The sequence below is a fragment of the Myxine glutinosa genome, chromosome 9 (assembly GCF_964187855.1).
Source record: "Myxine glutinosa chromosome 9, kmMyxGlut1.1, whole genome shotgun sequence".
NCBI lineage: Eukaryota > Metazoa > Chordata > Myxini > Myxiniformes > Myxinidae > Myxine > Myxine glutinosa.
In genome coordinates this window covers 103,622,465-103,766,643 of record NC_136269.1, presented here as the reverse complement: position 1 = coordinate 103,766,643, position 144,179 = coordinate 103,622,465, and the positions used below count along the sequence as shown (strand labels likewise).

The 144,179-nt window shown below is 48.3% G+C and overlaps 2 protein-coding genes across 4 annotated transcripts; both read right to left on the bottom strand.

Moving 5' to 3' along the window:
* Positions 1-31,859: 31,859 nt before the first annotated feature.
* LOC137435138 (uncharacterized) lies at positions 31,860-40,268 on the bottom strand. Of its 2 annotated transcripts, none has more exons than XM_078784624.1 (2): positions 40,108-40,268; positions 31,860-34,381 (listed from the first exon to the last, which is right to left on the bottom strand). In XM_078784624.1, exon 2 carries the CDS (start codon positions 34,362-34,364, stop codon positions 32,670-32,672), a length of 1,695 nt encoding a protein of 564 aa, XP_078640750.1. In that variant the 5' UTR covers positions 34,365-34,381; positions 40,108-40,268; the 3' UTR covers positions 31,860-32,669. The 2 variants fall into 2 exon arrangements, with proteins under 2 accessions (XP_078640750.1, XP_078640749.1); XM_078784623.1 differs by lacking the exon at positions 40,108-40,268 and adding an exon at positions 39,865-39,995.
* An 11,723-nt stretch (positions 40,269-51,991) lies between these two features.
* Positions 51,992-95,595, bottom strand: LOC137435136 (adhesion G protein-coupled receptor L3). 2 transcript variants are annotated; one of them, XM_078784622.1, is made up of 18 exons: positions 95,344-95,595; positions 83,804-83,920; positions 83,571-83,642; positions 82,901-82,929; positions 81,759-81,911; positions 81,626-81,655; positions 80,993-81,176; positions 80,231-80,356; positions 79,765-79,991; positions 75,349-75,537; positions 63,102-63,308; positions 62,707-62,927; positions 62,514-62,580; positions 60,461-60,552; positions 60,156-60,324; positions 59,894-60,007; positions 57,926-57,992; positions 51,992-53,071 (listed from the first exon to the last, which is right to left on the bottom strand). In XM_078784622.1, the coding sequence occupies exons 3-18, from the start codon at positions 83,620-83,622 to the stop codon at positions 53,049-53,051; spliced, it is 1,950 nt and encodes a 649-aa protein (XP_078640748.1). In that variant the 5' UTR covers positions 83,623-83,642; positions 83,804-83,920; positions 95,344-95,595; the 3' UTR covers positions 51,992-53,048. The 2 variants fall into 2 exon arrangements, with proteins under 2 accessions (XP_078640748.1, XP_067984758.2); XM_068128657.2 differs by having other exon boundaries at positions 83,804-83,854; positions 95,348-95,577.
* Between the last annotated feature and the right edge of the window lie 48,584 nt (positions 95,596-144,179).

The following is a 144,179-nucleotide window of genomic DNA, read 5'->3' as shown; positions in this document are numbered from 1 at the left end:
AGCTGTTTTAAAGACCTGGAGGGAGGAGTGGGATTGAAGGGAGTGAGGGAGTTTGTTCCAGAGGCGGGAGAAAAGAGGAATGAAAGACTGAAGGTGAGCAGAGAGCCGAGATTTCGGCAGTTTAACCATCAGAGGGTTGCTGGCAGATCTTGTGCGACCTGTAGGAATATTTGGGGGACAGAGCACAGAGAGAGCTGGGGGTGCAAGGCCGGAGAGGAGTCGGTAGAAGACAGAAAGACCACCTACCTGCCTGCGGTGAGTGAGTGAAAGGCCCTCAGAGATAGCTTCATCGCGGGAGATTCCAATAATTCTGAAAGCTTTGGTTTCAACAGCGTGAAGCCGAGCAAGGTGTGAGGCAGGAGCACCGGCCCATAGGGGAGAACAGTATTCCATTGAGCTGCGGATGAAAGCCTTGTATGTGGTGAGGAGCTCAGGTGTGCCGAGGAAGGACTTCGCACGACGGAGGATGCCCAGTCGGCGACTGGCTTTGGAGGCTAGCTTGGAAATGTGGTTTTCCCAAGAAAGATCATGGCAGATAGTGAGACCCAAAATCTTGAGCGACAGAACTTCTTGGAGAGGATTGTTGAGAAAGTAGATGGGAGGGTTGTCCAGTCGATCTTTTTGGAGAGACATAGTAAGAGTGTGAGATTTGTCAGGATTGAAAGACATGTTCCACTTGTTTGACCAGTCTGTGATTTTGTCCAGGTCTTCAGAGAGTGAGGAGGCAGCAGACTGCCGATCTGAGGGAAGAGGAATGGAGCGGCAGAGAGTGGAGTCATCAGCAAAGAGATAGAGAGGATTTTCGAGAGAGTCAGAGAGATCATTGATGAAGACCAGAAAAAGCACGGGGCCCAGAACACTGCCTTGGGGAACTCCAGCCTGAACAGGAAGAGGAGATGAGAGAAACCCATTCAGGGCCACATGTTGACGACGACTAGAGAGGAAGTCCGCCAGCCATGCGTGGAGATTTCCATGGATACCAAAGGAGGAGAGTTTGGTGAGCAGAGCGGGGTGCCAGACCGTGTCGAAGGCACGTGATATGTCGAGGGAGACAGCTCTAATTTCCTGTTTGGCATTGAGGACCTCCATCCATTGTTGAGACAGCAGAAGCAGCATGTCCAGAGTAGAGTGACCTGGTCTGAAACCAAATTGATGATCAGAGATCAAGCCATTGGAGAAGAGGAAAGATTTCATATCTGAAGCAATGATGGATTCCATGACTTTGCTGATAATTGGGAGAAGGCTGATTGGTCTGTAGTTGCTAGGATCTGTTTTTGCACCTTTTTTGTGCAAAGCGGTGATGTTGGCTGATTTCCAAGCAGATGGCAGTTGACCTTGAGCAAAAGAGAGGGTGAAGAGAACAGAGAGAGGGTGAGATAGAGCAGCAGAGCAGGATTTTAGGACCCGTGGGCTGATGCCGTCGGGTCCAGTTGCAGAATCAGAGTCGAGGGTTGACAGAAACTTTTCCACCTTGTCAGGAGGAAAGGACACGGAGTCCAGGAGCAGCAGGGTACGACTGGGTATGGTGGGTACAGAGAGGGATGGGTTTGGGACACAAGATTTAGAGGCAAACACAGAGTTGAGGCATTCAGCTTTTTCACGTGCGGAGTCAGCTGTGTAGCCGTTTGAGGTAAGGGAGGGGATGGAGGGGGAACAAACACCAGAAACGGATTTGACCAGACGCCACCAGGATTTGGAAGAGGGAGACAGATAAGAGAGTTCGGTCTTGAGAACGGAGAGATATTGTTTCCTGGCTCTCCTGAGGGTGGACACACACTTGTTTCGGGCTGTGTGAAAGGAAATGAGATTTCCTTCCGTTGGATTTGCTTTCCAGGAGACAAAGGCAAGTTGTTTCTGGGCAACAGCCTCACCACAAGATTCCGTGTACCATGGACGGGAGGAAGGGTATGACAACTGAAGACGAGATGGGATAAATCTGTGCATGAGAGAGAGCAATTTACTTTGGAAGAATTCCCAGGATGAGTTGATGTCAGAGGTGGTAGAGATGGGAGACCAGTCCAGATGATTGATGGCTGCTTGAAGACCGTGCCAGTTGGCCTGAGTGAAATGCCAGACTCGTCGACGCTGAGCAGGCTCCCTGAGGATGGTCAGAGAGATGTCCACTTTAACAAGGACATGATCAGATGATCCGATCGGAGCAGAAGAAGAGCAGCAGACATTTTCAGGGAAGTTAGTCATAACCAAGTCCAGAAGAGAAGATGTTCCGTTGACTGAGATCCGGGTCGGGAAATTGACAGATTGTGTCAGTCCCAGTGAGTCGCAGAAGTCCTTTGCTGAGGAGCCATGGCTGGTGAGAGAGGTACCCACACCCAGCCAACTGGCATGATGACAGTTGAAATCACCACATATGAGGAAGAGAGAGTTGGGATGAGTAGATAGAAGTTGGTCCATATCATCAGACAGCGAGATGTAGATGGAGTCATCACTGTTTGGTGGACGGTACAACACACATATGAACAAGAGGTGGGAGCGAAGGGGAAGCCGTAGCCAGAGGTATTCCTGGGGGTGAGGTGGAGAGAGTGCAGTGCAGGGCGAGTGAGGAAGAGAGTTTTTGATAAAGATAGCAACCCCGCCTCCAGGACGAGGCTCAGGTCTATCATACCGGAGGAGGGAGTAGCCCGGGAGAGATACTATGGAATCAGAGACATCATAAAGGAGGAAAGTTTCTGTTAAGCAGATCACGTCTGGTTTGACAGAAGCAACCTGTATGGAGAGATCAGTTAAGTTTGAACGAAGGCCCCGGATGTTTGAGGTCCATACCGTTAATGAAGAGGAAGGGGGAGCATCAGATACAGAACAGGGGGGAGGAGGGGTAGGGTAAGATGTGGAAGAGGTGGAAGAGGTAGGGAGAGCTGTTGAAGGTGTGTCAGAGATTTCAGAATAGCTCGGAGAAAGGGAAGGATGGGGCGGACAAAAGGTTTGATGGTGATTGGGTGAGCCACAATGAGGTGTTATTTGAGGAGGGGGAAGAGCGAGGCAGAAGGTTGGGGGAGATGGAGGTGAGAGTTTGAAGGGGGAAGAAGCGGGGAGGACGCTTTGAGGAGGGGGAGTGAGAGGGGGGAAATTGAGAAGCAATGAGGGTGGGGAGATTTGAAGGGGAGGGGTGAGGGGGGAGTTTGGGAGGGAAGGGACAAGGGGAGGGATTTGAAAGGGATGGGATATGGGGGAGATTTGGAGGGGAGGGGTGAGGCAGGAGTCTAGGAGGGGAGGGGCGAGGGGGCATCTTGGCGGGGTGGGGTGAGGGGGTAGTTTAGGAGGGATGGGGCAAGGGGGGAGATTTGAAAGGGATGGGTGATGGGGAAGATTTGGAGGGGAGGGGTGATGGGGAAGATTTGGAGGGGAGGGGTTATGGGGAAGATTTGGAGGGGAGGGGTGAGATTGGATTTTTGAAAGTGTACGATTTATGGGAAACGAACATTTATTGCAAAATGAGTTTCTTGTGACCTTCGAGTTAAAAATACGTTTAAGGACGCTGGATGGAGGATGGAGTGCAGGAGAGTTTAGGGAATGTAGAAAAAAGGCACTATAGGAGATGGATATTTTTTTGGGGATGAATTGATTTGGTGAGCAAGTCGAAAGCAGCCTTTTAAAGAAGAAGAAGAAAAAGGTGTTATAAAATATGACGGAATACATAACTTGAGGGGAAAGTGTAAACATTGAAGGTTAATGAGTGAAAACTATCTGGGGAAATGGGGGAGAAACACGTGGTCGAAGAACGAACGAACGAATAAGAGTGAATAAACGAATGAGAACAGAGAAGGAAATGTTTTTTTTTTTTTTTTTTTTTTTTTGAGTTGAGATTTACACAAGGAAGTTGGATTTACTATGGGTGAAAAGACTGGGAATACAGAGAACGAAAGTTATTGGATCACAAACGACGGACCGCTGAGAAAAACAAAGCCTCAAGGTTGTACAGTGCACACTGTACAAGGCCTCAAGACACGACACGAATTAACACGATTTTCAATACAGGTATGAAAGATTTGCACCGAAAAATCTTCGTCGGGACACAATATACGTACAACACCATAAATAAATACAGTTTTAACGAAAATACAAATGGGAACAATCACTTAACTTCGATTTCAAATCGTTCGCGACGCGGCAAAGGCCTTGCTCGCGACACGGCAAACAGACGATCAATTTATGAAAGATAAACACCGAGAAACAACCAAAGTTGCAAACAATAACTTCACACACCGAAAGATAAATACAGTTTCGACAAAATACAATTGTGAACAGACTTAACTTCGAAAAACGTGGAGACCGTGTGGAGCTTCGAAAATCCCTGCCGCCGTCTCCAAGATCTCGCGAGATCCTCCTCGAGGGTGTTTTATTAAAGCCAGCGGTCGTCGAGGTGAATAAAGAAAAAGCAGTGCTGGGAATTAAAATTGAAGAGATGACGGAGGTAGCCCGGGAATTGCAGGAAAAGATGGAAAATGTGCAAAGTCCCTGCTCACATCACGATGCTGTGCTTAACCCGAATGGAAGTTTGCAGGTTTTGGTGCAGGGAGGAAGAAGAACCCCGAAGGTGAGACGTGCTGTGTATTGTGCGGGGAGATTTTGTAAGAGGATGTTTGGCGACAAAAGAATTTTCGCGCGCTTGGGATCGAGGAAGCATCCGGGCGTTGGTGAAGGGTCCCGTGTAAGTGGAAATGGCACGCGTGGGAGGAAAAAGTGTGCGTCGGCGAGTGGGTGTGTTATAACCTGTGGGAGTGAAACCGAGTGCGAGCGAGAATGCACGTCGGGGTGTACGGAGTGTACGTGCGAGGGTGAGAGTGACACGAGGAGTGAGTTGGTGGTGGAGCGGGTGCGAGAATGCACGCTTGGAATGGCTGAGGGTGTGCGAGGAAGCACACCTGAGTTGGTCATGGCGCGAGTGTGGGAGAGCCCATCTGAGCGCGTTAGTGGGTGGATGCCAGAGTGCACGCCCATGGTGAGTGTTACGGAGGACGTAACGGAGGAGAGGTGTGGACCGAGGTGTGCGCAAGAGTGTGCGCGAGAGGTGTGGTGTGTAACAGGGAGAGCGTTGGTGGAATGTACGGACGGACGGCGTTGGAACGCCGGGTTTTCTGAGGGTGAAAGGGGTAGCGTATGCGTGTGAGCATGCCGGTGAAGCATTGACGGTAACCGGGTTAGCGGTTAGAGCGACGGATAGCCGATGCGAGCACTCGGGGCGCGGTGTGCTTTGTTGGATGCGAGGCCCGGCGCGGATCGAAGCTGCGTCGTTTATCTTCGAAGCGTCGTTGCCGATTCGGGCTTGGCCCCGCCCCGCACGGTCGAGTCCGGGCCTTGTCGGGCGAGGCGACCGGTCCGGTTCAAGGGCGAGTGGGAGGAAGCGGAACGGTGCCCCCTGGCGGGGACGGGGTTCCGACCGGGGGAGATTGAGCCATCGGGCCCGGGACCGCAAGGTGCCGCGCCGAGATGGTGCGTGGAATCTCGGCCCGACCAAACCACCTCCCTTGAACCGAAAGCCGGACGGATTCAACCTGCAGGTGACCAAACCACCCGAATTCATTGCTCGGCTTTACGAACCGAGTTTAATGATGTCATGACGCACCGAGGCTAGGATAAAGCGGACTGTGATGATGATGATAGTGATAGTGGATTTGATACGAAATTAAGAAAAGTGAATAGAATTGGCAGTAAATAGAAAATTTTTGATTGGTTGGAATTTGGAAAGCAAAATTTATAGTGGGACCTCCCCGATGTGGTGGGATGGGCAATCCACCATCCCTCACAACGAGGGGGGCAAAGGAGCACTAGTTTATGGGGTTGATGGCAGTGAAAACTAGCCCGGGTGGGTTAGGATATTGTGTGTAGGGATCTAGCGAAGATGACCTTAGGTAACGTTAAGGTTAGTTAGTGACAAGGATACCTGTAGTGGGGACGTAGGTAGATTAGTGTGGATTATAATGACGTGGTACGTGCTTAGTTTAAAGGGAAGACGGGGAGCACTAAGTTAGCAGGGTAACAGATAGTTCAGATGATGCCGTGTGAGTGTTGGAGGTGTATAGAAGTGTATTGAGCATGGTATGAGTAAATGATTGTGTGTGAGGAACAGGTGTGATTGCACAGGTGTGCAACTGAACAGGTGGATGGAGCCGTGTATGAGTGAGTGATGGTGATGTGTATTGTGATGACCAAATGGTCCAGGAAGAAAGGAGGGTGCAGGTGGCACCAGGTATGATTGCACAGGTGTGCACCAACAGGTGTGTGGAATACATGGAGTGTGGAGTATATGGAGGATTGGAATGGATGGTCGTGGAGTGAGTATGGTGGAAATTGTGGAGTGGAGTGGATGGTGCGAAGGTGTGAATGGGGGAAGAGTGGACCCCCATCACGGATACCCGGGGCGGGTAGTGTAAGTGTTAGGTAGAGGGTATAGGTAAATTGTGGTTGAATATTGGCATCTGTGGTGCGAGGTGAAAGAATGGTATTTGGATGGGTGCATTAGTGTTGTGGAAATGGCTGGGCGTGTAGCCTGTTAGTGTGTGTAGTTGGTTTGGGCACTCCACCACTGTGAGGATGTCGGCCAGGTGAGGCCGCAGGTGGGCTCTGGGAGCCGGTAGTTGTGGATGGGGCCCGAGGATCCGGAGGACGGACCCGGGTAGCCCAGTGCCAGAGGGCACCAAGCGGTGACAGAGCCAGGAGGGGCCTTCCCCAGTTAGATAGGTTAGGTAAGGAGCAGGTAAGCTCGGGTGGCAACTACAGTGGTGGAGGTGTGCAGGTGGGTAGACCTGCTGGGAGAGCTACACGTCACAGCCCAGAAATTGTGCAAGGGCACCGGGAGATGAATCGGGGGAGTGAGACCCCAAATTGAGAAGCACCACAGTTTGGTCAATGGGAATTGGTTTTTAGAACCCATAGTGTAAGTGGCCAATGGATTGGCAGGGAAAGACCCCGGGTAGTGTAAAGTGTGTTAAAGTCATTTAGAGGATAGATAGGATGAAGAATCGCCTCGCACCATCTGCATCCACTCACCTGAGATGAGGTAACTCCACACCATGCCATGTTTTATTATTTTTCATTAATGCAAATGTTTTGGATTGTGAGACGCATCATGACGTGGGTGTGACATTGTGCGTAATTCCATCTCTCCCTCCTTATGAGGATTGATGATGAATTGGTGATGGCAAATTTTGGATAGGGGAATTGGAGACGAATTTGGTGTAGAAGGGAAAGATGGGGAAGACAAGACGTAGTGACGAATTTGTAAAGGTGTAAATTGTTGTAAATATGGGGTAAGGGCAAGGGTAGTGTAGGTGACAGGGGGGGGTGACGTACGGTAGGGACGAGTTTTTCTCACTTCGCTCTCCGTACGCACTTCACCCTGCATTGCCTTTATTGACGTGTACCCTTGTGACCTTACCCCTCGCTCAGTTGTCTTCCCCCCTTTTGTCTCCCACTTGAGGACCTGTGCGCCATTGGGCGCCGAGGGGAGCGTGCGTGAGGTGGCCATTGTGCGCACGAGATTCCCAGAACCAGCATGCATTGCGTTGATGTACCACTTTATGGACCGCTGTTCTGCGGCCAAGTACCGCTTGATGGACCCCAGGTTCTGGGGCAGGGCACCTCTGTTGGAGACCGGCCATAGTGGCCAGGGAATCTTGCTTGCGGACCTCGGTAAGGTGGCACCTATGCCAAACAGGTGGACCACCCTTAGCTGGCCCCTGAGGCCCTAAATGAAAATGAACACAAGTTGTGCTTTTTATTATTTCCAAGTAGGCCGCATGAAGCCAGAAGACGTCGGGAAGAACATCGGCCCAACAGAAAAAGAGAAGACCACCACCAGTTGTTTTGTTGTGTTTATTATGAACAGTGGTGACTGTGCACCGAGTGGTGCTTTTGGTGCTTTGTGGTGCTTTTGGTGCTTTTGGGTGCTTTGGTGGTATTGGTACTGGTGCATCGATGCAATGCGTGCTGTCTCCTCCCTCCCAACAGGAATTTCTTTTTCTTGTTCCCTAAAAAGGAAAAAAACACAGGTCCTGGGTTGCATTGTAAATAAGAAATAACGTCACTGTAAATAATGCTCCCCACCGTAAATGTATAGTTTGAGAACAATTCCGTAATTCGGTTAGCTGTGGGCTTGAGTCTGTTAGACAGGGTGCAATGCAATAGGGGGACATACTTATTTGTGTTTTAAAATCGTCACACTCAGGGTCAGGTTAAAAGTAGAGGGAACTACACCTACGTGTCACACTAAATTAAAGTTGTAGGCCCGGGGACAGCCCTGAAGAAAGGAGGGTGCAGTGTAACGAATTTGGAAAGTGTAAAGAATGTGAGAACTGGTTTGCTGTGTTTTAACTGGCCCTCGTAGAGTAAATAAGATCGAAAGACGTCCCCCTAGTTAATTCCATGAACCTACAGACAGGCCACGATTTATCTTTTTAAATAGCTTATTTCCTTATTCTATGTAGGCTAAATATGTGTTTCCCACTAGATTGACTCTGCATTGCATCAAACGAAATAAGCGTAGGCCCCTCCGATGATCCATGGCAGCTCAAGTGCCAGGGATTCCCCCACTTGAGCTTTGACAGCAACCGTTTATTGCAGTACAACGTGACGGCGCATTACCTGCAGCTGCTGACCGGTTTTCGGCATTTGCGGCCATTACGAACAAGGGGAGTGGCTAGAGAAGACGGGTCGCCCCCCTCATCATAGGGGGGAGGAGTAAGTCGGCCCCGCTCATCCAACCCAGAACAAGGGGTTTGGCTAAGAGAGGGCGGAGCGGGAACCCCCGAGAAAGTGCGCGAAGGTTCGGTGAGAAACCAATATAAACTGCCGCGGGACGCCCTCCGTCCTCTTACTCTCTCGCTCTGACCCCGTCCTCTTGCTCTTGCTCTCTTTGGTGCTGGGGAGAAGGAAGACGCCTGAACGAGCAGGTGTGACCGAGCCTGCGAGCCATCGTGCGACCAGCTGCGCTGCAGTTAAGAGAACGCAGGCCACAAAAAGGGCGCGCCAGGCAGCAATACACGTGGAAGCTGAACCTCCCTTGCCTCTCAATAGCCATCCATCCTCAAGCCATACCTGCCTGCAATTTTCCCCGTGTAAGTGTGAACGTCGTCTGTCTTGAATGTTGTCCTGGGGTTTATAAGTAAACTGCATAGATAAGCTAACGATTCACTGTGTGACTGCTCCTTCCATCCATTGCTTGTAAATAACTTGATCGCTCCTTCTTTTTGCTTGTGTGTATAATAAATCCTGTTATTCCTCCGTACTCTGTCTTCTTCTCTCTTCCTTCTCTTTCGGTCGCTTTAGAGGTTTCCAAATTGAATACCTGTGGCGCGATTTGGTCAACGTTTGGGGGAGTCGGACTAATCGGGGATCCTGTAATGGTCGCGGTTGACCATCCGCTCGGCCCAAAGTAACATCTTGTCCGCGACCCGTAACAATATATATATATATATATATATATATATATATGTATATATATATATGTATATATATATATATATATATATATATATATGTACATATATATATATATATATATATATATGTATATATATATATATATATATATATATATATATATATATATATATATAGATATATATATATATTATATAATATATATATATATATATATATACTAGTTTAGGAGTCGCGGAAGGCAAGAGAACGAGGCCATTTGGTTGAGTTCAAAGCTTGTTTATTCGTACAGAACCCAGCACACTCTAAACGCGAACGGAAGTGTCACCGCTTTTATAAAGCCAAAACCCTTTTCGGAGGGCATGGGCTCCCACAACCGCGCGTGCGTCACATCCAACAAACCAAAAGCCCGTGCACGTGAATTAGACCAAACATATGGTATTGGTAACCGTCACATGCGGATAAGTTAACCGCGACATGTGAATAAGGTAACCGCTACATGCGCCCCCCCCCAGAAGGCACTCCACGGGCGTGTACGTAGTTCGCAGGCGCGCTCGGCAGTGCCGAGAAGACTCGAGCAGTGCCCGGCCTCGGTACGCGCAAAAAAAACGCAGCCATGGGTTGAGCCGACCGAGGGGCTGGTCAAGTCCTCTGGGGAGGCTGCCGAGGTTCCTCGCGGGCCTCCCCGAGGTTGCAGTTCGCGGGTGCAGTGCCGAGAAGGCTCAAGCAGCGCTCGGCCTCGGTGCACGCAAAACGCAGTTGAGCCAACCGAGGGGCTGGTCAAGGCCTCGGGGAGGCTGCCGAGGTTCCTCGCGGGCCTCCCGAGGATGCAGGGTCGGAGAAGTAGTTGTGTGAGTTGCAGCTGTAGTTGTAGAGTGAAGTGTGCGAAGGTGACGAACAGCAGTGCTGCGCGAAGGTAACGAAGCAGACCGTGCCGCCAACGTCAGAGCGCGCGCAAAAGATGAGCAGCAGTGCCACCCACATCCGTAACTGCATTCCTTCGGAGGGTCCTGGAGCGGGCTCGCCCCTCGGTCGTAGAGGAGGAGCCGGGCGCGGTGCGCGAACCACATGCCGCTTGTCGTGTCCAAAACTCCGCAGTGCGATCGAAACTGCCGTGTTCGTTTGCAGCCCCCGAATCCGTTCGGGGGCAGCCGAGGTCACCAGTTTAGGAGTCGCGGAAGGCGAGAGAACGAGGCCATTTGGTTGAGTTCAAAGCTTGTTTATTCGTACAGAACCAAGCACACTCTAAACGCGAACGGAAGTGTCACCGCTTTTATAAAGCCAAACCCTCTTCGGAGGGCGTGGCTCCCACAACCGCGCGTGCGTCACGTCCAACAAACCAAAAGCCCGTGCACGTGAATTAGACCAAACATATGGTATTGGTAACCGTCACATGCGGATAAGTTAACCGCGACATGTGAATAAGGTAACCGCTACACTAGCTTGGCTCGGCTCGCGCGTCAATACTGAGGAACGGGTTTATTTTAGCTGAGGGTAATGACTGTACCTGAGTTGCTGTGTTGTCATGATTTTCACCAATCATAATACAAACAATTACTTTGCACAAATGTATTTGTTGTGTTTGTGATATTACATTTTTATAGGCAATTTAGGTTGAAGATTTAGGTTGAATGTTTTCTTTTCAAGAAAGAACCCCTCTGCACATACATAGGGGAGGGGTAGGTGCAGACTGGAAGTTTTGGACGATTACACCTCACCACCACGTAATTCAAAACACCTCACCACCAAGTAATTCAAAACACCGCACCACCACATAATTCAAAACACCTCACCACCACGTAATTCAAAATACCTCACCACCAAGTAATTCAAAACACCTCACCACCATAAAACACGTAATAAAAACACCTCACCACCACGAAATTAAAAACACCTCACCACCACGAAATTGAAAACACCTCACAGCCACCAAGCACGTAATAAAAACACCTCACAGCCATAAAACACGTAATAAAAACACCTCACCACAACAAAATTATAAACACCTCACAGCCATAAAACACGTAATAAAAACACCTCACAGCCATAAAACATGTAATAAAAACACCTCACAGCCATAAAACACGTAATAAAAACACCTCACAGCCATAAAACACATAATAAAAACACCTCACACCCATAAAACACGTAATAAAAACACCTCACAGCCATAAAACACGTAATAAAAACACCTCACAGCCATAAAACACGTAATAAAAACACCTCACAGCCATAAAACACGTAATAAAAACACCTCACAGCCATAAAACACGTAATAAAAACACCTCACAGCCATAAAACACGTAATAAAAACACCACCACCACAAAATTAAAAACACCTCACAGCCATAAAACACGAAATAAAAACACCTCACAGCCATAAAACACGTAATAAAAACACCTCACAGCCATAAAACACGTAATAAAAACACCTCACAGCCATAAAACACCTTAATAAAAACACCTCACAGCCATAAAACACGTAATAAAAACACCTCACAGCCATAAAACACGTAATAAAAACACCACCACCACAAAATTAAAAACACCTCACAGCCATAAAACACGAAATAAAAACACCTCACAGCCATAAAACACGTAATAAAAACACCTCACAGCCATAAAACACGTAATAAAAACACCTCACAGCCATAAAACACCTTAATAAAAACACCTCACAGCCATAAAACACGTAATAAAAACACCACCACCACAAAATTAAAAACACCTCACAGCCATAAAACACGAAATAAAAACACCTCACAGCCATAAAACACGTAATAAAAAGACCTCACAGCCACAAAATTAAAAACACCTCACCACCACGTCATTTAAAAACACCTCACCACCATGTGATATTAAAACACCTCACCACCACGTGATTCAAAAGCACCACAACGTTAGGGTGCCTTCACATACACGGATTATTCTTACGAGTCCTTACGGATCGCCAACTCGTAGTCAATCACAAGCATCCGTAAATAACGGAAGATGATTTTTGACATGTCAAAAGTTGTTGCGAGTTGTGACGAGTTATCTACGGATACCAGCGAGTTATTTACGGATGCTTGTGATTGACTACGAGTTGGCGATCCGTAAGGACTCGTAAGAATAATCCGTGTATGTGAAGGTTGCATTATTAGAAACACTTCACAACCACGGAAACAAAAGTTTGAGGGAGTCGTTAAGTGACAACACAGACACTGCCCAGATGTGTCGAAATATAGATAAATGACTGTACCCGAGTTGCCGTTCTGTCAAGGTTTAAACCAATCATAATTCAAAAAATTATTTTGCACAAATGTATTTGTAATAGACGTGATATCAGATTTTATAAACAATTGAAGTTGGGGAAAAAAAAATTTCCCCAAAAAAAAAATAATTTGGAATTAAACAAAATAATAAAAATACCCTTAGGACATACCGACGGGAGAGATATGTGCATACCAGAAGTTTGGTACGATTTCACAAAAGTTTGAGAAAGTAGTTCAGTGACAACACAGGACAGGACAGACGCTGCACAAATATATTGTTACGGATCTCTACGTCGGCCTTTCCCCCTTAAGAAGTGGGGATTAATCCCCTTGTCCGCGACTGACCGACGTGAGTCCTGGGGGTCCCAACGCTCCTTCCGGTCGGGAGCAGCCAGGGTATTTGGTCTACAAAAAGTCCCAAGGACCTGAGTGCCACTCCTGACCGTGAAGCAGAGGAGGGACTCCCGCTCGAACCCCGGTTTTAGATGGTCTAGTTGCCGAGCGGTTTTTAGCAACCCGAAGTTCGAGTCATTAGCATTCACTAACCCGATTCCGAAACGTTGGCCAAATCGTGCCAAAGGTATTCAATTGGGAAAAGACAAGGACGAAATGGATGTAAAGGCAGAGTAAGGAGGAACAAATATAATTTATAACTAAATAATTATGTACAAGTCAAAAGTAACCAAGGAGAAGGAAGGATACGAAAATAAAGACAGAAATATGGAAGGACCAGAAGACACAGTGCAATTATTAACTTATCTAAACAGGCTTAACTTATTCCCAGGGACAAGACACACAAAACAAACTCACGTACACAAAAGGATGGAATGGCAGGAATGGTTTGGGACGGCAGAGGAGGGTCCAGGTAGATGGTGGCGTCGAGGCCCGGCTCCAAGCGCGCGCTCCGATCCACGCTTTGGGGTCGAGGCGAAAACCCGGCAAACACAGCTTCGCTTCGCGTCTCACCGACCGGCAATAGGGCCTAGAGGGTCTCGGCCTATTGCCGCAATACAGGCACCCCCTCACGTCTCTCTCTTTCAGTCTTGCTGGATAACGCCTCTCGTTCGTGCCTTCTCACCGACCTTTTACCTTCTCTGTCCAACTCTCATGAACCTTCAAGCACCTCCCTCCACAGAACTCTCACTTCAGAACTCCCTCTGCAGAACTGCTCGTGGGGGCTTCCTTGGTCAGCCGATCCACTGGACTCTCCGCTCCTCCTCAACTGGACTGGACTCGACTAGGTATCGGTGCACTGCCAACTCTCTCACGCATCTGCCGACTCTCTCACGCATCTGCCGACTCTTCCTCAAAAGGCTTGCGCGCGCGCTTTTATTGCGCCTGGGGCGATCAAGCCGCCGGCCTCCAGGACACGCCCATCAGTGAGCTCGCCTCGGCCTTGATTGGTCGCGAGGGCTCACCGATCCCGCCCCTAGAGGAGGCGTTGGCAAGGCCACGCCTTGTTCCTGGCGCTGGGCTGACTCCTCCCACCTTCTGCTCCGAGATGACCTCGTGCTCAATGGAGTCTTGCGGCGAAAAACACGGTCCCAAAGCAGCAGCGGTGAATGCAGAAAACCGCACGCAGAAAACCGCCCAATGCAGTTGACAATGGTTGACAAAAAGGGGAATGCGGTTGGAAATGGAGGCTTTGGGGAATTTGAAAAGGGATTCTACCTTGTTCCAATTTGATGCAATGCAGTGTCAACTAATGGAAGACAGAACCTTAACCTAATACACAGAATAAGGAGATAACTACTAAAAAAGGAAATCTATGATTTGCTACGTGATTGTATATGGAATAACTAAGGGGACGACCTTTGACCTTTATACACAAACTGGAGGCTGATATTTACAACAAGCTTCATTACACTTACAACGATAATAAAAAAACACAACACAATTCTCAAATCCACAACAATATATATAGATACATATGGAGCATGCCCATAAAAATGAATGATGATGATTCCACCAAAGATAAGTGAAAGTAGTTCTACTGTATTAATTGTGGGATTGAAGTGTGGTGCTGCGCACACACAACTTGCTTGCCAAAGAGGTAGGCCACAGCGCATTTGTTAAAACAAAAGAGTCTTTATTTCGAAAGCTCGAACTGCAGAACTGGGCGGGCTCGAGCTTAGAGCCCGCATATATGTGCCGAGGCCACGCCTAGTCCCCGGGCGTGGCCGATCAGTCGAAGGGCGGGGCATGTGCCATCGGTCCCCGCCTGGGCGCTCGCGCCACCCACTGGTGCGCGGAATTATTGCCCCTTGTGCCCGCCACACGCGCCCCCCCAGAATTCCCGCGCACCTGAAGGGTGAGTTTGCGGGGAAGCTGGATGACCCGGCCGAAACGCCCCATGGCGATGGGTGCGGGGTTGGGGGGTAGCGGGCCGACGGGGCTGGGGGTGCCGGGGGTCCGACCGCCGGGGGGCGGCCCCGACGCGGAGGCAGGGCTGCTGGCGGGGCTGCCGGGGGTCCGACCGCCGGGGCGCGGCCTCGACGCGGATGCAGAGCTGCTGGCGGGGGGTGGTCCGGATCGAGGTGGGCCGGCTTGAGGCGGTCCATGGAAATGCGATCCGGGGCACCGCCGATGTCGACCGTGAAAAATTTGTCCCCGGTCTCCAGCACGCGGAAGGGCCCGTCGTACGGGGGCCGTAGCGGTGCCCGGTGGGCGTCGTGCCGGATGAACACGTACTTTGCCGTGCGAAGCTCCGGGGCGACGTGGGAAGGCGGGCAACCGTGGTGTGCCTTTGGCACCGGGGCGAACCTCCGGGCGGTCTCCTGAAGGGCGGAGCGCTGTTGCGCCGCGGACCAAGGAGCTGTGGAGTCGAGGATAAATTCACCCGGTACCCGCAGTGGTTGCCCGAAGACCAGCTCCGCCGAGGACGCGCGCAGGTCGTCCTTGGGCGCTGTCCTGAGGCCCAGCAGGACCCAGGGGAGTCTGTCGACCAAGCCGCCGTCGCAGAGGCTGGCCCGGAGCGCGGCCTTCATGGAGCGATGAAAGCGCTCGCACAGGCCATTGGCCTGGGGATGGTAGGCCGTGGTGCGGTGTAGTTTCACCCCGAGCCCTTGCGCCACCGCAGCCCAGAGCTCCGAGGTGAACTGGGGGCCGCGGTCGGACAAGATGTCCAAGGGGGCACTGAACCGGGCAACCCAAGTGGCGATAAAGGCTTGTGCCACCTCAGCCGTAGACGTTGCCGCCAATGGGACGGCCTCCGGCCACCGTGTGGTGCGGTCGACCATGGTGAGGAGGTGGGTGAACCCTCGTGAGGGGGGCAGAGGTCCCACCAAGTCGAAGTGCATGTGGTCGAACCGCCGCTCGGGCACCGTAAACGGGGCCAACGGTACCTGGGTGTGGAGGTGGACCTTTGCGCGCTGGCACGCGAGGCACGTCCTGGCCCAGTCGCGGACGTCCTTCCTGATGCCATGCCAGACGAACTTCGCCCCGACGAGTTTCTGGGATGCCCTCGCGCCAAGGTGGGACAGGCCGTGGATGGCGTCGAACACTGGGCGCTGCCAGCCAGCGGGCACGATGGGGCGAGGCCGGCCGAGGGAGACGTCGCATAGGAGGGCCGTACCCATGGCGTCGAATGGCACCTCGGTGACGCGGAGGCCCATGATGGCGGTACGCAAGGCCTGGATGCCGGGGTCGGTGGTCTGGGCCTCCGCCATCCGGGCATAGTCGACCCCGAGGTGGACCGCGTGCACGACGGACCGGGAAAGGCAATCCGCTACCGGGTTGTCCTTACCCGCCACGTGACGGATGTCCGTCGTGTACTCGGACACGGCAGAGAGGTGGCGCTGCTGCCGTGCCGACCATGGCTCGGCGACCTTGGCCATCACGAACACAAGGGGCTTGTGGTCAACGAAGGCCGTGAACGGGCGGCCCTCCAGCAGATGGCGGAAGTGTCGGACCGCCAGGTGGAGCCCGAGCAACTCGCGGTCGAAGGTGCTGTACTGGCGTTCGTGCGGGCGAAGCTGCCGGCTGAAAAACGCCAGCGGTTGCCAAGCACCACGCACCCATTGCTCGTGCACCGCGCCCACCGCGTAGTCCGACGCGTTGGGGGTGAGGGCGATCGGTGCATCGGGCGCCGGGTGCGCCAGCATGGTGGCGTCGGCCAGAGCCAGCTTTGCGCCCGCGAACGCCGTGGCCATCGGCTCCGACCATGCGATGTCACCTTTGCCCGGCTTGCCCTGAAGGGCCTCGTGCAAGGGGCGGAGGAGCCGGGCGACATGGGGCACGAAGCGGTGGTAAAAGTTTACCATGACCAGGAACTCCTGGAGCCCCTTGATCGTGCGGGGCCGCAGGAAATCCCTGACCGCCTCCACCTTGGCCGGTAAAAGGACGGCCCCATGCTCGGTGATGCGGTGCCCCAAGAAATCGATGGTGGCGACGCCGAAACGGCACTTGGCGGGGTTGATGATTAGGCCATGCTGGCCCAGGCGTTCGGAAAGCGTGCGTAGGTGGAGCAGGTGCTCCTCCCGGGACGCGCTCGCGACTAGGATGTCGTCCAGGTAGACAAACAGGAAAGGTAAGTCGCGCAAGACGCTATCCATAAGCCGCTGGAATGCCTGAGCCGCATTCTTCAACCCGAGGGCATCCTTAGGAATTTGAAGAGGCCAAAAGGGGTGATGACGGCCGTCTTCGGGACGTCGTCCGGTTGGACGGGGACCTGATGGTAGCCCCGGATGAGGTCCACCTTAGAAAACACGGTCGTGTTGGCCAACCAGGCGGAAAAGTCCTGAATGTGTGGGACCGGGTAGCGGTCGGGGGTGGTGGCATTGTTGAGCCGGCGGTAGTCCCCGCACGGCCGCCATCCCCCGCCGGGCTTCGGCACAATGTGCAGCGGAGAAGCCCAAGCGCTGTTGGAGCGCCGTACGATCCCCAGCCGCTCCAGCGTGGCAAACTCCGCTTTCGCCACGGCGAGCTTCGTGGGCTCGAGTCGGCGTGCCCGGGCATAGACCGGCGGCCCGACCGTGGAGATGTGATGCTCCACCCCGTGTTTAACGGCCACCGCTGAGAAGGTGGGCCGCGTGAGGGCCGGGAAACTGGCGAGGAGGCGGGTAAAGTCGTCCGCTGCCGGAAGCGTGCAAACTAAACTCGCCGGGACGGAACCTTCCAGCAAGCCGCTCGGTGAGCCGCTCAGTGAGCCGCTCAACGAGCCGCTCAGCAAACAAGCGAGTGAGCTAAAGGTTTCGGCCTGGACGAGCCATCTGCGCTTCACGTCGACCAACAACCCATTCGCACATAGGAAGTCCGCACCAAGCAATGCCATTGGCACGCTGGCGGTCACGAACGACCATTGAAAGCGCTGCCCTCCGATCCGCAGGGAGAGGCAGCGCTTCCCGAATGTGCGGATGGGTGTACCGTTGGCGGCAAGCAACGCGGGGCCCCAGCCCGCGGTTCGCTTGTCGGACGTGGAGGCGGTGGATGACGCTTACCTGCGCTCCTGTATCGCAGAGGAAACGGCGCCCGGAAAAGGTGTCCGTAATGAACAGGAGGCTGCGGAATGGCCGACGCTCAGGGCCGCTAATGAGTGCCGGCCAGGTCGTTTCCCGACTTGTGAAAAGAGCATGGCGGGCGACACGTCCTAGCCTTGTGGCCGAACCTGGCGTGGTAAGAGCACCAGGCTTGCGGCGGCCACCGCGGCCGCGGTGTTCTCGGCGGCGGTGGTGGTGGGCGGGGCGCGGCAGCGGCCACGAGGGATGCTGTAGCTTCTGTCCCGGGATCCACGATGGCAGCACCATAACTCGACCGCGTGTCGCAAGCCACTAAAAACTTGTCGGCCTCTCCGACCAGGGCGCGGGGTTCCTTTATTTCGGAACCGGCCAGTGCGAGGCGTACCTGTAGAGGTAGCTGGCGTAGGAAAAGCACCCGGAATAAGAAATCTGGGGCTTGGTCACCCAGCAGCGACAGCATAAAATCCATCCGCACGGATGGTCGTGTGTCGCTGAGTTCGGGAAGGTCCAGGAGGCGGTCGGCCCGTTCGATCTCCGTGAGGCCGAACGTGGCGATGAGGAGACGTTTGAGCGCCTCATACTTGTGGTCGACCGGCGGGTGCCGCAGGATGGACACGACTCGGGCGGCAGTGCCGGGCCTGAGGGAGGCGACCACGTGGTAGTAACGGGTCTCGTCCGCCGTTATGCCTCGAAGCTGAAATTGAGCTTCGGCCTGCACAAACCACACGTCGGCCTGTGCTTCCCAAAACTCTGGGAGTTTTACTGCGATGGCATTGGTGGCCATGGCGCCTTCGGTGGTCAGCGACGGCTGAACCAATCGGGGTCACCAGTGAAGTGTGGTGCTGCGCACACACAACTTGCTTGCCAAAGAGGTAGGCCACAACGCGTTTGTTAAAACAAAAGAGTCTTTATTTCGAAAGCTCGAACTGCAGCACTGGGCGGGCTCGAACTTAGAGCCCGCATATATGTGCCGAGGCCACGCCTAGTCCCCGGGCGTGGCCGATCGGTCGAAGGGCGGGGCATGTGCCATCGGTGCCCGCCTGGGCGCTCGCGCCACCCACTGGTGCGCGGAATTATTGCCCATTGTGCCCGCCACAGGATCATCATATAGCATGTTTTTACCTGTGACATGTTGCAGGTCTACAAGAGCTCAGCATGGTTGTTGTTGTTGTGGTTCTTGTTGGGGTCGATTTTTGAAATGTGCACCCATTGGTCTGACAGCTGCTGGACTCCACCCACATTTGGCACTTGACTCCACCCACCATAGCACCCAGACAAAATAATATGTCCGCCATCTTGGTTTTCTGGTGGGCCTAGAACATAAGGCCTGTAGGCCTCTGCTGATTATACACTGCCTGGGATTGTAGCATCAGATTTCCATTGGCTTTGTTTGGGTCAAGTGTTAATCAAGATAAAGGACCCCGAAAAATATAATATGTCGAATGAAAATTATTAGCAAGGTTTAATCAGGCCGGTTGGTACGCGCCTCCCTAAAAAATAGCATTATGTAATTTTTGAACGGCACCAACTTGGGGTTAAATAATCCATGACTGTGACGAATCAGCTCGTTCTGATATAACGGTGGTGGAGGCTGACATGGATGAGAGGTGTCGAGTTGCTATTTTAATAGCGCTTTAAATGCGCGTTTCCCAATCGGCCCGTTACCGGATTTTGTTATTTTGCCGCAGGTTGTGACAACAGTGCGGCCAATCTTGTTAGATGTGGAGGGTGAACGGGTGACAAAGGTGAGGTGATAACCTTTAAAATTCCAAATCAATATCTCTTCATATTCACAGGCCATTCTCGCGTAACCAACAAAAAACCCCATTATTATGGTTCCCCATGAATGGCGTGAGCTAAGGTAATGCTCCACAAGGTGGATAACAAGCGTGACGTCACGTGATGTCACCTGGACGATATCCGAAACAGAGCCGAGAAGGAGCTCCCCCACCGTCCCGTCTCAGTCATTCCACAGACCTCTACCGTGCACTACCGCCCTCCGATGGACATGCACAGATATTCATCTACAGGAGAGAATGTGAACATAGCTAACAAAATGCGCAGGCACAGGTATGGCTTATTATAACTTTGGTGAGTGTTTAACCTTCCTGACCCATTCCCTTCCTCGACCAAGCATTGCTCAATAAACATATTTTGAAGCTTTCTTTCCATAAACTAATGGCGAGCTATCATCATCATCATCAGAGCCATATTCCAATCTGCTATTCATATTGGCTTACCTTCTTTGATCGCTTTTCTTCTGTTACTGTTGTACAGGTTGTCCCTTTCTCTTGATCAGAAATAGATGTTCAAGGATGACTCAGGTGGAGAAGGAGACCATTCGGCCCATCATGTCTGCGCTGCACCAACTCACCCATCCACACACAAGCTACCTACCATCCACGCAAGCCAATATCTTCATTCAGCTCTATCTCCAATGCATCCAAGTACCTATCCAAATCCCATTTAAACTCATCCATCCCTAGGCTGGCACTACTTTTCCGGGATGACCATTCCACACATTAACCACCTTCCAACTTAAAGACCCCTGCCTTAAAACTGTCCTAACTCGAATCCTATTTACCCTCAGGCTATGGCCCCTGGTCCTAACTCTGTTGACCAACTCCACTGCACCTATCTTGTCCACACCCTTCGTTATTTTAAACATCTCAATTAGATCTCCTCATAACCGTCTCCTTTCTAATGTATAAAGTTCTGTCTCCTTCAAACGCTCCGCATAGCTTAGTCTAGTTAGCCCTGGAATCAATCCAGTCACCCTACGCTCTACCCTCTCTATGGCAGCTACATCCTTCCTCATATGTGGTGACCAAAACGACACAATATTGTATATTATGCCTCAATAAATTCCTATACAATGTTAAAACCACTTCCTTGGATTTATGAGTTATCCCCCTAGGAAAACAACCTAAACCCCTGTTTGCTTTACCTATAGCTGCCTCGCATGGTCCTGGCTGCTTACACCATTCCCCCTACATCTATTGCCACCCCAGATCCTTCTCCTGCATGTCATGCTCCAAAACTGCCCCTTGCAGCCATCATGCAATCTCTATATTCATTATTCTTACCCATTCCATCCCAAACACCTTACCTTTCCTTGTGTTGTCCAATCGATGAAACTATCTAGACTTTCTTGAATCAGATAACTGCATGACCCTGTCTGCTATCTACTTTAGGACCACACTTTGTGTCATCTACAAATTTAGAAATCTGACTGAAGAAGTAAGAATAGACCCCAAGACTGTCTTTCTAGCCCTACTGGTTCAAAGTTGCTACTTTTTTTTAGTATGGCGGCCATCTGAAAATCGGCCATTTTGGATATAAAAACGAGGTCGGAGAGTTTGGTAACTGTGGCCTCATTGGATTCAGCAGGTCAAAATCCTTTAGAAACAAGAAGAAAAAGACATAACATGTCGTAGCCCCCGTGGTTTTAGTAATTTTGCTGGACGGAGTTAAAGGCCGTCAATCGGCCATCTTTGATCGGATTAAAAAACAAGATCTGCATATGTATGCTCTCATGTATTGTTTTTGTGCTAAGTTTGAATAAAATCGGTCCATACATATCCGTTCAAGTAACAAAATGGCTGCCTGTCGGCCATCTTGGATCTAATGTTGAAATAAAATGAAGAGCAGATGTAAGCCATCATTCATTATCTGTGTGCCAAGTTTGAACAAGATCGGTAAATGCATGTCCGAAAAAAGGTTGAGGCCATGTTCACTATCAGGTTTTTTACAACTGAAATGGCCGTTAGTCGACCAGTCAGCCATCTTTGATCAGTTCGCAAAATAAAGTGAGGTGCGCGTCTATGCCGTCATGTGCAATGCTTGTGCCAAGTTTGAAGGAAATCAGACCATGCATGTTCAAGAAATGGTTGGGGACACGTTTAAGTAATAAAATGGCCTCAGTCGGCCATATTGGATCTGATGTCGAAAGAAAATGACACACATATGTAAGCCATCATTAATTATATCAGTGTGAAAGTTTGAACAACATCGGTAAATGCTTGTCCAAGAAATGGTTGGTTGAGGACGTGTTAAACATCGGGGTTATTTACAACTAAAATGGCTGCTAGTCGGCCATCTTTGATCGCATCGTGAAAAAAAAATGATGCGTATATGTATACCCTTGTAGTGTGGTGCTGCACACACACACGACTCGATTGCCAGAGAGATAGGCCACAACGCGTAGGTACAAAAAGAGTCTTTATTAAGACCTCGTACTTCAGCACTGGGCGGGCTCGAGCTTAGAGCCCGCATATATGTCCCAAGGCCACGCCTTGTCCTCGGGCGTGGTCGGTCGGCCGAAAGGCGGGGCATGCATTCCAGTTCCACGCCTGGCCACTCGCGCCACCCACTGGTGCGCGGAATTATTGCCAGATGTGCCCGCCACACGCGCCCCCCCAGAATTCCCGCGCACCTGAAGGGTGAGCTTGCGGGGAAGCCGGATGACCCGGCCGAAACGCCCCCTGGCGATGCGTGCAGGGCTGGGGGGTAGCGGGATGGTGGGGCTGGTGGGTGCCGGGGGTCTGACCGCCGGTGGGCGGCCTCGACGCGGAGGCAGAGCTGCTGGCTGGGGGTGGTCAAGATCGAGGTGGGCCGGCTTGACGCGGTCCACGGAGATGCACTCCGGAGCCCCGCCGATGTCCACCGTGAAATGTTTGGCCCCGGTCTCCAGCATGTGGAAAGGCCCGTCGTACGGGGGCCGCAGCGGTGCCCGGTGGGCGTCGTGCCGGACAAACACGTACTCCGCCGTGCGAAGCTCCGGGGCGACGTTGGAGGGCGGGCAACCGTGGTGTGCCGTGGGCACTGGGGCGAACCTCCTGGCGGCCTGCTGCAGGGTGGAGCGCTGTTGCGCTGCGGACCAAGGAGCCGTGGAGTCAGGGATAAACACGCCTGGCACCCGCAGCGGCTGTCCAAAGACCAGCTCCGCCGAGGACGCGCGCAGGTCGTCCTTGGGTGCCGTCCTGAGGCCCAGCAGGACCCAGGGGAGCCTGTTGGCCCAGCTGCCGTCATGGAGGCTGGCCCGGAGTGCGGCCTTCATGGAGCGATGAAAGCGCTCGCACAGGCCATTGGCCTGGGGGTGGTAGGCCGTGGTGCGGTGCAGCTTGACGCCGAGCCCTTGCGCCATCGCGCCCCAGAGCTCCGAGGTGAACTGGGGGCCGCGGTCAGACGAGATGTCCGAGGGGGCGCCAAACCGGGCAACCCACGTGGCGATGAAGGCTTGCGCAATGTCAGCCGCAGCTATCGCCGCCAGTGGCACGGCCTCCGGCCACCAGGTGGTGCGGTCCACCATGGTGAGGAGGTGTGTGAACCCCCGCGAGGGGGGCAGAGGTCCCACCAAGTCGACGTGAACGTGGTCGAACCGACACTCGGGCACCGTAAACGGGGCCAACGGGGCCTGGGTGTGGCGGTGGACCTTTGCGCTCTGGCACGCGAGGCACGTCCTGGCCCAGTCGCGGACGTTCTTCCTGAGGCCATGCCAGACGAATTTCGCCGCGATGAGCTTCTGGGAGGCCGTCGTGCCCGGGTGGGACAGGCCGAAAACTGGGCGCTGCCAGCCAGCGGGCACGATGGGACGAGGCCAGCCGAGGGAGACGTCGCACAAGAGGGCCGTGCCCGCGACGTCGAACGGCACCTCGATGGCGCGGAGGCCCGTGACGGCGGTCCACAAGGCCTGGACGCCGGAGTCAGCGGTCTTTTTTTTTTCTTTTTTTTTTTTTTTTTTTTGTATACAAGATCGAGGCTCGTGAAAGAGCGAACATTAATCACACAGAAAGACAAACCGACACATAAAACATATAACATAGGGAGCGGTAGACAAGATGGGGAGAGAGGGGGAAGGACACAAACACAACATTTGAGAGCAGGGACCGAGAGACATGGAGACATCGAGAGATCTGAGAGAGGGCGAGGGCTTTGGGGGGGGGGGGGGGCGTGGGAAGGGGGCAGTGGGAGAGGTATAAAACATATGGACACTGCCAGGACTTCCAGGAAAGAAGTTGGAATTTCAAACAAGGTGGATCTGGGGTGAATTAGCGGGGGTAGAAAAGATCAAGGTTTTGGATGGGGGAAGATAAGAGATGGTGGTGAACAGCTGTTTTAAAGACCTGGAGGGAGGAGTGGGATTGAAGGGAGTGAGGTAGTTTGTTCCAGAGGCGGGAGAAAAGAGGAATGAAAGAGTGAAGGTGAGCAGAGAGCCGAGATTTCGGCAGTTTAACCATCAGAGGGTTGCTGGCAGATCTTGTGCGACCTGTAGGAATATTTGGGGGACAGAGCACAGAGAGAGCTGGGGGTGCAAGGCCGGAGAGGAGTCGGTAGAAGACAGAAAGACCACCTACCTGCCTGCGGTGAGTGAGTGAAAGGCCCTCAGAGATAGCTTCATCGCGGGAGATTCCAATAATTCTGAAAGCTTTGGTTTCAACAGCGTGAAGCCGAGCTAGGTGTGAGGCAGGAGCACCGGCCCATAGGGGGGAACAGTATTCCATTGAGCTGCGGATGAAAGCCTTGTATGTGGTGAGGAGCTCAGGTGTGCCGAGGAAGGACTTCGCACGACGGAGGATGCCCAGTCGGCGACTGGCTTTGGAGGCCAGCTTGGAAATGTGGTTTTCCCAAGAAAGATCATGGCAGATAGTGAGACCCAAAATCTTGAGCGACAGAACTTCTTGGAGAGGATTGTTGAGAAAGTAGATGGGAGGGTTGTCCAGTCGATCTTTTCGGAGAGACATAGTAAGAGTGTGAGATTTGTCAGGATTGAAAGACATGTTCCACTTGTTTGACCAGTCTGTGATTTTGTCCAGGTCTTCAGAGAGTGAGGAGGCAGCAGACTGCCGATCTGAGGGAAGAGGAATGGAGGGGCAGAGAGTGGAGTCATCAGCAAAGAGATAGAGAGGATTTTCGAGAGAGTCAGAGAGATCATTGATGAAGACCAGAAAAAGCACGGGGCCCAGAACACTGCCTTGGGGAACTCCAGCCTGAACAGGAAGAGGAGATGAGAGAAACCCATTCAGGGCCACACGTTGACGACGACTAGAGAGGAAGTCCGCCAGCCATGCGTGGAGATTTCCATGGATACCAAAGGAGGAGAGTTTGGTGAGCAGAGCGGGGTGCCAGACCGTGTCGAAGGCACGTGATATGTCGAGGGAGACAGCTCTAATTTCCTGTTTGGCATTGAGGACCTCCATCCATTGTTGAGACAGCAGAAGCAGCATGTCCAGAGTAGAGTGACCTGGTCTGAAACCAAATTGATGATCAGAGATCAAGCCATTGGAGAAGAGGAAAGATTTCATATCCGAAGCAATGATGGATTCCATGACTTTGCTGATAATTGGGAGAAGGCTGATTGGTCTGTAGTTGCTAGGATCTGTTTTTGCACCTTTTTTGTGCAAAGCGGTGATGTTGGCTGATTTCCAAGCAGATGGCAGTTGACCTTGAGCAAAAGAGAGGGTGAAGAGAACAGAGAGAGGGTGAGATAGAGCAGCAGAGCAGGATTTTAGGACCCGTGGGCTGATGCCGTCGGGTCCAGTTGCAGAATCAGAGTCGAGGGTTGACAGAAACTTTTCCACCTTGTCAGGAGGAAAGGACACGGAGTCCAGGAGCAGCAGGGTACGACTGGGTATGGTGGGTACAGAGAGGGATGGGTTTGGGACACAAGATTTAGAGGCAAACACAGAGTTGAGGCATTCAGCTTTTTCACGTGCGGAGTCAGCTGTGTAGCCGTTTGAGGTAAGGGAGGGGATGGAGGGGGAACAAACACCAGAAACGGATTTGACCAGACGCCACCAGGATTTGGAAGAGGGAGACAGATAAGAGAGTTCGGTCTTGAGAACGGAGAGATATTGTTTCCTGGCTCTCCTGAGGGTGGACACACACTTGTTTCGGGCTTTGTGAAAGGAAATGAGATTTCCTTCCGTTGGATTTGCTTTCCAGGAGACGAAGGCAAGTTGTTTCTGGGCAACAGCCTCACCACAAGATTCCGTGTACCATGGACGGGAGGAAGGGTATGACAACTGAAGACGAGATGGGATAAATCTGTGCATGAGAGAGAGCAATTTACTTTGGAAGAATTCCCAGGATGAGTTGATGTCAGAGGTGGTAGAGATGGGAGACCAGTCCAGATGATTGATGGCTGCTTGAAGACCGTGCCAGTTGGCCTGAGTGAAATGCCAGACTCGTCGACGCTGAGCAGGCTCCCTGAGGATGGTCAGAGAGATGTCCACTTTAACAAGGACATGATCAGATGATCCGATCGGAGCAGAAGAAGAGCAGCAGACATTTTCAGGGAAGTTAGTCATAACCAAGTCCAGAAGAGAAGATGTTCCGTTGACTGAGATCCGGGTCGGGAAATTGACAGATTGTGTCAGTCCCAGTGAGTCGCAGAAGTCCTTTGCTGAGGAGCCATGGCTGGTGAGAGAGGTACCCACACCCAGCCAACTGGCATGATGACAGTTGAAATCACCACATATGAGGAAGAGAGAGTTGGGATGAGTAGATAGAAGTTGGTCCATATCATCAGACAGCGAGATGTAGATGGAGTCATCACTGTTTGGTGGACGGTACAACACACATATGAACAAGAGGTGGGAGCGAAGGGGAAGCCGTAGCCAGAGGTATTCCTGGGGGTGAGGTGGAGAGAGTGCAGTGCAGGGCGAGTGAGGAAGAGAGTTTTTGATAAAGATAGCAACCCCGCCTCCAGGACGAGGCTCAGGTCTATCATACCGGAGGAGGGAGTAGCCCGGGAGAGATACTATGGAATCAGAGACATCATAAAGGAGGAAAGTTTCTGTTAAGCAGATCACGTCTGGTTTGACAGAAGCAACCTGTATGGAGAGATCAGTTAAGTTTGAACGAAGGCCCCGGATGTTTGAGGTCCATACCGTTAATGAAGAGGAAGGGGGAGCATCAGATACAGAACAGGGGGGAGGAGGGGTAGGGTAAGATGTGGAAGAGGTGGAAGAGGTAGGGAGAGCTGTTGAAGGTGTGTCAGAGATTTCAGAATAGCTCGGAGAAAGGGAAGGATGGGGCGGACAAAAGGTTTGATGGTGATTGGGTGAGCCACAATGAGGTGTTATTTGAGGAGGGGGAAGAGCGAGGCAGAAGGTTGGGGGAGATGGAGGTGAGAGTTTGAAGGGGGAAGAAGCGGGGAGGACGCTTTGAGGAGGGGGAGTGAGAGGGGGGAAATTGAGAAGCAATGAGGGTGGGGAGATTTGAAGGGGAGGGGTGAGGGGGGAGTTTGGGAGGGAAGGGACAAGGGGAGGGATTTGAAAGGGATGGGATATGGGGGAGATTTGGAGGGGAGGGGTGAGGCAGGAGTCTAGGAGGGGAGGGGCGAGGGGGCGTCTTGGCGGGGAGGGGTGAGGGGGTAGTTTAGGAGGGAGGGGGCAAGGGGGGAGATTTGAAAGGGATGGGTGATGGGGAAGATTTGGAGGGGAGGGGTGATGGGGAAGATTTGGAGGGGAGGGGTTATGGGGAAGATTTGGAGGGGAGGGGTGAGATTGGATTTTTGAAAGTGTACGATTTATGGGAAACGAACATTTATTGCAAAATGAGTTTCTTGTGACCTTCGAGTTAAAAATACGTTTAAGGACGCTGGATGGAGGATGGAGTGCAGGAGAGTTTAGGGAATGTAGAAAAAAGGCACTATAGGAGATGGATATTTTTTTTGGGATGAATTGATTTGGTGAGCAAGTCGAAAGCAGCCTTTTAAAGAAGAAGAAGAAAAAGGTGTTATAAAATATGACGGAATACATAACTTGAGGGGAAAGTGTAAACATTGAAGGTTAATGAGTGAAAACTATCTGGGGAAATGGGGGAGAAACACGTGGTCGAAGAACGAACGAACGAATAAGAATGAATAAACGAATGAGAACAGAGAAAGAAATGTTTTTTTTTTTGTTTGTTTTTTTTTTAGTTGAGATTTACACAAGGAAGTAGGCTATGGGTGAAAAGACTGGGAATACAGAGAACGAAAGTTATTGGATCACAAACGACGGACCACTGAGAGAAAAACAAAGCCTCAAGGTTGTACAGTGCACACTGTACAAGGCCTTGCTCGCGACACGGCAAACAGACGATCAATTTATGAAAGATAAACACCGAGAAACAACCAAAGTTGCACACAATAACTTCACACACCGAAAGATAAATACAGTTTAAAGAGTCCAGAGAGTCTGGTCTTCCGCCATCCGGGCTTAGTCGATCCCGAGGTGGACCACGTGTGCGACCGCGTGTGCAACGGACCGGGAAAGGCAATCCGCCACTGGGTTGTCTTTACCCGCGACGTGGCGGATGTCCGTCGTGTACTCGGACACGGCAGAGACGTGACGCTGCTGCCGTGCCGACCATGGCTCGGCGACCTTGGCCATTGCGAACACAAGGGGCTTGTGGTCGACGAAAGCCGTGAACGGGAGGCCCTCAAGCAGATGGCGGAAGTGTCGGACCGCCAGGTGGAGCCCGAGCAGCTCACGGTCGAAGGTGCTGTAGCGGCGTTCGTGCGGGCGAAGCTGCCGGCTAAAAAACGCCAGCGGCTGCCAAGCACCACGCACCCACTGCTCGTGCACCACGCCCACCGCGTAGTCCGACGCATCGGTGGTGAGGGCGATCGGTGCATCGGGTGCCGGGTGCGCCAGCATGGTGGCGTTAGCCAGGGCCAGCTTTGCGCCCGCAAACGCCGCGGCCATCGGCTCCGACCAGGCGATGTCACCTTTGCCCGGCTTGCCCCGGAGGGCCTCATGCAGGGGGCGGAGGAGCTGGGCGACGTGGGGCACGAAGCGGTGGTAAAAATTTACCATGCCCAGGAATTCCTGCAGCCCCTTGATCGTGCGGGGGCACGGGAAATCCCTGACCGCCTCCACCTTGGCCGGTAAAGGGACGGCCCCGTGCCTGGTGATGCGGTGCCCCAAGAAGACGATGGTGGCGACGCCGAAACTGCACTTTGCGGGGTTGATGATTAGGCCATGCTGGCCCAGGCGTTCGAAAAGTGTGCGGAGGTGGAGCAGGTGCTCCTCCCGGGATGCGCTCGCGACTAGGATGTTGTCCAGGTTGACATAGATGAAAGGTAAGTCGCGCAAGATGCTGTCCATGAGCCGTTCGAACGCCTGGCCCGCATTCTTCAACCCAAAAGGCATTCGCAGGAACTCAAAGAGGCCGAAAGGGGTGATGACGGCCGTCTTTGGGACATCGTCCGGTTGTACGGGGACCTGGTGGTAGCCCCGGGTGAGGTCCACCTTGGAGAACACGGTCGTGTTTGCCAACCGGGTGGAAAAGTCCTGGATATGCAGGACCAGGTAGCGGTCGGGGGTGGTGGCATCATTGAGCCGGCGGTAGTCGCCGCACGGCCGCCATCCTCCGCCAGGCTTCGGCACAATGTGCAGAGGAGAGGCCCAAGCGCTGTTGGAGCGCCGTACGATACCCAGCCGTTCCAGCGTGGCGAACTCCGCTTTCGCCACGGCGAGTTTCGTGGGGTTGGGTCGGCATGCCCGGGCATAGACCAGTGGCCCGACCGTGGGGATATGGTGCTCCACCCCGTGTTTAACGGCCACCGCTGAGAAGGTGGGCTGCGTGAGGGCTGGGAAACTGGTGAGGAGGTGGGTAAGCTCGTCCGCTGCCGGAAGCGTACAAACTAAACTCGCCGGGACGGAACCTTTCAGCAAGCCGCTTTCAAGCAAGCAAGTGGGTTTCAGCTTTCAGCACTGGGGGTTTCCCGACCAAGCCGCTCGGTGAGCTGCTCAGCGAGCTGCTCAATGGGCCGCTCAGCGAACAAGCGAGCGAGCTGAAGGTTTCGGCCTGGATGAGACGTCTGCGCTTAACGTCGACCAACAGACCATGCGCACATAGGAAGTCCGCACCGAGCAGGGCCATTGGCATGCTGGCGGTGATGAATGACCATTGGAAGCGCTGACCTCCGAACCGCAGTGAGAGGCAACGCTTCCCGAATGTGCGGATGGGTGTACCGTTGGCGGCAAGCAAAGCGGGGCCCTGGCCCGCGGCTTGCTTGTCGGACGCGGAGGCAGGGAGGACGCTTACCTGTGCTCCCGTGTCGCAAAGAAAACGGCGCCCGGACGAGGTGTCCGTGATGAACAGGAGGCTGCCGGAATGGCCGACGCTCATGGCCGCAAGTGAGCGTCGGCCCGGTCGTTTACCGACCTGTCAAAAGAACACGGTGGGCGGCACGTTTTAGCCTTGCGGCCGAACCTGGCATGGTAGTAGCACCAGGTTTGCGGCGGTGGCCCCCACGGCGGCCGTGCCGGCGGCGGTGGTTGTGGCGGCGGCGGTAGTGGGCGGGGCGTAGCAGCGGTCACGAGAGGAGTAGGGGGCGCTGTACCCCTCCGCGCCGGGATCCACTATGGCAGCACTGTACATCGACCGCGTGTCGCAGGCCGTGAAATACTTGTCGGCCTCTCCAGCCAGGGCGCAGGATTCCGTTATTTTGGAACCGGCCAGCGCGAGGCGTACCTGTATTGGTAGCTGGCGTAGGAAAAGCACTCGGAATAAGAAATCCGGGTGCTGGTCTCCAAGCAAGGACAGCATAAAATCCATCCGGATGGATGGTCATGTGTCGCCGAGGGCGAGAAGGTCCAGGAGGCGGTCGGCACGTTCGACCTCCGTGAGCCCGAACGTGGCGAGGAGGAGACGTTTGAGTGCCTCGTACTTGTGGTCACCCGGCGGGCGCCGAAGGATGGACACGACATGGGCAGCACACCCGAGGGCGGCGACCACATGGTAGTACCGGGTCTCGTCCGCCGTGATGCCCCGGAGTTGAAATTGAGCTTCGGCTTGCACAAACCAAACGTCGGCTTGCGCTTCCCAAAACTCCGGGAGTTTGATTGCGACGGCGTTGGTAGCCATGGCGCGTTCGGGGGTCAGCAACGGCTGAACCAAGCGGGGTCACCAGTGTAGTGTGGTGCTGCACACACACACGACTCGATTGCCAGAGAGGTAGGCCACAACGCGTAGGTACAAAAAGAGTCTTTATTAAGAGCTCGCACTTCAGCACTGGGCGGGCTCGAGCTTAGAGCCCGCATATATGTCCCGAGGCCACGCCTTGTCCTCGGGCGTGATCGGTCGGCCGAAAGGCGGGGCATGCAATCCAGTTCCACGCCTGGCCGCTCGCGCCACCCACTGGTGCGCGGAATTATTGCCAGATGTGCCCGCCACACCCTCATGTATTGTCCTTTTGCCAAGTTTGAATAAAATCGGCCCATACATATCCAACATATGGTTGTAGATCTAGTTTACTTTTTGGTTGGAAGCACCCTTCTTCGTTAAAAAAAAAAAGAAGTAGTTATTGTGATCATTAATGACTTTAATGTGCATTTCTTGTCACACGAGGATACGAAAATAGTTGGCCCAATTTCACACACAACCTTTGTGCTCGTAGGCCGCCATTCAAAAACACACCTCAAATCATCATTGCCTTAGGCAATGTGCGCCATTGCTCTGCTCAAATAGAAATTTTAATTGCGAAAAACAAAATCACAATCTATATTATAATTAATAGGCGTGTGTGTGTGTGTGTGTGTGTGTGTGTGTGTGTGTGTGTGTGTGTCTGTGTGTATGTGTATGTATGTGTATATGTGCGTGTATATGTGTGTGTTTGTCTGTATGTGTATATGTGTATATGTGTATATGTGTGTTTGTCTGTATGTGTATATGTGTGTGTGTGTGTGTGTGTGTGTGTGTGTATATGTGTATATGTGCACATGTATATATGTTTATGTGTGTATTTGTCTGTGTGTGTGTGTGTGTGTGTATGTATATATGTGTGTGTGTGTATGTGTATATGTGTGTGTGTATGTATGTGTGTATCTGTGTGTTTATGTGTACATGTGTATATATGTGCATATACTGCATGTGTGTGTGTGTGTTTGTGTGTGTGTGTATATGTGTGTTTCTGCATGTTTTTATGTGTATATGTGTATATATGTGCATATACTGCATGTGTGTGTGTGTGTGTGTGTGTGTGTGTGTGTGTTTGTGTGTGTTTGTGTGTGTTTGTGTGTGTGTGTATATGTGTGTGTCTGTATGTGTTTATGTGTATATATGTGTGTGTCTGTATGTGTTTATGTGTATATGTGTATATATGTGCATATACTGCATGTGTGTGGGTGTGGGTGTGTGCGTGTGTGTGTGTTTGTGTGTGTGTGTGTGTCTGTATGCGTATATGTGTATATATGTGCATATACTGCGTGTGTGTGTGTGTGTGCGCGTGTGTGTGCGTGTGTGTGTGTGTGTGTGTGTGTGTGTATGCGAGTGTGTGTGCGTGTGTTTGCGTGTGCGTGTGCGCGTGCACATGCATTCACATGTTATCAGAAGTAAATATATTGCGGAGATTACATCATTTGTGGATCTGAAATTGCCAGTAACCATTTTGTAAAACTGAATTTGCAGCAACTTAATGAAGATGTTCAAATATCACACACGTCCATGCCCGTGGGATTCCCACGGGTGACCCCACTAGTATCATATAAACCACATCACAAGGAAATGGATGAATTCCACCAGGAAGTTTGTTCACTGTTCCTGATTTTCTTCAACGTTCGTCCTCTGTTTAAGGAGTCCCCGAGCCAATCCATACAAGCGTTCGCTTGTTGTTCTTGATGCAATCCAGGAGCACCTTGTGCTCTTTCTCCATCAGGATCCGGCAACGCCCAGGTGCCAGCTGGATCAGCAAGGTTTTCTGGATGTTCCGTGGCCTCAGGATCACGGTGTTTGCGATCTGGATACTATGATACTCGCTTCCAAAAGCTTCCAGAGTGTCCCGTACTACCGTTTCAATGCGGTCCATCACATTCGTTTGTGTCGTTTTATCCAAGCCGGAATTCGAGGACCGAGCAATCGGCTCTTCTGTTGTTGTTGGTGGAGACCGCACTCGGATTTCTTCTGTTGATATCCATGGCCTTGGAGTGCTCGTTTCTGATTGAGGAACATAAATCTCTCCTTTTCCTGGGCGAGGTTGCGGAATGCTGGTAACTGGTGGTTTTAGCCAAGATAGACTTGCTTGGTAAATCTCTCCTTTTCCTGGGCGAGGTTGTGGAATGCTGGTAACTGGTGGTTTTAGCCAAGATAGACTTGGTTGGTAAATCTCTCCTTTTCCTGGGCGAGGTTGCGGAATGCTGGTAACTGGTGGTTTTCGCCAAGATAGACTTGGTTGGTAAATCTCTCCTTTTCCTGGGCGAGGTTGTGGAATGCTGGTAACTGGTGGTTTTAGCCAAGATAGACTTGGTTGGAAAATCTCTCCTTTTCCTGGGCGAGGTTGTGGAATGCCGGTAACTGGTGGTTTTAGCCAAGATAGACTTGGTTGGTAAATCTCTCCTTTTCCTGGGCGAGGTTGCAGAATGCTGGTAACTGGTGGTTTTAGCCAAGATAGACTTGGTTGGTAAATCTCTCCTTTTCCTGGGCGAGGTTGCGGAATGCTGGTAACTGGTGGTTTTAGCCAAGATAGACTTGGTTTGTAAATCTCTCCTTTTCCTGGGTGACGTTGCGGAATGCTGGTAACTGGTGGTTTTAGCCAAGATAGACTTGGTTTGTAAGGCACATTGTCAGGTTTCTTCACAACACCGGTTGGTTTAACTTTTCCAATCGGAGCTACAATTTTAGGCCTGATGTATATGAACTTTGGCTTTTTAATTCCAGGTGCTTTTGGCTTGACAGCAAGTCCTGGCCAATAGGAAGATGGTTCAGGCCTCTTCATGGTTGGTTGATATTTCAAGACTACTTGTTTCGGCTTAAATGAGAATGGCTTTGGTCGGATGTACATTGATTTTTGTGTCTTGCTGGATGAGTATCCTTGTGCAGTGGGAGTTGGAAGCTTTGGATGAATCGATGGCAAGTTTATAGTTGGACTGGGTTTTGGAGTTGCACTTGATGTGGTGCTTGATGGGAAAGGCAAATTGATATGTTTAGGAAATAAAGGTTTAGGTTGAAATTGTGGTGGTTTGGGGTTCAGAGAAGGCAGATTAAAAATCAAGATTGGAGATACAGGTTGAGGACAAGGTGTCTTTGAACGTGGTTCGGAAGGATTGATGTTCATTTCATTCATCTCTTGCTTCACATCAACTGTGCGTTGCAGTGTCAATTTGGTGCGGCGCAACTTCTTCAGCGCTTTTGCAAGTTTTTTCCACCATCCTTCCATCATCTTTGCTCTCTCTGCGAGAACTTTATCGTCCTTCACCTTGTCTCTGCTGAGCACTTGCACACTTTGTATCATCCCAGCATCAGGCTCTTCCTCTTTTGACAATTGCATCACAAGCCTTTCAGGTCCTACAGGGAGAACGAGAGATATTGAGAAACTTCGAGGCCATTTTGATATCAAGCTTGCATTTTCACCTTATAGTGAATTACATGGATGTTGGATACACGATTTAAAAGATATTTCCCAGGATTTCCCAAATGAAAGACCAAATACTGCTTTGGTTTCATCAGAAAGGACCCAGGTAAAGAAAGTTATTCCTTCTCTTCCCTTATGTAGACACAATAGATGTCGCTGTTGGCTCGTGTAACGGAGGTTGAGGTGTGCGTAACGGAGGTTGAGGTGTATGTAACGCTAGGTGGTGCTACTTATTCTGCACCTGACATATTTGCTCCTCGCAAGGTGTCCATGCATCTGATGCAGACTACCCTCTTGTTAGCTTCTCCCAATCTACAGCACCTAACTCTCTTCTCATATCTTCAAAGTTTGCCTACCTGAAACCTTACCCTACAGTCTTGAACACTAGCTCTTAACAGTGTTGTTGTACACACTATGTGATGGTCACCGGTCACCAAATTCTCCCCGACGTCGACCTCCTCCATCATATTGGGATGATTACTTAGAAAGAGGTCAAACCTCCACTTAGTGGACTTATCTACGAAGTGGGTTATAAAAAGCAATCCTGGACTAGATCTAGGAAATCCTCATCTGTTCTGCCCTTTCCCTGTTCCTTGACACAATCTATCCCTGGCAGGTGAAAATCCCCCCTAATCAAAACTCTTCCCTTTCCACGGGCCTGAATTCTTCACGAAGCTCCTCTTTCCTGGTATTCTCTGTTGGAACCCATCTGTGGATCGGTCCCATCGGCCGATGGGTCTGCGCCATCTGCGGATGTGTTGTTCACCTTGAAGGAATGTGTTGACAGAATGGTGCTCTTCAATCAGGTACACAGTCATTGGAATTACATGTGGTAGGAATTTAACAGAGATGATTTTTAACACAAACAATACAATACGTTAAACAGAATTTACGGATACAATACGGATACAATTACGGATACAATTACGGATACAATTTACAGAATACGGATACAATACGTTAAACAGAATTTAACAGAGATGAATTATGATGCATACACATTCCTTCAAGGTGAACAACACATCCGCAGATGGCGCAGACCCATCGGCCGATGGGTCTGCATTGTCATTTCTCGTGCATCCACAGATGGGTCAGACCCATCGGCCGATGGGACCGATCCACAGAAGGGTTCCAACATTCTCTATTACCAGTCATCCTGGAAATGCATCCTGCAAATATCTTTCTGTTCTTACAATCCCGAATCTCAATCATCACTTTCTCTTGATATAATATTGTCTTACCAAGATTGGTACACCTCATCAAATTTTCTTTTTCCTATCACATCAGTGTGCATCAGGTGCATCAGGTGTCGGTGCATCAGGGGTCGGTACTAAGTCCACTACTATTTGTAGCTGTGATGGAGGTGCTGGCTCAGAACGTAAAGGAGGGTTTACCGTGGGAGTTGTTGTATGCAGATGATCTGGTGTTGATTGCGGAAAGTATGGATGGACTGAAGGAAAAGTTGAACAAGTGGAAGGAATGTATGGAGACAAAAGGTCTGAAGGTGAATATCGGAAAGACGAAGGTGATGGCAAGTGGTAAAGCATGTGGTGATGTGGAAAGAACTGGGAAGTGGCCCTGTGCTGTGTGCAGGAAGGGTGTCAGAGTGAACTCCATTCAATGTACAATGTGTGCTGAGTGGGTTCATCAAAAATGTAGTGGTTTGAGAGGGTCATTAACCAGTGTGGCAGCTACATTCAAATGTAAGGTGTGCACAGAGGGAGCTGCAGATGGAGGAAATGTTGAGTTGGATCTTGGAGACGGCATGAAGCTGGAAGGTGTGAAAACATTTTGCTACCTCGGAGGCATGCTGAATGGAGAAGGTGGATCAGACTCGGCAACGGTTGCTGGAGTGAGATGTGCATGGAAGAAGTTTCAGGAACGGAGTGGCGTGCTGATGAAGAGGGGAGTGTCGTTGAAGCTGAAGGGAAAGGTGTATGCTGCATGTGTGAGAAGTGTTATGATTTATGGGAGCGAGACATGGGTAATGAACGTAGAGCAGCAACGAAAGCTGGAAAGGGTGGAAATGCGAATGGTTCAGTGGATGTGCGGAGTATCGTTGAGAGAGAGGAAGACAAATGATGAATTGCGAAAGATGATGGGAATAGAGCCTGTGATTGATGCTGTGAAGAGGAACAGGTTGAGATGGTTTCATGTGTTGAGGAAGGATGAAAGTGACTGGTTGAGAAGAGTGATGGAAATGAATGTAGAAGGAAGTAGAAGACGGGGAAGACCGAGAAAGACTTGGCTAAAGATGGTGAAAGAAGAAATGCGGGCAAGGGGGTTAACAAGGGGAGATGCAGAAAATAGTGGAAAATGGAGAAGATTGTCATGGGGACCACAAGGCTAAACCCCACTCTTGCAGGGAAAATGGCCTTAAAATACATGTTGTTGTTTCTTGTTTTATCACATCTATACATCCTGTGGCCTTAAAGTCCTGTCTTCCAATTTGACTGCTCATTAAGCTGTCTTCATTACTGCAGCTACGTCACACTCCTGGCTCTCTACTTTAGCTGCAAGCTCTTCATATTTACCTCCGCCACTGAAGGTGGACGGATGTTGTGTTTTCACCGCTCTCTGATTGTCTGTGCCCAGGATATCTCACAAAGTTGTGGACAGATTCAGACGAAACTCGGTGGACAGGTTGTGTAGGTGACAAAAACAAACAGATTAGAATTCGATGTGTGACAAAGATGAATGGTCCGGATCCAGGTCCGGCCTATCAGTGGGTTACATACAAAACGTAAACCGTTCGACCTGGTGGAGGTATGTGCTTTACTGAGTGCCATTCTAGTTATTATTTAAACTCCTGCCATGGGTCTGGAATGTTTTTTTCACTCTTTCCTTCCTGAAATTATTGTTTGCTCCCAAGACTTATCAATCACATCATCAGTTTCAGTTCCTTCCTTTGTAGCCTTTCCACTCCCAACAGGCCCCAAAAAAAGCCTTAATTCCCATTGCAAATCTTGCGGCCCCTCTCATGTTAGGCCTATGGCCATCAATCTGAAAAAAAATCCCAAAAGCTTTCTACCTGCACCATTCCTCTAACCATTGGTTGACATCAATTATTTTACTCTTGAATTTTGTTCCCTTCCCTATTCTCTGCAGAATACCAGCAAATATTACATCACAACCCTTTTTCAGTTGTCTGCCTCATGTCTACCTATCCTTATCTATTGCTTACGCCTACATATCCTGTACCTATTTTTTCAAATCCTCTTCCGCTATGCGGGAGTAATGCATTCGATCGTGTCCGTCCGTATGTATGTTCGTGTGTTTGTGAACACGATATCTGGAAAAGTTCTGAACGGATTTGGATGAAAGTTGGTGGGATGATTGCCCTTGGGATAAGGAAGAATTGATTAGTTTTTGGTGAAGCTCAGGATATTATTCCCGATGCAGGAATTTTTTTGGGGAATTTTTTTTTCTGTTTTACTGCATTAAAGCTTTTATTCTTATTCTGAAATGCTGTTTTCCTCCTCTAATTCCGAGATATATCAAAATTAATTCTCTGACAGTTAGGGCCTACTTTTTCATTTATTTTGGGGAGAGGGGATGTTAAACAAAACGTATTATTCCAACTCAACTCACGGCGGGAGTATGCGCTCTACTGAGTGGCGTTCTAGTTACCCTATATTATTTGCTTCTCCATTTACCACAACCAGGGATGGCCCGAGATCAAATGACACCCAAGGCAAGGCGTATCTTCGGAAACCCTCCCCATCGGTTCAACTTTTGAATACCTTCTGAAGGGGCAGCGAGGGCAGGCAGTAGTGAAGGCAGGCAGTAGTGAAGGCAGGCAGTAGTGAAGGCAGGCAGTAGTGAAGGTGCAGTAATGAGCCCCTGTAGTTTTTGTTGGTGATGAACCTATTAAATATGTAGGTTCTTCATCTTGCAGGAAGGATTGTGGACATATATTTTTTTGAAGCAATGTTTTACGGCCGGATGCCCTTCCTGCCACCAACCCTGGTAGTCGCCTCTTGCTACATGCAAGGAATTACCAGTGAACTGGTACTCAATTTGCCGACCTCGGAAGGATGAACAGGCTGAGTAAACCCCCGTGGTGTTAATTCAGCAATCGACTGGGATTCGAACCCAGGATCCTCGGATCCCAAGCCGGCACCCTAACCGCTAAGCCAACACCAGAGAGGGATAAGGAATTGTTAAATAATTAACAATTTGTTAAATAATTGTTATTGTTAAAAAAAATTGTTAAATTTTTTTTTAAATTATTGTTAAATAATTAACAATCACCATTTTTTATGGTGAAACTGCCAAAATCAAGACTTTCTGCTCACCTTCACTCCTTCATTCCTCTTTTCTCCCGCCTCTGGAACAAACTCCCTCACTCTCTTCAATCCCACTCCTCCCTCCAGGTCTTTAAAACAGCTGTTCACCACCATCTCTTATCTTCCCCCATCCAAAACCTTGATCTTTTCTACCCCCGCTAATTTCACCCAAAATCCTACACTTTTTTTTTTTTTGAAATACCAACTTCTGTCCTGGAAGTCTTTGGTCCCCTTGTGTTTTATACCTCCCCCCCCCCCCCCTTCCCTCGCCTCCTCCCCCAAAGCCCTCTCCCTCCCACACTTCTCCCTGCTCTCAAATGTTGTGTTTGTGTGCTTCCCCTTCTCTCCCCATTTAGTCTTCCGCTCCCTCTTTTTATATATTTTGTTTGTCTGGTCGATTTGTTTGTGAAATAAATGTTAGCTCTTTCACGAGCCTCGATTCAGTATACAAACAAAAAAAAAAAAAAAAAATCTTGTCACGTGATCCTCGCTGTCGCTAATTGCGCTCGTACGGACATCCGGATCTGACCGACACGTAATTACGTCCTTACGTCATATATGTCCAACAATTATAACCCCTCCTTCCTTTCCCCCTATCATGGCCGATCTCGATGTTACAGAATGTGTAAACTCATCTGTGCGAATATTCACGAAACATTTCGACAACATAAGAGATTTTCACAGCCAGCGGCCCCATAATTACTAACACGGATAATTATTTGCTGTGCGGAGGTGATTAGTAATTATAAACATGTCAGGCCAGATGGAAAGAGTTTGTAAACATCACATTATATTAATACGAAGCACAGAATTGAAAATGTAAAACGTGAGTTACGAGGAGTCTTGTATTATAATTTATATCCAACAAATGGAGCAAGAACACGTGTTTTGAGGGAGTTTTTTTCGCGCCAATCCCTGTTCGTGCTCGGGTCGGTCACCTGCCCTCCAGTATCGGAAGGGAAAGGAGAGACTATCAATCACACTTATTCATGTTATTCTCACAAAATTCCCAACGAGAGGCACAGAAACGAGAAATCATCGAAAAAATGGAAACATCGAAAGAGAAACCGAGAGGAAAGGCAAATACGAGGAGGGTTATCGAGCAATGGAGGTGAAACCTGTCTTACCGATTGGAGTCGATGTACAAATGGAAAAGAAATTCCCAAGGAATGCCAGGAATATGACTGATTGTACAAATTTAACCATGACGACAATTAGGATGTTCGAAGACCTTCATTCCATGTCCGCACGCTCCAACAAATGCTGCCCAACCTCGACGGCAAACTTTTGTGACGTCACTCGCAATCGGTTGTCATAGATACAGCGCATCGGGCTGGCAGGATGGCTTAGACTAGAGTTTGTGCACTCACCTGAGTTCGAATCCAGACCGCGCTATGAACGGTCACCCTGGCGTTTCACATCGATGGCGACATTCATCAGAAGGACTCGTCTACCAGCACCGGAAATAGATGGATGTAAAATATCGCTCGGTCTTTGGTGAATAACAGATAAATATACTTCCTGTTATTGTCCGAATATAGATCCACTAGCAGAAGTACCCGGCGTTGCCGGGCGGGGGAGGGGAGGATAACGGGGGGGGGGGGGAGGAGAGGAGGAGGAGGAGAAGGGGAGGAGAGGGGGAATGGAGGGGAGAAGGGAAGGAAGGGGAGGGGGGGGGAGGAGAGGAGGAGGAGGAGAAGGGGAGGAGAGGGGGAATGGAGGGGAGAAGGGAAGGAAGGGGAGAGGGGGGGGAAGGGGAGCAGTCAGAAGTGGAGGCTCTTTTACAGAGAATCTATATCTTAAAGGGGAGGGGAGCAGAGGAGGATCGGGGGAAGGGAAGGAGGGGGGAATGGTGGGGAGAGGGGCGGGCAAGGAGGGAAGGGGAGGGGAGGGGGGAGGCAGGAGAGGAAGGGGAGTGGCTCACGTTTCTGAATGAATGTGGCTCACGTTTCTGAGTTACGTGTGATGCCGGTCAGGAAGAAGAAGAAGCCATACTATGAAATTCGTACACTTCTGGAGTTGTTTGATTTATTAGTCCCCTACCGGTGTACACCGGAGGGGACTATAGGTTTGCACACCGTCCCTCCGTCTGTCAGTCTGTCAGTCTGTCAGTCCGTCAGTCTGTCAGTCCGTCAGTCTGTCAGTCTGTCAGTCCGTCAGTCCGTCAGTCTGTCAGTCAGTCAGTCCGTCAGTCTGTCAGTCAGTCAGTCAGTCAGTCCGTCACGCAAAGAACAGTTTTCCGCACTTTTTTTCTAAACGCTTAATGCTAATGATTTCAAACTTGGTACATGGTTTCCTCATGATAAGTTACAGATCGGGTTCGAACTTCACGACGTTTCGATCATTTATAACAAAGTTATGGCACTTTGAACTTTGGTAATTCTGATAATTCTGATGATCCTTAACTCAGTGCCATTTTAAGTTTTAATTTCCTTTAAAAACCAATTTCTCTGCAATAATAGGACCGATTGAGATAAAATTTTCACCATATGATGGACTCGGTCTGTAGAATATTTTAATGGTAATTATGACGTCACAGATCACGTGGTTCGGTCGCCATATTGTTTTTCGTGAAAACACGAAAACCCCTTTTTCTCTACAACGGCTGAACAGATCGAGGCCAAACTTTGCAGGCAGAATCGCATAACCATGACGAACAAAAAAGTCACCGAGCATGACGTCATGCATCAAATGGTTTCAGAGTCATGACGTTTTTAAGCATGAACCTTTAAAACCGAGCTCCTCCCTCATTTTTGATCCAATCGAGGGGAAACTTCACAGATCTGTTCAGCACTAAAATGTCCTTTTGGAATTTGCGATAGGGCACGTGGTTTGGCAGATATCGTTAATTAAACGAGAATTTTTTTTTTTATGGATAGCTATTGTTTATTCTCGAGTTCTCCTCAAGCCGCACTGCGCATCCTCAGCCTCGTCTCGCGAATGTCAACAGCGCGACACAGCGCGCGCTTTCCGGAGGGGCGGAACCAAGCCGAGCAACATATATATACTAGCAGAAGTACCCGGCATTGCCGGGCGGGGAAGGGGAAGGGGAGGGGGAAGGGGAGGGGGAAGAGGGGAGGAGAGGGGGGAGGGGAGAAGAGGGGGGAGGGGAGAAGTGGGGGGAGGGGGAAGGGGAGGAGAGGGGGGGAGGGGGAGGGTGGGAGGGGGAGAGGGGTGGGAGGGGGAGGGGGAGGGTGGGAGGAGGGAGTGGGAGGAAGGAGGGGGAGGGGGGAAGGGAGGGGGGAGGGGGAGGGGAGGAGAGGGGGGAGGGGGAGGTGGGAGGGGGAAGGGGGAGGTGGGAGGGGGAAGGGGGAGGGGAGGGGGTAGGGTGGAGGGGGAAGGTGAAAGGGGAGGGGGAGGATGGGAGGGGGAAGTGGAGGGAGGAAGGGTAAGGGGAGGGGAAGGGCTCGTTAAACCGACGTTCGTGCTCTCCATCAGGACGTTTGTCAGCTCGAATTACGACCTTGTAATCAGGTGAAGGCATTCTCTCCAATGTCGACTTGAAGCTGTTGACCAGATAGCATTTAGATAGCTGTTCTAATTATGGAGATATTCATCAAAACAGGTCTGTTATGGCGGCCATCTTGGATTTCAAGATGGCTGCCATATACTATTGAATATTTTATGTTGCCATTGGATTCCTAGACCCTAAAAATGTAGGTATAGGCACTTCAACCATTTTGATATCTGTTCTAATTATGGAGATATTCATCAAAATAGGTCTTGTATGACGGCCATCTTGGATTTCAAGATGGCCGCCATATGGGGTGAAATTGGGGATGCCCCCTGGACTAAAAATCTTTCTTTTCGGGTATTATAGCCATGTGCCAAGTTTCATGCTTTTAAGGGCAAAGGCACAATCGATCCGAATTTTTTAGCTAAGCCGCCCAGCTACAGTGCATTATTTGAGTGGAGCATATCTTGTAAGGCGAGGATTAGTTCAGAGAGTAGGTTGGGGAAGTTCTGTCCTCGTCGGGCAGCTTCTTCTTGGTGGTCACCCATAAAATAGATTTGTAAAAATTTCGGTTGCTCACCTGGTTGAGGGTGGATAGAGCCAATGAGGTGGTATACCTGGCCTTGCACCTTGAATGTAGGCATGAATCCTTGCTCAGTGACGACGCGATCTGCTCCAAACGAAGTCATTTGGAACGAAGAGTTGTAATTACGGATTTCCTTCAGGAAGTGTCTGGATTGAGTCGTAGTTGATTGAAGTAGTTCTTTCAAAGGTTCCGGTGGAGATTGGAGAGAAGGCAAAAGGACATTGCCTCCCCTGCAACACATTCCTGGTGTTTCTCCTTTCCATTTCAAGGCATGGCAAAACTGACAGGTGAACGACATGGAGCCAATATCAACGTTTGAGGAGTAGTCAGTGTTCGGATTGTAACTGAATGCAGCCTTCTCCCATGCAATGGCCGTCTGCCGTCTGCCTGATGGTTGCCAGTTGTTGAGTCGTTTTTGGCGCTGTTCTTCTGTCTCCTGCTGTCTGGCCCTCGCTACACTTTGTTGATTGGCGTTTAGACGTGCCTCTGTCTCATCTTCTGTCTCTTGCTGTCTGGCCCTCGCCACACGTTGTTGATTAGCGTTCAGACGTGCCTCTGTCTCAACTTCTGTCTCTCGCTGTCTGGCCCTCGCCACACGTTGTTGATTAGCGTTCAGATGTGCCTCTGTCTCATCTTCTGTCTCTCGCTGTCTGGCCCTCGCCACACGTTGTTGATTAGCGTTTAGACGTGCCTCTGTCTCATCTTCTGTCTCTCGCTGTCTGGCCCTCGCCACACGTTGTTGATTAGCGTTCAGACGTGCCTCTGTCTCATCTTCTGTCTCTCGCTGTCTGGCCCTCGCCAGACGTTGTTGATTGGCGTTTAGACGTGCCTCTGTCTCATCTTCTGTCTCTCGCTGTCTGTCCTTCGCCAGACGTTGTTGATTGGCGTTTAGACGTGCCTCTGTCTCATCTTCTGTCTCTCGCTGTCTGGCCCTCGCCAGACATTGTTGATTGGAGTTTAGACGTGCCGTTCTCTCATATTCTGTCTCTTGCTGTCTGAATCGAGAGACACGTTCTTGATTGGCTTGTCGATGGTGGAAAGTATCTTCATTGGTTTCATGGAGTCTCCGATCAGCGATTTTCCTTGCTCGGGAGGTTGATCAACGACAAATTTCTTTTCTTCGGTGCCATTGCCTTTATCACAGTCAGTCTTCCAGTCACTCACTCGTAGACAAATTCAATTTTTTTTCACTTTTACGTTTACACGTGGTAATGAAGATTGCAACTTCTGCAATCAAACAAACGACGCAAACGCAAGATTGCAACTCTGCGTTGTGTCGGGGGCGTGGCCAACGTGGCCTCATGCTCCCAGGTGATTGGCTAACTCGAGCTCGAGCGAGCCATAATGCGCTACGTTATGGCAAAAAATATGGATCTAAAGATGAAAGAAAAAAAACCTATGTGGTGTGAATGGCAATGGTCATTCGATATATTTTCACTTTTACGTTTTGGCTAACTCGCTCGCGAACCTGACGAAGATCCTGAGCGAGGATCGCTACGCTACGCTACGTTATGCTAACGCTACGTTAGCAGTACGCTACGTTACGCTACATTCGCTACGTTATGGCTAAAAATATGGATCTAAAGATGAAAGAAAAAAAAACCTATGTGGTGTGAATGGCAATGGTCATTCGATATATTTTCACTTTTACGTTTTGGCTAACTCGCTCGCGAACCTGACGAAGATCCTGAGCGAGGATCGCAATGCTACGCTACGTTATGCTAACGCTACGTTAGCTACGCTACGTTCGCTATGTTATGGCTAAAAATATGGATCTAAAGATGAAAGAAAAAAAAGCCTATGTGGTGTGAATGGCAATGTTCCTCGCTGAAATGTGAAAAAACGCAATCGCTTTTCGCTCTGAATTACGTGCGAACGCGTAACTGTGAGATTATGGCGGCAAGGATGGAACATCATGTGATCGCTCTGAGTGAATCAGCGCGCTGCTCTGCCACCGGCTCAGAATCCGTGTATAATATTCCTCGCTGAAATGCGCTGAGGTAAAAATATGGATCTCGTGAAATATTTTTAGGTAGGCCATGTTCTTCCCAGGCTCAATAGCCATGTCTATGCCAAATATCAAGCACGTGAGCCTCTCCGTTTAGGAGTCTATCGGTAACATTACACACACACACACACACACACACACACACACACACACACACACACACACACACACACACACACACACACACATAAACTGTGTTTTATATATATAGATACACATCGATCGTTGATCGTGAACCGAAAAATATAATAAATTACTGATGGTTTCAGAGTTATAACGTTTTTAAGCATGAACCTTTAAAACCGAGCCCCTCCCTCATTTTTGATCCAATTGAGGGGAAACTTCACAAATCTGTTCAGCATGTCAGTCTACTAAAATGTCCTTTTGGAATTTGCGATAGGGCACGTGGTTTGGCAGATATCGTTAATTAAACGAAAATATATTTTTTAAATGGATATCTCTTGAATCGCCAGTACCTCAGACCGTGCGTTGGTAATTATATAATTCACACAGTGCAATACGTGCAGGCCGCTCCACGGAGCGACCTTGTGGGCTTATCAACGAGGCGAGGCGTGACACACATGTGTGTCAGCATACCTCAGATCAAGTTTGAAAACCAGCATCAACCGTGCATAAATTTGCATATTCGATCATTTTTGACAAAGTTATGGCACTTTGAACTTTGGTAGGGGACATGTATTGCAGCGCAATACTCAGAATGCTTGTTTGTATTCAAATGTCTGGTAATTGTTTTGTATTTATTGATGCGAATGTGTACTTGTATATAGCTGTCATTCATTTAAAAAGGCTTCGGCACTATCGAGCGATCCTTTTTTTTTTTTTTACTCCAAAAAAACTACCTTTTTTTTTTTCTATTTTTTTTTGTTGTTGCCTAAAACACTCCCAGGCACTCACTGATGAACCTCTGAAAGTTTGATGAAGATCCCTTCAGCCATCTCTGAATAAAACGTGGACACACAGACAACTCACGTTTATATTTATATATATTACTATAATTCACCAAATGTCCGTCTGTCTGTCCGTTCGAAGGTACCGTAAAAACTGCTCAACCGATCGCAAAGATATTTTGGATGGATAATCCTGGGATCCCCAGGAGTAAAATAGGCTATTTATTTTTCCCAATTTCAGCTTTAGTCTCCAGAATTCTCAGGTTTGGACTCCCGCATAACATTCGCGTTTGCATGACGTTCATTGTGACGTCTTCTTACGTCGAGCAACGGTACCTGCCCTACGGGCGGGGCTTCAATTGGGAGGCCCAAATGAAAAGGCTAAATATCAGATATTGAAGGCTTTTTTTCTTTTAAACGATTTATATAAACATCCGTTAAATCTCGATCGGTGCAGCCGTTTGTGCGGCACCCGGGAAAATAACGTCATGCGGGAGCAAGTATCAGCAGGATGTGGCAGTGTGGGAGTCCACGTTTGCACCGATCGCTGCGCCGTGTGCCGCACAAACGACTGCACCGATCGCTGCACGGCTGCATCGATCGGATGTGGCATGAAGGAGGATCTGCACTTCGGCATGAAGGAGGATCAGATCTAACAGATCGCTGTCTCCATCGATCTTGCCAAGGCCGTAACACCTATCGGCTCAAAATCCTTTTAACTGTTGATTTGGTACAGTTACACGTATCGGGAATGTGGTACACGTATCGGGAGTACATACGACATAGCGATTGTGAACACGATTATCGATCACGATTCACGATCACGATCATCACGATCAAAGTGTATCAATCACGATTTGAAAGACGATGGAATAATATTTACCGATATGAACAGTGATGTGGCTTTTACTGAAATTCTAAATATACTGTTTAGATTTTGATGATTTGTGTGTGATATGATTCAACGGATGTTTATATGAATCGTTTAAAATTTTAAAAACCTTCAATTTCTGATATTTTGCCATCGCCATATGCAGATTCGCCACGGATCCACGATCGATGTTTCTCTACATGAACGTACCCGTTTGTTTGCGAACAGGTACGTTTTTCATGGAAGTCCTTCACGAACTTGCTGTCCATGTCTGACGTGCGACTGAAGGTGCTACAGGAATGTAGAATTTATTGGTTTCATGCTTTAGCATTCACCGTATCTGCATTGCCTGTTTGCTTCTGTCCTCCCACCCATGCGTAGCAGGGGTATTTCTCTAGTATATAAAACAGAGTTTGTTTGTGTGTTACCTATAGACTCCTAAACGGAGAGGCTCACATACTTTATTTTTGGCATCGACATGGCCATTGGGCCCGGGAAGGACATGGCCCACCTAAAAATGACCTCCGATGACGAGATCCATATTTTTTTTATTCATAGTTAACGTAGCGCATTTCAGTGAGGAACATTATACACTGAATCGCAGCCTGTGCCACAGCAGCTCACTGATTTGCTCAGAGCGATCACGTGATGTTCCATCCTCCCCGCCAGACGCGCTCACGTACTCGATTTTTGGCATAGACATGGCCATTGAGCCCAGGAAGGACATGGCCTACCTAAAAATGACCTCCGATGACGAGATCCATATTTTTTATTCATAGTTAACGTTGCGCATTTCAGCGAGGAACATTATACACTGAATCTCAGCCTGTGCCAGGGCAGCTCGCTGATTCGCTCAGAGCGATCACGTGATGTTCCATCCTCACCGCCAGACTCGCTCACGTCCCCCCCTCCCCTCCCCCTTCTTCTCCCCATTCCCCCATTCCTCTCCACCCCTCCCCCCATTCCCCATCTCACCTCCTCCTTCCTCCCCTCCCCCTCCCTCCCCCCCTTCCCTTCCCTCCCCTCCCTACCACTCCCCTCCCCTTCCCCTCCTCCCCCGCCCGGCAACGCCCGGTACTTCTGCTAGTATATATATAAATCGGGATTTAAAATTAATTCAAAAATTGATCCAGACGTCTATTCTCTTTCAAACATTCAAACCGACAGAGGTAGTTATTTATCACAGCATCTGTAGAATTTTCACCCTTTTACTCAAATCCGTTTCGCTGTTATTTGGTGGAGCAAAAAGTCAACTGAGCTTTATAGGTATTTAGATTAGCTTAGATTCACTGAGCTACAAATGTGCATCCATTGGTTGGACAGCTGCTGGACCACACCCACATCTGTTGCTTGACCCCACCCACCATAACACCGATAAATTATGAGGCCGCCATCTTGATTTTCTGGTGGGCCTGACATTAGGCCTGTAGGCCTCTGCTGATTATACACAGCCCAGATTTGTTGCAATTTTCGATTGCCTGTAAAGATAAAGAAAAAAAATTAATAGTAAGGTTTAATCAAGCCAATCAGAGCACACGGTGAGGTGTCAAGTTAATATTTTAAAGATGATGGCCGAGGCTGAGGACGAGGCCCTTAATTCCTGCTTCGTGAAACATTCTGCAACCCATGCCTGCAGAATAGGGATTTTTTTGGAACGCCGGAAGCATTTTACATCCAATCATCATGTAACTTTGTATGAAAAAATCGTGACGTGTTTCTTACTGGCGTTTTTTGTTGCACGTTTCTTATTGAATCAACTTGCTTTTGGGATGCCTTTGAAAGCCATAAAATACAAGTTAATGTGTCTTTCGTTAATGTTGGGAAAGGATGTGCACAGAGCACACTGCACAAGCACATCTTCACTTGCCCCAATACATGGTTCGAGGCTTCGAGCCCGAGCTCGAAAGAAAAGGCAGGAATCACAAATGAATTTCCCAGTAATTGTTTAGGAAGAAACAAGTTTGGTCCCTATTTGTTTGAAAGATTTTCTCACCTCAAGCTTGACGAAAATGAGGCTTGCACCATCTCTAATCTCTATCATACGCAGTATATCAGTGATGTGCCACAATTAACAACATATAAGATAAGGAGCATTAACATGTTATCATGAACTTTGTGTTGACCGAAACTTGCAGTAGAGTCCTTTTTCATCTCATTCGCACAAAGGCCTCGACCGTCGATCCACAACATGGCCAAGCATGGTTGTGGTGGACGACTATTACCTGGTGCAGTTGGGTCTCCAAATGGTATTGTAGAAAAATAGGTGCAGTACCCCTGGGCACTCACCTGGTAGAATAAAGAAGGATACTACAGAGTGGCCACAAAGTCTCGATGCATAAGAGTGTGTCCTCTGTTATATTTGTTACCCTCCCCAGAAGAGAGGGTATTGCATTTGAGTCCGTTTATTTGTCTGTTTGTCCGCACAGAATAAATATGATTTTCTCTTCAACCGTTGGTCCGATTGACATGAAATTTTCACCATAGGTGCAACTCCACCTGTAGAATTTTGCAAAGATAATTATGACGTCAGAGGTCACGTGGTAGGGTGCCATCTTAGAAAACCGAAAAACTTTGCACCTCAATATCTCCGAAAGCGCTGAATAGAAAAAATTGAGACATGGCTCATTGTAAAGAACTCTCCATGCTGAATAAAATATGTTAATGATGTCGTCATAGGTGCCTCCATTATGACGTCATAATTCGACAAGTACAAAACTTTATCCGATCAAGATGAAATTTCTTGAGCATGATCTAAGGATAAATTGGTATAGGGAAAAAATGACGTCATCAGTCACGTGGTTCGGCCGCTATATTAATTATAACACAAAAGCCTTAAAAAGCACTAAAAACATCCTGGTGAGGGTCTGCAATCTCTGATTGCTTTCTTGTTTTCCAGGTACGGTTTCAGCATGACGGACACCAGTGAGTACACAATAGAAGAGAGACTGATTACTTGTGTTTGGGATCACGACCGCGCGTGAGAAGGAGAAAGTTTTGAAGACATAAGGACAAGATTTTCGCAGAGGTTTGATAAGCCAGCTGCTATGCGTGACACGATGCGGGCATGGGAGAAGAAGGCTTTTTCTACAGGGAGTGTCCTTGATTTAAAGTGTTCTGGTCATCCAGCATCACGTCAACGCCATGTGGACATTATTGAAGCGTCCTGCTCGAGATCACCACTGAAATCATCTGGAAAAAAGATCTTCTGAGTTATGCATTCCACACTCAACAGTCCAAAAAATAATGAAAAAGGATCTGGGATTGAAGCCATTTAAATTTAAGCCTGGATGGATTAATGAGCTTTCCGAGACTTCAAGAAAAATTGAACAAATACTAAAGAACATGGACAAAAATTCAAATTTGTGCGGAGAATTGAGGGGAGCCTACATATGAATTCTAACTAAATTCTAACTGCGTGCAGAGTGACTTTGTGGCCACTCTGTACACTGACTAAAGGTATTGTTATGGTTTTTAGAACCTTCACATGCAAATTTAGTAATAAAATTCCCTTATAAATTACCCCTGTGTACATTTCCCCTTAATTGGCTGTTAATTAAAGATTGCACCTTAGTTAGTCCACGAGCAACACGTAGCGAACCATAGGACCTCTCAATAGTTATGTCATTAGTATGTGTTCCAGGTAAGGCTGTGTTTCCAATAGTCGACTCTACGTTGCATCAATCAAATAAGATAGTTCCCCTTTCAATTTTCCCCAATCGTCTCCCGCTCTTCAAGTGCAGTAGCGGTAAGGCAGCGTTCGCTGCCAGTAACAGTTGGGCTGTTTTCTTCGCCCCAAAACTCCATTGCCCACGAGGCCAGGATCGGAGAAGAAGGGGGAGGAGCCGCCAGAGCATGGGCATGGCACCACCTCGTCATCAAAGGTGGAGCCAGAGAGCCCTTAACGACCAACCAGGGCTCGGTGGGCATGGCTTGATAGGGCGTGGCAAGAAACATCTAGAGAGTTCGAGAGTGTTCCAAGGGCGTGGCAAGAAACGTCTGGTAGGTTCGAGAGGGTTCCAAGGGCATGGATATAAAACCCTTGGCGTGAGGCCCACACCAGAGAGACGCGGGAGAGGTTCATGAGTGAGGGGGCACGAACAGAGTTTGACAGAGAAGGTACGAGTTGGAGAGTCGGTGAGAAGGCAGGAGAGACGAGCTGCGCGGAGCTGCTGCAGGAAGCCCCTGCCGTGTAAGCTGTATACGTGGGGCCGCCAGCTGCTCGCTCCGAACTGTGAACCTGGAGCGGACCTCTCTGCTGCGCATTTGCCTGGCCCTTCCTGCCCTGTTGTTCCACCTGAACCTTCTCCTTCCAGCCATTCATTCCTGCCTGCAATTCCCTATTCGTGTGAGTCTGTCTGTATTGTCCTGTGGGTATAAGTAAGAGTGTATAAGGATTTGCGCTGTCTTCTTCTTCTTCTTCTGTATATTGCTTTCGTTTCTCCTTCGGTTTCTTTGGTTTTGTATAGTAGTTAATAAATACCTGTTCCTCCTTATTCTTTGGTTTTCATTCTCGTCCGATCGTCTTCGTGTTTTCCCTATTGAATATCTGTGGCACGATTTTGGCAGAACCGCTTATGAATCGGGTTAGTCCTTTGCTAACGGCTCGGATTCCGGATTGCTAAACGGCTCGGCAAACTCCATCTTGTCCGGGATTCGTGCGGGGCCATCCACCTGCTTTGTGGAGGGATTGGCGGAGGTGTCCGGGAATCCCTTGACCAATCACCTTGGCCAATCCCATCCCACAAAGGAGCAGGGTAGTTCCAGGACCGGTCGGACGGCCAGCTTAACAGGACAAGGGGATTAACCCCCCCCCCCCTTGCTAACGGGAGTGCCGTCCCCCGGATCTGTAACAGTATTTTAAACCAATTTCAATGGTTGCTAGAAGACAGGGCAGCATGTAGAATCATACTAATGATACTAATCATACTAAATCATACGAATCAATACTAATGTAATCATAAGATTTTAAACAACCAAACAAAAAAACTATTTGGGGAGGGGGGGGGAGGGACCCCACCCTCCCCCCTTCCCTGTTTACCTCCTTAGACCCTGATTTCTCTAATGCCTGGAACAAACATTGGTACATCACGGGTGGTGATGAAGGTTGTGGTGAAGTTTCATCGAAATTGTGTGGGTAGTTTCAGAAAAGAAAGCAAATTCCTAATTTGAAGGGGTGGGGGGAGGGGAGGGGGGAGCTCAAACTTTGATCCACTTTGACCCCCAGTAGACCCCTTTATATCCCAATGTTTTTAGTGCCGTGAACAAACTAGAGTTGCAACATACCAAAGATCATTTCTGCCATGTTTGGTCACAATCCCATCAGCGGTTTCAGAGAAGTTGCAACCAAAGGTTGGTAAAATTGCAGGTTGGTAAAACCAACCAAAGGCAACTTTTCTTTCTATTAAAACACTTCTAACAACCACAAGAAGCATTTCCATAAAGGTTTAATGTTTTTTTTAAAATTGCATTTTATACATTTTGAAACAAAGGTAGGCTGTTAGTTTTTAAGGCACTGCCCCCCCTTTCATTACATAAGAGGTGCCCATATTATTCTGAGTATCACAGTGGATGATAAAGGCTAAATAAAATTTTAAAAACATTTGTTGGGATAGAAATACAAAATTAAACAAGACACATCTAACAATGTAGTTTTAAATGCCGAGCTGTATACATTACATAAGATCTGAGAACGAACGATCTATATTAAAGTAGATCTGTGTGCGGACTCACGCACTCACTGACTGTTGCTCAAACGGATTACAATCGCCTCTCTCATCCCTTTGGAAATGGCCAAGGCAAACGACGTACAAAACGAAATTTTAAAATTGATCCCTGAGACATTTAAAAACCCTTTGTCAACTTCGAAACATTAATCATCAGAGTAAAACATCTGTAGGACAATCTGCCGTGTGAAGAATGCACAGCATTACCCATTCTTCAATAAAATCGGTTTTTTGTCAAGCTCAAGCTTTTCTCAGCCCAAACTCAGGAAAATTAGTTCAAGCTTTCAGCTCAAACAAAGATTCAAAGTGTAGACAAAAACTTTCCTACACTCCAATATCTCATTTCCCCCCCGAACAAGCATCTCTACATCCCGTCCTGCAACATAACCAGTTTGACAATACCTGGTCGAGACCAGAGAGTTATCAGCTCATTCTGCATGAAATGATGAAACAGTTAAAACATGACGTCCAAAACGTCTTTCACATGATCACAGGGACGAACTGCAAAGCCACTTTACTCGGGACAACAGCACGGATAGACTGCACACAAAACAACACCTCAATGCAGGCGTTTGTGATGGCTGTATCGCTCATTCGGAAATAAAGAAAAAATTTTAAAAATATATAAAACAGCCCCATTCAGGATGTGCTCTTCCTCGATTTTAGGGATACGATATATAGCAATGATAACAGTGTGGAAAAATGCAAACGTGGAAGAATCGGCGACTGGCGAGGCACGAGTTGTACGAGTGAATGAGGCTTCAAGTTTCCGATGAAGATTTCGCTGCAACAGACAAAGAATTCATTTACGGCAAGAAACTACACTCCGCAACAGTATCACATTCGGCAGGAGTAATTTTAAAAAATAGTTTACAGCTATTGAAGCATTTTCATATTATTGGAATATCTGCATCAATATAATATTATTGGAAGTGCAAGCAATTATAAGACAGTTACAAGTTGCACCGACTCTCAGTGATAAAGAAATCACCTTGCATACATCTGGCAATAAACTGATGGGACACAACTTTGTCCAACAACAGAAGCAACTTTAGCATTCGCAAGACTTTACTTGTTGCATGCTTGGGCATGCAAAGCATAATTTACGTGTGCAAAGTCTCCACCTTGTGTACACACAAAACGGACCATGAGCAGCATAAGGCAGAAAAAGTAGGGGAAGGATATTTGTGGTGGGCGATTTATATATTTTTTGCTTATATAGTCGAGGCTCATGGAAGAGCTAATAGTAGTACACTGAACGGATCAGGACGCAACAGGACAAAAGGAACAGTAAAGGGAGACGGGGGAAACAACCAACAGCAGAGTTGAAGGCCAAGATAGAGAGGTGGACAAACAATGGGCGTGGGAAGGAATAGGGGGCAGGAGAGGATGCAGGGAGTGGACAGGATGGACACGGAAGGGAACTCTCAGGAGGAAAAACTGATAATTGGGAAGGATGGATTGGGGTGGGCTGGGGACAGAGGAGGGACGGGGGAGGGTTTTACATGGGTAGAAAGATCATGGTTTTGTATTGGATCTAATTTGATAGGAGTAAAAGGAGGGCAAGGAGAATAAGTGGAGGTTGGGGGGGTCAAATTGCGATAACTTTGCTTACCCGATAATGCATTAGGGTCTTAATTCGTAAAAAGTTTTTTCTCAAGGCAAGATAATCGTGAAATAAATCATCGCGCTCTTAATCTTGCACCCACGTTGATGAGAATTGGGTAATCACGTGCTTGAAGGAGATATTCCTGAAGGTTGGCTTGTTTGGTGTTCCCAACTGAGAAAGGGGCTAATGATGCGGGGGATACCAGGCTGAAATCACATATAATGCATCGATTCCTCTGTCATATACTGATGTCCTTATTGATATAAACGCACATTTCAGGCCTCCTAATGTCTTTGTCCTGGATGTGATAAAAAGAAAAGAAACCGACGGCAGCACATTGGGAAGTAAGTATGAGTAGACTTTTCCATTATTATTATTATTATTATTATTATTATTATTCATACGATAGCCGCTTATGGTGGCCGTTGGCAATATAAAGCACATGCGTGCAATCTATCTGTAAGCTATAATCTTGGGGGTGCTACTCCGCACCAGATGTGGAATTCCCAGTAAGCTGGTACTCATTACGCCGACCTCGGAAGGACGACAGGCTGAGTCAACCGCACCCGGTTTTTTTTTGGTTTTTTTGTGTACAGAGTCGAGGCTCGTGAAAGAGCTAACATTTATCAAACAAACAAATCAAACAAACAAGCAAACAAAGTATATAAAAAGGGGAGCGGTCGACAAGATGGGGAGAGAAGGGGAGGAAGCACACAAACACAACATTTGAGAGCAGGGACATCGGGAGATGTGTGGGAGGGAGAGGGCCTGGGGGGAGGCAGGATAGGTGTTAATTCAACAGCTGACCTGGATCCGAACTCAGGACCCTAGGATCTCAAGCCAGCCACCATAAACGTTAAACCAAACACCAGGCTTCTTGACTTTTACATAGAGATGTCAAAATCAAGTTTTGTACATTACGCAAGGCCCTTCTGCACAAAAACCTCAACATTTAATCCTCCCATCTCATCTGATCTTTGAGTATGGCTTTACTGCCGCAGACAGTACATCAGGTACATTTAAAGGGCAGAGCCAAATCTAAGCCATTTTATGCTTGTCTTTTTTCAGAATCGTAGTGGAGCTGCCACAGCCACATATCTCACACACAGACGTACAGACGACTACACGAGGCACAACACAAGACCGTTAAACAAGACGAACACAGCCAACGAGCTTGCGGGGGAGTGCCGTCACAACAATGGCGCCTCCTTCCTCACTGCACTGAATGGGGCATTTCCTGAGGAATTTCCTCCACCCTACGGATGCCCACTTATGGAGATTGTATGTGCTTATTCTTTTAAATGCCGAGCATCAAGCAAGGAAGTAACATGCACCATTTTAAAAGTCTTTGGTATGACTCACCCGGGGTATGAACTGCCGACCTCCCAAACTGAGAGCGGACGTTATAACGATTACACCGCCGAGTTAATTGTAATTTCTGCATTTAAACAAGCAGCATAACCTGGTGCCGATACGTATCAATTGCATGAAATGACAAAGTTGGCACTTTGGCATTGAAAAAAGCAAATTTTATAGGATGTGTACCGCAGTGATTATTAACTAGCAAGCGAAAAACTCATGATCAGAAGAGTTGGCAACTTCCTAATGTCCAAGGTGAGTTGAGGAACCATTCTGACCACAGGAAGAGCTATGAATCATCTCTCCGAAATGAGTGTTCAAGGTTTTAGCACCAACAATATTTCCTGCTATAGCTGCTGTGTTTGCTTTTCAGTCCAGAGCATCTCTTTTCCTCCACCACACTTCAATGTTATCAAGTCAAAGGTGTTAATATCTCAGAAAACGATTTATTTTGTAAACAAAGTCTCGGCTCACATAAGAACAAGATGAGAGAGGACGTTGGTGGGCTCTCTATCTTTTTTATACAACCTTACATCTGGCCTTGCTCCTCCTGCCCTCTCCCTACCTTTACCCTCAGCAGGTCGCACCAAAAATAAACCCTCACCTGCTCACCCATCTCCTCCCCCTCCCAGGCTGGTTGCCCAACAGCATTCATATACCCCCTTATTCTCCCGATTGTATAATTGTCTCCCTGTGTCCATCGTCTCATCCTTCTTACTTCAGTCTTTCAAATGTGCTGCCCATCACTACCTCATGCATATCCACCATCTCTTATACACACACATTCTTTCCCATTCTGTTTCGGTCTGGGCCATTGTTACTCCTTTTGTTACAACTCCCCCTCCCATATCCATTGGTAGTTGTTGTTGTATAGCCCCGAACAGTTCTCTCGAACAAGCCCGCGGCATGGAAACAGTTGATCGATCTCCCAGGAGCGACCCAAATATCCCCACATTCAGGATGGTGTACCCCTGCCTTCACGAAGCCAGGTCCACGACAGAGTTAGAGAGAAACAGAAGGAGACAAGAGGGGAAAGGCCAGTCCATGGGGTTCTTGGTTCTCTGACCATGACGAATCCAGGCAGCAGGGAATAATGGGGAAGATTTGGCACCCCAACTTGTGTTGGAGGGTACAACAACTGTAAGGAAGCATCCCGGACAGTTGTTTCCTTGGTAGTTTGTAAACCTGCTGCCCTTTGTTGATTACCTTCTCCATGAGCCTCGACCCTTGTATAAAAAAAATACATCATATGTTGTGGAACTCAAAGGAAGTATTTTCTTGTCAAAATCATAAACTCTCTCTGCGTACTTACTTAATGTAGCTTGAACAATGTACTCTGGTACTTACTTTACATAGCCTGAACAATGTACTCTGGTACTTACTTTACATAGCCTGAACAATGTACTCTGGTACTTACTTTATATAGCCTGAACAATGTACTCTGGTACTTACTTTACATAGCCTGAACAATGTACTCTCGTACTTACTTTACATAGCCTGAACAATGTACTCTGGTACTTACTTTATATAGCCTGAACAATGTACTCTGGTACTTACTTTATATAGCCTGAACAATGTACTCTGGTACTTACTTTACATAGCCTGAACAATGTACTCTGGTACTTACTTTACATAGCCTGAACAATGTACTCTGGTACTTACTTTATATAGCCTGAACAATGTACTCTGGTACTTACTTTACATAGCCTGAACAATGTACTCTGGTACTTACTTTATATAGCCTGAACAATGTACTCTGGTACTTACTTTATATAGCCTGAACAATGTACTCTGGTACTTACTTTACATAGCCTGAACAATGTACTCTGGTACTTACTTTACATAGCCTGAACAATGTACTCTGGTACTTACTTTACATAGCCTGAACAATGTACTCTGGTACTTACTTTATATAGCCTGAACAATGTACTCTGGTACTTACTTTACATAGCCTGAACAATGTACTCTGGTACTTACTTTATATAGCCTGAACAATGTACTCTGGTACTTACTTTACATAGCCTGAACAATGTACTCTGGTACTTACTTTACATAGCCTGAACAATGTACTCTGGTACTTACTTTACATAGCCTGAACAATGTACTCTGGTACTTACTTTACATAGCCTGAACAATGTACTCTGGTACTTACTTTATATAGCCTGAACAATGTACTCTGGTACTTACTTTACGTAGCCTGAACAATGTACTCTGGTACTTACTTTATATAGCCTGAACAATGTACTCTGGTACTTACTTTACATAGCCTGAACAATGTACTCTGGTACTTACTTTACATAGCCTGAACAATGTACTCTGGTACTTACTTTATATAGCCTGAACAATGTACTCTGGTACTTACTTTACATAGCCTGAACAATGTACTCTGGTACTTACTTTACATAGCCTGAACAATGTACTCTGGTACGTACTTTATATAGCCTGAACAATGTACTCTGGTACTTACTTTACATAGCCTGAACAAACAAGAGCATTTTAAGTTGGCGGTATGTTTTTGTTAGTGGTGTACCAGCTTTATTGATTCGCAGTCATAATTTAATCCAACAACAATAAGAATGCAAAACAAACGACTTCCATGTTAGAGCATTCAAGCCAAGAAAAATGTATTCTGTAATGTGATAAATACGAAACAACCAAACGATTACAAACCTGTGCTTTGGTTGAATGTCTCAGTTGTTGGCATGTGCTTGTTTACAGTGAACCTTTTAAGTAGGGTCTGTGTAGTAGTAGAGAAGACAACACAAAGTTAGAAAAACAACAGGAGTTAGGATCAACTATCAAGGCCGCAAAGCATAATCACATAGTGTAGAACGAAGGAACCGAAATAGGAGATATTGTCTCGGTTTATATGGATGCCATCTTGGTTGCGAAACTAAGATTCACAGCATATGGTCATAAGTGCTCAAAGCAATTGTTAAAGATAATAACCGATACATATAATTTAGTCCATCAAAGTCCATCAACCTCCTGGTGTAAGAAAAAAAAAAATCAAAAAGTTTGATTCGTCAGTGCAGGTCTTTCTATTTTACGAGGACACTTCTTCACAACATGAAGCACCCCAGTCCATCGATGATATGTGTGAAATTTGTGTCGAACAGTTCTGCGCTCCTGCAGATCTTTGAAAAAAAACTCATCAAGCCAAGAAGGCCATCAAGCCGTTCGATCAATCAGGTTCATTGAAGGATTATGCACTATATATACATTAAAAAACATAAAGAATCCAAGATGGCTGACAAGCTGTTCAAACAATACAAAAAATGTGTAGCTTTATGCATTTTGGTTTGATACAGTTAACCTCTATGTTGTGCTGCCTACTGGCCATTTCCTGCCAATGGAGATTTTTTTTGGGGGGGGAAAGGACATTTGGTGTATGATGATTGATGACATATCCATTTATCTATTCCTGGTTTTGAACCCGTGTAATTATGTTGCTAAGAAACAAAATCAAAGAAAATATTGCCAAATGGAAGGGTTTTGAAAGTTCTAAATAGGCATTTTGTGTTCTACAATATTCAAGTATTCAATTGAAATAAAATAAAGATTTTAGAGGCCCCAAAAAAAAAAATACGAAAGTTTACCACCATTGATGCAGCGTCTTTTACATCACCCTATCTAAAATGTTACATTAGTTATTCGTGCCTGTTGTATGTGCTATTTATGACGTCCTTAAAAACAGTATTGTTCCTGTTTGGATTGACTTTCAATTTTGTTTGACTGCAAAAAAGTAAAAACAAAACGAGAACAACACTCTTCGACGTCACGACGTCGACCGATATGCCTCCGCCCACATTATTACATCATTATAATACTTGTACCAATTTTGCTTTTAATCCATTCAGCTGTTCTCAAGTTATCACATTTTTTACCTGATATGACCTCTGACCTTTGACCCCAAAATTTCCTCACTTCATGTTTACATCATTATACATACCTGTACCAAGTTTTAATTTAAATTGACCTTTGACCTCTTGACCCTAAAGTTTTATCAGTTAATCATTACACCATTATACATTTGCGTACCAAGTTTGAATTAGATCACTTCAGCCGTTCTCAAGTTATACACCTATTACGGACTTTGACCTTTGATCTCTTGACCCCAAAATCGAATCACTTCATATTTACATCATTATACATAAGTGTACCAAATTTGGTCAGAATCCCATAATTGGTTCACAAGTTATTGTGGAAACAGGATTTTCACCTAACATGACCTCTGACCTTTGGCCTTTGACCTCGTGACCAAAATCTAATCAGTTCATCTTTACCTCATTATACATACCTGCACCAAGTATGACTAAGATCCCTTCAGCCGTTCTCAAGTTATCGCTGTAGCGAAAATCTATCACGGACATATGGATTGACGGACGGACAACCTGAAAACATAATGCCTCCGGCGACTTCGTTTTCAGAGCCAAAGTACTGCTAAACTACAGGTTTCTTTTCCGATTAGTGTTCAAAATATAACATACAATTGAAATGAGGTTGTTCCTTAATCAGAAACTGATGTTTGTAGACAGAAAGACAGACAGAAGTGAACCAAATGATAAACCCCACTTTTTGCTTCGCATGTGTGAGGTAATAATCTCACCTTGACCTTACAAGCACTCTGATACACACCTGCTTGCTGGAGGAGCCAAGGCCTGTGCTCTCTGTACGGCGAGACGATGGATGGATAAAAATTGATCCTGAGGAGACATATCTCCTCACCTTCCTGAAAATTTCCTTCTTCACCTGGCAATGCACAAATTTAAGGTGAGCAGACATGAACAAAGAGGAGGTGAAATTAATCAAGAGAACGTATAGTACATGAACTCGACCTTTGGTGTAGCAAATGCGGATTGCTGACCCAACAAGAAACGTGACTCGACAAAGAGATTACCTTTTTCTGCATGCAACAATGGAAGATGAATATGAAAAGGCCTTGGAGGGCATTAAATATAGTGAACACGTATGCAGCAACAATGGCACGGGCTGAGATGAAGAAGAGTCCAGAGATCCAGGTGAGACCGAGAAGGCAGAGGAGAGAGAAAGCACCCAGCGTCCAGGAGCTGGAGAGAGTAACGAGATGGACAACAGAACAACAAGCAGCTCAAATCAGGAAGGAATGTCCATGACATTGCATCATGCTGGGAGAGGTGTGCATAACTTGGAGACAGAAGGATGAGAAAAAGTAATAAGGAATACCGCAAAGTGTGCATTCGTGACGGCTGTTGTGGAAGCACAGGGGAGTGAGAACACATCTTGTAGAAAGTCACACTCAAGAATCCAATGTTCAACTGAAAATACACAAAGTCCCATGTTAAACTAATATTACAACTTCCCCGCCTGGCTTTGCGCTTCCCCCGATTGTGGAGTGCTGATGTTGCATCACTCTTATGAATGTGTGAATGAACAGTATGTGTTGTTTCATATTACCCAAATGCATCTTGGAGTTCCTTTACGTTGAACAGTGTCATTGGCTTGCTGTGTCTGAGCATCTACAAATTTATGGAAAGAGTCGCTCGAGCTACCAGCATAACAAATCCATCTGTATCGGTTCCAACCACCTCAAATGGGAAATCACTTGCTGCGGCTATTTGAGCACAATAAGTATGTCAGCATCTGTCTCTGCATGTTTCACGAAGATTCCAACATTCTCAGGAATCAGTGTTAGGGATTGGATGAGAGCCATCTTATTACTCCCATTACCAGGGAACTCATTCTGTGATGTAGTTTTACTTCACACTTCATCCCAGAACGTATCTGATTGCCAAATTGTAAAGTATCCCTTCTTGGTGAACTGGTTATACTTCTCTGCAGGCATATTGTGTGGAAGTTCCAGCATTTCTTGGCTATACATAACCCTGCTGCATAAGCAAGATGCCCTGCTGCATGGACAGGGGGCAGCATCTGACTGATACAGTGCATATGAAGTTGCCAGTCACCTGTTCTCTCAGCCCATACAAACATATGCACGAGAGATACTTGTTTACAGTAATGAATCCAGAGTTTGGCTGTCCTGCTCATCCAGATGCCGTGCCGGTAGCACGTTCACATAATTCAGAGACAATGTTGTGAACTTGTTTGACACATTCTGTGAACTATTTCATCAGAGTGCCGGCCGCGACTGATCAAGTAGCGACTTGTAAAAAAATGTGCGCTAGGAACATTTCAGGCACGTATAACCTGCACACAGGTATAGTCCGCAAGCCAGGGGTGTGTTCAGTTAACAAGTTTGTTGTAGAGCGCTCGCCAAGCGGCTTAAACACTCAAAGAAGCACTCCATTCAAAACCGCTGATAAGGAATGACTGGCTTTGCAAGTGATAGCAAGCTGATTAGAAATGGAACCCACCCCTGGTGAGGGGAGCTGTAAAGTCACTACAACCTTTTTATGAGTCCCCTTTGCAAGTTTAGTTGGTTGAGATTGCATAAGTAACGACCGAATACAACGACGTCACAATGTCAAAATGTGTATTTTAGGGTGATGACAGAATGACATGGCTCACAGGTGACCCACTGGGCCACTATTGAGTTTTGCATGGGGCCCCCAAATGCATAATACGGCCTCTGGTGGCATGAGTGGATACATGACAAATAGCTATGTTGTATGGTACAAGCTGACGGAATCTACCCAACTGTGAAACATCATGTCTATGTGTGAAATATTTTTTCCGACAAGGATCTTTCCAATTTGTACATTTTCATGCGAAAGCACACTATAGTTGTTATACATTTATACCTGCTGTGACAAAAACACACACAGAAAACTTGGGGACTTTGGGTATGTTGTTTCTCATGTTAAGATGGAAAGTTCCTGTAAATTTCAACTTGGTCCTATTTATTTCCAGGTTGGGCCTGTTTTTGACCAAATGCTCTTGGACTATATTGGAGGCACAATGAAAAGGTGGGTTAAAAAACAAAACAAAACAAAACAAACACTTGCAATTGGGTCTTGGATCAGACTCGGCTACGGACATGGAATCGTCTGATCAGTCCATCCGCTTTCATGGAGGGATTTGTTTGCCAATCAATCAGCAATGGGTGTGGCGTTGGTTGGCCACAGCCTTCAATGAGAGAAGATATGCATATATTGTATATTGCAAATTGACCATATTGCTCGTCCTTGGTAACGTGCTTGGGAACTCAGGCCATGACCTATTCTCACTTTGCCCATCAGCCTTTTTTAACTGCTGCAAATATCTTAGAGGATCGAGATTAATAAAGTGAGTATGGTTAATGCGGAGGTGAAATACTTGCCAGGAGAATCACACAAACTGGGCCAAGGAAGCTCCAAATAAATCCTCGCTCTGTCGTTAACCAGCAGCTGCAATATAAAGCCCGGGTGTACAAGGGGATGTGAGTGAAAGAAAGGACAAACAAGTCAAACAGAGTGGCAATAATTTATCGCTCAGGTCTGTGTTAAAATGTGATTGTCCATTACTTTACGAACCCATAGTCGGTGCCATATCCTTGGTGATACACAGCAGCAGAGATCATAACGATGACAGCTGGAAGGCCATAGCTGGCTGCATACATGGGAATACGGCGGGATTTCCCCGATTCAAACACGGTGACTAACATGGCGTACAGCTGCATCCCCTCAGCCAGCATCCAGCAGAAAGCTGCCAGCAGCAGGAAGTGTAGCAGGCCCGCAGTGAGGCCACAAAGTACCTGTTAAGACGCAAGGGTTGAGGAAAAATAAACTGGTAAAGTTAGTGAAGGAGAACCAAACTGAAAACATCAAAGTGCGGACGCTTGATGTAGAGCAAGTGAACAGCAAAACGAAGAACAGAAAGGCATGAGAGGAGACGTGGGAGTGTGTGCACCGGGAGAAACCACACTCACTTTGTTTCCAGTTTGATTCCCAGTAATCAGGAAGAGCAAGTCAGCAACTAAAAGGCAAGCACAAAGGTTCTTGTGGATCGTGGTACGATCGGACTGAATTGACTGCAAGCAGCAGAAGATAATGAAGGAAACGAGAAGGCATGGTATGGAAATGATGAGGCACACCCATGTAAGAACAGTGAGTGTCAGGGTCTGATCAGCATCCAACTAGAGTGCAGATGAAGGGAGGATAGGAGAGAGATTAGGGTTCACAGTTGTTATGAGGGATGGTCAGGTATGCAACTTAATCACATGTATGATGACCATATATTGTAAAAAGTCCAGAAAGGTAAAGAACCCCCTTCAGGTTTACAAATCATAATTACTTACAATCTGACATACTAAAGCACAGTGGCCTACAAAAGTATTCAACCCCTCCCAATAATGGCACATTTAGATAAACTACAAATGATGCAGGAAAATTTTCAAAATTTACTTTTTTTATTCATAACTGAAGAGATCAAACTAAACACTTATATAGTTGAAGGAGGTCAAATGCCAGGAATACCTGCAAAAAAAACATGTACCAATCAAAATTCACTGGGTTGCAAAAGTATTCAGCCCCTTAGGTCAGTAATTGGTGGAAGCAGCTTTTGCAGCAATGACTACTATGAGTCTTTTTGGGTTGGTCTCGACCAGCTTTGCTCAATGAGATGGTGAAATCTTTGTCCATTCTTCACGTGAAAATTGCTCTAGTTCTGCTAAGTTTGATGGGAATCGTCGATGGACTGCAATCTTCAAGTCTCGCCATAAATGCTCCATTGGGTTCAAATCAAGACTTTTTGACTGAGCCACTCAAGAACATTTATTTTCTTCTGATCCAGCCACTCCTGTGTGGTTTTAGCTGTGTGCTTCGGATCATTGTCCTGCTGAAATGTGAATCTCCGACCAAGTTTCAGATTCATAGCTAACTCAAGCAGGTTTTCATCAAAGATTCTCCTGTATTTTGCATCGTCCATTGTCCCTTCTATTCTGACAGGCTTGCCAGTCCTTGCTGATGAAAAGCAGCCCCATGCTTGACAGTAGGGATGGTGTTGACTGGGTGATGTGCAGTGTTAGGCTCACAGCAGACGTAACGCTTTGAATTTAGACCAAAAAGTTCAATTTTTGTCTCGTCTGACTGCAAAACCTCTCCACATGCCTGCAGTATCATTGATACTTTTTTGCAAACTCAATATGAGCTTTTAGATGCGTCTTTTTCAGTAATGCCTCCTTTCTTGCGACCGGCCCATAGAGGCCAGCTTTGTGAAGGGAATGGGATATTGTTCATTGATGAACACTGATCCCCATCTCTTACATGGAACCTTGCAGATCTTTCAATGTCATTGTTGGATTTACCGTGACACCCCAAACCAGTTTCCTGCTTGCCCGGTTGCTGAATTTGGATGGACAACTTGATTTGGGTCGAGTCTGGGTGGATGAAATGTGTCTTCCACTTCCTAATGATGCATTTCACTGTACTCAAAGGGATAATGAGTGATGTTGAAATTTTGATATAACCCTCTCCTGAACAGTGCTTCCCCACCACTTTATGTCTGACTTCTTTGAAAAATCCCTCGGTCTTCCTGTTTGCCTTGTTGGCTGACCAAGTGAGTTGCATCTTAAAACTCCTTAGATAAGTAGTGGAGCTTAATTTTTAATTTAAACCATTGATTACATACAAGTAAAACCTATTACAATTATTATGTAACCATTCAAACAAATAATTTGCTCCTGAAGTGATTCAGGGTTAATCAACGCAAAGAGTTTGAATACTTATGATGAAACTGAGAATCCTCTGATTTTTTTTCTATTAATCAAACGTATTCACATTTTATCTGCATTTTTTAGCTTTATCACTCTGTAGTAGTTTGTGAAGACTCGAAATATTAAGTTTGATTTTAAAACATTGTGAAATAAGCTCAGGTGGCATCAAAATGTGAAAACTTTGGAGATGGTTGCATACCTTTTGCAGACCACTGTACATCTTCTTTACAGCATCTTTTACACGATATGAAGATAAAATATATAAACAATGAATAGAGAAGACGGTGCAAGGGGTTCCGACACAACAGCAAAGAGTTGACATTGTAAGGTAGAGTGGAATAAAAACAAACCCAGCTGTTTACATTCAAAATATATTGTTGCAGCACAAATAACCTTTAGTCAAAGTTAGGTTTTTCCCAACAACAGAATATATGGTATTACGACCGACATGCCCAATAATAATTGCTACATTCAGATTCAGGAAGTTTATTCGTTTAGGTTCAGCAGCTCCAGAAATGATTGTTTCTGGAGGTTTCTGGAGGAAGTTGATACAGTTACGAATAACAGCAGGTAAGAATCTGATGACTAGGGGGCGAATGAGAATCAGACTAAAGGACAGGAAAACTTGATCACATGCATGTTCAAGATTACAGGAAAACTCTGATTCTTGTTCACAGTATGTGCACGACATGCTTCCCTCCTCCACTTGGCCAATCAGATCATGCCACCTGTTGTTTCAGTTGATCAAATTATTGTAAAAAGTGGTATGTCCATCACTGTACTGTACCTGCAAGGCCCATATGTTTTATATTCTCTGTCTTTTCCTTTTTCAGGTAATACAGTACATGAACATGTGATTTGACTCGACTTCCTGTTTGCTTTGCTTGTTGTTTTTCTAGGCCATCTTTCATTCCTCCCCCCAGCATAATCACTCTTCTCCCATCTCCACATCCTCACATAATCAATATTTATTGTCGAGCATAAACCCCTCTGCAGTGCATCATTTAGGTCTGCGAGTTCTTTTACACCACTTACCCTTTCGTAGTTATTCTGTTGCTTCCTGGTATCTGAGATTCCGAATCTCATACTATTGATTGTGCCTGGTCTGGGGTTTGATCTCTGGCTTAACTATCCAGTGTCCGGTCGATTCGGGGTTTGGGAGACCCCTTTTGCCTATCCTGGGGATGTTGTCATGTATCGTTTTCATGCCCTATCCTCTCGTTCTAATGTTGAGTCGTTCATAGTCTTTCTTTCATTTTTGTTTGTGTTATTGATAATTTAGTGGATACCAGCCTATATCCTTTAATTTTGACCGCTACATCACCACGTATGGTGCAGGCAGTAATTTTATACTTGCGACACGTGTTTTTTTATTGCCTTGTCGATAAAAGAAGCTTTGGGACAATGTTGCAAAAGGTCCAGTTAAGTGTGCACCATTTCATGATTTATCCCCAAAGAATAGGGTGAAGTGTTTTTTGAAAGACACCACAGAAAACTCTGCTGCTGCTGTGGCCAAAGTTGTTTCACCATCAGGCATTGTTACAAATAAATGGCAAGGTTGTTTTTCTTGTTGCGTGTTGCTCATGCAGAAAGAGACATTCTCACAAGTGTTTGGAAACCTCTGGATTGTACATCCCATTTTGTCATTATCTGGCTGAGATCCTAATGTTGCACCATCAAATGTTCTTTCCTTTCAGCTGGATGATAATCTTGGTTCGCACCTTAGGGAGATATGTGGCCTATTCATCATGACATAGCTCTTTTCCATTTGCTGTTAAAGCGAGTCTTCCATCCTAAAAATAGACAATGATGTGGTTATTTTTTAAAGTTTCTTTAAATGGCAGGAATTACAAGATCCTCTATTCTTCTGCTGAAGTTTGTCATTTTTCTATTCTTCTGACGAACCTCTATTCACGAGAAAATGAAACATATACCCATTTTTATCCCTGCACAGAATTCCCCTTTTGATCGAAAGGCAGTCAGGAGAAGCCACCCTCCACCCCCCTCAATTATTATCTGGAAGCAAACGATGAGCCGTCAGCGACTGTCATTGGTGCAGCTTCATATGATAGTGATGGTACAATCTCTCCATACACACTTGACTTTGTTTTGCTGGAATGGATCAAGCAGGAAATATTGTTACATCTCAACTATAGTGGTGTTGATGGTGGTAACACTCTCTGGCATCAGAGAGGTGGAAATGATGGTTCAGTTAACCCACTCTCTGCCTCTGGTTGTTTGTGTACAGTGGCAGGGCAGACCGTATACCTGACCGTATACCTGCAAACCATAAGCTGCAGATGTAATTCAAGAATGCAACGAGAACGGCACTTGTAGAGCACATAGTCTTGCCTCGCGCATTTATTCTGAACAAAAATACCAGAGTTAACTGGACATGCTACTATTGTGGCCCAAATCACTCCATGGAGTGCCCCTCCTATGTTTAAAGTTTCACATTGATCAGACAAGTGGTTGCAGAGGAAAAACATTTTAAAGGGAAAATATATGGACGCTGTCGGGCGGACATGCACAAGCACATGCTGCTATAGTCTTGCATCCCCTTTGAGGCGAGACTAATAAGCAAGAGAAACATATCAGCAAATAGCAACCTCCGACTGGTGGAAGGTGTGAAAACATTTTACTACCTCGGAGACATGCTGAATGGAGAAGGTGGATCAGACTCGGCAACGGTTGCTAGAGTGAGACGTGCATGGAAGAAGTTTCGGGAACTGAGTGGCGTGCTGATGATGAGGGGTGTCGTTGAAGCTGAAGGGAAAGGTGTATGCTGCATGTGTGAGAAGTGTTATGATTTATGGGAGCGAGACATGGGTAATGAGCGTAGAGCAGCAACGAGGGATGGAAGGGGTGGAAATGCGAATGGTTCGACGGATGTGCGGAGTATCGTTTTTTTTTGTTTTTTTTTGTATACAGAGTCGAGACTCGTGAAAGAGCTAACATTTATCAAACAAACAAATCAAACAAACAAGCAAACAAAGTATATAAAAAGGGGAGCGGTCGACAAGATGGGGAGACTTGTAGGCAGGTTGGTGGCAGGTTGGTGGTCTTTCCATCTTCTACCGACTCCTCTCTGGCCTTGCCCCCCTAGCTCTCTCTGGGCTCTGTCCCGCAAATATTCCTACAGGTCGCACAAGATCTGCCTGCAACCCTCTTATGGTCAAACTGCCAAAATCAAGACTCTCTGCTCACCTTCACTCCTTCATTCCTCTTTTCTCCCGCCTCTGGAACAAACTCCCTCACTCTCTTCAACCCCACTCCACCCTCAAGGTCTTTAAAACAGCTGTTCACCACCATCTCTTATCTTCCCCCATCCAAAACCTTGATCTTTTCTACCCCCGCTAATTTCACTTTTTTGAAATACCAACTTCTGTCCTGGAAGTCCTTGGTGTCCTTGTGTTTTATACTTCTCCCTCCACCCCCCCCCCCCCCCTACCCACGCCTCCTCCCCACAAGCCCTCTCCCTTCCACACATCTCCCTGCTCTCAAATGTTGTGTTTGTGTGCTTCCCCTTCTCTCCCCATCTTGTTTTCCGCTCCCTCTTTTTATATATTTTGTTTGTCTGGTTGATTTGTTTGTGAAGTAAATGTTAGCTCTTTCACGAGCCTCGATTCAGTATACAAAAAAAAAGAAAAAAAAAAAAAAAAAAAGAGAAAGGGAGGAAGCACACAAACACAACATTTGAGAGCAGGGACATCGGGAGATGTGTGGGAGGGGAGAGGGCCTGGGGGGAGGCAGGATAGGTATAAAACGCAAGGACACCAAGGACTTCCAGGAAAGAAGTCAAAAGTCACCTCAAAAAAGTGGATTTGGGGTGAAATTAGCGGGGGTAGAAAAGATCAAGGTTTTGGATTGGGGAAGATAAGAGATGGTGGTGAACAGCCGTTTTAAAGACCTGGAGGGAGGAGTGGGATTGAAGAGAGTGAGGGAGTTTGTTCCAGAGGCAGGAGAAAAGAAGAATGAAGGAGTGAAGGTGAGCAGAGAGTCTTGATTTTTAGCAGTTTAACCATAAGAGGGTTGCAGGCAGATCTTGTGCGACCTGTAGGAATATTTGGGGGACAGAGCCCAGAGAGAGCTGGGGGAGCAAGGCCAGAGAGGAGTCGGTAGAAGACGGAAAGACCACCAACCTGCCTGCGGTGAGTAAGTGAAAGGCCCTCGGAGATAGCGTCATCGCGGGAGATTCCAATGATTCTGAACGCTTTGGTTTCAACAGCGTGAAGACGAGCTAGGTGTGAGGCAGGAGCACCAGCCCAAAGGGGAGAGCAGTACTCCATTGAGCTGCGGATGAAAGCCTTGTATGTGGTGAGGAGCTCAGGTGTGCCAAGGAAGGACTTCGCACGACGGAGGATGCCCAGTCGGCGACTGGCTTTGGAGGCCAGCTTGGAAATGTGGTTTTCCCAGGAAAGATCATGGCAGATAGTGAGACCCAAAAGCTTGAGTGACAGAACTTCTTGGAGAGGATTATTCAGAAAGTAGATGGGAGGGTTGTCCAGTCGGTCTTTTCGGAGAGACATCGTAAGAGTGTGAGATTTGTCAGGATTGAAAGACATGTTCCACTTGTTTGCCCAGTCTGTGATTTTGTCCAGGTCTGCAGAGAGTGAGGAGGCTGCAGACTGCTGATCTGAGGGATGAGGAATGGAGCGGCAGAGAGTGGAGTCATCAGCAAAGAGATAGAGAGGATTTTCAAGAGAGTCAGAGAGATCATTGATGAAGACCAGAAAAAGCACAGGGCCCAGAACACTGCCTTGGGGAACTCCAGCCTGAACAGGAAGAGGAGATGAGAGAAACCCATTCAGGGCCACACGTTGACTACGACTATAGAGGAAGTCCGCCAGCCATGCGTGGAGATTTCCATGGATACCAAAGGAGGAGAGTTTGGTGAGCAGAGCGGGGTGCCAGACCGTATCGAAGGCACGTGATATGTAGATCGTTGAGAGAAAGGAAGACAAATGATGAATTGCGAAAGATGATGGGAATAGAGCCTGTGATTGATGCTGTGAAGAGGAACAGGTTGAGATGGTTTGGTCATGTGTTGAGGAAGGATGAAAGTGACTGGTTGAGAAGAGTGATGGAAATGAACATAGAAGGAAGTAGAGGATGGTGAAGACCGAGAAAGACTTGGTTAAAGATAGTGGAAGAAGAAATGTGGGCAAGGGGGTTAACAAGGAGAGATTCAGAAAATAGGGCAAAATGGAGAAGATTGTCATGGGGACCGCAAGGCTAACCCCTGCTCTAGCAGGGAAAATGGCCTTAAAATGCATGTTGTTGTTGTTGTGCTGGTGGGATTTAGTACCACGTTAAAGCGCGGCGTTACGCGCGCTGCTTGTGAGCAAGGAGGAAGCGGACAAGCGGTAACATATAAACGTCTTTATTGTAAGACTACACTGTAACACTAAACTCCTCCGGGCTGGTCGCCCGGGGTATATCATGAGGCCACGCCTACCCCTCGGGCGTGGCCACCGCCCACTCGGTGCGTGGAATGATGTCACCACGCCAGTGGGCTTTTGTGTCCGCCACACGCGCCCCCCCAGAATTCCCGCGCACCTGGAGGGCCAGTTTGCGGGGCAGACGAATGACCCGGCCGAAGCGCCCCCTGGCGATCGGCGGCGTCCGGGGTGCAGGGATACCAGGTGGGATGCCCCTGGCTGCCCCTGGGATGGGTGCAGGACCGGGGGGCGCCGTGGCGGCGGGGCTGGGCGGTGCCGGGGGTCCGCCCGCAGGAGGGCGGCCCCGACGTGGGGGTCGGGCCACTGGCGGTGGATGGTCCACATCGAGGTGGGCCGGCTTGAGGCGGTCTACCGAAACGCGGTCAGGAGTACCGCCGATGTCCAGGGTGAAGTGCTTCGCCCCGGTCTCCAGCACGCGGAAAGGCCCGTCGTACGGGGGCCGCAGTGGTGTCCGATGGGCATCGTGGCGGACGAAGACGTACTCCGCCGTGCGAAGCTCCGGGGCGACGTGCGTCGGTGGGTGCCCGTGGCATGCCGTTGGCACCGGGGCGAACCTCTGGGCGGTCTCTTGCAGAGCGGAGCGCTGCTGTGCCGCGGACCATGGTGCCGTGGAGTCGGGGAGGAACTCGCCCGGCACCCGCAGCGGTTGCCCGAAGACCAACTCCGCCGCGGATGCGCGCAGGTCCTCCTTGGGCGCCGTCCGGAGGCCCAGCAGGACCCAGGGGAGCCTGTCGACCCAGCCGCCGTCGCGGAGGGTGGCCCGGAGCGCGGCCTTCAATGAGCGGTGAAATCGCTCACACAGGCCGTTAGCCTGGGGGTGGTAGGCCGTGGTTCGGTGCAGCCGGACCCCGAGCCCCTGCGCAACCGCCCCCCAGAGCTCCGAGGTGAACTGGGGGCCGCGGTCGGATGAGATGTCTGAGGGGGCGCCGAACCGGGCGACCCAGGTGGCGATGAAAGCCTGCGCGACATCGGCCGCCGTTGTCGACGCCAAGGGCACGGCCTCCGGCCACCGGGTGGTGCGGTCCACCATGGTGAGGACATAGGTGAAACCCCGCGAGGGGGGCAGAGGTCCCACCAGGTCCACGTGGACGTGGTCAAACCGGCGTTCCGGCACCGTGAACGGGGCCAACGGGGCCTGGGTGTGCCGGTGCACCTTGGCGCGCTGGCACGCGAGGCACGTCCTGGCCCAGCCGCGGACGGCCTTCCGGAGGCCATGCCAGACGAACTTGTCGGCGATCAGCCTTTGGGAGGCCCTCGCGCCCGGGTGGGACAGGCCGTGGATGGCGTCAAACACCTGGCGCTGCCAGCCCGCGGGCACAATGGGGCGAGGACGCCCGAGGGAGACGTCGCACAAGAGAGCCGCGCCCGCGCCGTCGAACGGCACCTCGGTGACGCGGAGGCCCGTGACGGCGGTCCGCAAGGCCTGGACGTCGGGGTCAGCGGCCTGGTCCGCTGCCATCCGGGCATAGTCGATGCCGAGGTGGACTGCGTGGGCGCCGGCCCGGGAAAGGCAATCCGCCACCGGGTTGTCCTTCCCCGCGACGTGCTGGATGTCCGTCGTGTACTCGGACACGGCCGAGAGGTGACGCTGCTGCCGGGCCGACCACGGCTCGGTGACCTTGCCCATCGCGAAGATCAGCGGCTTGTGGTCGACGAAGGCAGTGAACGCCCGGCCCTCGAGCAGATGGCGGAAGTGCCTGACCGCCAAGTGAAGTCCGAGCAACTCGCGGTCGAAGGTACTGTAACGGCGTTCGGGCGGGCGAAGCTGCCGGCTAAAGAACGCCAGCGGTTGCCAAGCTCCACGCACCCATTGCTCGTGCACCGCGCCCACCGCGTAGTCCGAGGCATCGGTGGTGAGGGCGATCGGTGCATCGGGCGCCGGGTGCGCGAGCATGGTGGCGTTAGCCAAGGCGAGCTTCGCGCCCGTGAACGCCGTGTCCATCTGCTCGGTCCAGGTAACGTCGCCTTTGCCCGGCTTACCTCGGAGAGCTTCGTGCAGGGGCGCAGGAGCTGGGCGATACGGGGCAGGAACCGATGGTAAAAGTTCACCATGCCCAGGAACTCCTGCAGCCCTCTGATCGTGCGGGGGCGCGGAAACCCCTTCACCGCCTCCACCTTGGCCGGCAGGGGGACGGCGCCGTGCCTGGTGACACGGTGCCCCAGAAAATCGATTGTGGCGGCGCCGAACCGGCACTTTGCGGGGTTCACAATCAGGCCATGCTGGCCCAGGCGTTCGAAGAGCGTGCGGAGGTGGCGTAGGTGCTCTTCGCGGGACGCGCTGGCGACGAGGATATCGTCCAGGTAGACGTAGACAAAATCCAAGTCGCGCAGGACGCTGTCCATCAGTCGCTGGAACGCCTGAGCCGCATTCTTCAGACCGAAGGGCATGCGCAGGAACTCGAAGAGTCCGAATGGCGTGATGACCGCCGTCTTCGGGACGTCCTCCGGCCTGACGGGGACCTGATGGTAGCCGCGTATGAGGTCCACCTTCGAGAAGAAGGACCTGCCCGCCAAACGGGCGGAAAAGTCCTGAATGTGGGGGACGGGGTAGCGGTCGGGAGTCGTGGCGTCATTGAGACGGCGATAGTCCCCGCACGGTCGCCATCCCCCGCCGGGCTTCGGCACGATGTGCAGCGGCGACGCCCAAGCGCTCTCTGAGCGCCGAACGATGCCGAGTCGCTCCAGGGTAGCGAACTCCGCTTTTGCCACCGCCAGCTTCGTCGGCTCGAGGCGGCGTGCCCGGGCGTAGACCGGTGGCCCGACGGTGGGGATGTGATGGGCCACCCCGTGCTTGACGGCCCCCGCCGAGAAGGTGGGCCGCGTGAGGGCCGGGAAGCCGGCGAGGAGGCGGGTGAATGCGTCCGCTGCCGGAAGCGTACAGACCAACGTGGCCGGAACCGAATCGTTCGGCAAGCCGCTTGGCAAGCCGCTCGTTGAGCTGGGCAACGCACATGCGAGTGAGCTGAACGTCTCGGCCTGGACAAGCCGTCTGCGCTTGACGTCGACCAGGAGCCCATTAGCGCACAGGAAGTCCGCGCCAAGCAGTGCCATGGGCACGTCGGCGGTGACGAACGTCCGTCGGAAAACCTGCCCTCCAAACCGCAGAGAGAGGCAGCGTTTTCCGTACGTACGGATGGGCGTCCCGTTCGCGGCAAGCAGCGCGGGGCCCCCACCCGCGGCGTGCTTGTCTGACGTGCCGGCAGGAATGACACTCACCTGTGCTCCCGTGTCGCACAGGTAACGGCGCCCGGAGAAGGTGTCCGTTATGAACAGCAGGCTGCTCGAACGGCCGGCGCTCATCGCCACAATTGAGCGCCGGCCCGGGCGTTTCCCGACCCGTTGAAGGAGCACGGCGGATGACACCGCCGAGCTTCGTGGCCGAACTTGGCGTGGAACCAGCACCAGGTGGTGGAGCTGGAGGAGTGCGGCTGGCTCCGCCAGGCCGGTGGAGTCGACGGGTTTCCCCGCGGTGGCGGTTTTCGCCGCGGCGGTGGGCGGGGCGTGGCGGCGTTCACGAGGTGCGTATCAGCATGCTGCTGAACCACAGCGTGCTGTAGAAGATGATGCTGTGGAACATCAGCGTGCTGTAGAAGATGATGCTGTGGAACATCAGCGTGCTGTAGAAGATGATGCTGTGGAACATCAGCGTCGAAGGCCGTGACGGCCACGCCAACGCTCGCCCGCGTGTCCGAAGCGGCGAAGTACTTGTCCGCCTCGGCCGCCAATGCTCGGGGTTCCGTTAGCCCGGTCCCGGCCAACGCGAGGCGAACCTGCGCTGGAAGTTGGCGACGGAAAAGCGCCCGGAATAGCGAACCGGGGGCTTCGTCGCCCAACAGTGACAGCATATGGTCCATTCGGACCGACGGGCGCGTCTCACCGAGCTCGGGGAGATCCAGGAGGCGGTCGGCCCGTGCGTCGTCCGTGAGGCTGAACGTGGCTAGGAGTAGCCGCTTGAGTGCCTCGTACTTGTGGCCGTCCGGTGGGTGGCGAAGGACGGACACAACTCGAGCGGCCGTGCCGGGCCCGAGGGAGGCGACGACGTGGCAGTAGCGCGTGTCATCGCCGGTGAGGTGCCGAAGCTGAAATTGGGCTTCGGCCTGGACGAACCAGACTTCGGCCTGAGCCTCCCAAAATTCCGGAAGTTTGACGAAGGCGGCCATGGCGATGGCGTCGCGTGTGGAAGGATCGCTCCGGCAGATCCAACGTCGAGGGTCACCAGTAAAGCGCGGCGTTACGCGCGCTGCTTGTGAGCAAGGAGGAAGCGGACAAGCGGTAACATATAAACGTCTTTATTGTAAGACTACACTGTAACACTAAACTCCTCCGGGCTGGTCGCCCGGGGTATATCATGAGGCCACGCCTACCCCTCGGGCGTGGCCACCGCCCACTCGGTGCGTGGAATGATGTCACCACGCCAGTGGGCTTTTGTGTCCGCCACAACGTGATAATATGGAAGATGAATGAGTGTTAACATTCGCTCAGGTTGGTTCGCAGTTCAATATCCTAATACCTCCTCTACGAGACAGAAAGTTGAATTCCTGAGAAGGACTTAGTGAGTTTCATGGATGGTACATAGCCAGAGACAGATAATGGTTGCCCTTGAATGCTGGAAAGCACATTCACAACAATCCATCAGGCAAGTACAGCGCATCAGCCTTCCTTTGAACATTCAATAACCCAACTAAAAACACTTCCCAGATGTATGTCACAGGACTACAACGATGCTGTTGGAAAAACAACGACGACGACGAAGCTATAGCTTTGGTGCAGTAGTATGGTGGCGTTCGGCAGGTGAAAAACACATTTTGCCTTGAAAACCAACCAAAATAAAGTCAGGGAAAGTTCAAAACTATTGATGGCTAAATAGACAATCACCATGAAGCCAAGGAAACCACAGAAGGCAGTGTAAACAGCAATGTGCCAAAGAGGATAAACGCAGAAAATAGACCCCTTTGTGTATTACAATATGTAATACCGGAAAACACAAGAACTGTTCTTACCTCAACTTTGACAGGTGCCATGAGGATGGCAAAATGGGTAAGATGATTGCAGTGACAAGTAGTATGGCTGGAATTGGTACTTTTAATCGAACAACCATCCATGGCCCAATGACCCTTCTTATTCTGGTCCCCGTCCCCGGATTCAAGTGCCCAGTAAACACAAAGGGGCTTCTCACCATCCTTGGGTGGCTGCAAAAAGCAATCAGTTAGAATGCAGCAGCCAACAATTTTGTTTTCAGAGTATTATTGCAACATAAGCTGGTCTCATTCACCACGTTCTCCTTTTAAAGCTGTTTTAAAAAGTGATGAAACCACTGGAAAGCAGAAATTAATTGTATATATATATATATCTATCTATAATTCCAGTAATCTCTGTACGTTTGTACGTTTGTCTGTGACCGCTGTTTCTCGACAACCACGGGTCCGATATACTTTTAACTTGCCAGGTATATTGCTGGGGACCCGAGGATGTGCCTTTTCAAGGTTTGAAATTAATCGGACAAGTACTTACCGAGCTATGTCCAAAAAACGCTTCAACCAATCAGAGAGCAGCGAGCTATCACGTGTGCCGAACGTGGCGATCAGACTCTACCTCGGACGGCACATTTGACAGCGTATTCATTTATTTCACGTTGGAAAACTATGTTGCCGTTAAACTATGTTTTAAAACGAATTCAAACTGCGATTAAATTAAAACGATTCATCGTAACTGCGACGATTTGCGAACTTCCGGCAGCCAATCACAGAACGCTTTGTTGCGTAGGCGTGGCCGATGTGAGACGAGCGGAGCTGAGCGCGTTACGAGCTGACCGCCATTACGGTACGTAATTCGATTTCTTATGCGCATTATTTCTCCCAATTCAGTCAGAGCGAAGGGCGGAAGCGAAGAGCGTTGTTTTTTTTGTTTACGGGCGTACGGGCGGGGTAGAGCGTACGGGTAGCGTTTTTTTTTTTTTTGGCAAGGAACGGGCACCCACGTACGGGCAATGCCCTAGTCTATCTATAATTCCAGTAATCTCTGTGTGTATGTTTGTATGTTTGTATGTTTGTCTGTGACCGCTGTTTCTCGACAACCACGGGTCCGATATACTTGAAACTTGCCAGGTATATTGCTGGGGACCTGAGGATGTGCCTTTTCAAGGTTTCATATTAATCGGACAAGTAGTTACCGAGCTATGGCGATTTCTTTACCAAACTCCGCAAGCCGTTCGCTTTGGACCAAACCATTTCATGTAAATAGAGGGGGGGGATTGTCACCGTACTCGCAAGCCGTTCGCTTTGGACCAAACCATTTCATGTAAATAGAGGGGGGGGATTGTCACCGTACTCGCAAGCCGTTCGCTTTGGACCAAACCATTTCATGTAAATAGAGGGGGGGGATTGTCACCGTACTCGCAAGCCGTTCGCTTTGGACCAAACCATTTCATGTAAATAGAGGGGGGGGATATAATTTTAGATATATATATAGTACGGGCATGCCCTAGTATATATAATTATCAAAATATCTATAAAGCTCAGTTGACTTTTTGCTCCACCAAATAACAGCGAAACGGATTTGAGTAAAAGGGTGAAAATTCTACAGATGCTGTGATAAATAACTACCTCTGTCGGTTTGAATGTTTGAAAGAGAATAGACGTCTGGATCAATTTCTGAATTAAATTTAAATCCCGATTTATATATATAGTTCAATCTATAAGCCAAACAGTTCAATCTAGGTTTCACCAGACCACAGAATCTTGTTTCTCACAGTCTGAGAGTCCTTTAGGTGCTTTTTTGCAAACTCCAAGCGGGCTTTCATGTGTCTTTCACAGAGGAGAGGCTTCTGTCTGGCCACTCTGCCATAAAGCCCAGATCGGTGGAGTGTTGCAGTGATGGTTGTCCTTCTGGAAGTTTCTCCCATCTCCACACAGGATCTCTGGAGCTCAGCCAGATTGACCATCGGGTTCTTGGTCACCTCCATTACCAAGGCCCTTCTCCCCCGATTGCTCAGTTTGGCCGGGCGGCCAGCTCTAGGAAGAGTCCTGGTTGTTCCAAACTTCTTCCATTTAAGAATTATGGAGGCCACTGTGCTCTTGGGAACCTTCAATGCAGCAGAAATTTTTTTGTACGCTTCCCCAGATCTGTGCCTCGACACAATCCTGTCTCTGAGCTCTGCAGGCAGTTCCTTCGACCTCATGGCTTGGTTTTTGCTCTGATATGCATTGTCAGCTGTGAGACCTTATATAGATAGGTGTGTGCCTTTCCAAATCATGTCCAATCAATTGAATTTGCCACAGGTGGACTCAAATCAAGATGTAGAAACATCTCAAAGATGATCAAGAGAAATGGGAGGCACCTGAGCTAAATTTCAAATGTCATAGCAAAGGGTATGAATACTTATGTAAATGTGATATTTCAGTTTTTTCTTTTTAATAAATTTGCAAAACTTTCTAAAATGCTGTTTTCTCTTTGTCATTATGGTGTATTGAGTGTAGATTGATGAGGGAAAAATGAATTTAAACCATTTCAGCATAAGGCTGCAAAATAACAAAATGTGAAAAAAGTGAAGGGGTCTGAATACTTTCTGAATGCACTGTAAACGCGAGTTGTCTGTGTCCGCGTTTTATTCAGAGATGGCTGAACGGATCTTCATCAAACTTTCAGAGGTTCATCAGTGAGTGCCTGGGAGTGTTTTAGGCAAAAAAAAGGAAATTTTTTTTGAAAAGAAGGTCGTTTTTTGGAGTTTAAAACAAACAAAAAAAAAACAAATAAATCGCTCGATAGTGCCGAAGCCTTTTAAAATGAATGACAGTTATATACAAGTACACAATCACATAAATAAATACAAAACAATTACCAGACATTTGAATACAAATAAATCAAACAATTCTGGAAGTGTACGAATTTGGTAGTATGGCTTCTTCTTCCTGATCGGCATCACACTCAACTCAGAAACGTGAGCCACATTCACTCAGTAACGTGAGCCACTCCCCTGCCTCTCCTGCCTCCCCCTCCCCCCTCCCCTCTCCCCACCTTTCCCCCCTCCTTCCCCTCCCCTCCCCTTTAAGATATAAATTCTCTGTAAAAGAGCTTCCACTTCTGACTGCTCCCCTTTTTTTTTTTTTTACAGGTATGAAAGATTAACCCCGATAAAACTTCCGAGGGACACTTAAAAGGTACACACACGTAAGATAAACAGTTTAGACAAGAATACAAATGTGACCATGACTTAGCTTCGAGCGTGCGTGAAGATCGTGGAACAGCTTCGAAAATCCGTGACCGCCCCGTCCCCCTCCCCCCACCCTTCCCCCCTCCCCTAACCCTTCTCCCTTCCTCCCTCCCCTCCCCCTCCTCCCCCTCCTCCCCTCCCTGTCCTCCCCTCTTCCTCAACATCCCCTTGTCCTCCTCCCCTCCCCTCCCCCTATTTTGAGATATCTTGTTCACAGACAGACATAGGGGTGAAAACATAACCTCCATCCACCTTCAGTGGCAGAGGTAACAACCTAACTGCTCCACAACTCCTTCAAAAAATTAACAAAACACATTGATAACCCAACACCAATTGGGCTCCCAAATATATAGTGCTGGCCTAAATGTAGTCTGTGGCCATCACGCATGCAAATCTTGTTGCAAGCACCACTTGTTTCTTTTGAAAATATTATACACAACTACTGTAAACAATGTATTGCAATTTTTTTATGTGCCAGGAGTATAAATTACAGATCAGATCTTCATGACGTCATTTCCTCTCCAGATCTTAGAATGTTGCTTCAAGGGCCATCTTTTAGATAGCCAAAGAAAGCAAATGAACAACAAAACTGCCTATATATATGCCTGCAAATACATTACAGATACTTGGTCTGATCTGCAATTTAGATAGAGCCTACAATCTGTCACAAATTACGCATAATCGTGTTTCCAAATCTGCAGACCAAGAATTAACTTATTTTAGTTTTTCAATTATTTTTAGATTTTCGTTCTATGTAATTCGCCACTCTCTCGTACTTGTATAAATTATATATAAACGAATCGAGAAAAAAGCTGTTGGCGATATTTGTATTGTCAGTTCTTTGAACCACCATCATCTTAATCTGATTTGTCATCATCTGCAACAAACAGTTCTTCCTGGGTATCGTCGTTGTTCTCAAAAACTTCACAAAAGCACATCTCCGTGCAGGTTAAGTTGTTCTTTTTGCATTTGCAGTGCAGTGTAACAAGAATATACGAAGAATTTGGATGAAAATGACGTCATAAAGATCTGGTCTGCATATGATACCCCTAGCATCTAAAATATTGGAATATATTTTTTATTTCAATCCATAGGTACCATACTTTCAAAAAACAAACAAACAAGAGTGGTTTTTGTAACACGATTTGCACATGCATATACATTTCCACCTCCACTATTAAATCCATTTTCAACTTCTCCAACTCACCACAGTGTGCGTTAGACTAAATTCAACTGGCTCAGAGAGATAGACGCTGCCCACAGATGTTTGGCTTGGAATGTCCCCGCGACCGGGTCGCAGCGCAGCTGAGAGTATTCGAGACGCTGGGCGAATAGCTGACGCATTGAGCTCCAATTTGAGGGAAAGGCTGCTTACGTTTAGGGGTAGTAGGTCAGCAAGCTGATCATATCCAGAGAACACCAACCGGATTCCTTCTGCGATTCCATGAAGAAATCGAGTGGAAATTAGAATAGCAAAATTTGCAAAACTAGAAGGGAAGCAAGAGAGTGCTGGAGGCAAAAAAAAACATTGTGCAAGGTGTGCAGTGGATATGGAGTGGGTGGAGGAAAGAGATGCACAGTAAAAGGAGACTGGATAACAAGGTAATATCGAGAAAAAGGAAGAAAGGAATTGAAAGGTTACATAATGTTAAAATTAGTGAAGAGCAGCGAACCTGTATTAATGTGGTGCTCAATTTCTTTCTTTGGAAGCATTAGCAGGTCTGAAGATCCATCCTGGGCATTGAAGGAGAAGTACACAGGATGTACCTTTTTGGGAGCCACAAAGAAGACCTCCAGAGCTATGAGAAGAGTTAGACAAAACGCAAAGGAAAAGGGAAGCGGATAAACAATAGGGATCATTCTACAACGCAATGGAGTCATAGGCCTTTTCCTACAAGTCCAAACACAATCATAGTCTTTCTTCACCATCACATCATTCTACGTTGTACGAGTCAACCCAATGGTTGAGACCCAGATTTTTTTTTTTTTTTGTATACCGAATCGAGGCTCGTGAAAGAGCTAGCATTTACTTCACAAACAAATCAACCAGACAAACAAAATATATAAAAAGAGGGAGCGGAAAACAAGATGGGGAGGGAAGGGGAAGCACACAAACACAACATTTGAGAGCAGGGAGATGTGTGGAAGGGAGAGGGCTTGGGGGGAGGAGACGTGGGAAGGGGTTAAACCTCAAGTTAAAGGGTTAAAGGGTTAAACCTCAAGGGTTAAGGGTTAAACCTCAAGTTGCATATATTTTTGAGAATGCAAGCCAACATGGCAATGGCATCACCTTGCCCAGTTTGTATCAAGCCTTCAACCTCCAGATTCTTAAACAGTCAAAAGTTGTAAAATAAATAAATAAATAAATAAACACTCGAGTACTACAGGCCTGCATGATATTTTCACATCCTCCACCCCTCTTCCTCTTTCCTCACCGACATTATTCCGCTCCTCTCTCACAGAATTGTTGATACACAAATATTCTGCCATCAAGAACCCCGTGTTATCCATGCTCTTCAAGAGCTGTGATGCAGCACTCGCCCGCTCTAAGTCACCCAGGTCTTGCCAGGAATCACGAGCAGTCGGGGACAGCAGATTGTCCACAGTGTTTACCATGGCCTGCACACAAAGAGCACTCGGTTCAACTCACATCAAGTCTTTCTTATTTCATATGCAGCAAATGGCTGCTGATAGCACAATTTCTTGGAGGAGGAGCTGTTCTACTAATACAGCGTTTCCTGCAAGTTAGGAAATGAATTTGAAAGTTAAACAGGATGCCTGTAAGAACTCGCCAAATCTTCTTCAAAATAAATTGTGAGACCGTTGACGTCCCCTAGCCAATGCTTTCAGATGGGTTCCCAGCTTTACGAGTTAACGCGACGGTTGATAGCCGGGCTGAAGTTACAACCCACACTACACAGTACGAAGATAAAAGCACCCATGCACCATCCCGTCAGGACATCAAGGGACTTGCACTCACAACAATAATTGCAAGAAAAACCACACAAGCAAAAAAATACGTTTCCACAATCCACTCAACGACCACTTACGCCACCACACATCCATACCTGAGTGTAGTCTTTACAGTACTTCTCTTTCTGGGGGAAGGAGGATAACAACAGAATGTTGTGCATTCGTCATCAAATCACGGATATGCAAAGCGACTCTCAGTGTTCCTTACAATAACTATAATGCACTCACAACTGGACGAACTGAGCGAGCTTTCACAAGGTTTCTACCAACATCACCAGGCAAGGTGTTCATCATCATCAGAGATTTGAGCAGGTTGCCAGAAGTCATTGGGCCGCTGGTGCACTTGTCAAGTTGTTGGGCACCCTTTAATCCCATTTCCATCTAAAAGTGCAAAGGTCAAATGGAACATAAAGTTAGCCAGTTAGCTGTCTCCCGCATGGCCTCTTCCTGTCGAAAATACAGTTCTGCATTTTATTATATTCCAGTCTTTTATTGTTGAGCATGTCATTACATGATATGGAGACTTTGTGCCTGAGATGAGTAGCTCAACACTCAGCAATGCCAGTCTGATAATGGAATTTGATGGCCTTTGTAGTCGAAGAAGGCCGTTCACATGAAACATGCGAACCAGCTGCTCAATTTGTTTATAGTGCAGAAGCTGCTGCCCAGTGATCACACTCTGGGATAACAAGCAGTGTAACCGAGTGTTAAGGAGTGTAGAAAAAGACCAGACCACTTGCCAGCCATAACTCGCCTAATCCTCGAGAACCCACACTGCATGGATCTATAACGTCCACCAACGACCAGTGCTGGAAGATGGATCCTCTAGTTTAACATGCTTCTAATGGAGCGTGCACACATTGATGCCTCACCCTGTCCGTGAAACACCAGGGAGACATTTTATAGCTGGGCTCGAGATTCAAACCTTGACTGGACAGCTTAGAGACGAGTACACATACCTTTAGTTTAAACGATCATACCAACATATCTCGAGGATACCAAGGCCGAATTTGCAGATGTTCCAAATGTCCTCCAATCAGAAAATTTCCGCCTATTTCTTGAACTCAAATTCATTTCATTATAAAGGTTGAACAATAAAAAGATTTTTTTTTTTATCTCGCATGGAAATAAGAGAAGCAAATGTATAATACGCTATGTTTCTAAAGCATTAAAGGTAATTAAAGGTGAAGCATTAAAGGTGAAGAATAATCAAATTGCCAATGCAATAATGAACAGACATGTGACACTGATTTAGTTTCCTGGACAGCACAAGTTTAAAGCATAGCTACTGCACATTACACATGAGGAATAATTGCCAATGGATGACAGCATGTATCATGTATGTGAGAGGCAGACAAACAGACACTTACTTCGTCACATTTTTCACTCTGGACCACTCCTGGGCCGTTCATTTCATGGAGAAAGAAAAAAAGGAGTTGCGAGTTAGAAAGTGCTGCTGTTCGCAACGTAACTTCATCCATAGATAAATCTAAGCCAACAAGCGTTACGACTAGGTTCCCCGTCGGTGAAGTGATGCGAGTTGACAAAGTGGAAGACGCAAGGTGGCCATCTTGGATTTTGACGTGGGGACCTAATTTTCAATAGCGTTCTTCCTTATGCGTAGATACACCCACACACCAGATTAGAAGTTAGTAGTTCATTTATTTTTCAAGATATTCCGCTCACAAGGTTCAGACATACATGGCGGTGGCCATCTTGGATTTTGACGTGGCGACATAATTTTCAATAGGGTTTTTCCATATGCCTAGATGCACCCACACACCAAATTAGAATTCGGTCCTTCGCTTACGCACGCACGTCCGCACGCACGCACGGACGGACGGACGCACACACCGACGGACGGAGGGGAAAACCATAGTCCCCCTTTCGCTCCGCGGTGCGACGGGGGACAATTACAAAGGCTCTACTCTACTCTCCGACCTATACACCAAGGCTACAATGTCCGCATGCTCCCTCTTTTATCTTCCATCTCCAATGACAAGCAAACCCTCTTTAGCTGAAGGAACGGTCTCCTCTTACCTGCTAACAGCAGAAGAACACAAATGTTTAAATGCAAACTCCAAGGAGACATGCTTGAGTGGAGGCTTCAATCTACAGGGGATGGTGGGAGTTGGAAGGGGAGGGAGGAATCAATGTTTCGCTTCCTTGTTGGATCTTATGTTGCTCCTCTCCTACAAACATTAAACACCCTGAAAGCCCAACAGCTCAAAGTCAAATTCCAGCAATGATCAGCAGGAATAGCTTTCACAAACCGGTATTTCTGGAGCAGGTATGTTCTGGGCAGAATCCACACAACAGCTCACCTATAAAAGCAAAAGAGTTAACGTCTCACCGACATTGTTAGAATGCCTTGCTGTTTACATAGAAACCTTTATTCCCTCGTTTCCTTTTTGATTGTCAAGTAATGTAAGTTACAGTTGCTTGGTGCAATTAAAGTTGCTGTAATAAAACATAGTGACAATACCCCTGCTGGTCACCCGGTAGTATAAACAGTATACTGTATTGACTAAAGGTATTTTAAACCAATTTCAATGGTTGCTGGCAGACAGGGCAGCATGTATAATCATACTAACATAATCATAAGACTGAACAAACAAACAAAAAAATACCTATTTTGAGGAGCCCCCCTCCCACCACGTGTACCTCCTCAGACCCCAATTTTTTCAATGCCATGAACAAACATTGGTACATCACGGATGATTAAGGTTGTGGTGAAGTTTCATCAAAATTATAAGTAGGTTCTGGGGAAAAAAGCAAATACCTATTTTGGGGGTCAAACCTGGACCCACTTTGACCCACCGTAGACCCCCAAAGGGGCAGAATTTTTTAATGCAGTGAACAGATTTTGGTACATCACGGGTGGTGAAGGTTGTGGTGAAGTTTCATCGAAATAGTGTGTGTAGTTTCAGAGGAAAAAGCAAATTACTATTTTGGGGGGCTTAAACCTAGATCCACTTTGACCCTGGTATACCCCCTTGGACCCTGATTTTTTAAATGCCGTGAACAAACTTTAGTCACAACACAACAAATATAATTTGTGCCAAATTTGGTCACAATCCCATCAGCGGTTTGGGAGAAAAAGTTTCAAGTGTTTACGGACAGACGGACAGACGGACTGACGACGCACAATCGCATAAGCTCCCCTGAACTTCGTTCCAGGTGAGCTAATAATAAATGATGATAAACTTCTGAAAGTCATCCACATTATTTTTTGTGGATGATAAAGATTTACTTCACTTGAAAAGGAGAAAAATTATTTGTTAATCATTAAGGGCAGAGTGTATCATACTAAAATACGCAATTTGGTGCCTGCCTGTGTCTGACCACGATACATTCGGTCGTTACTCATACAATCTCAACCAAACTCGATAGGAGGACTAAGGGTCACACGAGGAAGGTTGTCGCGACTTAAATTCCCCCCTCCCTCCCCAAGGGGGGTTTCTGCATTGGACAAGAACACCGTGTTGATGTGTCAGCTTATCGTGGCGTTTTGTGGGGACACCCCTACCGGAACTGGAATTTTTTTTTAAAAACCACAAATACGCATGATTATTATCTTTTTAAACAGTCGTACTTCTGTTTAACGCTAAACTTAAAGGGAGGAAACCTGATGTTATTGAGGCATTACATGAGCCTAGATCTACTGTAATCTATATACCCCAGATCATTATCATAGTCATCGTCGTTGTACGTGCGTTTCCATGCTTGCACGCTCCCAGAGAGGATCATAATAGATCCTTCCTGCTGCTCCCATAGAGAGTGGGTGTACTAGTTTAAATAAAACAGTCATGAAAATATTCACACCATTCATCCATTGCACACTGCCCCTTTTGGGTGTTGCTCCATGTGGCTGTTCTGTGCATAGACCAAGTTGTGAGCGATAGGTAACAAACATACCATGGGAAAGTGCAACATGTGCCTCAGGTAAACACCTGGTGAACACACATTCCTGTGGTAAGTTATCTAAGCAACACATCAAACAATCACCCCCAATGTCAGTTGGAAGGCATGCTTGCTCAGTTTCCCATTCCGCATGAACAGCTCCACATATATGTCCTGTGACCGATACACAACGAGCACAGATCACATTGACAAATGCTCTTTGATGAACAGAGTGGGTGAAGGGGAGATTATAACACAAAATTGTTTGCAAATTGTGGGATTAATCATTTTAATGATTGGATCATCTCAATTTTTACATTCATTTTAAACTGGATTTAGTTATATCATTCTCCTGATGCGTTCACATTTAATTGTACATTGTACTTGGCTAAAGATGGTGGAAGAAGAAATGCGGGCAAGGGGGTTAACAAGGGGAGATGCAGAAAATAGGGCAAAGTGGAGAAGATTGTAATGGGGACCGCAAGGCTAACCCCCGCTCTAGCAGGGAAAATCGCCTTAAAATACCTGTTGTTGTTTGTTGTTGTACACAAATATTGTACACATTTGTACATTGTACACAAATATCAAATCAGATAAACATTCACGTCCCATTTCTTTATTTTGTCCATAAGAATGTTACCACCAATAGATAAAAGTTTTGAATGTCCAAAATCTGGCCCCCACCTCTCCCAACCCAAGAAGTGAAAAATCATCACGAACTAGAACGGTACTCAGTAGAGTACATACTGCCACCAGGATGAACAGTCTACGTTTTGTATCCCACTGATAGGCCTTATCTGGATGCAAACCTTGATAGGCCGGATCTGGATCCAAACCTCGATAGGGCCGGATCTGGATCCAAACCTTGATAGGGCCGGATCTGGATCCAAACCTTGATAGGGCCGGATCTGGATCCAAACCTTGATAGGGCCGGATCTGGATCCAAACCTTGATTGGGCCGGATCTGGATAGTCCGGATCTGGATCCAAACCTTGATAGGGCCGGATCTGGATCCAAACCTTGATAGAGCCGGATCTGGATCCAAACCTTGATAGAGCCGAATCTGGATCCAAACCTTGATATGGCCGGATCTGGATCCAAACCTTGATTGGGCCGGATCTGGATCCAAACCTTGGAGATCTTGGAGACGGCGGCAGGGATTTTCGAAGCTCCACACGGTCTCCACGTTTTTCGAAGTTAAGTCTGTTCACAATTGTATTTTGTCGAAACTGTATTTATCTTTCGGTGTGTGAAGTTATTGTGTGCAACTTTGGTTGTTTCTCGGTGTTTATCTTTCATAAATTGATCGTCTGTTTGCCGTGTCGCGAGCAAGGCCTTGTACAGTGTGCACTGTACAACCTTGAGGCTTTGTTTTTCTCTCAGTGGTCCGTCGTTTGTGATCCAATAACTTTCGTTCTCTGTATTCCCAGGCTTTTCACCCATAGCCTACTTCCTTGTGTAAATCTCAACTCAAAAAAAAAAAAAAAAAAAAAAAAAAAAAAAAAAAAAAACATTTCCTTCTCTGTTCTCATTCGTTTATTCATTCTTATTCGTTCGTTCGTTCTTCGACCACGTGTTTCTCCCCCATTTCCCCAGATAGTTTTCACTCATTAACCTTCAATGTTTACACTTTCCCCTCAAGTTATGTATTCCGTCATATTTTATAACACCTTTTTCTTCTTCTTCTTTAAAAGGCTGCTTTCGACTTGCTCACCAAATCAATTCATCCCAAAAAAAATATCCATCTCCTATAGTGCCTTTTTTCTACATTCCCTAAACTCTCCTGCACTCCATCCTCCATCCAGCGTCCTTAAACGTATTTTTTAACTCGAAGGTCACAAGAAACTCATTTTGCAATAAATGTTCGTTTCCCATAAATCGTACACTTTCAAAAATCCAATCTCACCCCTCCCCTCCAAATCTTCCCCATAACCCCTCCCCTCCAAATCTTCCCCATCACCCCTCCCCTCCAAATCTTCCCCATCACCCCTCCCCTCCAAATCTTCCCCATCACCCATCCCTTTCAAATCTCCCCCCTTGCCCCCTCCCTCCTAAACTACCCCCTCACCCCTCCCCGCCAAGACGCCCCCTCGCCCCTCCCCTCCAAATCTCCCCCATATCCCATCCCTTTCAAATCCCTCCCCTTGTCCCTTCCCTCCCAAACTCCCCCCTCACCCCTCCCCTTCAAATCTCCCCACCCTCATTGCTTCTCAATTTCCCCCCTCTCACTCCCCCTCCTCAAAGCGTCCTCCCCGCTTCTTCCCCCTTCAACCTCTCACCTCCATCTCCCCCAACCTTCTGCCTTGCTCTTCCCCCTCCTCAAATAACACCTCATTGTGGCTCACCCAATCACCATCAAACCTTTTGTCCGCCCCATCCTTCCCTTTCTCCGAGCTATTCTGAAATCTCTGACACACCTTCAACAGCTCTCCCTACCTCTTCCACCTCTTCCACATCTTACCCTACCCCTCCTCCCCCCTGTTCTGTATCTGATGCTCCCCCTTCCTCTTCATTAACGGTATGGACCTCAAACATCCGGGGCCTTCGTTCAAACTTAACTGATCTCTCCATACAGGTTGCTTCTGTCAAACCAGACGTGATCTGCTTAACAGAAACTTTCCTCCTTTATGATGTCTCTGATTCCATAGTATCTCTCCCGGGCTACTCCCTCCTCCGGTATGATAGACCTGAGCCTCGTCCTGGAGGCGGGGTTGCTATCTTTATCAAAAACTCTCTTCCTCACTCGCCCTGCACTGCACTCTCTCCACCTCACCCCCAGGAATACCTCTGGCTACGGCTTCCCCTTCGCTCCCACCTCTTGTTCATATGTGTGTTGTACCGTCCACCAAACAGTGATGACTCCATCTACATCTCGCTGTCTGATGATATGGACCAACTTCTATCTACTCATCCCAACTCTCTCTTCCTCATATGTGGTGATTTCAACTGTCATCATGCCAGTTGGCTGGGTGTGGGTACCTCTCTCACCAGCCATGGCTCCTCAGCAAAGGACTTCTGCGACTCACTGGGACTGACACAATCTGTCAATTTCCCGACCCGGATCTCAGTCAACGGAACATCTTCTCTTCTGGACTTGGTTATGACTAACTTCCCTGAAAATGTCTGCTGCTCTTCTTCTGCTCCGATCGGATCATCTGATCATGTCCTTGTTAAAGTGGACATCTCTCTGACCATCCTCAGGGAGCCTGCTCAGCGTCGACGAGTCTGGCATTTCACTCAGGCCAACTGGCACGGTCTTCAAGCAGCCATCAATCATCTGGACTGGTCTCCCATCTCTACCACCTCTGACATCAACTCATCCTGGGAATTCTTCCAAAGTAAATTGCTCTCTCTCATGCACAGATTTATCCCATCTCGTCTTCAGTTGTCATACCCTTCCTCCCGTCCATGGTACACGGAATCTTGTGGTGAGGCTGTTGCCCAGAAACAACTTGCCTTCGTCTCCTGGAAAGCAAATCCAACGGAAGGAAATCTCATTTCCTTTCACAAAGCCCGAAACAAGTGTGTGTCCACCCTCAGGAGAGCCAGGAAACAATATCTCTCCGTTCTCAAGACCGAACTCTCTTATCTGTCTCCCTCTTCCAAATCCTGGTGGCGTCTGGTCAAATCCGTTTCTGGTGTTTGTTCCCCCTCCATCCCCTCCCTTACCTCAAACGGCTACACAGCTGACTCCGCACGTGAAAAAGCTGAATGCCTCAACTCTGTGTTTGCCTCTAAATCTTGTGTCCCAAACCCATCCCTCTCTGTACCCACCATACCCAGTCGTACCCTGCTGCTCCTGGACTCCGTGTCCTTTCCTCCTGACAAGGTGGAAAAGTTTCTGTCAACCCTCGACTCTGATTCTGCAACTGGACCCGATGGCATCAGCCCACGGGTCCTAAAATCCTGCTCTGCTGCTCTATCTCACCCTCTCTCTGTTCTCTTCACCCTCTCTTTTGCTCAAGGTCAACTGCCATCTGCTTGGAAATCAGCCAACATCACCGCTTTGCACAAAAAAGGTGCAAAAACAGATCCTAGCAACTACAAACCAATCAGCCTTCTCCCAATTATCAGCAAAGTCATGGAATCCATCATTGCTTCTGATATGAAATCTTTCCTCTTCTCCAATGGCTTGATCTCTGATCATCAATTTGGTTTCAGACCAGGTCACTCTACTCTGGACATGCTGCTTCTGCTGTCTCAACAATGGATGGAGATCCTCAATGCCAAACAGGAAATTAGAGCTGTCTCCCTCGACATATCACGTGCCTTCGACACGGTCTGGCACCCCGCTCTGCTCACCAAACTCTCCTCCTTTGGTATCCATGGAAATCTCCACGCATGGCTGGCGGACTTCCTCTCTAGTCGTCGTCAACGTGTGGCCCTGAATGGGTTTCTCTCATCTCCTCTTCCTGTTCAGGCTGGAGTTCCCCAAGGCAGTGTTCTGGGCCCCGTGCTTTTTCTGGTCTTCATCAATGATCTCTCTGACTCTCTCGAAAATCCTCTCTATCTCTTTGCTGATGACTCCACTCTCTGCCGCTCCATTCCTCTTCCCTCAGATCGGCAGTCTGCTGCCTCCTCACTCTCTGAAGACCTGGACAAAATCACAGACTGGTCAAACAAGTGGAACATCTATCTATAATTCCAGTAATCTCTGTCTGTCTGTCTGTACGTCTGTACGTTTGTTTGTTTGTCTGTGACCGCTGTTTCTCGACAACTACCGGTCCGATATACTTGAAACTTGCCAGGTATATTGCTGGGGACCCGAGGATGTGCCTTTTCAAGGTTTCATATTAATCGGACAATTACTTACCGAGCTATGTCCAAAAAACGATTCAACCAATCAGAGAGCAGCGAACGATCGCGTGTGCCGAACGTGGCGGGCACACTCTGCCTCGGATGGCACATTTGAGAGCGTATTCATTTATTTCACGTTTGCAAACTATGTTGGCGTTAAACTATGTTTTACAACTAATAAAAACGAATTTGCGATTCATTCGCTTTCCTGCGCGTTTGTGCACGCGATGGCGATTTCTTTACCAAACTCCGGAAGCCGTTCGCTTTGGACCAAACCATTGCATGTAAATAGAGGGGGGGGATTGTCACCACTCGCAAGCCGTTCGCTTTGGACCAAACCATTGCATGTAAATAGAGGGGGGGGGGGGATTGTCACCACTCGCAAGCCGTTCGCTTTGGACCAAACCATTTCATGTAAATAGAGGGGGGGGATATAATTTTAGATATAGATATAGTACGGGCATATATATAGTACGGGCATGCCCTAGTGTCTTTCAATCCTGACAAATCTCACACTCTTACTATGTCTCTCTGAAAAGATCGACTGGACAACCCTCCCATCTACTTTCTCAACAATCCTCTCCAAGAAGTTCTGTCGCTCAAGATTTTGGGTCTCACTATCTGCCATGATCTTTCTTGGGAAAACCACATTTCCAAGCTGGCCTCCAAAGCCAGTCGCCGACTGGGCATCCTCCGTCGTGCGAAGTCCTTCCTCGGCACACCTGAGCTCCTCACCACATACAAGGCTTTCATCCGCAGCTCAATGGAATACTGTTCTCCCCTATGGGCCGGTGCTCCTGCCTCACACCTAGCTCGGCTTCACGCTGTTGAAACCAAAGCTTTCAGAATTATTGGAATCTCCCGCGATGAAGCTATCTCTGAGGGCCTTTCACTCACTCACCGCAGGCAGGTAGGTGGTCTTTCTGTCTTCTACCGACTCCTCTCCGGCCTTGCACCCCCAGCTCTCTCTGTGCTCTGTCCCCCAAATATTCCTACAGGTCGCACAAGATCTGCCAGCAACCCTCTGATGGTTAAACTGCCGAAATCTCGGCTCTCCGCTCACCTTCACTCTTTCATTCCTCTTTTCTCCCGCCTCTGGAACAAACTCCCTCACTCCCTTCAATCCCACTCCTCCCTCCAGGTCTTTAAAACAGCTGTTCACCACCATCTCTTATCTTCCCCCATCCAAAACCTTGATCTTTTCTACCCCCGCTAATTCACCCCAGATCCACCTTGTTTGAAATTCCAACTTCTTTCCTGGAAGTCCTGGCAGTGTCCATATGTTTTATACCTCTCCCACTGCCCCCTTCCCACGCCCCCCCCCCCAAAGCCCTCGCCCTCTCTCAGATCTCTCGATGTCTCCATGTCTCTCGGTCCCTGCTCTCAAATGTTGTGTTTGTGTGCTTCCCCCTCTCTCCCTATCTTGTCTACCGCTCCCTATGTTATATGTTTTATGTGTCGGTTTGTCTTTCTGTGTGATTAATGTTCGCTCTTTCACGAGCCTCGATCTTGTATACAAAAAAAAAAAAAAAAAAAAAAAAAACCTTGATAGGCCTTATCTGGATCCAAACCTTGATAGGCCGGATCTGGATCCAAACCTGAACCAACACTGAAGCTCGGATACTGCTGGGAAGCTGTGTTACTGCAAGGCGGCGTTCAGTTGATTTTGGCCTTTCCTTGCACTTCACGCATCACCTACAGTAGGTTGGCAACGTGTGACTATTCCGTTTCCTTTCTCATCTCAACTGGTATTCTCCAAGCTACATCCGATATACACAATATTCTGCAAGGTCAGGAACCTAGCATTACCAAGAAAGCTCAACATATGGAAGCCTCAAGCCCAAATACAGGAAATTTGAGTTTCCTGTTCTTCAATTTTCCAACAAAACATCGTGACGAAGCATAACAGCCATGAGGTCAGTGTCTGGGGAATATATAATTTGCTGAAAGGGAAAGTGTAGGAGTGGGAATAAAACAAGGGTCAGCTAATTATATAAATCGTTGGTTACAATGGTGGCCTAGTGATGAGATCATTGGTATAACACCCCAGAGGTTGTGGGTTCGAATCATGTTCATGGAAGCTGTGTTAACAATAAGCATTTGCACACCGCTTCTGGAAAGCAAGATAGAGTCTCCGAATCACCATGCCACGATTTAATGTAAATATAAAAAACAATTCTGGCTCATTAATGACCTTAAGTGACATGTTGTCTCACTGCCATCGAGTTCTGTTGCCAACATGCAACCGAGTCCACACTGTTATTGACTGTTAATGGCCTCAGGACATTTTAAATTAACACAAAAAGGCACCTATGAAATGACCAAAATTCCAATATATAATTGTGTATATATATATATATAAATCGGAAGAAATAAAATGAGATATGGACGTAGCTTCAGGCCGACCTATTATTTTCGATAAGCTTTTGGCCTTTCGACCCTCCCTGGGGTGGACGAGCCTATAAAAATGAGACTTCATTATCTTCTCTTTTTTCCTCTATACTCAGTCGAGGCTCGTGTAAGAGCTAACACATATAAAATAAACTATAGGGGGGACTAACACATAGTGGAAGAGAGAGGGAAACAACCCCAGTAGCGAACAGGGGCATTGAGAGATCTGTGGAAGGGAGAGGGCTGGGGTGGGGTACATGGGATAAACAAGATGGATACTACAAGGACTTTCAGGAAAGAATTTGGAATTTGAGGGAGGTAGATTTAGGGTGGATTAATGGGGGTAGAAAAGATCAAGGTTTTGGATGGGGGAAGATAAGAGATGGTGGTGAACAGCTGTTTAGAAGACCTGGAGAGAATAGTGGGATTGAAGAGAGTGAGGGAGTTTGTTCCAGAGGCGGGAGAAAAGAGGAATGAAAGAGTGAAGGTGAGCAGAGAGTCTTGATTTTGGCAGTTTCACCAGAAGAGGGTTGCTGGCAGATCTTGGGCGACCTGTAGGTAAATTTAGGAGACAGACCACAGACAGAGCAGGGGGAGCAAGGCCGGACAGGAATCGGTAGAAAACAGAAAGACCACCAACCTGCCTGTGGTGAGTGAGTGAAAGGCCCTCAGAATTAGCTTAATCGCGGGAGATTCCAATGATTCTGAATGCTTTGGTTTCAACAGCGTAAAGCCGAGCTAGGTGTGAGGCTGGAGCACCAGCCCAGAGGGGAGAGCAGAACTCCATTGAGCTGTAGGTGAAAGCTTTGTAAGTGGTGAGGAGCTCAGAAGTGCCCAGAAAGGACTTCACACGATGGAGGATGCCCAGTCGGCAACTGGTTTTGGAGGCCAGATTGGAAATGTGGTTTTCCCAGGAAAGATCATGGCAGATAAAGAGACCCAAAAGCTTGAGTGACAGAACTTCTTCGACAGGATTGTTGAGAAAATAGATGGGAGGGTTTTCCAGACGGTTTTTTCGGAGAGACATAGAGAGATTTGAGATTTGTCGGGATTTAAAGACATGTTCCACTTGTTTGACCAGTTTGTGATATTGTCCAGGTACACCTGGTGGTATCTGTGCAATATCACCTGCAGAGTGTGAAGAGGCTGCTGCCTGCCGATCTGAGGGTTGAGATATGGAGTGGCAGAGAGTGGAGTCACCACTTGTGTGTAACACCTCCACTCAATGTCTTGGGACTTATCTCTGGCGGTCTCACATCGGTCTTAGAGAGACATAGTCCATTACAATATATCTTAACCCAAGACAGAAACTGGAACCAAGAGAGAAAATGACAATGGCCAACTCGCCTGTGACGTCATAATTAGAGCAAGTCTGGTCTGGCAGGTCGGCGGTTCGAATCCCAGCTGAGCCACACCGAAGACCTTAAAATGTGCTGCCTCCTTGCTTGACGCTCGGCATTTAAAAGATAGAGCACGGACAAATGACCATAGGTTGGTAATGATAGCGCAGGCTTTTATGGGCCTCACGGCCTCCTCTTGCATCAAAGTTCCTTAAAAGGGAACTCATTATAATGTACACATGTGACAAATAATAATAAATAAACTAACCATGTTGACGATATAGTCTCAGCCTCTACACTCTTGTTCTGGGGAAGTATGGAAGACCAAGTGTGGGCACAATTCACATCCTCAAATTGCTTCGACCCATGCAAGCTCTGGCATAGTCATCACGAAATCCTTTCAAGCATCAAACGGCTTCACCTTCTCAGGGACTTCTGTAGCCACATTCTCCCCTATGGTAAGTAGAGGGACAACCTTGAACACTCCTGGAGTTGTTGGAGGGAATTCGGTGGAAGGGAAGTTGAAAAGTGGTACCAAATTTGCAAATGGAAAAAACATGTCCCCCTCCCTCCCCATATGATTCCAATCAAAATCCTCAACACAGCTAACTTCATTCAAGTTCGAATTCAGTGTCTGGGATGCCGGTTCAGTGTCCATAACAAGGATGGAGCCATTGGAGTGGACTCTCCCTGACCCCCAATCCACAGCTCCCCCAATAAAGTGGAGAAAAATAATAAACAATCCCCCACCACCCCCCAAAAACAATCTGATTTATTTAATTGTTTGTCTCTACCCTCCCGAGTTAACTTCTCAATATACCTGCTACCTGGACATCCCCACCACCACTACCACCACTACCACCACTATTCCATAGTCCTACCAACTACAACATAGGAAAACCTCCGAACAAGGAAAATCTCATCCTCAAGAACACGAAGACAGAAGGATGAACCACTCTGAGTGTGCGACGAGGTGAGGACACGAGAGTCCCCGGGAGGACGTCACAGGCGCCATTACCAAAGGAGTTAGTCCATCACAGCGAGGTTATGACGTCATATGTTGAGAAAATGATGCGTCATCCAACTCCAAGAATTTCGTCACAATTGCGACTCGCTTAACCCCAAAACTACAACCTCATTCATGAATCCAAACGTAACCTACACTGGTCATTTATTTACACTTCGATTACCATAAACGTCTGGTACGTGTTAAATAGAGGACTATGTTAATTTAAACAAGCAAGAAACAAACGAAAGATTACTCCGCGTTGTCGCGATGCGCTTCCCGTCGCCGTCCTTTATCTGATCTACTGTCTCTCACAAAGGTGTAGGGGTAGAAACGTCAGCCAGGCTCTCGTTTTGACAGGTTAAAGTTCAAACACTCACCAGGTAGCGGGCGAGGATAACCGAAGCTCACAGATGGTTCCGAATAAGAGACGGTGTGCTGAAGATTCGCGAGCCGACCCCACTCAAGGCACAATGAGCCGCGCAGGATTGGGCGGAGCTTGTTACGGCGCGGAAGAACACGCCCAGGTGAGGCGGTAATGCGGGTGGGCTCAGAAAAGGATTTCTGTGTATCGAACACCACACGTACTTTTCATATCTCTACTTTTCCTACAATTATTAACCATACTGTTCCCTTACGTCATAACGCCCTCGGTACACAAACGGATGTGCGTTAAAATGTGTCCACGCCCCCAAAGTATACGTCTCTTCTCGTTACCATAAGCCACGCCCCCAAAGTATACGTCTCTTCTCGTTACGATAAGCCACGCCCCCAAAGTATATGTCTCTTCTCGTTACGATAAGCCACGCCCCCAAAGTATACGTCTCTTCTCGTTACCATAAGCCACGCCCCCAAAGTATATGTCTCTTCTCGTTACGATAAGCCACGCCCCCAAAGTATACGTCTCTTCTCGTTACCATAAGCCACGCCCATTCCCAACATGCTTTTCCTTTCTTTTTCGTGACGTCAATGTTGGTGTTGATTCCCACTGCACGTACTTCCATTTGCAGGTTAGTTCAGGTGCAGTAATCAATTTGCTTATTTGGTTTTGTTCGTTTAACTAATGCATATTCAATCGATCATATTATTCCGTCAACATATTCAACACCAAGAGGAGTAAAGTTCGTTGAACTTGTATAATAAAGAAAATGTCATGCTGGTGACCTGCAGGTTACCCAACTCACCGATGAAATACTACCTTGATGCAGTTCACCCTCGTACCTTTCGGGCTGCCAATATCATGATCAATAATTATCATTGTTGCCCTTTGAACCTGTGAGGGACAGACAGGATGCCGGCGATGACTCACCAACTCTTCCTGAAAGACACGGCGTTGATCTTTAGCGACCAGTGCTGGTAGACGAGTCAGCCGGCTTAACGCCTTTCCGATGGACAGTGCACACCTTGATGCCTCGTCCTTCCTGCGAAACACCAGAATGACAGTTTATAGCTGGGTCGTCATTCGAACCCAGACTACACAGCTCCAAGGTACGTACATCTAAGCTATCCTGCCAAGCCGGGAATCCATTACAAACCTTGTTTGAAAAAAATCCGCTTCGAGTTTGGGATGATCCATATTCATATACATTAAAAAATGAAGGCACTACCAGTACCAGTCCACCACCATGTATGTATGTATGTATGTATGTATGTATAAGTATGTATGTATGTATGTATGTATGTATGTATGTATGTATGTATGTATGTATGTATGCATGCATGTATGTATGTATAATGTATGTACGTATGTATGTATACGTATGTATGTATAAGTATGTATGTATGTATGTATGTATGTATAAGTATGTATGTATGTATGTATGTATGTATGTATAAGTATGTATGTATGTATGTATGTATGTATGTATGTATGTATAGCTCTTTCTATAAACCGCTTTTGTGGGTGTCGCAGAAACCTGAAATTTGGCATACCGATGGACATCGAAGCCGGTCGACAGGTAAAAATCACAGAACCTTCGGAAAGCATCCATAAATGAAAATTTATGTAAAAAACAAACAAACAAAAAAAAAAACTAAACGCATATGTTTTTTTAAAAACCTCAATCGATATCTAGCATTTGAAATTTTTATTTTTTATGACTGTAAAATGTGAAATAAACATGACAATAATGTCCGTAAGTTAAAAAAGAAAAAGCATCCGTAAATAAATTTACGTTAAAAACAAACAAACGCTTCCATTACAAGAAAATTTTTTTAAAAATGAACCTCAATCAATACCTAGCATTTTAAAATTGTAAACTGTGAAATAAAAAACGTCAATGAACATTTACGTAAAAACCATAAATGTGTCCGTTAAATAAATATCTACCATATAAAACAGTGTGTGTGTGTGTGTGTGTGTGTGTGTGTGTGTGTGTGTGTGTGTGTGTGTGTGTGTGTGTGTGTGTGTGTGTGTGTGTGTGTGTCTGTGTCTGTGTCTGTCCCCCTTCATAAGGAGAGGTTTTAAAGGCCTTGAATAGTGCTTTCGAAGAGATTTGAGTGTGGGGGATTTAAGGGGCAATCTTTGAACACGACTGTGTGTCCACTGGTTAAAAGACCTAAAATACTCTGAGGACCCAAAAGACCCCAAGGACTCTGAAAACCCAAAATACCCCGAAGATCCAAAATACCCCCAAAGACCCAAAGGACTCCAAAGACCCAAAAGACTGAAAAGACCCTGAAGACCCAATGGACCCCAACATTCAAAATACCCAAAGACCCAAAATACCCTGAAGACTGTTAAAGACACAAAAGATAATGAAGACCTACAAGACCCCAAGGATTCTGAAAACCTCAAAATACCCCAAAGACCCAAATTACCCCCAAAGGCCCAAAGGACCCCAAAGACCCAAAGACCCAAAAGACCCTGAAGACCCAAAAGACCACAAGGATCCAAAAGACCCAAACAACCCCAAGGACCCAAAATACCCCAAGGACTCAAAAGAACTCCAAGTACTCCAAAGATCCAAAATACCTCAAAGACCCAAAATACACCGAAGACCCAAAATACTGAAAAGACCCAATGGACCTCAAAGACCCAACATTTTGGTAAGACCCAAAAGACCCAAAAGACCTCAAGAACCCAGAAGACCCAATAGACCCCAAACACCCAAAATACCTGAAGACCCAAAATACCCAGTAGACTGTTAAAGACACAAAAGATAATGAAGACCTAGAAGACCCCCAAGGACCCAGAAGACCCCAAGGACTTTGAAGACCAGAAATACCCCGAAAACCCAAAATACCCTGAAGACCCAAAAGACTGAAAACCCTGAAGACCCAAAATACCAAAAAGACTCAATGGGCCCCAAACACCCAAAGACCCAAAATACCCCAAAGACCCAAAATATGCTGAAGACCCAAAAGACCCGAAAGACCCAAAAGACTGAAAAGACCCTAAAGACCCAATGGACCCCAAATACCCAAAATTTTGGTAAGACCCAAAGACCTCAGGGACCCAGAAGACCCCAAAGACAAAAATAGACCTGAAACACCCAAAATACCTGAAGATCCAAAATACCCTGTAGACTGTTAAAGACACAAAAGACCATGAAGACCCAGAAGTCCCCAAAGGCCCAAAAGACAGAAAAGTCATTGAAAACCCAATTGACCCCAAACACCCAAAATACCCTGAAGATCCAAAAAGACCCCGAAGACTCTTAAATACCCAAAAGACAACAAAAACCCAAAAGACACTGAAGACCCCAAATTCCCCCAAAGACACATAAAGACCTCGAAGACCAAAAAGACCCCAAATACCCAAAATACACCAAATACCATTAAAGACCCAAATACCACAAAGACACAAAAGACCCCCAAAGACCCTTAAATACCCAAAAGACCACAAACACCCAAAAGACCCCGAAGACACAAAAAACCCCAAAGACCCTTAAATATCCAGAAGACACAAAAATACCCAAAATACCCCAAATATCCAAAAGACCCCAAAGACTCTTAAATATTCAGAAGACCCAAAATACCCCAAAGACCACAAGACCCTTAAATACCCAAAAGATAACAAAAACCCAAAAGGCCATGAAGACCCAAAATTCCCCAAAGACCCATAAAGACACCAAAGATCCAAACCACTGAAAAGACTCCAAGACCCTTAAAAACCCATAAAGATCCCAAATACCCAAAACACTGAAAAGACCCCAAGACCCTTAAATACTCAAAAGACAACCAAGACCCAAAATACCCCAAAGACCCAAAATACCCCAAAGACCCAAAATACCCCAAAGATCCAAAATACCCCAAAGACCCAAAAGACCCTGAAGATCCAAAGACCCCAAAAAACCTAGAAGACCCAAAAGACCATCAAAACCAAAAATACCCCGAAGATTCAAAAGACCCAGAATACCCTTAAATACCTCAAGGACCCAAAATATCTCAAAGACCCTTAAAGACCCAGAAGACCGAAATGACCCCAAAGACCGAAAAGATCCAAAAACCGAAAAGACCCCAGAGACCCAAAATATCCCAAAGACCCCAAAAAATCGAAAAGACCCAGAAGACCAAAAAGTCCCTGAAAACCCAAAATACCCTGAAGACCCTTAACGACCCCACAGAACCAAACAATCCAAAACACAAAAAATACCCTGTGGACCCAGTGGAACCCATAGACCCAAATTACCTATATGACTGAAAAGACCCGAGGACCACAAAGATGCAGAGGACCCAAAGGACTCAAATGACCTAAAAGACCCCAAAGACCCAAATGAACCAGAAGATCCCAAGGATGCAAAAGAGCTTGAGCATCCAAAAGACCCAAATTAACCAGAGGACCCAAAAGACCCTTAGGACTCCAAAGACCCAAAAGAAGAGTAATTATGTCTCTTACATTGGAATTGTAGATGGTGTCTTGCAAACTGAGCCTCAAGGTCAGTGTACGGAAGCGTTTTTTAAAAATTACAATAAATACACGGCGTAGGGAGGTGAAATTGGCTGAACGTGACGTGCAAAGTGTTCAGAGTAAACTGAGTGTTCATTTACGTCTGGAGGATGTCAATCCAAAACACCAAAAAGACCCTTAAAGACCCTGAGGGCGCAGTGGACCACAAATACCCAAATTACCCCCAAAGACCCAAAATACACCAAAGACCCAGATGACCGAAAAGACCAGAGGACCCCAAAGATCCAGATGACCGAAAAGACCAGAGGACCCCAAAGATCCAGATGACCCAAAAAACCCCGAGGACCCAAATGACCCAGAGGACACAAAAGACCCAAAATATCCCAAGGATGCAAAAGATCTTGAACACCCAAAAGTCCCAAATGAACCAGAGGACCCAAAAGACCCCGAGGAATCTGAAGCCCCAAAAGAAGAGTAATTATGTCTCTTACATTGGAATTGTAGACGGTGGCTTGCACACCAAGCCTCAAAAAAAATATATTGTTACAGACGCGGTTGTGGATGTTGGTTTACCGAGCGGTTTGGTACGACCGCGTCTGCACGTTTACCCGATTATGCTCGAACGTTGACTAGTCGCGCTACGCTAGATCAATGAAGGAAAAGGACACAACGGCTGGATTAAAATGCCACGACACCAAGGGTTCAGTTCTCAAGACCTCCGGAGGAGGTTATATTAGGGCGGAAGGTCAGATTACAACTACAAGAGGGACAGCATAGAAAGGCAGGCACTTAGACACACTCTTATATTAACCCCGACAGACGACAGATAAACGGGACAAAAACTGGCTCACACGGGGATTGATGGCAAGGAAAGGCGGGTAGTCGATGGCTCAAGGTGCACTCTTGGCTCAGGGCAGAATCGACCCGGTCCAGTCCAAAGATGCGGGAAGGTCACAGCGCTCGAAGGTCGCGACTTGTCTTCTTCAGTCGGGGGTGCATCTGACGTCACGTCCGGCAAGTGGCTGCGTATATCCGGCGGGGAGTGACACGCCCTCGGCTAGTTAGCTCCGCCCCAGATGGAATCGGTCCGCCCTTCTTATTGGGTGCGGGGGGGGGGGGGGTTACTGGCTCCGCCCCTGACGAGGAGCTGACAGCCAGCCCCTTCGTGGTAACCCCGTGGAGCGCATGGGCAATGGCGGCTAACCACGCCGGTGTGAGGACGCACACTCCCTGCACGCCGCGCCGCGCCCCTCTGTTGTTGTAGTTGTTGTTGTAGTTGTTGTTGTAGTTGTTGTTGTAGTTGTTGTTGTAGTTGTTGTTTCATGGGGAAGATGGGAGGAGGTAAGGGGAGGTCCTAAACTCACTACTGGTGCCATACGATCACATTCTGGTGCAACGAAGAGTCAGAATTAATGGAAACGAGTCCTTAACTGACATAGACTAAGAATAACTAGCAAGATGTCCTATAGTTGTCTACGTGAGATGCGGTGAACCTGGGCACGACATTTAATGGGGGAAAAAGGGGAAGGTCGGTTCTACAGAGTGTTATTTACAGGCAATGGGACTAGGGAATGGGGGATTGGGGATAGTTGGGGAGTATTGGGGAAATAGGGGAGTATTTACAAGCGGATATTGAGGCCAAATGCCATATCCGCAACAATATATTATATATCTATCTATATATATCCATCTATCTATATATATATTGTTGGGGATATGGGAATTGTGTGGGTAATTTGATGTAAATTTTCCCCTTTTGTATGCTGTAAATCTTGTAAATATCACCCTCCAATAGTATAAAGATCAAAGGTCGCCCTTAGTTAATCCATCGCATACACGTAGCAAATCTTAAGTTCCCTCACTAGTTATGTCCGTAATACATGTCAGTATAAGGCTCTGTGGTCCACTAGTTCATTGCGTTGCGTCAATTAAATAAGATAGAATCCCCTTTTGTCAGCTATTGCCAACTGCATTCGCCACTACGGTTTTGGCTGATGGTCAGCGCCTTTGACTCCATTAGCCACGAGGTGAGCTCGGGGAAGAAAGGCGTGTCTCCGCCCTCGTCACCGGAGGGAGGAGTAAGCCAGCCCTTGCTGACCAACCAAGAACGGGGAGTTTGGCTTTGAGAGGGCGTGGAGAGAACGCTCGGGGAGGTTCGTGAAGGTTCGGGGGTGTGGTCAATATAACCTGTGGCGGGACGCCCCAACCAGAGAGGAGATGAGACACGGAGCAGATGGGATATGAGAGCTGAGCTTTGACTCCACCACGCAGCGTTGACTCCACCACACAGCTTGACTCCACCACGCAGCTTTGCCACCGCCGCAGTTCGAACCGTAGCAGCTTGCACGACTGCAGCTTGGGCTTTGACGGCGGTGCCGACGTGGCCGCGAAGGAACGGGGGCTGCCCACTCTCGACCCGACCGTGCTTCGGTCCGAGCTGGACCTTCCTCTCCCTCCAGCCAATCCATCTGCAATTTCCCCATCGTGTGAGTCTGCTCGTTTGTCCGTCTTTCATGTTGTCTTGGGGTTTATAGGTAAGACTGTATAGTTAAGCTAATAATATGCACTGTGTCTCCTGCTCCTTCCATTGCCTTGTAAATCGTATTTCATTTCTTTTCTGCTTTAGTTGTGTGTAAATAGTAATAAATCCTGTTATTCCCTACTTTGTCTTTTTCTTCTTCATGCTCGTTCGGTCGCTCTAGAGGTTTCCACATTGAGTATACGTGGCGCGATTCGGCCGACACATATGAATCGGGTTTAGCCCCTTTGATAAACGGCTCACGCCGCAGTTCGCTTCGCTCGGCGCAACCAGTCCATTACGCTGCGGCCGTGAGCGGGGGGGGGGGGGGGGGGGGGGGGTGTTTCCTTGCGTACCGGGAGGCGCTGGTATTTAGGTCATAGGACGGTTGGGCCTAATACCCTACCCAGCGCTGACCGGGCGTGACGTCATACCCCCGGGACCACGTCGGTCAGTCATAGACGAGGGGATTAATCCCCCCTCGATAAGGGGAACAGAGGCCGACGTTGGGTTCCGTAACAATATATATATATATATATATATATATATATATATATATATATCTATCTATAAATTCCAGTAATCTCTGTCTGTACGTTTGTCTGTGACCGCTGTTTCTCGACAACCACGGGTCCGATATACTTTTAACTTGCCAGGTATATTGCTGGGGACCCGAGGATGTGCCTTTTCAAGGTTTCATATTAATCGGACAATTACTTACCGAGCTATGTCCAAAAAACGATTCAACCAATCAGAGAGCAGCGAACTATCGCGTGTGCCGAACGTGGCGGGCACACTCTGCCTCGGATGGCACATTTGAGAGCGTATTCATTTATTTCACGTTTGCAAACTATGTTGGCGTTAAACTATGTTTTACAACTAATAAAAACGAATTTGCGATTCATTCACTTTCCTGCACGTTTGTGCACGGGATGGCGATTTCTTTACCAAACTCCGGAAGCCGTTCGCTTTGGACCAAACCATTGCATGTAAATAGAGGGGGGGGATTGTCACCACTCGCAAGCCGTTCGCTTTGGACCTAACCATTTCATGTAAATAGAGGGGGGGGATATAATTTTAGATATAGATATAGTACGGGCATGCCCTAGTATATATAAATATATATATATATATACATATATATACATATATACAGTATATATACATATATACAGTATATATACATATATATACATATATACAGTATATTGAAGGAGATGGACTCCAACGCGAGTTGAAAGAATTGACGCGACCAAAGATGGAAATTCGTCCGAGTAGGTTTAATAAATGTATCACACTCGGGTACTCTGAAAAGCCCGTTTATCGGGTAGCAATATATATACACATTTATGTCGGGAAGTTTGCCCGGCAAAAGCTATACCGGGCATGCCCAGGTATCAAGGGCGAGCCTTGGAAAGGCGAGTCTGGACCTGCCCGGGCGTGTTTGGCTGCGGCCTGGCAAGTCGAGGCTGGGCGTGCCCGGGCGCTCTGGACGAGCACTGGAAAGGCGATAGCGGGCATGCCCGGACGCTCTGGGCGAGCCCTGGAAAGGCGATAGCGGGCATGCCCGGACGCTCTGGGCGAGCCCTGGAAAGGCGAGAGCGGGCATGCCCGGGAAAGACGAGACCGGGCGTGCCCGGGAGGTTCGGGCGTGCCCGGGAACAGTGAGTCCGGGCATGCCCGGGAGAGGCGCGTCTGGCCGTGTTCTGGCCGGTGCAAGGCGATTGTGTGCATCCAGCGGTAACCGCTACAATATATACATATATACAGTATATATACATATACACAATATATATACATATATACAGTATATATACATATATGGAGTATGGATTGCTATATATATCTGCAAATATATATCTATCTATAATTCCAGTAATCTCTGTATGTGTGTCTGTGTGTTTGTCTGTGTGTTTGTCTGTGTGTTTGTCTGTGTGTTTGTCTGTGACCGCTGTTTCTCGACAACCACGGGTCCGATATACTTGAAACTTGCCAGATATATTGCTGGGGACCTGAGGATGTGCCTTTTCAAGGTTTCATATTAATCGGAGAAGTAGTTACCGAGCTATGTCCAAAAAACGATTCAACCAATCAGAGAGCAGCGAGCTATCACGTGTGCCGAACGTGGCGAACAGACTCTGCCTCGGACGGCACATTTGAGAGCGTATTCATTTATTTCACGTTGGCAAACCATGTTGGCGCTATGTTGGCGTTAAACTATGTTTTAAAACTAATTAAAACTAATTTGCGATTCATCGTAACTGCGATATGCGACCTTCCGGACAGTCAAATGAGGACGTCACTTCCGGACTTACGGATAGTCATAGTGACGACGTACTGATGCTGAACGTGGCGAGCAGACGCTGCCTCGGACGGCACATTTGAGAGCGTATTCATTTATTTGACGTTGCAATCTGTGTTGATTGTTGTAAGGTACGATCGATTGTAGTACACGTTTATAATAACTCTGCCGATACAGGCCCGATTAACTGCAGCGCCATCCGAGCTGCGGCGTCGGGACGATACATTCATTGTACGGTCACATCACGCACTTACGGGCACGCCCATGGGCCCATGGGCACGCCCATGCATGCATGGGCGAAGACATTTTTTTTTTTTTTTTTGGCAAGGAACGGGCACCCACGTACGGGCACGTCCTAGTATCTGCAAATCAAGGAAGGTGATCAGGTCAGAATTTGGACCACCGGTTGGTCTTCATCTCGGAGTGTGCAGGTAATGTGTGTCTGCCATTAAGTATCCATCATGCCATGCAGGACGGCATGAAGGTGTCACGTGACCGCACTATGTAGACTGCGACCTCAAAGTCTTCTTCATCATCGCCGCCATGTTGACGGTTAGCGCGGTGACCGGGTTATTGTGTCATGTGACGCCATACGGCCCCTCCCCTTGTGGGAGGTACTAAGCACCTGCGGGCTGACACACGACGCCTGCACAGTTCCGCGTGAAGGTAGTCAAACGTGCCTGCTGAGAAAAATCACTCGTTTGTGGTGGCTTCATTTTTGAACAGGCATCAAATCATCTGCTTGTAATTTTCCAAGAAAACAATCGTGAAACTAGAACTACACTCGGTAGAGCACATACCTCCGCCAGGCTGAACAGTTTATGTTTTGTATCCACTGATAGGCCGGATCTGGATTCGGACCTGAACCAAAATCCAATTGGCTTGTTATTGTCACCTAACAAACTCGTCCACCAAGTTTAGTCATAACTCGTCCATAACTTTTTTGAATATCATGTTGTATATCGCTTTATGCCTGATCTCTCAATGGTAAAGGATCACTTAATAATTAAATAATTATCGTATCCGCATACATGTTCAGATCTTCACCAAAATCGAATCTATTAGTCCGCGTCACACACCCAACCGGTCCACCAAGTTTCGTCCAAATCCGTCCACAACTTTTTGAGATATCCTGCTATATGTTGGTTTTAGCCCGATCACCCAATGGTGAGCACTTAAAAATTAAATAACTCTCGTATCCGAATCCATATTCAGATCTTCACCAAAATCGAATCTATTAGTCCTTGTCAGACACCCAACCTGTCCACCAAGTTTCGTCTAAACCCATCCCCAACTTTTTGAAATATCCTGCTATGTACTGATTGTGGCCCTATTACCCAATGGTGAATAATCACTTTTAAAATTCTAGTAGCCGGATCCGAATCCGGAACTTCACCAAAATCTAATCATTTCGTCCTTGTCACATACGCTACATCTCTACCAAATTTCGTCCGAATCCATCCACAACTTTTTGAGATATCTTGTTGTCAGACAAACAGACCGACAGACAGACAGGGGTGAAAACATAAGCTCAAACCACCTTTGGTGGTGTAGGTAACTAGCCTTTGAATACATCTTCTTTAACAGCCACAATTATTCCCACATTGTGGGGTTGGCCAGGGGAGGTTTGGCCCAAGTCTATCATGAACCTTGACATTCGACTAAGGTTAGGGTTGGAATTTGGCCACTGTGCCGGTGTAGGAGGATAGAATCACTCCCCAGGATAAAATCACTCTAGAGTGGTTTTATCCTAGGATGAAATCACTCCCCCTAGGATTTTAACATTCCCCCTTGCGGGATCAAATGACTCCCCAGGATTATAACACTCCCCCTATATATTTTGTGATTTAAACAATGTTTTTTGCATGGTAATGACATACAACCATGACAAAGTTAGTGAATATGAACATAAAATGATAAATGAATTGATAAACAGGGCAGAATGATGTCCTTTGTAAACGTCTCTCCCTAAAAATAAAAATACAATGTTTTTCGCATCCCTGTATTAACCTGGGTAAATCAAATAAAGAAAAGTATAAATTTAACATTCAAATAACTATCTATTTTGATATTAGAGCATTTGCAGTAATCATTACGATACATTTACGATGTTTTGTACTAAAAGGATATTTTCATTTCAACATATTGTTATGTCGGTAGGGTAGTGATATGTAGAGCCAGATAGATCTGTGTAGGTAACGTGCTTCGTCTGTCGCGGTAAGGAATCTGACCTGTAATACGTTTCATGTGTAGGCGTTTTGTCGGTTAAGAGTATACCTGTGAGCATACCAGGATGTTCGAGTGATAAGTAGCGTAGGGATTAAAGAGTAGCGCCCCTGTGTCACACCTGGTAGCTAAACCTTTGTCCCTTATGGCAATGCACACCTGTAGACACTTAGGTAGGATCTTTATTGTAACACTAAATAACTCCCTTCCCTGACATGACTGTGAAAGACAAACAGGCAAGGAAACCAGGCCGGGGCACCGCCGATGATGGCCGCCGCCAATTACACCTCCGACAGGCCGAACCACATCGAGTACCACGTGTTATGACCACGGAACAGGGAACGAGTGTTGGGGTGGCGCAGTAGGCGTGAACCTCCAGCCAACGAGTCGGTGGAGGGCACCGATTGGGTGGCGCACCGAGGCTGACGTCATCGCGGCAAGGTTTTAAAAAGGACGCGCTTGGCTCATTGGCGAGCAGAGCGAACTTGGCCTTGGCTCATAGTGAGCAGTCGCACTTGCGCCCTCTCCCCTTTTTCCCATTCTTCTTGGTTCTGAGTTTGGGCTCGTGTTGGAGATTGACCTCGTGTGGAGCTCGCTGGCCTGCGTTGGATGCGTGGTGCTTGGTGCACGGACCTCGGGAGCGGCGAGAGGCTTGGAGCGAGGCCTTGTAGCGCTTGGAGCGAGGCCTGGTGGTGCTTCGAGGCGGATGGAGAGGGCCGCGTGGGACGTCGGCGGACACGACTACAAGACTGCAGGCAGATAAGCTCGCACTCCACATTCCCCAATTACACGACGAACGTGTTATCTATCTATAATTCCAGTAATCTCTGTGTGTCTGTCTGTCTGTCTGTATGCGACCGCTGTTTCTCGACAACTACCGGTCCGATATACTTGAAACTTGCCAGGTATATTGCTGGGGACCCGAGGATGTGCCTTTTCAAGGTTTGAAATTAATCGGACAAGTGGTTCCCAAGGTATGGTCACCGTACTCGCAAGCCGTTCGCTTTGGCTTTGCGAATGGACCAAACCATTTCATGTAAATAGAGGGGGGGGGGGGGGTTCTGTGGTCGTTACTGCCACGTGGTTTCAAAGTTGCCAATGGACCAAACCATTTCATGTAAATAGAGGGGGGGGGGGGTTCTGTGGTCGTTACTGCCACGTGGTTTCAAAGTTTTTTTTTGTTGTTGTTGTTTGCACGCATGTTTTTTTGCACGCACGTACGGGCAAGCACGTACGTGCGGGCACGCCCTAGTTTTATTAATTCACAATCCCTCGTCTGTATCCGAAGTCTGTGTGTGTGGGATCCTAAATTAGGAATTAGGTTTATCGTCGCGTTTCCCTGTCCCGATTCTTATTACAATAAATCCTTGTATTATTTTGCTGTACATACTTGAAAGCAGTTTCCCGTGTGATTGATTTAATCGGTACGGCTGCAGTGCTCTCGCGCCCCCCTCCATCCCGCACGCTTTGGTGTAGTTTTTTGTTTTCCGGAGTCCGCCATTGAGTTTTCGCCTCAGGGACTAAGGCCTTCGCGATCGGCTTCCGTGACCGTCTGATTTTAATCAAAGACAGTCGCGCGACAATATAATATGTCATTTTAAGTTACGTTCTATAACTTTACTGCACTTTTAAGAAATATTAAATATGGGTTTTAAAATGTTATGAAATGTAAATATTCATGCAATACATTTCTTTAATATATGTGTACGAATAAATATTTTTCAACCATGACAACTTACTTAACGTCTAATTTGATTGAAATGTGAATCTACAGGACCGGATAATTGATTAAAATTACATGGAAAATATGTGAAGTTTTTCGTTAATTACCTCTGATGAGCTGGAACGATATAGTATTCAACAACCGAATATGTAGATCTGAAGATATGTAAATATTACCCACATCACACTGAATACACTCGGAAGAGTGTACAAAGGTATACATATAGATATGAAATGAAGTACATTGCATGATATTTTTTAAACCATAAAGTATTGTTACGGTTTTTAGAACCTTCACTAGCAAATTTTAGTAAATGCATCCCTTATAAATGTCCCCCTGTAAATATTCCCATAAATTGGCTTGCTAAAGATCGCACCCGAGTTAGTCCATGAACAACATGTAGCGAACCATAGGACCTCTTCGTAGTTATTTCATTATTATGTGTTTCAGTTAAGGATCTGTTCCCAGTAGTTGAATCTGCGTTGCATTAATGAAATAAGAGTAGGCTCCAAAGTCCCCTTCAAAAGCGGTGCAAGTGGTTTTCTACCTCCCCACAAGACGCCATTGCCCATGTGCTCCATCTCGGAGAAGAAGGGGGAGCAGCTGCCAGATCACGGGCGTGGCACGCCAACGCACCACCCGAGGCGGGGCGAGCGAGCCCCCACCAGCCAACCAGGGCTGACGAAAGACCATCGCGGGCGTGTCTCCATGAAGTGCGCATTGATTTGCAGCACGCGTAATATAAGGCGGGTGCGAAGCCTTTTTACAGAGAAGGTACGAGTTGGAGGAGTGGGACGAAAAAGGCAGAGAGAGTCGGGTGAGAAGGTCATAAACGAGAATCGACTTGGGTTGGAGACGGCACTTGGTGGGGTCTGGCTGTGAGAGACGAAGCTGCGCGGAGCTGCTTCGGAAAGCCCCTACCGTGTGAAACCGAATACGTGGAGCTGCCGTTGGCTGTTCGCTTCCAGCCCGGAGCGTGGACCTGGAGCGGACCTCCTTGCTGTGCCTTTCCCCCGAACCTTCCAGCCCTGCTGTCCCACATGGACCCTTCTCCTTCTTCCAGCCATTCCTGCCTGCTATTCCCTTGTCGTGTAAGTCTGTTTGTCCGTCCTGTTTGTTGTCTGGGGAATAATATAAGACTGTTTTAAGGTTTGCCCTGTGTATCTGCTTCTTCCTCTTCCTGTACAGTCTCACCTTTCGTTTCTTCTTCATTTCTTGTAGATAGTAAATAAACCTGTGTTCTTCCTTGACCCTTTTTGGTTCTTTGGCTTCCTCTCATCTGATCGCTTTAGTCCCTTCTTTCAATTGAGTACCTGTGGCACGATTTGGCCAACGCTCGGAATCGGGTTTAGTCAATTGATAACGGCTCGAACCGCGGATTGCTAAACCGCTCGGCAAATACCATCCTGTCCGTGGTTCGAGCGGTACTTGTCTCCCTGTTTTGCGGAGGGATTGGTAAAGGTATTCGGGAGAACACCTTGACCAATAACCCTGATCAATTCCACCCCGCAAAAGAGCGTTACAGGTACCAGGACCAGAGACGGCCAGCTTAACAGGCCAAGGGGATTAAGCCCCCCTTGCTAAGGGGAGTGCCGTCTCTGAGATCCGTAACAGTATAATAACTCTCATGTGAATATAAATGAACGGGAGTATTGATTAAATATACGGGGAAAACGGGACTCATGTCTTCTTTTGTTGTATTGAAATAATGATGGGCTTGTAGCGGTTACCGCTGGATGTACATAATCGCCTTGCACCGGCCAGAACACGGCCAGACGCGCCTCTCCCGGGCATGCCCGGACTCACTGTTCCCGGGCACGCCCGAACCTCCCGGGCACGCCCGGTCTCGTCTTTCCCGGGCTCGCCCAGAGCGTCCGGGCATGCCCGCTATCGCCTTTCCAGGGCTCGCCCAGAGCGTCCGGGCATGCCTGCTATCGCCTTTCCAGGGCACGCCCAGAGCGTCCGGGCATGCCCGCTATCGCCTTTCCAGGGCTCGCCCAGAGCGTCCGGGCATGCCCGCTATCGCCTTTCCAGTGCTCGCCCAGAGCGCCCGGGCACGCCCAGCCTCGACTTGCCAGGCCGCAGCCAAACACGCCCGGGCAGGTCCAGACTCGCCTTTCCAAGGCTCGCCCTTGATACCCGGGCATGCCCGGTATAGCTTTTGCCGGGCAAACTTCCCGACATAAATGTGTATATATATTGTTGCCCGAAAAACGGGCTTGTCAGAATACCTGAACTGTTTTGTTTCAATAAAGCAACTCGGACGAATTCCGTCTTTGGTCGCGTCAATTCTTTCGACTCGCGTTGGAGCGCAGTTCCTTCATTGGTGACCTACCGACATGGATACGGCAGTGACGCTTAAACTGCCTACCTTCTGGGAGACTCACGCGGCTGTTTGGTTTGCCCAGGCGGACTCCCAGTTCGCCCTGCGAGGCATCACCGCGGACGACAGCCGCTTCCACCATGTTGTGGCGGCACTCGGTTCCACCACCGCGGCCCGCGCCTTGAGCCTCCTCCAGCACCCGCCGGCTGCTGACAAATACGACGCGCTGAAGACGCTCCTCCTCGGCGCTTTCGCCCTCTCACCGGCAGCACGCGCACGGCGCCTGCTTGACCTGCCCGAGCTCGGCGACACGCGCCCGTCCGAGCGCATGGACTATATGCTCTCGTTGCTCGGCGAGCACTCTCCGGCATTCCTGTTCCGGGAGCTGTTCCTCCGTCAGCTGCCTAACCCGGTACGCCTCGCCCTGGCTGGCACGTTGATCACGGATTCCCGCGCCCTCGCCAGGGAAGCCGATAAGATCTCCTCGGCGGGCCAGCACATCGGCGCGGTTACCTGGAGCCCGCCGCCGTCCGAGGCGACGCCCACGACGCCCGAGCACCCTGCGCGGTTGGAGGCCGAACTGCCGGTGCAACTGGCGGCCGCCACGCCGCACCGCCCGCTTCCGACACGACGGCCGGGGCCTCCACCTGACCGGGCGTGGTGTTATTACCACGCCAGGTTCGGACACAAGGCTCGGACGTGCCGGCCCCCGTGCACTTTCGGCAGGTCGGGAAACGGCCGGGCCGGCGTTCATTCCCAGCCATGAGCGCCGGCCACTCGGGCAACTTGCTGTTTATTCGGGACAAAGCGTCTGGACGGCGTTTCCTGTGCGACACCGGCGCCCAACTGAGCGTCATACCTGCCTCCGAGCAGGACAGGCTGGACGCAGTTTGCGGCCCCTCTTTGGTCGCTGCTAATGGCTCGGCCATACGCACTTTCGGCCCACGCGTCGTCACCCTCTGCTTCGGCAGCCAGCGCTTTCAATGGACTTTTGTTACCGCCAGCGTCCCCGTGGCTTTGCTGGTCGACGTCAAACGACGTCGCCTTGTCCACGCCGAGACCTTCAGCTCCCTGGCGTGCACAATGAGCAGCTCCACGCCGACCGAACTGGCGTGCGCCCTCCCGGCAACGAACGAGTTCGCTCGCCTGCTCGTGGAATTCCCGGCCCTCACGCGGCCGACGTTTTCGGCCGTCGCGGTGCGGCACGGGATCGAGCACCACATACCCACTACGGGCCCGCCGGTCTACGCCAGGGCCCACCGCCTCGACCCAGCCAAGCTCGCCGTGGCAAAGGCCGAATTCGACGCGTTGGAGCACCTCGGCATCGTGCGGCGCTCCGATAGCACGTGGGCCTCGCCACTACACATCGTGCCAAAGCCGGGGGGTGGATGGCGCCCGTGTGGCGACTACCGCCGTCTCAATGACGCTACCACCCCCGACAGGTACCCGATCCCGCATATTCAGGACTTTTCCGCCCGTTTGGCGGGACGGGTCATCTTTTCGAAAATTGACCTGATACGGGGCTACCACCAGGTACCTGTCCGGGCGGCCGACGTCCCGAAGACGGCCGTCATCATGCCGTTCGGCCTGTTCGAATTTTTGCGGATGCCGTTTGGCCTCAAGAACGCGGCCCAGACGTTCCAGCGCTTGATGGACGGCGTGCTGCGCGACCTGCCGTTTCTTTTCGTCTATCTGGATGACATCCTCGTCGCCAGCACGTCCCGCGCCGAGCACCTCCTCCACCTCCGAACACTGTTCGGTCGCCTCAGCGAGCACGGCTTAATTGTCAACCCGGTCAAATGCCACTTCGGCGCGACGACCGTTGCCTTTTTGGGCCACCGCATCACCAAGACCGGGGCCGTGCCGCTGCCGACCAAGGTCGAGGCCATCACCACGTTCCCGCGTCCCCGTTCCATCAAGGCCCTCCAAGAGTTCCTCGGCATGGTGAATTTTTATCACCGATTCGTGCCCCGCGCTGCTCAGCTCATGCGGCCCCTTTACGAGGCCCTCCGGGGCAAGCCGGCCAAGCATGACATTGTTTGGTCCGCGGCCATGGACGCGGCCTTTGCCAGTGCCAAACGGGCCCTCGCCGACGCAACGCTGCTGGCTCACCCGGTGCTCAACGCGCCCATCGCCCTCACTACGGACGCCTCCAACTACGCGGTGGGCGCCGTCCATGAGCAATGGGTGGACGGGGTTTGGCAGCCACTCGCTTTTTTCAGCCGGCAACTCCGGCCGAACGAGTTAAACTACAGCACGTTCGACCGCGAGCTGCTCGAGCTATTCCTGGCCGTTCGCCATTTCCGACACCTCCTGGAGGGCCGCCCGTTCACGGCTTTCGTCGACCACAAGCCGTTGGTCTACGCAATGGCTAAGGTCACGGAGCCGTGGTCGGCCCGCCAGCAGCGCCACCTCTCCGCCGTGTCGGAGTTCACCACGGACATCCAGCACGTCGCCGGCAAAGACAACGCCGTGGCCGACTGCCTTTCGCGGGCCAGCGCGAACGCGGTCCACCTCGGCGTGGACTTCACGCTCATGGCGGCCGACCAGACCACCGACGCCTCGGTGCAGGCACTCCGCGTGGCGGACACGGGCCTCCGCCTGGCCGACATCCCCTTCGCGGGCACCGTCCTGCTCTGCGACGTCTCCCAGGGCCAGCCTCGCCCCATCGTGCCCGTTTCCTGGCAGCGCCGCATCTTCGCCTCCATCCACGGCCTTTCTCACCCGGGCCGGAAAGCTTCTCAGAAGCTGGTGTCGGCGCATTTCGTCTGGCACGGCCTTCGACGAAACATCCGCGACTGGGCCAACGCCTGCACGGCCTGCCAGCGAGCCAAGGTCCACCGCCACACCCAGGCCCCGCTGGCACCTTTCGCCGTGCCTGAACGGCGTTTCGACCACGTCCACGTGGACCTGGTGGGTCCCCTGCCCCCCTCGCGGGGGTTCACCCACCTGCTCACCATGGTGGACAGGACCACCAGGTGGCCGGAGGCCGTGCCCCTCACCTCCACCACCACCGCCGACATGGCGCAGGCGTTCATCGCCACCTGGGTCGCACGCTTCGGCGCACCAGCGGACATCTCATCCGACCGCGGCCCACAGTTCACGTCTGAGCTTTGGGGCGCGGTCGCCCATTTGTTGGGGGTCATGCTGCACCGCACCACGGCCTACCACCCCCAAGCCAATGGGTTGTGCGAGCGGTTTCACCGCTCCATGAAGGCCGCACTCATGGCCGGCCTTCAGGACGACGGTTGGGCCGACCGGTTGCCGTGGGTCCTTTTGGGCCTTCGCACGGCCCCCAAGGAAGACCTCCAGGCGTCCACCGCCGAGCTCGTCTACGGCCAGCCACTCCGCGTCCCGGGCGAATTCGTGCCTGACGCTACCAGTCCCTGGTCCGCCGCTCGCCAGCGCTCGGACCTCCAGGAGGCCGCCCGACGATTTGCCTCCGTGCCGACGTCCCGCCACGGTGGCCCCCAATCCTACGTCCCCCCGGCGCTTCGCACAGCGGAGTACGTCTTTGCGCGTCATGACGCGCACCGGGGGCCACTCCGGCCGCCGTACGACGGGCCCTTCCGGGTCCTGCGACGGGGCGACAAGTCTTTCATCGTCGACTTCGGCGGCCGGCCGGACCGGATTTCTGTGGACCGCCTCAAACCGGCGCACATGGACGTCGACCGACCACCACGGTTGGCCCTTCCTCCGCGGCGAGGCCGCCCCCCGTCCACAGTTCCCCCCGCTCGACCACCCACCACCACGTCAGACCCCTCCCCACGACCCTCCAGGGGTCGCTTCGGCCGGGTCATCCGGACCCCCCTTAAATTGACCCTGCCGGTGCAGGTCGATTCTGGAGGGGCGTGTGTAGCGGTTACCGCTGGATGTACATAATCGCCTTGCACCGGCCAGAACACGGCCAGACGCGCCTCTCCCGGGCATGCCCGGACTCACTGTTCCCGGGCACGCCCGAACCTCCCGGGCACGCCCGGTCTCGTCTTTCCCGGGCATGCCCGCTCTCGCCTTTCCAGGGCTCGCCCAGAGCGTCCGGGCATGCCCGCTATCGCCTTTCCAGGGCTCGCCCAGAGCGCCCGGGCACGCCCAGCCTCGACTTGCCAGGCCGCAGCCAAACACGCCCGGGCAGGTCCAGACTCGCCTTTCCAAGGCTCGCCCTTGATACCCGAGCATGCCCGGTATAGCTTTTGCCGGGCAAACTTCCCGACATAAATGTGTATATATATTGTTGCCCGAAAAACGGGCTTGTCAGAATACCTGAGCTGTTTTGTTTCAATAAAGCAACTCGGACGAATTCCGTCTTTGGTCGCGTCAATTCTTTCGACTCGCGTTGGAGCGCAGTTCCTTCAGGCTCAAATATAGTACATGTATTCAACAATTGAATATTAAGATCCGACAATATGATGCACATGCTCACACGGTATACACTAAAATACATAGTAAAAGCTCTGTTGATCATTGCAACGATATCTAACATCCTGTGAGTTATATTTCCAAAGTAACTAAATATATCTTTCAATTCTTTCTGTGGGATTGACTTTATCCTAAAGGGGAGTGCTTTGATCCAGGAGGGAGTGTGTTGATCCTGACAGGGGGAGTGATTCTGTCCTAGGATAATTACACTCTCGAGTGTGCTAGTCCTAGGATTAGTTCACTCGAGTGATTTTATCCTAGGACAGAATCACTCGAGAGTGAGATTTTAGGGGAGTGAGAGAATCCTGCTACACCGGCAATAGCTCGCCCACTCTTTGCAAAGGACAAGCCTTTGAATACTGCTGAACCAAATATTGACAACACGAAAATAAATTCCATGTCAACATAAATAGCAGTGCCCCCTTACCCCGACGGTCCCACTACCTTATCCCTACGGTCATACCACCTTATCCCTACGGTCATACCACCTTATACGTACGGTCCTACCACTTTATACCTACCTCTTACCCCTATGGTCCTACCACTTTATACCTACCTCTTACCCCTATGGTCCTACCACCTTATTCCTACCCTTTACCATCTTGTCCCTAACCCCTTACACCTATCCCCTGAATACCAAAAGTTGCCTGTGCTGGAGTGCACGTATATAAGCTAGAGTTTGTGATTCTCGGACGAGGTATAATTTAACTGGCTGATCGTAGGTGCAACATCAGAGGTATTGCAGGTATGTGTGTTGATTGAGAGAGAGAGAAGGGACGAAGAAAGATATCCTACAGGTTGTGAAAGATAACTGCTGAACGTCTTCCTGTGTATCTATTCTTATAGCGAATGATACGAGGTTAGCCCCGAGTTTCACTCTCGACTGGAGTGTAAAGATACCTCGAGATTTTCTTTTTGACCACCTGACTCACCAAACCAATCAGGCTTTCACGATTCTGATTCGTCACAAACGTTTTCAGCATTAACAAAAATATGGGAAAAATATTATTTCCTATTTTTTGTTTGGGTTAGCCTGTCAATGTTTCCTTTGGAATCCTCAATTTTAAATCCTATGATGCAACCAACAACCCCACGCTACCTACGGAATGATAAATGCTATGATCGCTTCCCTTATGATAAACGTGGGTACCAAATAGCCCGGTAAATATAGTACTGAAACTGCTGTTGCCGTGTCATTATGATGAGCTGGTGTTATGATTCACGTGAGGCGCTTGCTGGAAACAGGTGAGCCATGAGAAGCGAACACAAGCACCTCCCAGTTGAATCAACAGGTGAACCGTGAGAAACAATGACAGTATGCTCCGTATGACGCCACCGACAGCCCTTGCGATCTCCCCCGCAAAACAACACGTAAGGATTGTCAAAATGCCTTGTACAGCAAACTGCCCCTCATCACATCCACAAGGTTGGGCAGGTCCAGCACACATCTTTTGAGGTTTCCTTTAATTCCTATTAATTCGACTAGCAAAGGTACCCGCCCCATGGGCGGGGCTTCAGTTGGGAGGCCCAAATGAAAAGGCAAAATATCAGAAATTGAAGGCTTTTTTTATTTTAAATGATTTATATAAACATCTGTTAAATCATATCACACGCAAATCATCAAAATCTAAACAGTATTTGCAGAATTTCAATAAAAGCCACATCACTGTGCATTTTGGTAAATATTATTCCATCTTGTTTGCAAAAACTGGAAAATTTGAAAAATTGGAAAAACAATATAGTCTCTTTTACTCCAGGACGTCCCAGGATTACCCACCCAAAATATCGTTGCAATCGGTTCAGCCGTTTTTGCGGTACCTGGGAACAAACGGACAGACAGACAGACATTTGGTGAATTATAGTAAGATTTTTTTAAAGTACACGTCCAGGGTCAACATGTCTCCAATGGGTACGTAGCCCCACCACTACCACTCAAGAGCGATGGTCTGCCTACAGGTAGTCACCTGACCTGTACTTATTACAGGAGACTAATGGTCCACACATTTAATGGGGGTACAACTCCTCTTCTACTGATGGAGAAACCTTATGTGATAAGGTGTCCCAATGTGACCTCCAGCAGATATTTGATGGATGAGAACTGGCAACTTTCTACTCAAGCTGATGGAGCAGTCATACCAACCCTTACCTGCCCTAGTGGCATGGCGATTCCTCTACCACTCCACAAAGGACAGTGCTAAATCAATTTTCCAATTCCCACTATCATTCAGTCCTCATCAAAGGTACTCCCCTAGCTGCCCTTATGCCTACATTACCAGTCAAGCGCTGGAACTTGTGAAAGACCAACTGGATGATGTACCAGGCTACGACAGGAGAAACCCTGGATTCCTACCCCACCGTCCTGACTCTGAAGATATTGACTGTAGTTATAATGCTTTCTGTCAGTCCATTATGGGGATCTCCAAGTCATGTATTCCTCATCACCAGAAGGTACACATTCCTAGATGAGACTCAAGTGTGAGTAGTTGCACAATGCAGTCAAGAATGCCATCAACGAGGAGGCCAGTGCCGCAGCTGTGGAACTGAAATCAAGACTGGATGAGGTCCTAGGGCCAGGTGGCAGGAAGCTGTAACAAGCATGGACTTCAACTATTTCAATCAGAAAGCTTGGACAATGATAACTAGACTCATCAGCTGGTTATCCAAGAAGCAGGCCTATCCGGTTACCCCCGACACCTTAGCAAGGACACTCGTCAGCTAGCGGAACACTGATAGAGCTTGACCTGTTAAGTAAACGCTAGGCTGAAGGGTTTGTGGAAAGCATCATCTGCTGACCTTGGACTAGCTGTGAACTTCAGGCCAGAGGAGTTTAGATATGCTCTGGATAGCTTGAAGCTTCTCTTCTGTAAGCACATGGACCATACAACATCAATGCAGAGCAGCTGAAGCATGCTTGCCCTCACCTACTCAAATGGCTCAGGAGATGTGTCTTACTTCCTCTCCTCATCCAGGATGCTTACACTGGAGGAAAGCTAATGGTGTGGCTTCCTTAAAGACCAACAAGTCTAGCAATGACCTAAAAAGCTATTGACCAATATCGCTGCTATCTGTTCCCTTTCAGGTCCCCGAGAGGCTCATCTAAAGCAATGTAGAGCCGCTTGCAAAGAAGGCACTCCCACTAGAACAAGCACACTTCAGGAAGAATCACAGCACAAAAGATCAGATCATAGCTGTAACTAATATTTTTGAAGCCGCCTTCAAAGCTAATGAATCGCAAATGCTGCGCTGTCTTTATTGACCTGTCATCCGCATACGATACTGTCTGGAACCAATGCCTCTTGCTGAAACTGCACAGGCTACTTCCTCCAAGTGATGATTTCCAACAGTTGGTTCCAGCTGAATGCCGTCTGCAATACCTCCCCACCTCCATAAATCTCCAGAATGGGACTTGCCCCGGAAGAAATGGTGCCACTTAAACCGGCTCCGAACTGACACTGGCTGGTTTAGCAGCAACATGTTCACCCATCTAGTGCAGACTGGCCAACCCGACACCTGGAAGCGCAATGGCAGCAACTACCAAGTTGTAAGTATGACTGGTTGAGGACAGTCAGCTTGATTTCATCGATCCCACACTTGAGCCATATGAAAGAGGAAGACTAAACAGACTTGTTCTCAATACAAAGGGAATTGGGTAATAATAGGATCATGCCTGTTTTTTCATACCTTATACACTCAGTACCAAATACATGTGGATCATTACCAAAAAAAAAAAAAAAAAAAAAAAAAAAGTCAGGACGACGATGGGTCAGAGCGAGCGGTATTCAATGACAAAGGTCAAAACCGACATTGAAAATATATAAATAGGAATGTATTATCTGTTATGAGACTAGTTAGCTAAACAATACCGAAAATTCAGTTCGATTCCAACAACTTTGAAAATTTGACCTTTGTGACCTTGAAATGTCAAAACGAAGGTTACTGACCTTGAAATGATAGAAAATAATGTATAATCAGTTATGAGGTTAGTTAGCTACACAATACCGAAAATTCGGTTCAATTCCGATAACTTTGAAAATTTGACCTTTGTGACCTTCAAAGGTCAAAGGTCGAAGATTCTGAAATTTGTTGGAAAACTTGTATTTCATGATGTATGTGATAATATAAGATCATGTACGACATTTCACCCTATCAGGAAGCAAACAATGTAATGAAACAATCAAAAATTGACTTTTCTAAATTTCGTGACCTTGTGACCTTGACCTTGGGGCGAAAATGAAAAATCGAGCTCCGTGGGGCTAGACACATGACATTGGCCTAACCAAATACCGAAACCCCTGTCAGATTCCACCAACTCCCTCGGAGAAGATGTAGCTTGAACTCGATTACCCCCTAAAAAGACATCTTTTTCGGGCGTGGCTCCGCCCACAATGGGCGCAATACGCCCACTCTAGGCAGGACAACTAGATCATGATATCACCCTCCCACCCAAGTTTCATCAAGATCGCATGATATCATCGGGTAGTTATGCTGCGGACAGACACACAGTCACACAGCCATGACAAATATAGTAGGCACTCTGTTTCATAACTCGTGAACCAATAATAATCTAAGAACCTTTTTTATTGAGAAACTTGGTGCACAAGTGGAGATGTATGTATGTATATGTATATATATATATATATACTTTATTCAATGTTTAACCTCATTCCTCAAATACCAAATTTCACCAGGGCCGGTTTATCTCCATCCCTGGAATTCGCTCTCTTGCATGTGCCCATATCTTGTGTGTGTATATATATATATATATATATATAAACTGTTGTTTTTTAAGCTCAGTGACATCATTAGTAAAATGGATTTGTGACCCCTTGAGGTCTATTGTGTATCACGGTTTCAAACTATTTACACACTCTGGAGGCCTGTGTCCTATACACACCCCATTACTTTAATTTCCCAATGTACTAACACCCATCTTATGATTAACTAGTATTCTTAGCGTAGCTGCCTGCCCATCTTTGTTATGTTAACTTGCATACACCATTTCATCTCGAGGCAGGGAATTGAGCCGGGGCACTGGTATGCAATGGCCAATTATTTTTCAGATGTACAGTTGGTGACGTCAACCGAGCTAGAGATGGAAAATCTAAATGTAAGTACCCATCAGAAGTCCCCTCTCTAACGTATAGCACCGACCCATGCAGGCAATGAAGTCAGGTGGCAAGTTTTACTTGGATCCGAGTCCGCAGGGAGATAAATGCTGCACCAGACAGCACGGACGCGAGCACGTTAACAAGTGCACTATCTTGCAGTTCGTTGCAAGCTATTGTGGGCTTACTTTGGCATTAACACGATTCCACCCAACGGTGATTGTTCTTGGAGCGCAGTATCATACACGGCAAAGAATCCAATGAAAGCAAGGCCCAGACTGAGTTAAAGGTGACTTTCCATTAGGCTTTTGCTAACAAAAAACACTTGCTGCCACAGCTTTTCTTTCCACATTTTGTTGGCAAGCTTGCACCTGGAAAAACAAGACTACACCTTGCTGGGGATCAGAAGTAACTGATTTTACCTAGATATCACCCCAACCCATTTCCCTCTCTGCCTTCCTCCTATCTCTTGCCAACCTTTCTCCCTCACTGCACCCACACCCCACTACCTGCCCATATTTCTGCCAACATCCTCCCCTCTCTCAATGTAGTCCCACCCCAGAGTGCAAGTAATCATTGATGGGCCTCTAGTGAAGGTGAATCTTTTTTCCTTTCCCAGTTACAAAAGGCTGTGGCCAAAGGATAACAAAGGCCTGAAATGATTCAAAATATCAATGCAATGAACACATTTTTGGAAGATATGTTGAAGCTATTGATCAATGAACATGCCTGATGTTGGCTTAATGGTTAAAGGGTCTTGCTTAAGATCCCTGCTGTCCTGCTGAATTAATACCAGACGGGTTCACTCAGCCTGCCATCCTTCTGAGGTCGGCAAAATGAGTACCAGCTGACTGGTAAGGGGGCATTGCATCAGCGGCATAGCCATGCCCCCAGAAAATGATGCAGAGCCAAGCAGTCACAGGCTACAAACAAATAAATCGATGAACAACTTCCTACACCAAAAAGAGATATTAGTGTCCTTTAAAATTCCAAAAAATTTGACAACTGATTTGCTTATCATCCGCCTCATAACGTACTCGGTTTGTGTAAACATACACTGGTGTAATCTAATGTCTTTGCTCCTACACGTATGTACAAGCTTCTCCCTGAGCCTTAGCTTGGGTCAAAGGGGCAATACAAACCGATACCGACCGAGTAAGCCTGAAGTGGATTTCAAAGATCAAAATGAAAGCTTGAAGAGATTTCTTTGCTGTGATAAGGACACAAACAGAACCTGCACTGTAGGAAATGGGGTAGTGGTTTCACGTTTAGAGTCACACCACAATCGATGGAGGAAGTAAAGGTTTACCGATTACTCTATAGTGCAAACTTCTCCAACTTCTCTCCAATGGCTTGATCTCTGATCATCAATTTGGTTTCAGACCAGGTCACTCTACTCTGGACATGCTGCTTCTGCTGTCTCAACAATGGATGGAGGTCCTCAATGTCAAACAGGAAATCAGAGCTGTATCCCTTGACATATCTCGTGCATTCGATACGGTCTGGCACCCCGCTCAGCTCTGCTCACCAAACTCTCCTCCTATGGTATCCATGGAAATCTCCACGCATGGCTTGCGGACTTCCTCTCTGGTCGTAGTCAACATGTGGCCCTGAATGGATTTCTCTAATCTCCCCTTCCTGTTCAGGCTGGAGTTCCCCAAGGTAGTATTCTGGGCCCTGTGCTATTTCTGGTCTTCATCAATGATCTCTCCGACTCTCTGGAAAATCCTCTCTATCTCTTTGCTGATGACTCCACTCTCTGCCGCTCCATACCTTATCCCTCAGATCGGCAGTCTGCAGCCTCCTCACTCTCTGCAGACCTGGACAAAATCACAGACTGGTCAAACAAGTGGAACATGTCTTTGAATCCTGACAAATCTCACACTCTTACGATGTCTCTCCGAAAAGAGAAGAAACTGCACAACCCTCCCATCTACTTTCTCAACAATCCTCTCCAAGAAGTTCGGTCACTCAAGCTTTTGGGTCTCACTAACTGCTATGATCTTTCCTGGGAAAACCACATTTCAAATCTGGCCTCCAAAGCCAGTCGCCGACTGAGCATCCTCCGTCGTGCGAAGTCCTTCCTTGGCACACCTGAGCTCCTCACCACATACAAGGCTTTCATCTGCAGCTCATTGGAATGCTGCTCTCCCCTCTGGGCTGGTGATCCTGCCTCACACCTGGCTCGGCTTCACGCTGTTGAAACCAAAACTTTCAGAATCATTTGAATCTCCCGCGATGAAGCTGATTGTGAGAGCCTTTCACTTACTCACCACAGGCAGGTTGGTGGTCTTTCTGTCTTCTACCGACTCCTCTCTGGCCTAGCTCCCCCAGCTTTCTCTGGGCTCTGTCCCCCAAATATTCCTACAGGATGAACAAGATCTGCCTGCAACCCTCTTATGGTTAAACTGCCAAAATCAAGACTCTCTGCTCACCTTCACTCTTTCATTCCTGTTTACTCCCACCTCTGGAACAAATTCCCTCACTCTCTGCACTTAGTTTAGTGAAGAGAGTGAGGGAGTTGTGGTCTTAGTTTTAATAGCCAACTTTTTTTTTCTTTCTATTTGACGTGTAATTTTCATAATCCTGATTTATATATTTTTTAACATTTCATTTTTGTCATATTAAAATTGATTTATCTTCCAATCCTATCTCCAATTACTACGACATTTTCTTTAAAGTCCCCAATTATTCCCACCTTCTTGTGGGATCGGCCCAGGAAACCTTTTTGAAAAAGTCTTTCATGGACCAACTGGCAAGGCCTCACATTTGACCGAATGTGGCAGAAATTTGGAACTTATTTCAGCGTGCCAGCGTTTTGTTGCTTCCTCTTCGCGAAGGATACGCTAATGTCAACCAACTCATGCTAGCAGATGGGAAAACTGAGCTTAACGTAACATCCACCCGACGGTTGGTGCTATTCGTGATGTATCGCCCTGCCTGTGAAGTACCAGCCTGACAGTTGACGGGTGGGTCAGAATTCGAAACCAAAACAGACACCTCGAAGGTAAGTAGGTTGGCTACCTCTGCACCATCCTGTCGGACCACCCTTCTCTCATATTGTGTTTGTAAGTCTTCTTCAATTTTCATTGCATATATATATATACACACACTAGCAGGAGTACCCGGCCAGGGGGAGGGGGGGAGGAACAGGAGAAGGAAGGGAGTGGAAGGGGGAGGGGAGGGGAGAGGGAGGGGAAAGATATACTGCATATACATCCTTTGGGGGGGGGGGGGGGTGGCTGTGACATGCCCCTCCGTTTTGGGGGAGGGGGAGAAGGTAAAGAGGAAAAAATTTCCTGTGCAAAGAGTAAGTAGTTTGTAACCTCAGTGTTGCACAGGTAAAAAAAGGAAATTGTAATACCCTCTGCCACCATCACCAAGTGGCGATACATGGTACACATTTACATAGAGAATTTACACCCCTCACCCGATCCCCCACACTCCCGAATGAGGCTGCGGCCACAAAGCCTATGTTACCCCCTAGAAAAAGTTGTATTTGTACTTGTACCCCAAATAAAGTATTAAAGCGTTTATAGCTGGAGTACCCGGCATTGCTCAAGCAAAAAAGAAACATTAACATATTTGAAATGAGGGCAAATATAATGGAAAAGCAACTCCATCCAAATCAGAATCCATCACAAATGTCAAATCATCATTTCACCTTTTTGTTGAATATCTGCTGGTGAATGTACCATTCATCACGTTTCTGAGTTAAGTATGATGACTTTCAGGAAGAAGAAGAAGCCTTACCACGAACTTCGACCGCTTCCGGAATTGTTTTATTCTTTGTGTTCAAATGTCTGGTGATTGTTTTGTATTTATTTATGCGAATGTGTACTTGTATATATCTGTGATTAATAAAAAAAGGCTTTGGCACTATCGAGCGTTTTTTTTTAAACCCCCAAAAACGTTTGTTTTTTTTCAAAAACAAAATGGGGTTTCCTCTAAAACACTCCCAGGCACTCACTGATGAACCTCTGAAAGTTTGACGAAGATCCGTTCAGCCATCTCTGAGAAAAATGGCGACACACAGACAGACCAACGGCTCTCTTAATTCTTATATAGTAGATATATTATATATATTGTTACGGATCGCGGATTTGATGTTATTTACCGAGCGGTGGTATTGCCGCGACCTAACAATTCCCCCGATTCTTCCCCAACTCACCCGATTCCACCCGACGTTGACCTGGTCGCGCTATGCTAAATCAATGATGGAAAAGACACAACGACTGGGATAAATGAAACGACACAAGGGGTACAGTTCTCAAGACCTCCGGAGGAGGATATAATTGGTGGTGGAGAAAAGGGGTAGATTACAAGGTATGAGGTAAAGCACAGAAAAGATGGGCACTTAGTTACAGTCTTATCTTATCCCCGACAGACCACAGACAAACGGAACAAGACTGACTTACACAGGGATTGATGGCAGGGAAGGACAGGTCGGTTGATAGCACAAGGTGCACCTTGGCTCAGGGACAGGATACAGCTCAGTCTTTGGGAGGTCTCAGCGCTCGGAGGGTGCGTCCTTTCTCCTTCAGCTCTCCGCGCATCTGACGTCACCTCCCTCTTCCTGCGCATGCTCAGCGGGGAGTGACACGCCCTCGGCTCGTTGGCTCCGCCCATTAGATGGGATCGGTCCGCCGCTTCTATTGGGTGCGGGGGGTTACCGGGCTCCGCCCTTGACGAGGAGCTGACAGCGAGCCCCTACGTGGTAACCCCGTCGAGCACATGCTCGATGGCGGCTCGTTGGAAAGGCTTGGTGCCCTTTCAACACCCCCTACCAACCAAGCTGGAGTGAGGACGCACACTCCCCGCGCAGCCGCCGCTGTTGTTGTTGTTGTTGTTGTTGTTGTTGTTGTTGTTGTACCATGAGGAAGAGCTGCGGGGAGGTATTGGGAGGTCCTAAACTTCCTAACGGTGCCATACAATCACATTCTGGTGCAACGAAGAGTCAGAATTAATGGAAACGAGTCCTTAACTGACATAGACTAAGAATAACTAGCAAGATGTCCTATAGTTGTCTACGTGAGATGCGGTGGACCTGGATGCGACATTTAATGGGGGAAATAGGGGAAGGTCGGGTCTACAGAGTGTTGTTTACAGAAAATGGGACTAGGGAATGGGGGATTGGGGATAGTTGGGAAGTATGGAGGAAATAGGGGAATATTTACAAGCGGATATGGATGGAGGCCAATCTCATATCCGCAACAATATATATATATATATATATATATATATATATATATATATATATATATATATATATATATATATATATATATATGTATATATATATATATTAAAAAAAAATATATATATATATATGTTTGTATGTATGTATAAAACCATTGAAAACAAATGTAAAATGCTGAAAACCCACAGAACGAACGACAAGTCCCAATGGGTTTCAAAACTGCAGAGAAAGAAATGACATGAAAACTTAAGTTGTGATTTCCTCCGCCACCAAAGGTGGATGGAGGTTATGTTTTCACCCCTGTCTGTCTGTCTGTCTGTTTGTTAGTCTGTCTGTCCGTTTGTGAACAAAATATCTCAAAAACGTTGTGGACGGATTCGGACGAAATTTGACAGAGAGGTAGCGTATGTGACACGACGAAATGATTCGATTTTGGTGGAGATCCGGATTCGGATAGCACTTTAAAAGTGATTCTTCACCATTGGGAGATAGGGCCAAAAACGAAACATAGCAGGATATCTCAAAAAGTTGTGAACGGATGATTTCGAATAAATGTGATTCTGTATTGCGATTTTCTGGTCTACTCGAGGATACAAAACGTAAACTGTTCACCTAGCAGAGGTATGCTCTCTACTGAGTGCCGTTCTAGTTCAAACTTTGCCCAAAGTATACAAACACTGTTTGACACAACCAAAGAAAACTGCCTTCCTCCTTTTGTGCAACTCAAATGGCATCTCCACATACCTAGCTTACTTGTAATGATTAAAGATCATAAAGGTACATCAGAAGGTGACGTCACAAAGCAGAGAAAAGTAAAGTCACCACAAAAACAAATACCAGTTCAACCAGAACCGGTTGTAAATGACAACCTACAGCAGTACAAGTAAAGGCTAATAGGGATTAAACTGTCATGATGTTTTTGTGGCCCATGTAACTTTTGGCATTTATCTTATTTTACCATGCGCTCGCGAAGCGAAAAGCAGGGTTAAGCATTCAGTTACATAAGTACGTGTGCCGTACGTGTCTGCATTTAAAAAATTCATTTTGTCGACAACCGTTGGTCCGATTGACATGAAATTTTCACCATCGGAGAGCCTCCTCCTGCAGAATATTTTAATGATTATTATGACGTCATCGGTCACGTGGTACAGGCGCCATCTTGGAAAAACTTCGCACCTCCATATGTATGAAACCACTCGATGGAAAAAAAAAATTGAGATCTGGCTCATTGTCAAGTGCTCTCCATGGGGAATAAGATATGTTAATGATGTCATCGGTGCCTTCGTTAAGACGTCATAATTCGACAAGTACAACACTTATCCGATCATCAGCTTTTTCTCAGCAACTGTTGGTCTGATGGACACAATTTTCACCATAGGAGCGCCGCCTCCTTTCGAATATTTTAATGATAATCATGACGTCATAGGTCATGTGATACAGGCGCCATCTTGGAAAAAACGAAAAAGGTTGCACCTCTATCTCCAAAAGCGCTGCATGGAAAAAATTGAAACATGGCTCATTGTAAAGAACTCCATATGGGGAATAGGTGTTGTTAACGATGACGTCATTGGTGCCATAATTATGACGTCATAATTCGACAGGGACAATGCGTGGTCCTTTTTTTTTTTTGGTATACAGGATCGAGGCTCGTGAAAGAGCTAACATTTATCACACAAAAAATCAAAACAGACAAACAAAGTATATAATAAGGGGAGCTATATAATAAGGGGAGCAGTAGACAAGATGGGGAGAGAAGGGGAAGCACACAAACACAACATTTGAGAGCAGGTACATCGGGAGATCTGTGGGAGGGGGAGGGTTTGGGGGGAGGAGGCGTGGGAAGGGGGTGGGGGTGTGAGAAGTATAAAACAAGGATACTACAAGGACTTCCAGGAAGGAAGTTGGTATTTCAAAAAAGTGGATCTGGGGTGAAATTAGCGGTGGTAGAAAAGATCAAGGTTTTGGATAGGGGAAGATAAGAGATGGTGGTGAACAGCTGTTTTAAAGACCTGGAGGGAGGAGTGGGATTGAAGAGAGTGAGGGAGGAGAAAAGAGGAATGAAGGAGTGAAGGTGAGCAGAGAGTCTTGATTTTGGCAGTTTAACCATAAGAGGGTTGCAGGCGGATCTTGTGCGGATCTTGTCGGAATATTTGGGGGACAGAGCCCAGAGAGAGAGCTGGGGGAGCAAGGCCAGAGAGGAGTCGGTAGAAGACAGAAAGACCACCAACCTGCCTGTGGTGAGTAAGTGAAAGGCCCTCACAATCAGCTTCATCGCGGGAGATTCCAATGATTCTGAAAGCTTTGGTTTCAACAGCGTGAAGCCGAGCTAGGTGTGAGGCAGGAGCACCAGCCCAGAGGGGAGAGCAGTATTCCATTGAGCTGCGGATGAAAGCCTTGCATGTGGTGAGGAGGAGTCTGATCAGTTTGAAATGTATTGAGCGTGATCTATGCAACAATTATATTAGAGAATATAAATTTACTAGTGGGGAATCCCACGGGCATGGACGTGTGTGACATTTCGACATATTGAGTTAGATGCTGCACCTGCACATTCAGTTTCACAAAATGGTTACTGCCAATTCATCAGATCCACAAATGATGTCATCTACACATTTATTTACTTCACATAATGTTAATATGAATACACGTCCGTGCAGAAATATACTGAAACGCAAAAGAAACTTACCACTTGTTTGAAATGTAATAAAATTGTAACAGTTCAAAATAAAACAAACCAACAATTGCTAATTGAAACATTTGCATTTTATTGATGACATTTCAAGTTTTTGACCAAGATACACCATCTCATCAGTTTTTTCTACAGTACAGAACAGCACAGGGTGCAATGTCAGTCTCCTTTCAATAGCGTGTGTGGCCACCATTTTTTTGGATACAGGCAGTGCATCGTCGGCGTATACTGCCTACCAGTCTTTGGATGGATTGCTGCTGGATTCTGTCCCACTCAGTCCTCAATGTCTGAAGCAGCTCTGCCCGTGTCCTGGCCCTGCCAACTACGCGTCTCCCAAGCTCATCCCACAGGTGCTCTATGGGATTCAGGTCAGGGGAGAGCGCAGGCCACTGCAGGGTGTTGATGTTCTCGCCTTGGAGAAATGCAGTGGTAAAGCGAGCAGCATGGGGACGAGCGTTGTCATGCTGAAAGGTTCTCAGTTATGGGTGGTCTAGCAGGAATGGCAGCAGATGAGGTCGCAGGATGTTAGCCATATACCGCTGGGCGTTAAGATTCCCATCCACAACCACCAGTGGCGTCCTGTACCGGCCTGATATGGTGGCCCACACCATCACACTTGGGCCACCCCACCTGTTGGCTTGACGCACGCAACAATCGGCATATCGCTCTCCAGTTCTTCTCCAGACACGCTCACGCCCATCAGGACTGTCCACACAGAACCTTGACTCATCGCTGAAAGCGACCTCGTTCCACTGCACCAAGGTCCACCGCTGATGCTGCTGGCACCATCTCTGTCGGTTGCGGCGATGGGCAGCCGTCATCACGGGGCCTCTGTATGGTCTTCTGGCAGTCGGACCATAGTCATGCAGTCGTCTTCGTGCAGTATCATTGGAGATCCGTGGGTTTGCACGCCCCGGAGTTTCTGCCGCAGTGCGGGATGCTGGACGGAATCGATCCTGCAGGTGACTTCGGACCATCTGCCTGTCCTGCCTTGCAGTGGTGACTCTTGGCCTCCCTGATCGAGGTCTGTCATATGCAGAGTTGTGGAGGGTGTCTCTGTCCACCAGGGCCGATATCGTCTGGTGTGAACAGCCAAGGCGACGTGCCACCTCACGGTAGCTCAGTCCGCCTTGCAGCATGCCCAGGGCACGCTGCCGTTGATCCCTTGACAATCGTGGCATGTTGATTGAAATGCCCATTTTGCACTGGCCTTTTTAAAGCCAATATCAAGACATCACGTGCTCATTAAAATCATCCCGTACCCCTTGGCTAATCACTGACAGTCAAAACGGCTGTTCAACAGCTGTGCTATGAAGTGACCATTGAAGGTTCAAGTGACCATCCGTGACCGTTTTGTCTGACAGTGAGGACACTATTGTCCACAAATAAGTTCACACATTTACTACACGCAGTGTTATTGTTGATATTTAAAGGTTTCAAAGGTGGTAAGTTTCTTTTGCGTTTCAGTATAGTTTGTTTATAAAAATCCCAAATATCATATGAAAGTTTTTAAAATTTAGAATTATTCTCACTCGGAGTTAAACATCACCGTAATTTTATGTGGTTGTTTAAACCTTTTCGGTGAATTACATGTCATCATTGTGAGATTTTTTTGAAATGCATTTTTTATATTGTTTTTGAAATGAGATTTTTATAAACAACCGTCTCCCACATAGATCGTCTCGTTCATTTTGGAAATGGCAGTTTCTACGCAACGCATGAATTGTCACGATCCTCAAGAGGAAGTGTCTCGTAATCATCAAATGGCAAGTAAATTACATTGTGAAAATTAAAGATTTCAAATAAACCTATTTAAAGTGTACGTGCACATAACTAATTTTAAAAAAAACGAAGAAATATCTCGCAGTAATTTCCTGAAACATATCGTGTCTGGGCGGTGTATAATCGCTCCGTACGAAACAGGCAGTTTCCTTTGCCGAAGTTGTAATAAAAATGGACGACCGTCTCGTTCATCTTACTATAATTCACCAAATGTCCGTCCGTCCGTTCGAAGGTACCGCAAAAACAACCAATCGCAACGATATTTTGGGTGGGTATTCATGGGACACCTGGGAGTAAAATAGGCTATATTGTTTTTCCAACTTTTCCAATTTTCTAATTTTTCCAAACACGATGGAATAATATTTACCGATATGAACAGTGATGTGGCTTTTGTTGAAATTCTACAAATACTGTTTATTCTACTTATCAGGAGAGAGTAGATCGACTCCTGACGAAATCTTCCTATATAAACGTGCGGCTCCGAAGTAACATGGCAGCGTGTGCAAAGCGACTGAGAAACAGGTGTAGCGGCCGCTTCCGTGTTACAGATTCGGCGCGCACTCTTCACACATAAACGTGAGACTGAGAAAGACGTGTAGTGGCCGTTTCCGTTTTGCAGAATTCAATCTTTTTTCAAAATGGGCGCCATGTACCGTTTAGATTTTGATGATTTGTGTGTGATACGACTCAATGGATGTTTATATGAATCGTTTAAAATAAAAAAAGCCTTCAATTTCTGATATTTTGCCTTTTCATTTGGGCTTCCCAATTGAAGCCCCGCCCATAGGGCGGGTACCGTTGCTAGTTTTGGAAATGGGAATTTCCACGCAACGCATGAATTGTCACGATCCTCAAGAGGAAATGTTTCGTAATCATCACATGGCAAGTAAATTACATTGTGAAAATTAAAGATTTCAAATAAACCTATTTAAAGTGTACGTGCACATAACTAATAAATTTAAAAAACGAAGCATCCCCGCTATCATTCTCTTCTGTCATTCTCCTCTCTCATTCCCCTCTCTACTTCCCCATGCCGACATAACAGTCATAAAACGGCTGTTGGAATACATGTCGCCGATTTTCTCAACTTTAGCTGAAACTGAGACTGGAACCATCCCAGCGACTGTCCCAGGTGAATTAGTCGAGATAAAGCCGTGAGGGAGACTTAATGAATGGTCTTTATGTTACAGGCCTTCGAAAATGCATTTTGTTCTATTAATAGTAACTTTCATCGAATTTTATTCCCGTTTCTTGCAACCGAGTGTAAAACCATGTAAGTGACTGTGAAAAATGAAATGATATATCGAATTAGAGTTGAAATAAAACTGAGAGAGAGAGAGAGAGCAAGACACCACGGGCCTAACAAAAGGGCCTCAAAGCTATGCGAGTAACCAAAATGGTGGATATTTGTTTTTGAAGCCTCTTCCAGAATGGGTGGAGCTACTCTCTCAACAGAGTAAGCCACACCCCCGGACAGACACCCGACAGGATCACCTACGGCTAATATAATATAGATGATGTCATTACTCACGTGGTCCAGCAGCCATATTGGATCAAAGAAAAAAAATGTTCAAAAACAGAAGAGTTGGCTCACAATAAGTTGACTGTGCAGGGTAAGTATTCTATGAATACCATCTAGTTAGCAAAGGTAGCCATCAATTCACTGATGGATTTAATCAAATGACATGTACTTCACAAACATTCTGCTACATACAATACATGTATATGACCTCGCCGAGATCATCTTCCATCTGCTTGGAAGTCTGCTAACATCACTTTCATCAACCATCCTTGCTACAACTATCAGGGATGCCTCCTTGTGGGGGTTGTACCCCCAACGTAAGCCGGGAGCCAAATCTTCTCCATTCTTCTCTTCCACCCAGATTCATCAGGGCAGTGCGGTCACGGTCAGAGAGCCAATAAGTCCCCATGGACCGGCCCTTTCCCTCGTGTCTCTTCTCTTCTCTTCTCTGTCTCTCTGTCTATGTCTGTCTGTCTACGTCTATGTCTTTGTCTCTCTCTCCCTCTCCCTCTCTCTCTAACTCTGTCATGGCCATGACTGCGTGAAGGCAGGGGCACACCATCATGGATGTGGGGGATATCTGGGTCGCTCCTGGGAGATCGATCAGCTGTTTCCATACCGCGGGCTTGTTAGAGAGAACTGTCCAGGGCTATATAACAATAACAACCATCTGTGCTGTCTATATATGGCACGAGTAAAAATTACTTCTGCTTCGCTGCAAAGTTCAGTGTTGGATGATTTGGTTACAACCTCCGTTTAAAATGAGTGAAATGAAACATTTAGAAAATGGCGTTTATTCTCACTCAGATTTCAACATCACCGTAATGCACATTGCCAAAGTGATTAAACCTTCTTTGTATAAGATGATGATTTGTAATACTGGATACCACTGGGTAGCACTCAACAATACACATCAATATAGAGATGATTGGGGTCTTCCTCCCACCCTGAACCCCCTTTCCCAGATATGCTACCCTCACAGAAACCATACTTGGGGGTACCCTTAGGTAACATGCAAAATTTGGTTGGATTTGGTTCAATACCTTTTGAAGTATATATAAGCAAACAAACATTAATTGAGCTTTCCATATATATTGTCGTGTTGCCCAGCGATTAAGACCACTGGGTGACGAATGGCTGATTGTTTTTAACTCCGAGGCGGCAGCCTGAAAATTGGCGGTACTTTTTTGCACACGCGGGACGGAAGGCAGAGAGACATTTATCTACATGAAAGCACATGGGTTTATTCCTGAACCCACAACAAATAAACAACACAACAAAAGAAAAATGCCACACAATGAATTTTAATGAAACAATAAAATGTCAGAAATAAATGTTGAGATAATATAATTGAAATTCCTACTTTGAGGGTCCCTCCATGCTACCTCAAAAACAGACAAGGAGGAAAAAAAAAAGCGCTTCTTCCTCAAGCATACAACAGCAAGAGACTACTGAGAAAGAGCTAAGACGCGCTCTTCTTCTTCCCTCCCTCACAATGCTGCCCACGCAGCCAAGAGCTCCTCACTCTCTTCAAAGGTGCACCAAAATCACTAGCTCACCAAACGCACCAACAATGGCGAGCTTTTTGTTCAAGCCAGAACCAGCAGAGAGAGAGAGTGACTTCTTCTTACTGCTCGAAGCTTCTCGCTCTGATGTCACACTGACCAATCGCCGAGCTCAACAGAACCCCCCTCCACCCCCTCCCCCTCCCGTGTCTACACGACCAATGACGAAGGTCGGGGCGTGGCCTGTCAGTTACGATCTCCTCATGGAGGCGGGGTTTAGCCCAATCGGGAATGTTCTGGGTTCTGTCGGCAGTTATTAGGTTATTGTTGGTTAAGGGACGGTTTTATTGCTGGCCTTGTAAATTGTAATTGTAAAAACGTAGGGAAAAACCACCGAGGGCAATCACATACTGGGGGGAAAACTAACCTTAACCCCTATATAATTACCATAGCTTCACCCCTCGTGTGAAGACATGCAAACAACTTAAGCTCCAGTTTCCCTACTTAAATTACATTGAGATGTCTCCTATGCGTCCACGGTCCATGCTATACCTATACAATCCTATATCTGTACTATGGGAATCCATCATCTACCCCCACAAACGTAACAATATATAACAGCTGGCTGTCCTTTCACCTGTTCGCAGTTACGCTGATTGGCTGGTGTGAGGCTAGGTGCAATGCAAGTTTGATTAATGTATTGTATAGGCTTATTAACAGCTGATATTCGAAATCTGATTCCATATTTCACAATTGGAACTCATCTAAGCTATCTAACCTGGGTTTGAATCCCAACCCAGCTAGAAACTATTAAAGTGCGGCGTTACGCGCGCTGCTTGTGAGCAAGGAGGAAGCGGACAAGCGGTAACATATGAACGTCTTTATTGTAAGACTACACTGTAACACTGAACTCTTCCGGGCTGGTCGCCCGGTGTATATCCTGAGGCCACGCCTACCCCTCGGGCGTGGCCACCGCCCACTTGGTGCGTGGAATGATGTCACCACGCCAGTGGGCTTTTGTGTCCGCCACACGCGCCCCCCCAGAATTCCCGCGCACCTGGAGGGCCAGTTTGCGGGGCAGACGAATGACCCGGCCGAAGCGCCCCCTGGCGATCGGCGGCGTCTGGGGTGCAGGGATACCAGGTGGGATGCCCCTGGCTGCCCCTGGGATGGGTGAAGGACCGGGGGGCGCCGTGGCGGCGGGGCTGGGCGGTGCCGGGGGTCCGCCCGCAGGAGGGCGGCCCCGACGTGGGGGTCGGGCCACTGGCGGTGGATGGTCCACATCGAGGTGGGCCGGCTTGAGGCGGTCTACCGAAACGCGGTCAGGAGTACCGCCGATGTCCAGGGTGAAGTGCTTCGCCCCGGTCTCCAGCACGCGGAAAGGCCCGTCGTACGGGGGCCGCAGTGGTGTCCGATGGGCATCGTGGCGGACGAAGACGTACTCCGCCGTGCGAAGCTCCGGGGCGACGTGCGTCGGTGGGTGCCCGTGGCATGCCGTTGGCACCGGGGCGAACCTCTGGGCGGTCTCTTGCAGAGCGGAGCGCTGCTGTGCCGCGGACCATGGTGCCGTGGAGTCGGGGAGGAACTCGCCCGGCACCCGCAGCGGTTGCCCGAAGACCAACTCCGCCGCGGATGCGCGCAGGTCCTCCTTGGGCGCCGTCCGGAGGCCCAGCAGGACCCAGGGGAGCCTGTCGACCCAGCCGCCGTCGCGAAGGGTGGCCCGGAGCGCGGCCTTCAATGAGCGGTGAAATCGCTCACACAGGCCGTTAGCCTGGGGGTGGTAGGCCGTGGTTCGGTGCAGCCGGACCCCGAGCCCCTGCGCAACCGCCCCCCAGAGCTCCGAGGTGAACTGGGGGCCGCGGTCGGATGAGATGTCTGAGGGGGCGCCGAACCGGGCGACCCAGGTGGCGATGAAAGCCTGCGCGACATCGGCCGCCGTTGTCGACGCCAAGGGCACGGCCTCCGGCCACCGGGTGGTGCGGTCCACCATGGTGAGGACGTGGGTGAAACCCCGCGAGGGGGGCAGAGGTCCCACCAGGTCCACGTGGACGTGGTCAAACCGGCGTTCCGGCACCGTGAACGGGGCCAACGGGGCCTGGGTGTGCCGGTGCACCTTGGCGCGCTGGCACGCGAGGCATGTCCTGGCCCAGCCGCGGACGGCCTTCCGGAGGCCATGCCAGACGAACTTGTCGGCGATCAGCCTTTGGGAGGCCCTCGCGCCCGGGTGGGACAGGCCGTGGATGGCGTCAAACACCTGGCGCTGCCAGCCCGCGGGCACAATGGGGCGAGGACGCCCGAGGGAGACGTCGCACAAGAGGGCCGCGCCCGCGCCGTCGAACGGCACCTCGGTGACGCGGAGGCCCGTGACGGCGGTCCGCAAGGCCTGGACGTCGGGGTCAGCGGCCTGGTCCGCTGCCATCCGGGCATAGTCGATGCCGAGGTGGACTGCGTGGGCGACGGCCCGGGAAAGGCAATCCGCCACCGGGTTGTCCTTCCCCGCGACGTGCTGGATGTCCGTCGTGTACTCGGACACGGCCGAGAGGTGACACTGCTGCCGGGCCGACCACGGCTCGGTGACCTTGCCCATCGCGAAGATCAGCGGCTTGTGGTCGACGAAGGCAGTGAACGCCCGGCCCTCGAGCAGATGGCGGAAGTGCCTGACCGCAAAGTGAAGTCCGAGCAACTCGCGGTCGAAGGTACTGTAACGGCGTTCGGGCGGGCGAAGCTGCCGGCTAAAGAACGCCAGCGGTTGCCAAGCTCCACGCACCCATTGCTCGTGCACCGCGCCCACCGCGTAGTCCGAGGCATCGGTGGTGAGGGCGATCGGTGCATCGGGCGCCGGGTGCGCGAGCATGGTGGCGTTAGCCAAGGCGAGCTTCGCGCCCGTGAACGCCGTGTCCATCTGCTCGGTCCAGGTAACGTCGCCTTTGCCCGGCCCTACCTCGGAGAGCTTCGTGCAGGGGGCGCAGGAGCTGGGCGATACGGGGCAGGAACCGATGGTAAAAGTTCACCATGCCCAGGAACTCCTGCAGCCCTCTGATCGTGCGGGGGCGCGGAAACCCCTTCACCGCCTCCACCTTGGCCGGCAGGGGGACGGCTCCGTGCCTGGTGACACGGTGCCCCAGAAAATCGATTGTGGCGGCGCCGAACCGGCACTTTGCGGGGTTCACAATCAGGCCATGCTGGCCCAGGCGTTCGAAGAGCGTGCGGAGGTGGCGTAGGTGCTCTTCGCGGGACGCGCTGGCGACGAGGATATCGTCCAGGTAGACGTAGACAAAATCCAAGTCGCGCAGGACGCTGTCCATCAGTCGCTGGAACGCCTGAGCCGCATTCTTCAGACCGAAGGGCATGCGCAGGAACTCGAAGAGTCCGAATGGCGTGATGACCGCCGTCTTCGGGACGTCCTCCGGCCTGACGGGGACCTGATGGTAGCCGCGTATGAGGTCCACCTTCGAGAAGAAGGACCTGCCCGCCAAACGGGCGGAAAAGTCCTGAATGTGGGGGACGGGGTAGCGGTCAGGAGTCGTGGCGTCATTGAGACGGCGATAGTCCCCGCACGGTCGCCATCCCCCGCCGGGCTTCGGCACGATGTGCAGCGGCGACGCCCAAGCGCTCTCTGAGCGCCGAACGATGCCGAGTCGCTCCAGGGTAGCGAACTCCGCTTTTGCCACCGCCAGCTTCGTCGGCTCGAGGCGGCGTGCCCGGGCGTAGACCGGTGGCCCGACGGTGGGGATGTGATGGGCCACCCCGTGCTTGACGGCCCCCGCCGAGAAGGTGGGCCGCGTGAGGGCCGGGAAGCCGGCGAGGAGGCGGGTGAATGCGTCCGCTGCCGGAAGCGTACAGACCAACGTGGCCGGAACCGAATCGTTCGGCAAGCCGCTTGGCAAGCCGCTCGTCGAGCTGGGCAACGCACATGCGAGCGAGCTGAATGTCTCGGCCTGGACAAGCCGTCTGCGCTTGACGTCGACCAGGAGCCCATTAGCGCACAGGAAGTCCGCGCCAAGCAGTGCCATGGGCACATCGGCGGTGACGAACGTCCATCGGAAAACCTGCCCTCCAAACCGCAGAGAGAGGCAGCGTTTTCCGTACGTACGGATGGGCGTCCCGTTCGCGGCAAGCAGCGCGGGGCCCCCACCCGCGGCGTGCTTGTCTGACGTGCCGGCAGGAATGACACTCACCTGTGCGACACGGGAGCACAGGTAACGGCGCCCGGAGAAGGTGTCCGTTATGAACAGCAGGCTGCTCGAACGGCCGGCGCTCATCGCCACAATTGAGCGCCGGCCCGGACGTTTCCCGACCCGTTGAAGGAGCACGGCGGATGACACCGCCGAGCTTCGTGGCCGAACTTGGCGTGGAACCAGCACCAGGTGGTGGAGCTGGAGGAGCGCGTCTGGCTCCGCCAGGCCGGTGGAGTCGACGGGTTTCCCCGCGGTGGCGGTTTTCGCCGCGGCGGTGGGCGGGGCGTGGCGGCGTTCACGAGGTGCGTATCAGCATGCTGCTGAAACTCAGCGTGCTGTAGAAGATGATGCTGTGGAACAGCAGCGTCGAAGGCCGTGACGGCCACGCCAACGCTCGCCCGCGTGTCCGAAGCGGCGAAGTACTTGTCCGCCTCGGCCGCCAATGCTCGGGGTTCCGTTAGCCCGGTCCCGGCCAACGCGAGGCGAACCTGCGCTGGAAGTTGGCGACGGAAAAGCGCCCGGAATAGCGAACCGGGGGCTTCGTCGCCCAACAGTGACAGCATATGGTCCATTCGGACCGACGGGCACGTCTCACCGAGCTCGGGGAGATCCAGGAGGCGGTCGGCCCGTGCGTCGTCCGTGAGGCTGAACGTGGCTAGGAGTAGCCGCTTGAGTGCCTCGTACTTGTGGCCGTCCGGTGGGTGGCGAAGGACGGACACAACTCGAGCGGCCGTGCCGGGCCCGAGGGAGGCAACGACATGGCAGTAGCGCAGGTCGTCGTTGGTGAGGCGCCGAAGCTGAAATTGGGCTTCGGCTTGAACGAACCAGACCTCGGCCTGGGCCTCCCAAAATTCGGGAAGTTTAATCGCCATTGACTTGTCGTTGGCCATTGCAATGGCGTCGTGTTCGGAAGGATCGCTACGGCAGATCCAACGTCGAGGGTCACCAGTAAAGCGCGGCGTTACGCGCGCTGCTTGTGAGCAAGGAGGAAGCGGACAAGCGGTAACATATGAACGTCTTTATTGTAAGACTACACTGTAACACTGAACTCTTCCGGGCTGGTCGCCCGGTGTATATCCTGAGGCCACGCCTACCCCTCGGGCGTGGCCACCGCCCACTTGGTGCGTGGAATGATGTCACCACGCCAGTGGGCTTTTGTGTCCGCCACACTATCATCCTGGTGTTTCACAGACTTGGTAAATCATCAATGTGTGACCCGTCCCTCTGACACACATTAAACTGGGCGTCACATCATCTGACATTAGTTGATGGATGTTAAAGATCCCCACGGTGTCCTTCACGTAAAGTGGGTGAGCAATAGCCAGCACTCTAGCTAAATTACAAATACCTGCCAAACTACTACTGGGAAGATAATGGCAAACCACCCAATGTAGCCATTGCTCAGAAAGCTGCTTTGGCGGCACAGATACTCTGCAATGGGTATGGTACATCAGATATCAAATAAAAGTCCCAAGTGAATAGCGAAAGTGAAAAAAACAAAAGGAAGGAAATTAAAGCCATTTAAAAAGGATAGACATGGACATGTAGCAGGGTAAAGATAGGGGGAAGATGGGGGTGGGGGTGAGGGAGAGTGAGGAGGGGATGGAGAGTGGAGTGCAGGAGAGGGAGTTGGGAGGGAGAGTGGAGTGGAGTGGAGTGGAGAGAGAGAATTTGGAGGGAGAGAGAGGAGTGGGGGAGGTAGCGAGGTGGGGAGAGAGGGAGGTGTGGGGTAGGGAGAAGGTGGGATGGGGGAGGAAGAGGGGAGTGGGGGAGGAAGAGAGGCGTAGGGGAGAGAGGGGTGGGGGAGGGAGAAGAGAAGGGAGTGGGTGAGAGAGGGGTGGGGTGGGGTGGGAGAGGAGAAGGGGGAGGGTGCGGGACATGAGGAGAGGGAGAAGGGAGTGGGGGAGGGAGAGGAGAGTGGGGGAGGAAGAGAGGAGTGGGGGAGGGAGAAGAGAAGGGAGTGGGTGAGAGAGGGGTGGGGTGGGAGAGGAGAAGGGGGAGGGTGTGGGACATGAGGAGAGGGAGAAGGGAGTGGGGGGGAGGGAGAGGGGAGTGGGGGAGGGAGCGGGATGTTAGGGAAGGGAGAGGGGAGTGGGATGTGAGTTGAGGGAAAAGGGAGTGGGATGTGAGTTGAGGGAGGGGGGAGTGGGGGAGGAGGCAGGATGTGAGGGGAAGAAGAGGGGAGTGGGGGAGAGACAGGAGCGGGGGAAGGGGAAGGAGAGAGTGGGGGGGGGGGGGGATACTTTTGCTAGCTTTTCCTGTCCCTTGGGATGGACATTCTTCGTCGTGTTAGACATTTAAACACAGGCATTACATAGCAGAAATTGAACGATGTGCTGCAAGAAAGCACAAAATAATACGAGTTCCCTTTCAAGGAACTTCGAAGCAGGAGGCCAGTTGGTCCATTCCATAAAAGCCTCTCTCTCTCTTTTAAATGCTGAGCATCAAGTAAGGAAGCAGCACTTACCATTTTTAAAGTCTTTGCTATGACTCAGCTGAGGTTAGAACCTCCCAGACTCAGAATAACACCCTAACCGTTATTTGTGTGAAGTTTCGAAAATGTCAAAATATTGTGAAGTTATTTGTGTGAATGTTTGTTTGAGATGTTAAAGACTCATTTATTTGTATAACGGCTAGTGTGGGTACGATTCCCATGGCTGCTCACTCTCACCTATCCGTGCTTGGCAAAGTGAGAAAGAAATGGAGAGAATTCCTCACACTTATGACTGCCCGATTCAAAGCTGTCCAGATCATCAGTTGCTTTTGACCCTTCAATCACAAATCCTCTTTGAACAATAGGTCTCACCATGAGTATTACCTGAAGATTATCTGGAGAGAGAGGGAGAGAGAGAAAAGAGAGATAAGTAGAAGAGAAAACATCAGCTGATTCTAATTTGAGTTATGATCTCCAATATGATTTTCAAAGGACACATGACCCTGTGATGTTCGTGCCGTCCCTTGGATGCACCTGTTGAACGCAAAATCGAGTCGGTACATCTTTGTATCACAATCCATATTGGTGCCAAGTTTGGTTGAAATCCCTTCTGTGGTTCACAATTAAGTTATTGTGGTAACAAAGATTTTAGAATTAAATTAAAGGTCACATGACAATAGACATTTTGAACCCAACATCTAATCAGTTCATCTTCGCATCATAGTACATACCTGTGCCAAGTTTGGTCAAAATCCCTTCAGCGGTTCACAAATGATCTTGGTAGCGAATATCTGCTACGCATGCACCACACACGCACTCCCAGCGAGACGAACAACCCAAAAACATGATGCCTCTGGCGAAAACATGATGCGGAGGCATCATTCATCATTCAATCATACTAAAATACGCCATTTGTGTCTGTCCATCTGTCTGATGAATTTTTGACGCCAATATATTCCGTCCTTACTTATCCAATCTCAACCAAACTTGACAGGATGACCAAAGGTTACATAATGAAGGTTGTAGCGCATTCATTTGCCCCCCTCCCCAAGGGGGTTTTCTCCCCTGAGCGGGTTTCCCCCACAATTGCCGTCAATGGGGTTGCGTGTTGAGGTGTATATCAATGTTAAATTAGCTTTATCGTGGCGTTTTTCTAAAGATGCTTTTGAATAACAAAATTAATGATAATCGCATATTATTAATGTTATTACGAAACAATATTAATACTAATAATGTCCCACTTCCCGAAGGCGTTTTTCCTGCAGTGTTAACGTGTATAAATAGCTTATCGTTATAATGGCGTTTCTGTGTGAGCAATGGCTTCTACAGGAAGTAAAAATATTATAAACCACAAACACGTATGCTTAGCTTTTTTAACATAGTCAGGTTCACTTTGTTTTTTCGTTCAAAATCATGGTAGATTAGCAAACCTAAACATTTTTGGAAACGTTATTACATCGAAAATCTGAAAATCAATGTTTACATTTGCGGTGATACCTGTATGGCCGCCATTTTGGATTTTCAAAATGGCCACCATAAAAATACATATTTTGCTCTATTTCTGCCTCTAATTAACCTAAAAACTTTTAAAAATATACTAAGCCTATGTTTTCAGGTACAAGGAATCCATTGGTGACATAATCAGACTTCTGACTAACAGTTCTTTCTTTTTTCAGGAAATATGCATCCAGGGAGCAGCCATTGATACAAAAAAAATCCGTTAATATATTTATTTTACATATAAACTATCTTGGTGGAGGTGTTTATGGTGGTTGTTCTTCTTGTGTATTTTCAGTGCATAACTCATCATGAGTGAAGATCCTGATGGAAGCAAGTTGTCTTTGGGCACGTCCAAGGAGTCTGTAGACTGGAAACTGTGCATCATTTGCCAGGAGAAAAACACTAACAAAGGGACAGTTGTTCTAAATCCCAGGACAGAATCCTACCAGAAGTTACTGGACATAGTGGCCGACAGAGCCAGCCTACAGGATGGAGAATATGTTGCTATCCAAAGACGTCTCCAGGACTGCACAAAACAAACGATGCTCGAAGCGAAAACAACGTGGCATCGAAGCTGCTATTCTGACACCACTAATCAGATATCCTTGCAGCGCACCAGGGAACGCTTTGAACATTTCATGTCCACAGGAAGGTATGCTGTCAAAAAACGTGGCCATAAGAGAACAAGCTCAGAAATGGAAGCAAACACACCAACCACATCAACGACATTCACACGATCTGCAACAGAACCTTTGTTGAAAGATCAATGTTTCTTCTGTCAAGTGGATGACGGCCAGCGTCTCTTCACTGTCCGAACCGGAAAACCAGCGACAATCACCACAGTCAAAGATCTCGGCCAGCATTTCAATGACCGCCTCATGACCTTGACAGCAGGATCCGATGAGATTATCCTGGTCTTCGACACGTACAAGGCAGACTCCTTAAAACCAGAGAAAAACGACAACAAGGCAAAGACCCTGTTCAATACCAGATTGCGGATGATACAAACATCAAACATATACCAATGGGCCGCTTCCTATCTCATGAAAAGACGAAAGCTGATCTAACAGTGTACCTTGCTGAGGCAACACTCAAGTATAACGCAAACTCTCCAAAGTTAATCATCACGTCAGCAGCAGGCCACACTAGAAGCAACCGGAGCATGCAGTTTGACCCAAACAACCATGAGGAAGCTGACACACTGATGATCAGCTTAGCAGCGGCAGCAACACAACGTTGTCCTGAAGCACAGTTAGTCTTCTTCACCCCGGATACAGACATCCTGGTTCTAGCTATTGCAGCCTATGACAAGCTCTGCAAAAACACATCGATGACGATGGTATCAGGAACCGTGGAGGTAGGGCCAATGTGGAGAGCGCTAGGAAGAGAAAAGGCAACAGCATTACCTATATTCCACGCATTTACTGGAGCAGACAATGTTGGTCGATTCTCAGGAGTGGGCAAAACGAAGTGGTTTCAACACTACATCAAGGCTGAAAGGGACGTAGTCAGAGCACTGATGAAACTACCGGAGGATGGTGACCTAACGCATGAGGTATTAGAAACATTGGCCAGCTTTGTATGCTTAGCGTATTGCCCAAAAGGTATTCAGATCGCAAGTATTCCTGACCTAAGATGGCATCTGTTTTGCAAACATCTGGCAGAAAGTAACAAGTTGCCTCCAACAACTGGTGCACTTGAGGAGCACATTGAACGTGTGCGAGTACAGAGTAGAGTTTGGTGCCAAGCCACTGTCATGTGGCAACAGCTGTTTGACCCACTCAAACATGGCTACCATCAGGACGAGAAAGGCCATATACTCCCTATCACCACCAAGGTTCTACCAGCTCCACAGGCCATTGTCGAGTTAGTCAGATGTCAATGTAAAGCCAATTGCTCAACCCAGCGGTGCTCATGCAGAAGAAATAACTTAACTTGCACCGACCTTTGCTTGTGTGGAACGGACTGTGAAAACGATGCGGACTATATTGTCGGATACGACACACAGGACAGTGATGACGAACTCTAAATGGCATATTCTGTAATCGTGTATGCTTGATGCCATTGACTGCCTGTGTATATTTTGTCATTGACTGCCTGTGTAGATGTGAAGTTATACTGACTGCATGTGTATATATGATTTTGCTGACTGCCTGTGTATGTTTGGTGATATGAATTATTGTGACACATTTTGATGTTATTAACTGCCTGTACAAAATGATAACATGTATTTGATTATGCAACTTATCGCGAATATAAAGACAGTATTTTGCAATTCAAAACCTTTGATTCGTGTCTTACCATTCCCCATAGCACTAATTTGATACTTTCATTGGATTCCTTGTCCCTGAAAATATAGGTTTAGTATATTTTAAAAAGTTTTTAGGGTAATTAGAGGCAGAAATAGAACAAAATATGTATTTTACAGTGGCCATTTTGAAAATCCAAAATGGCAGCCATGCAGGTATCTCTCCAAATGTAAACATTGATTTTTAGTTTCCTTATGCTATAACCTTTCCAAAAATGTATAGGTTTGCTAATCTACCATGATTTTGAACGAAATATAATTTATTGACATAGTGAACCTGACTAACAGTCGCTAATGCTCTTTATAACACTAAATTAAGAAATTTGGAGGAATCCCGACATCTATGAAGCGAGGTTTACTTACAGAACTGAGTGAAGATCTATGGTACTCCATATACACCACAAATGTTGGGTTAATATCATGGCCCTTTCTGCCGCTACTGTGGCATTTTTCGTAGCGAACCTTTGAAACTCGCTCCTGCTGTTTAATACGAAACAAAGGGAGGAAGACTGGGATGTGCTCATTTACCAAGCAGCTAGCTAGCGCTTGCCAAGCCAGCCGTTCCTTAACGGTTTTGAATGAAGTGCTTGCTCGAATGCTTAAACCACTTGGTGATCTCTCCACAAGAA

Excerpts from the sequence above, each read along its gene's own strand:
- LOC137435138 (XM_078784623.1), bottom strand. The coding sequence starts at position 39,943 with ATGGTTAAATTTGTACAATCAGTCATATTCCTGGCATTCCTTGGGAAT. Across the intron at positions 34,382-39,864 it reads TTGTACATCGACTCCAATCG|GACCTGAAAGGCTTGTGATG; the intron begins GTAAGACAGGTT and ends TTCTCCCTGTAG.
- LOC137435136 (XM_078784622.1), bottom strand. The coding sequence starts at position 83,622 with ATGTCTCCTTGGAGTTTGCATTTAAACATTTGTGTTCTTCTGCTGTTA. Across the intron at positions 81,912-82,900 it reads AGAGTGAAAAATGTGACGAA|ATGGAAATGGGATTAAAGGG; the intron begins GTAAGTGTCTGT and ends TTGCACTTTTAG. Across the intron at positions 60,325-60,460 it reads TCACGAATGCACACTTTGCG|CTCCTGGACGCTGGGTGCTT; the intron begins GTATTCCTTATT and ends TACTCTCTCCAG.